Source organism: Schistocerca cancellata, chromosome 5 (assembly GCF_023864275.1).
Source record: "Schistocerca cancellata isolate TAMUIC-IGC-003103 chromosome 5, iqSchCanc2.1, whole genome shotgun sequence".
Lineage (NCBI taxonomy): Eukaryota > Metazoa > Arthropoda > Insecta > Orthoptera > Acrididae > Schistocerca > Schistocerca cancellata.
Window position 1 is genome coordinate 119,144,753 of NC_064630.1, and position 121,896 is coordinate 119,266,648.

Genomic DNA, 121,896 nt, shown 5'->3' on the forward strand with positions numbered 1-121,896 from the left:
ACCTATCCATTTCCCTTTTTAAATTTTCTACCCTACCTGCCCGATTAAGGGATCTGACATTCCGCGCTCTGATCCGTAGAACGCCAGTTTTCTTTCTCCTGATTATTTATTAGTAACTGGTCTATTATATTCTTGACACTACATATATTTTGGTGGAATAAAGACAAAGTTTGATTTTTGATCACCCTTGCATTTGCATGATGTTTGTTAGGAGTGGCTTTATCCAGTACACTAGCTGATAGTATTGCTTGAGGTGTGGAAGACTCATATTGAACTCACGAGAGAGATGTTTCACGCAACGAATCCTTTTCTCTCGTATTACTCACCATAAAAAAACGCTTGCTTTGCTTTCTGTTGCGTGTAGGACAGGCAACAGTTTCTGCTGCATGTGTTCATGTTTCATCTGTTGGTCCTGCCACTAATGATTCTGCTGCTTTTAACGATGCTTCTTCTTCTGCTTCTGAGACTCGTCCTGTACCGGTAGATGGAATTTTCCTGTTCACTCTCTCTCTGTTCGCAATGATTTCATTTATCATTTTACACAAAGTTTTTTCCTTCGTAATTTAGATGCATTTCGTGTGTGGTATGCTGACACCTGTCCAATTTCCCTGTTTCAAGGACGCTACATATTCCAAACAAAGAACACATTTGTTTTCTTTCAATGTTAGTTTTTCGAATTTCGTTGTTGACACACGAGTGATACAATATATCATAGCTGTGTTGTAAAGTTGAAAATATCGTATTTCGTTGTTTATTGCGTTCCAGGAAATTTTTCAGTTCCATTAGGCAGTTATTTGCTTAGATTTTTGCAATATCGTTTGCACCCGCTATACACACGACTTAGTCATTTCTTCCCCACATTTTATCGTGTAAGTCGACATGAATAATGTTTTTCGTTGTTGCTCCTGACTTCACAATACCTGTTGCGTCGTATTTTTTGTTTCCTTTGAATAGTCTCATCATGTTTTTGCCGTGACTTCCGTTAAAAATAATAGACTACTTTCGTGTTTCCACTGTTGTACATCTTTGTTGATACTGTCTTTGTCATTCGTCCCATTACTTCTTTCGAAAGTTGGCATGCTCAATTTCTCACCATCGCTGTTTGCTTTAATTCTGAACTTCAGAGTGTGTATCACCATTCTGTTGATAAGGTTTGTTCTAAAGTTCATGTTCCCTTACCGATGTTAGGCCTAAATCCGCTTCTTCACTCACAGAAAGACCATGAAATTTGTTTTTAACCTCCAACTGACCGTACTAGCAGTCCCACAATCAGACTTAACATTCGTCAGAATGTAACAATTGTCAATTGGACCCTTCATCCTCGCTAATCATGTCCAACTCTCTGAGGTATTGTTAGATTGCTAGTGGATCATCCAAGCAATATACAGACTTTGCCTATGTCAGTGCTAGTCTACTAGGGCAGACAATATACTCAAATGTTCAAATGTGTATGAATTCCTAAGGGACCAAACTGCTTAGGTCATCGGTCCCTAAACTTACACACTATTTAAATTAACTTATGCTAGGAACAGCACACACACCCATGCCCAATGGAGAACTCGAACGTCCACACAATCTGCGATACAATGCCTCAAACTGGGAGGCCACTCCATGCGGCAAACAGTATACTCAAGTTTGGAGATGTAGAAACTGTTTGGTGTAGAAACTGTTATTACATTGGTGTTAAACTGTTAGCCTCTGATCTGGATGATCTAAGTTTCTGTCGCATTTGCTCAAGGTTTTATGTAATACAGTTCCATTGTTCTTTTGGCTACCTGGGCACATCTCTTCATTACCGAGTGCACCACTCACAACTGAATTTAACAAAATATTATGCAGTAGTGCTCATATCGGCACAATCACAGAGTAATGACAATTCTGCACAGTAGTACAAAGGTTGATTACAAAATTAAGAACCATACCAGTAATGTAATCATTATATTTGCTGCACCTGTGACCTGTCAGAACCTTGATTAATTTTAAAAATAAAAACAAAGCAACTCTTGAGACAAAAATCTTACTTTCTAGTGTACCTTCAATGTCTACAGTACTTCACATAACATTTTAGAATTACCATTCCATGGAATGCGATTTGCGTATTGGTGTGTCTATAGTTACTTGAAATTCAGTTGACATGGAATGGCATGTTTCATTTGTAAATTATGCTTTATATAGAGCCATAAATGTGTCTCAAAATAAATACAAAATTTAACAACGGAACATCCGGTAGGAATATCAACAATGTAGGAAAAGACAGTTTGCTACTTACCGTAAAGATGGCACCTAAGTTATAGATGGGGACAATCAAAAGACACTTTCATAAAAGCTTTTGGCAGGCCTGGATCTAGGGTTGGGCAAATGGGGTATCTGCCCCAGATAGAATTTCGGGGGGAGCCGAATTCATATCCTTGAACAAAAAAACCTAGCATCCAGCACATGTTGGTCTATCGATTATTCATATGCTTTTGAAACACATCCGTGCTGGTTTTTAAATATTTTTGAACACATTCTAAGTTGATTTCTGAACAAATCATAAGTTGATTCTTGAATCCATGCAAAGCGTATCTGATGTCTCTGGCAGAGGAATCCCTGTCGCATCTAGAAACAAAAACTTTGCCGCAGACGAAATGGATGGGGCTATATGAACTGAGCCAAATAAATCCGAGTGGGTGAATGCCAATCGCTGTTGCAGCTGTCGATTAGGTGTGAGAATGATATGTGTTATAATCACTAGCGAAATCCATACATTCAGACTGGCAGTGTGGATATAAACGAGTAACAGAAGTAACAGGTAAGAAAGATTACATTTTATCTTCTTGGTGTATTCAAGAAAATGAAATTTTTGCCAGATCGCTACACCTCCAAAGCCGTCAGCATATAGAACGAAAGTGATAATCTTGATGTGGATCTCCACGAGTTTTTGACATCACTTCCTGCTATTTTACGTTGAGAAGCCATTGCGTCATGTGAAATATAAAATAACGTCTGTGATGTTTTGGCCACGTGCTTCACAAAGCAGGGCCAATAAGAAGGAAGTATGCTCTTTTTGTCACATACAGATTGTTCCCACTAAGTTCAGACTTCATTTGGTTGCAACATAGCTATGGCATGGTTGAAGGAACAAATGTTTGTTTTGATTCAAGCAATGAAAGAACAACGTCTGTACAATGTAAAAAGAAGGAATTATTTAAACGAACATTGTCGTACAGAAGATGTCCCACTCATGTTTTCCTAAAGTGAAGGATGTTAGACCTTAATTGAGCAGCCCAAAAGAGTGTCGAACGAAATTTTATAACATGCATGAAATGTATAATGTACAAAACAGAAATAGAAAAGAGAATGTGAGAATTCAACAAGGTATTCACTATTCATCTATTGGTTTATTAATAACTTAAGTATGTACTGGTATTTTCCTCTACACTGTGACCAAAAAACAAAGTGCAGCACATTTCTTAAACCGTTTCGAATAATTTTTCAGGTGTGTATGTCAGCTGTGTGGTATTTCCACAATCTGGAATTTCCAGACGAACGTTACGTTCCACGAAATAGCGTGGAAACATCTTTACCTTCATCCACCCCATCAGCAGAGCACAGTTACAGTTTCCATGTTTGTACATTTACTTAAAACCGACTTTGTCCCAATGTTAAGTATTATGATGTCCACTGATAAGTGTTTAGAAATATTTTCCGCTTAATTTTGTCGTTATATTCAAATTGCCGACTATTTATGGCCTTTTGAAATAAATGTCTAGTATACTGTGTACCAGTTCTTTGCTGTTCCGCTAGTAGCATGATGGTTACACAGAGCGTGTATTTACATAGTAGCATCATACATAACATCTAAGTGAAACATTTTGTGATTTTAATTCAAACAGAGTGCACTAGTGAGGATGGGGGTTCCACTTTCTCGAGAAATTTCACCTTTATACGTGAATCTGCACTTGTGTAAGACTGAAGACTTCGTTTTTCACTTCTACTGTCTGTCTCTCTATTTCATTTGTAAGTATGCATGGTTCTCCTTTTTTCATGTTAAGTATACTGTTGTTTATTGGTTGAATTCAGTATTTACCAGCAGAAAGAGTGCACAGATGACTTCATTAGTAATCTTAATTTGGACTTTATATCTCCATATTTTTTTTTAAATCCGATTTTGATGTTCTTTGGCAACATATGCTATGTAACCCATCCAAGTCCATTTTTTGCATCTGCTGAGCAAGTACTACTACTACTACTACTACTATTTACTGTTACAAGTATGCTTTTATTCACACATACTTATACAAAGTAATTTTTGTTTATACCATCCTAACAAACAAAGCTGAATACTTTTATCTAAGTCATTGTTTTGTATATTTTAGACAGATGAACGTTCTAGTGAAAACGATCCTGTCGGATCTTCTACAAATAGTGGAATAATGATATTGACTTTGCAGAAGAAACGGACATTGTAGTTGAAATCATGTCGCCAGCAACGACGAGTATAAGGCAGAATGCTGCATCAGGAAAAAGAAATAAAAGTGAATGAGATTATATAGTGCACTTCAGTTGATTGCTTACAGACTGCAGCCTAGTACCAATTATGATGTTGCTATATTTGTTAAATACTTAGCCACTTGTGAAACTTGTTTATGATGTGGTAATCAATCAGTAAATGTGTGAATTTCGTGTGCTGTTTTTATTCTTTCATGGAAATACACAAAATCCTTATTACCTACTTAGAGATCAGTGTATCCATATGATACCTGGCTTATCAAAATAACTGTCAGCAGTAGTGATGTACCTTTGAGCTTTAAATCTTGTCAGTCATAAGAACTGCGTGGTATGGCATGGATGTTGTCATATTTTGATCATCATTTATATGTACAGCTGTGTCAAGTCGTACCATACTTTCTTGAATTTGTCCATCATTGGTGTGAGCTGCACTATAATCCTTAAAGCAATACATGGTAAACCAACATCAGAAATATTGTATAATTTGTATACCATGACTATGGGACCAAGTGAAATATGGTAGCTGCATGATTTGTTTGCAACAGTACTGCTGACTGTATTTTGAAAGGTAAATAACTGCACAACTTAAATGATATATGACACTAAGATTTGTGTGTATTTGCACCATAACTCCCAATTATAGTGTACATTTTTTTTAGTTGCCAGTTTATTAGAGGAATGTCAGTGAGTATAGGCTGCACATAGGAATTAGTTTGAAGTCATAAGTGGTTACTGTAGCGTTCAACAACAATATTTTACATTGAATGAGAGTAAAATCAATACCTAGAGGTAATGTCTAACATCCAGTTTATTTCATCTTTGTAACCACTAGCAACAGAAAATTATTATTGTGTTATCAGCAAGTATAACCGTAAATGACTTATAATCAAGTACATACTAAAACAAAGATAAACTGAGTACAATAAAGTAAAAAATTATGAGAAAACTTTTAGGCCTATAATTGGATTCAAATTCAGCTCAAATTGTCACAATCATGGAAGAATTAAAACTTGTCATGGGATTGTCAGGCAATACAACCATATAGCTGGCTATATTCTGGTGATAGTTTAATGTTCCATGGATCATTTACCAGATAAACTGTAATGATTTAGAACAAGTCATTTTATGCACACATTGCAAATTCACTTTTAAATGTGGCTACATGTTGAATATTTAGAAAGTTATATGTGTACATACATACATGTGTTAGTAATTTCTATCCACCATGTTTCTCACATTATAGAAATTCTTCTATAGAAGAGAAGTTAAGGAGAAACATTAGTTTTCAAATTTTACTTTGCTGTTTGTCAGACATATTAGATCACTGGGTAATTTACTAAAGTTTTGTGGCAGAATAGTGCACACCTTTTTTGTGCTAGAGAGACCCTTAATATACATGTCACTGTTCCTTCTTGTACTGTATTTATACACATCATAGTTTCTTTTGAACTGCAATTAATTATTTACAACAAACTTCATGAGGGAATAAATATACTGCGGAGCTGTAGTCAGAATGCCCCACTCCTTAAATAGATGCCTACAGGAAGATCATGGGCGTGCACCACATATTACCCTAAAAGCGTTGTTTCGAGGAGTAAAGACTTCCTTTCTCAAAGATGAGTTGCCTTAGAACATTATCCCATGAGAATATACAAAATATGTCATCTGACAGATTCTTCTATCCCCAATATTTGCAGTGATTCTAAGTGAATATGTAGCTGAACTACGTAAACTGATAATATTTAAAGACTGATAATATGCACATTAATGTGAATCAGTATTCATGTAGCACACTTCAACACTTCTTGAAGAATAATTCAGTGTTCTTGGTAAATTGTTTATATTGGTCAATAATAAGACTGCCAAGTACTACAAAATTGTGGAAGACTTTCAGAAAATAACATGAGGAATATTTATCCTGTTTAGTTTTAACGGAGCAAAGTTCTGGAGCACATATATTTCTCAAATCTATTTTATGAAATACATTACTAGCCACTGTTCCACTATTTCCTTATACTGTCTGGAATGTTACTGTAGTGACCAAACAATCGCTGGAAGTCAGTAACTATGTGTCTTCAGTCAGTGCTATTAGACATGGAATAAATATTGAAACTACAACCTATGATGTAATAGCTATTTATATTTACACAATTGCTAGACAGCTAAAGGTCGGCCACATCTCCTTCCAAATATGTTCCTTCACAGCATGAAAATAACACAGGCAGTATTTACAGCATCATCTGTTTCTAATAGCAACTGTTGTAAATCCTTACTGTTAAGGAAAACCGTAAAATTTTTCCAGTGCTAACAAAAGAAACTTTTGTGATGCGTATTATGCTTGGGAAAGTATGTTAGGTTGTTGATTACCATTTATGTATACAACACATATTGAATGCAAAATGCAGAGTAGAAACATTGAATGATTTACAAAAAATTTATTTGTTATATAACAGGTATAAAATACGTGAATTATTATTACATCCAAATCTGTACAAAAACATATCACATAGAAGTCGGTACTGTTTGTTAAAGCTCTACATTAGCCACCACCTCCCAGAATCAATGGACCCTTCTTGCCAAGGGGCAGCACCTATGGAGTTGAAATACATCTAGAAGTCATTTCTGGCTTTCAAAGCATCTGCAGCTGCATGCCTTCAGTGTTGTCTTGGAACCCCTTCCATCCCAGAATTCACAGCTGTATTCTGCGTGTCTTCTGGAACATACCACCTCAAACATACCACCTCAGATTCTGTTCCATGATAAAATTGTGTGGAGCACAACAAGTTCTTATCATTGTGACGATCTTATTTGAAGCTAAACGAATGAGGTTTAGCAGAATAATAGATTCATTGGATATTATACCAAAAGCATTCCCTGCAACTCTTCAGACTCTGCTTAATGTAATTAATTAAACACCCTATGGTCTTTTGACAACCCTCTTTCTGGCTAGGATTTCATCATATACAGTTTGAGAGCAAAAGCGCCATCTGCTACAAATATGTATGGCAGGTTAGGCCCACCAAAACTCTCCACATTCTCAGGAGGTGACACATTCGTGTTATCGTTCTGGAACGTGTCTGACAGTTTGCTTTGGATAAAAACTGACCCTTCATTAATTCTACCATTGGCACCAATGTTGGCATATAGGAAACTGTAATTTGTATCAACGAATGCCAGGAGCACAGTGCTGTTGTGGACTTTGTAATCTCTGAAGTAGGCTCCTACTGATCTCAGTGCCTGGAATGTAACCTTTTTACTATCAACTGCACCTATACAATGTGGGATCTGCCGCAATAAATTAAGTGAATGTACTACTTGTTTGCATTCATTAGCTATGTTTGGAATCTGAAACAAAATATTTACATTGTCCATTAACATCTTTAGTGGAAATCTTATAAAGTCCCATCTTATAATCGAGGTGAGTAATTTAAAATGTTAATTTTCACTCGTCGCGTAACTGTGTTGCTTTTTCAGAACATTGTTCAGTGACTGCATCTCTAAGTAATTTAGTTGTGGCTGCAAATGTATTACTTAATTCTTGTGCCACAGATCTAATTTCTTCACTATTGTTCCTAGCACAAGCCTTAATTTCCACACGTAATTGTTCTTTAGTATCATGACATTGCATGGTAACGGCTGTAATCTGTTCACTAAGTTGTTTGTTCTGTTCGTTAAGGTTGTCGTGTTTTTCATTCAACTGTTTGAAACTCTGGTTAAGTTGTTCGTTTGATTCATTAAATTGTTTATAACTGTTGTCTTGTTTTTTATTAAGTTGTTTGAAACTGTTGTTTAGTTTTTATTCCATTGTTTGAGATTTTCATTATGTTGTTTGTACAATTCATTAAGTTTGTCCTGTTTTTCATTAAGTTGTTTGTACAATTCATTAAGACGTTTGAAATTGTTGTCTTGTTCTTTCCTATACTGTTCGAGATTTTCATTAAGTTGTAGCAATACTGCCATAACTTGATCCCAGCTAAAATTAGCGGCTCTATTTTCTATGCTGTGTGTTAGTGTATCTGCATTTGTCACGTTTTGTGTAACCATTTGGTCATTCTCTGATTCTTGAAAAGGTTCGCCAATTGGATGTGCACTGTGGGTCAATACCTCGGAATCAAATAAATCTGACGTATTTTGAGTACATTGTTCACCTTCGTTAGAAATAATTATCTGTTCGTTACATAAATTTTGCAAATCGGGTGTGTCAAGCTGGGCAGCGTTCTTTGTAACGGAACGTGCCGCATCATCAATTGTCGTTAAATTAACAGTGGACACAATTGAATTTGTTTGCTGATCATTAGGATTAAAATCATTTCTAGTGGTCGGTATGCACTGATTACCTGTAATTAGAGGATTACCACTATTGCACTGAATGTCGCTAGTATTATCGGTCAAGTCGACTATTTCACTCATTGCACATCGCGATGTACTGTTAACAGTTTTTTGCGGCATTTTCACAAATCAAAATTAAGCACAAAATCAATCAAAGTCAACGCAAAAATGGAACAAATACAATTACAACAAAGAGCAATAAATTGCCGATGATCTGTGAAAGAAAGAGTGACAAAATAGTAAATGCGTTGCGCCAGATGCTAACTACATTTAATATTAAGTAAATAAGAGCAGATATATAACTGACTACTACTCAGAAATTCACAAAGAAAATACGATCCTGGCAGGGTCGCCAAGTGTAACCTCCCCACAAAAAATTTGATTCACATTTAGTGTAACATCAAAACAGAAAAATTCCTAAACTTCTCAACAGTAAAAATTATAATTATGCCGTTCACATTCAGTATAACGTCCCAACAAAAAATAAATTCAGTAACCTGGTAATAACACAATGTAACTAACCTCTCAATTAAATTGTCACTCACTTATAACTTTTCAATAATTAACTGTGAATTTAACCTGGTAAATTTTGGACATCAGCAGTGCTGCATCATGGCCCTGAAAGATCATTCTGAATAAAAAAGAAAAATTCTTACCTCAATGAAGTCGCCGGATAACGCATATATATCTTCTCTTACAATAAATTTTTCTGGCACAGCCCTGTGCAATGCTGGCAGATAGATATGTCATTTATGAAAGGAAACAACTGATTTTTTTTTTTTGCAATAATCGGGATGATCATGGATTGGAGAAATTAGTAAATTCTTTAAATTGAAATGAATGGTTGTTAAAAGTTACTTTTTATGACAAAGATTTTTATTAGGAGATTTTTAAAACATTTACATGGGACTTGAGATAACAATACTACATATGCGCGAAGCTGCTTTTTACCTTATACAATAATGCTCAAGCTCCGGCATTGCTGCACCACAACCGGCCCAGCCAACACGATACACCAGACCAGACCAGACTGCTCGCTAGCAACAACTTACTGCTACAGCTACACAGTTCCTACTGCAGTCAACACTGCTCTCTGGTCTGAGATTCTCTTATACCTTACATATCACAGGCAGTGCGTGAGCAATACATCGAAATTACATCTGCTCGGACCTCTTACAAATGGAATGTTTTTCCAGTCGCCAAAGATCTTAAAGTGACTGCCAGTGTCCACCAAAATAAGTATAAACATAACAACATCACACACAGGACCTTGTTGCTACCAGTGAGCATTTAAGTAGAAGATACTTACCTATCTCCCGGTTTCATTGATTCTCTCATATTCGTACGTTGGTGGCAAATGTCATTGTTAATTATACTCAGTAACTTTGAAAAATGTCCTCATCCATTCTGGTGACGTTCCGAAGAGACTATGAGTGTTGAAATGTTAAATTTTAAAGTAAGTTACAGAAGAGCAGTAATTCTATAAAAGTTCGAGAAAAATCTAATTATTTACGTGAAAGCTGAAGGTTGATGCTATATTTTAATTGTATCCAATACATTCGAGAATGTCTGACAAATTTTGTGTTGTTGAACAACTACTGCAGGTATGTACCTCAGATCATTGTGCAACATATGAATTGTTTCTCTACCATTATCATGCAGCCGAATGCAGCGATGTGTCCATAAAATTAGGCAGGGTTTTCTCTGCTCATCTTCCACAATAGACAACAAGGCCAACAAATGTAATTCAGTTTGATTCATTTTCATCTTTTACTACGCGTGCTTCGCGCGCCAAGCAGACAGCTAATGATTCGCCCACCGAAGAAATTCAACAATTGTCGCTAGAGAAAGCTGAGTGTGCGAAATAACGTTAACTTGCTCATTGCGTGTGCCGACGGCGCTGTGTCTTGTGTCAGCGCTGTGTCTCGTGACGTGGGATTTCTCGTGCACGTCCATGTCAACGTTAGCTGCCTCGTTCCATGTGTCGACGACTTAAGGACCAGTTGTACGGTCCCCAGTTAGCAGTCATCTAAGTTTTATTCTTGGAATTGCATGGAAAACGCAGATAACTGAAATGGTGATTCTGGCAGGGCCAGTGAAGTTATCCAGAGAATAAGTTTCGACAATGGCAGGAATAGTTACAGAATTAGTGATGACAAGATTGTTTGTTAGAACGAGGAGGGAGAAGAAACATCACACAAATTATATGGAAAAATATGACGATTCCAAATTTATAAAAAAATTTCGTACTACTAATACTACTTTGCGATCTCATGAGATTGGTAGTTCCTGAATTATATTCTGTCATGTTATTTAAGTAAATGAGGCACATAAAGTTGACCATCTGTCTTTTTTGGCGTGTGTTACTGTTGCTTCAATATTAGCAAGGCTTATTTTGTTTTATCAAGCATACAGTGACAAAATAGACACAATAAAATCGAGAAACCACACCAGTCTTTGGTGCTCTTCATATTAACAGCTTTTTCAGACCAGACAACGACATTTTGATTTTTCATGTAGCAAAACGTTTGACAAACTTTGATAAGGTAATAGATTCTTTAACAAGGGGAGCATGCCATGTAAAGCTGTAGTAAGATTAGAGAAAAAATGCTGGGACCTACGAATTGAAGAAATGTGTACTGTCTTGCTTGTCTATTGTCTTTACTGGGTTTATGTTTCGTATATTTTAACCTTATGTCACACAAAAGAGTAAGTTATTAGCTAATAGGCAACAAAGAGTCCAAATTTTCTGAGGAGTTCTTATTCCCCTAGTCACAAATAATCGCATCCAGTATTAACTGTGAGTTTTTTAAGGGGTTTATAATGTCAGACCGCCAACTAGCAGCAGGAGAGGCACCACAGAATATTTTAATTCCCACTGTCCTCAACATAGGTTTGATGGCTTCCGTTACAAAATATACACGTTTGAATTCCACAGAGCGAAATATAGTGATGTATGATACACGAATGGTGTGTGAAGAGGTGTGACACAGCACTTTGGCACAGTTAAGACCAAATAACATGTCTTACATTTCCTCCAACATATATGTTTTATACATCAGGCTCTGCAGAAAGATGTGTGCTACAGAATCGATTATTTAAATTTTTGACATCCTATCTCAAATGCTCGTGAGAAAGGGGTGGTGGTGGCATTATCAATTTTTAGCCCTGGTTTGGTAATATCTTAGAGCCGGGGCTAGCTTTGGACCACGGTCTTTGTCAGAAAAGAGAAACACACATCATTCATTCACACAAGCAAACAGACTTCATGCACACTTGACCGCCAACATCACTTGGGATGAAAGGAGCCCCCTCCAAATTGCTGCTTCCATGCCACATGATAGATACAGTCTGGCCCAAGCTACCAGAGTAGGCCATCATGTGTGTGAGGTGTCCTCGCTTGTGTGAATGAATGGTGTGTTTCTCTTTTTCTGACAGGCTGTGGCCGAAAGCTTCTGTATAAGAGCCTGTCTGTAACTTAACATGTCATCTTTCCAGTAAGTAGCAATCTATCTTTTCCTACATGGTAGATGTAAAATTGACTTCACTCATCCTAAAATGTTTTCTGAACGAAATGTCGTCGTCGGCAGATAGCTCCCTTATTAGCGTGTTAGATGTCTCCAAACAATTTATTCGAGATATCCATTTCTGAACTTTTTGTCAAAGTCACTATAAGCTCTTTGGCTAAAAGCTGCACAGCCATATCAACTACGGTATGAATAACTTCACTAGTCACCTTCCTGAAAGTCAAGTAAGTAGTGTTTCCAATTTCGGCACGTGGAAGCGCTAACTTGTATGTAAGAGTAGTGTTGGGGGGATACATAAGTAAGTATTTGATGTCTGTGGAACCTGGCTTAATGTCAACAGTTCACAAACAAAAACAAACTACTTAAGACCTTTACTGGTACGCTGATACTCCAGCTGGCCCAGGAGATATCGTCGATGACCAGCTACAACGTTAACACCCCTCCACCAACACATTCGACCACCCACACACGAACTGTCGCTACTGGCATTAAGGCCCGTCCACACGCAACAATCTGTCAGCGCAAATGTCTGCGGACATCACGTCTGCGCAGACAGATCGTTGCGTGTGGACAGAAGATTTGCACCAACCTGAGGTGAATGCAAACCTGGAAGTTGGAGTTGGAGGTTTGAGCGAAACCTCTCAAATCTGTGGGTTCAAACCACATCTGCGCAGACAAGTTGGAGCGTGTGGACAGGAGATCGCCGCAAATCTGGCGCGAAACAGCTTTTTGATCAGTGTAGTGTTTGTATTTGTGCGCACAGGGCATTAAAATGGTTGATACTCGTCAGTGTTCTCGAGAGTTTGTAAGAGAATTCATTGAAATGTATAGAAACCAAACATGTTTGTGGAAGATTAAAAGTAAAGAATATAGTGACCGAGACAAAAAGACAGCAGCATACAATGCTCTAATTGAAAAATTGCGGGCAGTTGACGCCTTGGCAAACAGAGAAAAGGTAATAAAAAATAGAAAATTCGTTGCGAACTGGCGAAATTATTTGCGGATGGATGTCGAAACTTATAATTATCTCTTAAAGCTTGTAACCCCTCATATTATGAGAAAAAAATACTTGTATGACAAGGGCAATTCCTCCTCATGAACGGCTGGCGGTAACATTAAGATTCCTAGCAACAGGAAGGAGCTACAAGGATTTGGAATTTTCAACTACAATATCGAAACAAGCGTTGAGTAAAATAATACCCAACACATGTGAAACTATTTACGCTGTCCTGAAGGATGAGTTCATGAAGGCAAGTCAAGTAAATTAGGTCTGTCAGCGAACTATTTACCGAAAAGAGTTATCCAAAGTTCAGAAATCTAGAAGATCTGGTGTAAGAGTAGATCAAGTATACCAGCCAATGTTATGGTATTTTGATCTGCCTGGCTTTCTTAGTGATAAAGAAACGCCAAGACCAAGCAGCAGTACAATTGAAGATGAAATTGGAGTGTCAATGTGCCAGGAAATGGAACACGAGGTAATGTAAAACAAAACAGGTTCGCCCTGCAACTCTCGCAGTAAATGTTCGTGAGAAAACTGCTTTCACTTTAGCAGCCACTGTCTACACCATTTTTACCGCTTTCTCTGTTTCCTGCGGCTGGTCTAAATGTTTTTTGCAACACAAGTTGCGAACACAGACCCAGAACTTCCTCCATTTCTGTATTTCAAAATAACTGAATTAAATTTTTGACGTTTACGGGGAGCGTAGTCGCTTGCCACTGATATTTCTTTTCTACACCGACAGATGGCGGGCGAGTAGTAGACTGGGGTTTGTGTCGTGTGAACACACCTCATTTGCAGCGATCTTTTGCATGTACAGACATCTGCGCCGATGTCTGCGCAGACAGATCGTTGCGTGTGGACCGGCCTTAAGCCTAGCTTACACGACGACACTAGGTTGCAGTCAACTGCGCTACCGGCCACTGCGCATGCGCGCCGCTCGTTTTCCCAACTCTTTGGTGAAACTAGACACTTTCGGTGTGATTCAACTTTGGCGATACTTGTAGCATGAGTTTAGATGTTATGTGTGTTCGTAGAGTGAGACAAATTGAATATGCAGTGAGGAACGGAGTACAATGTTCGCTTTTTGGATATCTATGCTTTGTGGGATTTCATTGCTGCTGATCACAAAAATAAGCAATATATTGCTGCTCATGAAACCTTCACTTGCGATCAAAACACAGAAAGTTTGAACATATCTGAGCTGCAGGGCAAAATTTATTGAATTAGAAGCACATATACAACAGAATTAAGAAAAATACAAGCAAATATAATTCTAACTTGGGAAATGCTGTCGTCTACAAGATAAAAATCCCATCGTTCGAGTTGGCCGACTCTTTTTTTTTTTTAAGAAATATAGTTGACAGGAGGGAAGGCTACACAAATCAAGAAGCTGCATTCTTTATTCGATATTTATCTATTTAAAACGTCGCAGCAGTGCTCAACATTCACATATGTTTGAATTTTTAAGTATTGCCACTGTCAGATCTATCTTCAAGACAGTAGTTTGCAAACCATTCTCTTCTTAATGCGGCCTTTTCGAATAATTACTGCTGTTAATGTTAATAATTATTGGTGTTAATGAAAAACGTGTCATCGCCAACTAAAACCGCGTCTTATAGCATGTCGAGTGTTCTCAATTGTAATGCACGCAAAGTGATATGTAATTTCAGTTCTGGCGAAGTGCTTCATGCATTACAGTATCTTTATTCCTTATAGCAAAATTAACTCTATTTAGGAGAAACGTGAACAGTTCTGGTGACATTCCAAGATAATTAAAATAACTTCTTGGGACTTCCATTACAATTTATTTCAGCAAGAATGCCGAGCAACCGAGCTGACGTCTTTTCTTCATCCAGTCACGAATCGAAACACGTTTCTTATTTTTTCCTTATGCAGCGATTTCACGCAACAAACTTTAACTTCACCACAACTCGTGCGACGTGCACCTGCCAAAACTTTCATTTCAGACACGACTCAGGAACCCACAAAACGACGAAACTTAAGTGTATACCATGAAACCATTTGCGTGCAACTCATTCCACGCAACGAGTGGCGCAACCCAATGTCGTCGTGTAAACTAGGCTGTACGGACGACATTACAGTCCCACGTGCTATGACTTCTTGATTAGCATACTGACACTTTTCGCAGAGATGACAGTAGTACTTTTTGTATTGGGCACCATGCTAGTAGAAAGTAGATTCAGAAATGGAGAAACCACCATACGTTGAAGCTGTTGGGCGGTAGTGGGGAAATCACGTGAGACTAAACTAAACTCAAAACTGTTTTTAGCCTTTCTGACTGTATGATGTATGTGTTGACCAATTGGACGGCACAAGGGGGGAGGTATGCATATGAAAGTTTTCATTGCCTATAGAAGCTTAGTTAAAGTCAGCTGCTACAGAATATATCTTTGTCATGGGGACTTTGACATGTTACGCCCTTTCGATGTGAAAACAAGAAGTGGTTGTAGTTGTGAGTGTGGGTGGCTGGTGTATTAGCGTCGTTAAGTGATTGATACTGAATTTGTGTGTTGTTACGATGGCTACGAACAGTGATGATTCGTTATGCTTGTGCGTCAAAAACCTGGAGAACTGGTTCCCTGTTGTTATGTTTGAAGGCCTAAATGTAAGTCTTGTTGTCAAACATTGCAAGATAATCCACAAGTGAATTTAATTCTTATTGTCGTGGCAGAACTGTACAGAACATCTGGATAATCTTATAAGAATTTTTATGTTTACATTTATTGTGCGTGTTCTTACTATTTAAAATATGATTTACTATCGACGAATAAGTTTCTTATTCTTCGGTGACATATTTTAGGTCACGTTTTCACTAAATAGTAAACTGAAATTGGTCACTTTTTCTCATAACACGCATATATATATATATATTAGAGCCTACAGCTCTTGGAAAAGACAGATTATGAGTACGTTATGTAGAGTCTTTACTCGGTGGTCATGATGTTTAACCTGGCACTGGACTATCAAGGCTTGTTTGCGTGATATGGAGCACAAGAAAATACACATTTAAAGTAAAGTTTCCAACAAAGTCTAAAATGACATAGTTAGATATGTGATGTTTATGGAAGAAGAAATTAGAAAAAAATATTTATTTACCTGGGAAGATCAGGGCCCTCTTGCTCTCTTATACATACACACATTCATACATAATTAGCAGAATTGGTATTTTTTGGAGTGATCTGATAGCATTAGAGTAAAATTGTTAAATGTTTATTATACACATCATTGTTTTTTTTAAAAAAAATAGCCTAATAACTGAAAGAACAACAAGAGTAATAACAGTGTCACTACTAAGATGCTTGTCAGATTACTATTAATTCTGCTCATTATGGCAGTAACCTAAAGTGAAAAAATGAAATGATTGTATGGCATTCATGGCTGGGAGTCCCCACTTGGGGTTATTTGGCCACCGAGTTGCAAGTCTTTTTCGTTTGATGCCACATTGGACGACTTGTGTGTCAATGATGATGCAATGGTGATGAGGACAACAGAACACCCAGTCCTTGATCGGAGAAAATCTGCTTGGGAATTATACCAGGGCTCACTGCATGCCAGACTCGCAGGACGCTCATATAAGGGGACGAATAGTCACTTGGAGTGATTAGGAACTATGGACCATTTGAAATCCTGGGTACACATTGTAATGGCTATGTACAGTATGTAACTGAGCAGATGAAAAAAAAAAGACTTTTGGATTTGAATGCAATAAAATACCTTTTTCTAAGTGAATCGCAAACTATATCTTATAGCCCTTGGTGATTTTGAGAGATGCCAAGAGCCTCAATACTTCAAGAATAAATTAAGTAAAATTTGAAGATATTGCCAGAATAATGATAGAACTCAGTGACATATATAATAAGCCATGTCAGTTGAGGAAGGCAGTAGCATGGATAAAAAATGTTACAAAACATAATCAGCTGCTGTCTGATATCCACTGCTGTGTAAAAGCATCCATCCTTCAGACTTCCCGCATGCATTATAGTCTTCAGGCATGGCCATTCATTTTACTCCTTGCTGTTTTCTCATCTCTCAGAAGCAGATTTTCTGTTTCCTTCAAATACTTAAGCCAGTTTCTGGGTGGTTCCTTCTAAAGGGAATGGCCAATTTCCTTTCCCACCTTCCATCAATCTGTGCTTGTCATCCATCTCTAATGAACTTGTCGTCGGTGGAACATTAGGCCCTAGGCCTATTGCTCATGCTCATTTGCAGCTAGTTCTTGGCTCTTGGGCGTGATGGGGCAATTGGTTGGAAGTGTGTGGGAAATCTAGTCTGCAAGCAGATTTCCTCATGAATCCATAAGTATTATAAAAATGGACCGTGTGTGTGTGTGTGTGTGTGTGTGTGTGTGTGTGTGTGTGTGTGTGTGTGTGTGTGTGTGTGTGTGTGCCCACCTATCAAAGCATTGGGATCAGGGTGAAAAAGGAGTGTAACCCACGACATGCAAAATCCAGAATTTATTCATCCAGTATTTGAGAATGAAAGCACTTAAGTGACTTGGAGCAATTTTTTTACACATAATTTTAAACCTTTATGAAGCTATTTCTCACTGACAGTCCCCACAAAATGCTGAAAGGAAAGAAAATTTATCAAGACATGATGTTTTCATTTGTTTTTCTTTTGTACTAACTGTATTCAAGACACATTTTGTAGACAGTGTTCAAAGAACCTCTGAATGCAGCTGCAAAATTATGTCATTGTACGACCCAAAGTTCCAGGCCCTATATGAAAAACTGCCACTTAATGCATGATTTTTAAATTTATGACTTCTTTGCTACTTACTCTATTCGCAAAACATTTTGCAGACAGTGTCCCGATTTGCCGCTAAATCTACCGACCAGATTATATCATTGTGCATTAGTTCAGGACGTATGACGTTATAAACCTTAAGCTGTGTGAAAACAAAACTGCAGGTCAAAATTCGCTAGAGATACAGGTTAACTATTTGTACAAATATGTTAAATGTATGTGACATACATGTGATATGTGCATATGCAGGCAAAGCCATGGGTGAAAATCTGCTCCTAAATCCCACTAGTTAATGTCAGGAAAGAAATACTGTAAGGGCAAGAACCAGCAACCTCATATTGGGAGAGGGGTGACACCATAGAGCGAGACGTGGGGAAGAGGAGATGGACAGAGAGGGGGAGGGGGAGATGCACAGAGAGAGGAAGAAGAGAAGAGTGACAAAAGAGAGGGGGTGAGGAGATGATAGAAGGAGAGTAGATGGGTAGAGACAAGAGAAGGAGGAGATGTACAGAGGGCGAGGAACACAGATGGACTGAAACAGTGGAATGAGGATATGGACAGTTAGAGGGGGTAGGAGGTGGGCAGAGATAAGAGGTGGAGAGCATGGATTAGTAAAGGATTGGAATTAATTCATACCTGGTGGGCAATACTAGATACTCGGAAATACAGAAGTGTCCAATCCCGCCTGTCTGCTTTGACCCATGACGTCACAGATATGGCGGAAACGACCATAAACCACGATTCCAATATGGCGCATATAAAGTCGTTATGTACACATTGTGAGGACGAAAATACACCGAAAAACAAACACACACACTTTCCACAGGAAGCCTAATGACACTAATGGGCAAGTGCGGGAAATGGGGTGTTTTGGGTGGGGGCAAACTAAATAAACAAATTTAGACGCCCACCCCCATACAAAACCACACAAAAAGACGAAAAAAACCGACATCACAAAACTCCCCAAATACCACTAAACAATATCATCTGGAATCGGACACTTCCCTTGACCTATATAGCTCAACAGCAGCTCCCGATCCCATAAATTAGGATCAAACACTTCCCTTGGCCTATACAGCTCAAAAACATCTCCTGATACCAACACACACAGCCACACATCGGGATCGAACACTTCCCTTGACTTGCGCACTTAATTTTATCCATCATATCCATTCCTGAACAAAAACAACCGATTAATTTTACTAAAATTACCACACAATGTACAGCGAACACTAAATTAACCTTCACACAAAATCGTTAACTCACTGAAACGAATTCCACTACAAACACAGCTGACACACTAACAATTCTGGATAATGAGAAAAAGCAAACTGAGCTCATTACACCACACGAACGAAAACCCTGAACATACCACCAGAGAGCACAACAAACCACAACACAATGACATCTACAAACACGCCACACTCAAACCAAACTACCCGCCGTCGCAATTTCACACACGACAACACCCTTACGTCACGGGTCAAAGCCGATGCATGGGATCGGACGCTTCTGTCGACCCAGATACTCAGCTAGGTGTGTATGTTACACTCCAAATGAATACTGTAAGACTTCTTACAGTATTCGTTTGGAGTGTAGCATTATTTGGAAGTTGATAAACAGTAAACATAAAAAGTGGATAGAAGCTTTTCAGGTGTAGTGTTGTAGACCAATGCGGGACATTATGCAGATTGGTTGATTTCTTAGCAATGAAGATGTAATGCATCAAAATGGGCAAAAAAGAGCTGTATGGTACAATTTGAGTAAGTGAAGGAGTAAGTTTTGAAGATTCATCCTGAGCGGGAAAAAAGTTAATTTGGTAATGAAGGGAAGTGGCAGGGGTGGTAGACCAAGGCATGACTACAGTTAACAAGTTCATGTGGATATTGATTGCAGTATTTATTTAGGTATGAAGATGCTTACACAGGATAGACCAGTGTGGAGAGCTGTTTCAGACCATTCTTCAGCCTAAAGGCTGCAATAACCTGCCGGACTGATGCTGCATATGATGCCATTGGCAGGATATGAGTGCATCAAAAAGAAAGACAAGAATACTCCTTGCTAGTAGGATGCAAGTAAGGCAGATGGAGTTATCTTAATGTGGGGAATGTTTGCACTGGATGAAGTGAGGTCCGTGATAAGTCTTTCTTCATCTCTCACTGGTGAACAACATAGAAGTGTACTGTCCAGTGCGTCCTATTTTTCACCAATTTAAGGTAACCTGTACCTTAGGTAATTAACCTCTCCACTGATCTCAGTAGCCCGGCTAGACACCTGAGAGTTTTACAAGTTAGAAACACACTGGGAAAATGTCAGACTGTAAAGTTACAGCTTTGTTTCAGTCTGTGATGAAGCTCTCTGTGTCTTCATAGTAACTTTCTAACACAGTTACCAAACCACCTTTTCCATCCCTCACCTTGCTCATCACATTTTTGCAACTTCACAGATAAATGCTTTTAGTTGTGTGCTGAAGTTACTAGCAATCTGTTTCTCTTCACATTTGGTAAGCAGAAATATTTTTTCCTACCATATGAACATCAGCATAAACTTATCCGAGCTATATTACAAATATTTGTGTAGTTGATGCAGGTCCCCCTGCGGGTCCGGGGGTAAGAATAGGCCCGCGGTATTCTTGCCTGTCGTAAGAGGCGACTAAAAAGAGTCTCAAACATTTTGGCCTCTCCTAAAGGGTTTGACCTCTACTTTTCAAAATTTTCTGTTAGTGCATACCATATGGGGAAGGATACCTTACGTGGTGCATCATAAATCCATCTTGCCCTAAGATCTGGCACACTCGATATTGTCATGGAGTTGGGCTTACACTGAGCTTCCGGCCACTTTGGCTGCAGTGTGTTCCAGGTGGCATACATTCTCTCCATTGTGCACTTCCATCTTCGCCCTCATGATACAAATGGATTTTCGACACCCGAAATCCAGCACCGTAGCCAGTCCATTGTGGTGGGGTCGTCATGTACCCCCTAACTACACAGGGATCGCATTGCTGATACCTGAGCTGCTACCTCCCAATGTATGCTGAGGGTTAGATGTCCGTCTGCCTGGGGCATCAGGACTCCCGGCAAAGGTCATTCTGCCAGGTGGTCTTTGCTGTGGTTGGGTGGCACCCATGGGGAGAGCCCCTGGTCGGAGTGGGTTGCATCAGGGCGGATGACTCGCAATGAAGCGTGAGCCTCCACCAGCAGTCTCTAAGCGATCGAGGTCTAACCTCAACGGCAGGAAATATGATCCAAGATCATTCCCCTCCCTGGCCACTCCATGGGAGGAACGCATGGCTAAAGAAGGCAGCGAATTTTATTCATCCCGGTACCTCGTCTGTACTAGAGTTGATGGCGAATCATTTATGTCGACAAAGCCTCAGTTTTTTGTGGAGCATTTAGAGGACAAGTTTGGGGAGGTGGAGGGCTTGTCCAAAATGTGCTCTGGGTCAGTTTTGATCAAAACAGCATCCTCTGCTCAGTCACAAAGGTTTCTCGCTTGTGACAGGTTGGGGGATGTTTCAGTTACCATCACACCCCATAAGAGTTTAAACATGGTCCCAGGGTATTATATTCCACAGGATCTTCTTTTGCAGTCAGACGATGAACTGCGCGCAAACCTAGAACGACGAGGTTTTCATTTCATCCGGCGCATCCATCGGGGTCCGAGGATTTTCAACTAAATGTTGCTCTTACATTTCATTCAAGGGCCGAAGTTGACAATATGTACCCTTGGAAAATTTTGTGTAGTGATGAAACACACTTTACGCTCACTGGGGCAGTGAACACTTACAGTTGTTGCATTTTGGGATTTTCACCACCAACGAATATTCATGAAATTCACCTGCATAGTGAATGCATCCCTGTTGTATTGTGGCTTCACAGCATAGTTCATGATTGGTCCATTTTTCTTTGAGGATTTCAGATTCCAAGGACCAAGGAAATGCAGTGTGAATGGCACACATTACTCTGATTTCCTTCAGCACGTAATCCATGCTCTGTGAGAGAGAGGTGCTGTGGACGCAGCTGTTTTGATGCACGTGGAGCTCCACTTCACATAGCTTATGAGGTCACTCGGTTACTCTGTAACACATTTGGAGAAAACTGAATAATTGGCCAATTGATCTGTGGCTACTAAGATCACCAAATTTGAACCCTCTCATGTGGAAATTAAAATGTGTTTGTTTCATTGGTTTATTTGTCATTTCTCTTCCGCATATCCTTACAAATGTTTTCACAAAGTTCCATTGTTCTATGATCACTCATTTTTCATGCAGACTCTCTCTCAAGTAGCAAAAGTTTAATATATATGAGGAACAAAAGCAGACCTAAAATTGAATCTTGGGGAATCCCGTATGTGATTTCTCCCCAGTCAGAATAATATACAACTTTCTGCATTCGTTTAATAAGGTGGGACATTATCCATTGGTTGGCTGTACCATCAGTCCCACGAAACCTCAATTATCGAGGAGAATATTGTGTGTCATAGAAAATACCAATAGGCACTGTTTTGTTATTTAGGCTAATGCTTGTAAAATTTTGTGGATGAACGTGTCAATGGCATACTCGGTAGAGCAACACTTCTGAAATCCGAACTTTGGTTTTTGATGTTGTTATTGTTCCTCAGGTGAGATACTCTTCTAGAATACATCACCTTCTCAGAAATTTGGGAAAATGATGTCAGCAGTAAAATAGGTCAGTAATTATTGATATCTATGTTGGGAACGCCATCAAATTCATATGGGCTTTTATTTTTGAAAGATCATATAATTTTCTTAATTTCAGAAGGAGAAGTAGGTGATACACTCTTGATTGAATTTTATGAGAATGCGTTTTCAATATACTGCTGTGATTTGATTTTTCTCTTGAACTGTTTGTCCCTATATTGTCTACTATAATTAGAAAATGGTTATTTGACAGATCTCATACATGTGATCCTGATCATTTAAAGTCCTTCCATTTGATGCAATAGAGATGTTATCCTATTCTGTGGCTGCTTGTCTTATGTCTCATTTCACTACAGTCCATCTAGCTCTTAAGTCTGTTCTCAGAACTACTGATTTCTGACACAGTGTACCTGTTTCTTGAGTTTATAATGGCTTTTCGTAGTAATTTTGAGTAGTTCTTGTAGTGTACATGTACTGCACAATGTCCACTTGTTCTTGCTATCAGACACATTTTTTTATGGCTTGGTCTTTATGGGGGGCAAAGACAACACACAGATGAACAGTTCATGGTCCTGCAGCAGAATAAAAAATAAGAGCCACTTTCGCTAGAATGACCTAGTTCTCACTAGTGACAATCAGTGTCCTCATCAGTGTCTGGTCAATTTCTGGTTGATGTAGTAGATGATTATCCAGTTGATGTCTGGGTTGGTGTCTGGTTTAGTCGGTAAAGGCAGGCTGTTTTGTTGGTTGGAGTCTGAGGCAGCACTGGGTCAAATCCAGTCAGAGATAAAGATGGCACTGAAGACTGCTGCTGAGAATCGCTACCAATGGATGAGCCGCAAAGAGCAGTTGGTGTTGAAGCCGGCATGGGAGCGAATTCTGCTGGTTAGTAGTTGTGGAGCATCTTAAATAGTCCAGCAGAAGGAAATAGTCCAGCAGAAGGATGTCTGTGAGGATCATGTGGATGCACTTCACGTGGTGTGTGGACAGATTATAGTGCCGAGGTCATGGTGCATGGTACTGGCAGGCAATGCTGGTACCACTTGTGTAGCCCACTGGAGTCTGGCATGTGCACAGAGGGATGCACATGTTGCTGTTACCCTCTGACTGACAGTGGTATGTGTTGCTGTTTTCATCTGGTGCGTACACAGAGTGGCTTGTCTGGTCAGAGTTGGTATTGCTACAGAGGATGCTGAGGGTATGGAAACTGGCCAGCCACATGTGTGTTCTGTTGTGGTATGTTGCCAGGCAAGTGGCCAGATACTTCAGCCCCTACCCTTTAAAAAGAGATGGTGAAGCCGTCAGATGTCGATGGGTGGAGGGAAGGAGGAAATGAACAGGAGGTGGCTGTGGGTGTGACAGAGGCACCAGAAAGTGGAGAATGGTTATGAGCAAGCAAGGATGCTGGAGGACAGGGAAGAGGCCCATCAGATAGAAGAAGCTGTTGTAGGCTGTGACTTCAGTGATGCACAAGGAAGAAATGGACCAGAACATTTGAAGAAAAGTCACTGAAGGAAGAGGAAAACCTGAGCATGAAGAATGTGTGGTGATGGTACTCACGACTCCAGTGAGTATCTCACTGTGGTCGATAAGCCGCACTCGAAACAGTTGTAGCACAGCAGCTGTTTGGGTTGGCGGTACAAACTAAACTATACCGAGGTCCGCAAGGGGCTGCAGGTGCCATCCCATGGGCATCATGTGTGTGGATAGTGATTGGTCAATGTGACCTTAAATACTGGAGCACTGAGATACAGTGGACAGTTCTCTTCAGAGAGCCAAGTCATGTTCAGTTTCCACTTACCACCGAGTCTACAAGCTGCAGTGTTCGTCCATTGTCTCCAAGATTTAGGCTCCATAGACATTGTAGGCCATCTCTGGACTCTACGTAGGCATCACTCAGAGGAATAGTGACAGAACTTTAATATTGTGGAGGACTTTCAATAATTTCAGACGTCTAATTGTGCTGTACATTTCACAAGAAGAAACACCATTTAAGTTGAGTATTTCCTTATAATAATAAATATCATTTTGTTGCTAATTGTTGGGAATCTTTCTGACTGAAGATCACCTACGCCATCCTCCTGCGTTCCCAACAGAATGCACTGATGAATACATTTGCATTGAAGAAGCACAAAAGGAAAATGGAAGACCTATCCAGAAAAGTTGGCATCAGACAGTGTAGCAACACCTTGCAGATATGTGGGCCCAGATCCAGCTACGGAGGCAGCCACAGGTGCGGAAGGCTGAAGGACATGTGAGGACACCCGCAGTAGTGCACATTGGAGCATGGCAGTGCATATAGGAGCATGGTGATGCATGTAGGAGCACAGGAGGGAACATAGGTGGGGATCTCAGTGCCAGTAGACAAGGTACACTAACCTCGAAGGGCAGGCTGTCCATGGCTAGCTGCATCATCGCTACAAAGGGACAGGAGGATGGAAGTAGTGTCAGGCTCATGGCTAGAGGGAGCAGCAAGTGAGGTCAGGTGCAGTGACGAGTGCTGTAGGAAGATTGGTGAACACCCTGTCGCCAGCACGTGCACAGAGGCACCCTCGAGAGAAGAGACGACCATAACACAAGTTTCAGTCATCAGTCGAGATGCTCAGTAAAACTGAGCACACAAAAGAAATCTGCATACCAGTGATGGTGGTTGAATAGAACTTTGGATATCTAAGTGTCACGAGCAGCCCCAACTCACCCCTAAATACGAATGCACGGAGGCATCTGAATCAGTCCAGGAAGGACAGCTTAGTGTCATTGGTGAAGAATCGTGCTCCACTATCACAACAGACAGTGCAGGGAGGAAGCTACTACCAAATTGGCAATAGGCTGTGGTCTAACCGAGGAACAATGTTGGCGATTGACAGTCATTCTACTTACAGTTTTCATATTCTTTGAAATCCAGAGTGGAGAAAAGACAGACCAAGTGGCCCATGGTAAAACACTGTATCAACTCTGGGGATCAACCACCAGTTATCTGTGTGAACCACTGTAACAAATGCTAATAATGGAAGCAGGTGACAAACTACCTCTGGGGCAACTAGGACAAATCCCTGCTGTAGCAGTGGCATTCCACCAAATTGGAATTGACCTCTTGGGTATGTTCCTGAACTCAACAAATGGGAATCAATGGATCTCTGGATCTGATGTGACCCTCAGGGAAATACTAAAGACACTGCATGATCACTAGTCAGCAGTATTTGCTCTTGCTCCGGTATCAATGCCAGCTGCTTCTTGCAGCTAATCCATCAGTAGCAACACTGGACTCGCATTCGGGAGGACGACGGTTCAATCCCGCGTCCGGCCGTCCTGATTTAGGTTTTCTGTGATTTCCCTAAATCGCTCCAGGCAAATGCCGGGATGGTTCCTCTGAAAGGGCACGGCCGACTTCCTTCCCCATCCTTCCCTAATCCGATGAGACCAATGACCTCGCTGTCTGGTCTCCTTCCCCAAACAACCCAACGCAACCCCATCAGTAGCATTCATCAGCAGCCACCTTCAGCACTGCCCTGATCTCCAACCGAATGTCAGTCCTCTCAGCACCTATACTGGCTGGATCACAGTCTAGGACATCAACCAGACAATGATTGTACACCGATTTGGACTATAGTGAGAACTATCATTCAATCAGAATGGCTCTTATTTTCTGTTCCACATCAGAACATGAACTGTTTATGTGTGTGTTTTTTCATTGTAAACTGTGGAACAACTTTATTATGTGCTGTCCTTGCCATCTTGTAAAGACCCAGACATAAAAGTGGTGATGAGGAATGATCTTACATGTGCTACTTTTGTTTCATGGACATGTCTCTAAAGCATCATTGTGATACACATGGCTCCTCCCATACTAGAACTTCACTACTGTAATTTTCCCAGCTACTGGGTCTGCAATCGCAAGTCTCAGCCAGGGCATTGCTGCTTGACTCAGCACTAATTGGTGATAATGCCCCCATGTGCCACAGACAGGACAGCACAGCTTCTCCACCTCACACAACACCACCTGTGCACCACTGAACTTCTTCGATGGCACCTCACCTGTGCCGATGCACAAACTCTTACCCCTGCTCAGAAGTCAGCACAGTTGTCACCATTTCCTCTAGAGCCCGAAAATGTTCAGATTTGTGACCCGTCTTCATTGCAGGAGTGAACCATCTTCTCCACATCTCTGCACTTCCCAGTGCTTTTTTCCTGGCTGCCTCTGGCTCCTCTGCCTGCTGCTGCTCCGCCTCTGGCACTACCATCTCCAGTGCCTTTTCCTCAGGCTTCAGTCTACCCCTTGCTCTCACTCACCTTCGGACTCCGATACCCTCTCCTGCTCTAATGCTTCCTCGGCCTCCACTGCCTTCTCTGGTTCTGACACATTCTTTGGTTCAACTGTCCTCTCTGACCTTGCTGTCTCCTTAGGCTCTGCCACTTCTCTGCAGCCTGGAAGCCTCCTCTGAACTAGCTCCTATGCCATCAAACCCACTGGCTTCACTGCCTAGGGCCCCATCAGTTTCACCCCCACAACTCCAATGCCTCCACCTGCGACAACACTGGCTCCTATGCTGCCTGCTCCAGTGCCACTGCCGCCCTCACCACTGGTCAATGCACCCGTTCCAGCTCCAGAAAGGCCAGCTCTAGCACCACTGACCTGTCCACCACTGGCCCACACTCCTTATGCCTTCGGCTCGCATGCCACCAGCCTACCCGACCTCCACCCTCCTTCAGACCTCCATCGCTTTCTGTGCCCTCGGTTCCCACCCACTCCTTGGACCACCTTTCTTTGTCCGATGGTGACATCGTCGCTCTTTTCTTTTCTGACTCTGTGAGCCCAGGCGTGTCACCTCCTGACATGTTGCCCTTTGTTCTGCCTTCCTTTCTGCTTGCTGCAGATGATTCCCCCTTGTCCCTGGTCCCCTCCTGGGCCTCTTTTATCTGTGTGTGGGTCATGCCCACCTCGTTGCACTTTTATGACAATGATTTTGCCTGTCTCGTGTTTTCTAGGCCTACTTCGTGCCTTGTCTGCCCCTCTGTTCTGCTGCCCTTCAACAGCCATGCCCATTGTTACCATGCTGCTTCTCCTGAATTATGCAAGCAACCGCACATAGCAATCTTTGTTCTGTGTACATGTCGGAATAGCTTTGTCACTCTGGAGCTCTGATCTATCACAGTCTTTGACTGCTTGTGATCCCTGGAAGAAGTCCCATCTGAGAATATCATTATGATGACTACGTTTTGTTAAAATGACAAATTCAAAGGCTAAGTTCTGTCATTGATGGTTATTCTTGGCAGTACTTGTTCCATCATCTAGATGTACATTCCATTTGTGACATTCTGCACAATCACTTTTGTATCACAAAACATAGTTTCCCTTAGCTGACGAATACAAGCAATTAATGTTACTGAAAAAGGAAGTCTGACTTAACTAGTGTCCGCACAAGTAGCCCATGTCCTGGCATCTTGTGACTGTTTTCCATGGAGTATTTTCATCTGTGGTGGCCTCACCGCCATAGGTTGTCATCTCACTTAGTTTTCATGACCTTGGTAGCCAGGTAAGTGTCTGGTACATCTGTACAGCAACAGGGAATGGCTATGGCGTGTTGGTGTACGACTACGTCCAAATACAGTGATTAGCTTCGCCCACATGTCGACTATAAGTGGCTGCAGTCAACTGGTGCTATTAGGACTGTTGTGATGGTTTATATCTTGCAGCATAGTAGTCAGACATGCATTTACTCTCTCTACAGTAGTGCACAACATGTCCAGGGCACTTACAACAACAAAAAAATACCTGCATTTTGTTCTCTATCCTCCAAATGTCTGTTTGTCTGCTGGCTGTTGTACTTGGCAGAGGAGTTGATTACTCCAGGGGGATCACAACTCTTTTGTGAGTACATGCTTGCTACAATGGGGCACCAGCCTTTGTAGCACTACTGTGCTGCAAGTGTACACTTCCACCATCCCTGTCCTCCTCTCCCTTCCATCAGATGGTGTTTCTAGTGCAGACACAGCTGGACCTGGTATGTGATTTAGGATCTTGGTTCTCCTTTGCACTCCCACTGCTGTCTACATCTTGTCATTAATCAATACATGGTCCCCATTGTGGGTTTGACCTGCCATCACTTTTCCAAATTTTTCAGAAGTGTGGATCAAGCAGGGAAGGTCGCCCAGTGTGGTGTATGTTACTCCTTTGTGCCTTCCCATCTTAGCACCCTTCCTTTCTAATAAGATAGTACACAATACGCCCAGAACCAACACGGTAGCCATCCCTTTGTATGTGGGGGGGGGGGGGGGGGGGGAGATCGTCTCAAGTACTTGCCTGGAAGTAGCTCCCTGACCATTCAGGGATCACACTGTTGGTGCCTGAGCTGGAAACTTCCTACGTATGGCAAGGAGTACCTGCCCATCATGACAGGTACCAGGACTCTAAGCAATGGATTACTCACCAGAGGCTGGGTGGCGCCCATGTAGAGAGCCCACGTTCAGAGTGGGTGGCATCATGGCAGATGCCTTACAGATGAAGTTTTCTCATGCTGGTGATAATATGGCCCCATCTGTCTCTTCAGAAGGAAAGAATTCATTCTACACAAAGAGATACAACCCTAAACTATTTCCTTCTCTGGTTATGTCATGGGAGGAATGTAGGATTAAGCAACAAGCAGAGAAATACTCCCCCCAATACCTGGTTTGTACAAGGACAGATGAGGATTCTTTTTTGGCCAAAGAGCCTTAATTTATTCTTTGTAGAGAAAAAAGAGCACGTTTGGAGAATTTGCACCCATCTCTAAGACATAGAGTGGATTAATTCTGATTGAAACAGCATCCTGTGCCCAGTCACAGGTGTTGGTCACTTGTGACAAGTCGTATGACATTCCGGTGACTCACCGTAATAGTCTAAATCTGTTTCAGGGCATCATTTTCGGTCGAGAGCTGCTCTTACAGTCTGATGATGAGCTGCATGCCAACTTGGAGCAACATGGTGTACACTTTGTCCATCATATCTATAGGGGGCAAAGGACAGTAAGCTTGCTACTGGGGCCTTCATCATGGCCTCAGAGGCAATTCGTTGCCTGAAAAGGTCAAGGTGATGTTATACTGATGTGACGTGAAATCTCCTGCCTCCCGTCCCCTCTCCTCCGGATGCGGTGCTTCAAATGCATGAAATTCAGACACATCTTCATGTTGCAATGCCAGCCCAATCTGTAGGGATTGTGGATGACTGTTGCACACAAATGTTGCTTGTGCCCCCCCCGCCCTCCCCCCATTTGTGTCAACTGTGGAGACCAACATTCTCCCTCCTCATCAGACTGCGCTATCTTTCAGAGAGAGAAAAAAATACGGGAATATTAGACTCAGGACAGACTAACATACCATGAGGCCAAAAAAACAGTACAAGTGTCTACTTCCTGCAGGATGATAATGCTGTATGCTACAGCTATGACGTCACCCTCTGGCAACAGTACTCTTGCCCATTATGCCTCTTACTACAGGCCTAAGTGTTACTCGACCACGCCTGCCTCATGCTGTTTGGGGGCTCTCCTTCTGCTCCTTCACACACACACACACACACACACACACACACACACACTGTAGGAGCAATGGCTCCCCACTCGCCAGGGACATCAATCCCCATTCCCCAGCCAGAGATGCATTGCCCTTCTTTGGCTTCTTACACCAGGAAGGAGTCTCTTGGGAACCCCCCCCCCCCCCCCCAATATTTCTGCTGTTCTACAACTAGATACCAACCAGTGGCTGAGGGAGCCACAGGCTGCTGGTTGTATGACTTTGCAACCTTCCTCAGTCCATGAAACTAATTCAGAGCAGCCCCCCATGCCACCAGATCCTGCATGTTCTGCTTCTGTGGTTGAGGCAGAGATCCTGGTGGTTCCTGAGATGTCAGATTGCAACAGAAAATGTGTCTCGGAACCTATTTGTGTCGATACCATAACGTCTCAACCAGTGGCAGCAAGTGACACTGGGGCATAACCTACCATCTTGGTCCCTCCACGACCTCACAATATACCGACAGCATGATTCTCCAGTGGAATTGTAGCAGTTTTTTCCACTACCTGACTAAACCACATTTCTTAAGCACCTCCCTACTGCATTGCCCATCAGGACATTTTCCAGCAACGTGGACCCCTGACCTCAATGGACACCAGCGCTATTTTAAGAATAGTGCCGACTGTGATAGGGTGTTGGGTGGAGCTGGTACATATGCTGTGGATAGTGAACTCATGCCTCCTGATACAACTTTGGAGGCTAAGGCTGTTCGGGTAACGGCATCTTAGGATTCTACCATCTGTAATGTTTATCTTCCTCCTGATGGTGAAGTGTCTCTTACTCGGCCATTGATCTTTCCATTTGCAGCCCTGGTCTTCTCTCATCTGACCACTAGTGTGTTCACGATGACCTGTGTGGTAGTGACCACTTCCCTATCTCCCTCTCCTCCCTCAGCATCACCCCCCCCCCCCCCCCCTTGGCACCCACTCAGAATGGCTCTCAACAATGCCAACTGTATGATTTCACCTCCAGTGTAGTCCTTAGCTCCCTGCTACATGGAGGTATTGATGTGGCTGTCCAGAGTACAACAGCAGCCATCCTATTAGCAGCCAACTTAGCGATCATTTATTCTTCAGGATCATCCCATTGGAAAACAGTACCTTGATGAACCTCAGAAATCACCAAGGCTATTAGAGATAACAGGTGTGCTCTGCAATGCCATAAGCAGAGGTGCGCTCTGCAATGCCATAAGCAGCTCGATTGATGGAGCAACTCATTGCCTTTAAATAGCTCCAAGCCTGGGTATGCCACCTAATAAAATGACAGAACCAAGACTGCAGGGAACGGCATGTTTCAACCATTGGACCACTGATCCTTCCTCCATAGGATTGGGTGATGATCAGATGCCTCTACGGATACCAGTCCTCTGCAGGTGCATGTGGTATTTCCTTGAACAGTGCTGTCTTCACAGACCTAGATGCTGTCACTGAACAGTTTGCTCTGCACTGTGCTACAGCCTCTGTGTTTGAGAGCTATCAACCTTCCTTTCATGACCTCAAACAGCAGTTGGAGCGAATGCACTTATCCTTCACTACATACCACCTGGAGCCATATAATGCTCCATTCAGTGAGTAGGAATTCTTCAGTTCCCTAGTCGTTTGCCCTGATACAGCCCCAGGGCTAGACTGTAGCCAAAACCAAATGCTAAAACACCTATCGCTGGATTGTGAGTGTCATCTCCTTACTATCTTCAACCATATATGAAGTGAGCGTGAGTTCCTATCTCAGTGGCAAGAAAGCGTCATCATCCCAGTGCTGAAACCATGTAAGCACCACCTAGAGCTGGACAGGCATCACCCAATTTGCCTCATCAATGTTCTTTACACTCGAACACATGGTGAACTGGTGGTTGTGTCGGCTGCTTGAGTCTCGGGACCTTGTGGCACCAGTCCAGGGTGGTTTTTGCTAAGGCCATTCTAGTGCTGATAACTTTGTTTGCCTGGAGTCTGCCATCTGGACAACTTTTGACCAAATGTCAACACGTTATTATTGTCTTCTTCAACCTGCAAATGCACGTGATACATCCTTGATACCTTACATGAGTGGGGTCTGCAGGGCGTGCTTTCAATTCTTGTCCAGAACTTCTTGTCTCACTGTACTTTCTTGATACAAGTACCCACTGTATCCCATATATAAGAAAACAGTGTCCCGCAGGGCTCTGTGTTGAGTACCCCCCCCCCCCCTCTCTCTCTCTCCCCCCCCCCCCTCTCTCTCTCTCTCTCTCTCTCTCTCCCCTCCCCCTCTCCCTCCCCCTCCCCCTCTCCCTCTCCCTCTCCCTCTCTCTCTGTTGTGACCATCAGATCTAGCAGCAGCTGTGGAGTCCTGAGTACCACCCTCTTTGTATGCCAATTATTTTTGCTTTTACTGTTGCCCCTTTAGTGTGGTTGTTGATTGAACGCTGACTGCAGGGCACCATTCAAAAGGCAGTCATGGGCCCTCACCCACTGCTTTCAGTTTTCAGCTGCCAAGACTTGGGTTATGCAATTCTGTAGATGTTGTACTGTTCGTCCACAACCAGAACTTTACCTCAACCACAAATTACTCGATATGGGGGAGCCTTACCACTTTTTGGGACTGGTCTTCAATACCAAGTTGATCTACAGATCTACATTTATACTCCGCAAGCCACCCAACGGTGTGTGGCGGAGGGCACTTTACGTGCCACTGTCATTATCTCCCTTTCCTGTTCCAGTCGCGTATGGTTCGCGGGAAGAACGACTGTCTGAAAGCCTCTGTGCGCGCTCTAATCTCTCTAATTTTACATTCGTGATCTCCTCGGGAGGTATAAGTAGGGGGAAGCAATATATTCGATACCTCATCCAGAAACGCACCCTCTCGAAACCTGGCGAGCAAGCTACACCGCGATGCAGAGCGCCTCTCTTGCAGAGTCTGCCACTTGAGTTTGTTAAACATCTCCGTAACGCTATCACGGTTACCAAATAACCCTGTGACGAAACGCGCCGCTCTCCTTTGGATCTTCTCTATCTCCTCCGTCAACCCGATCTGGTACGGATCCCACACTGATGAGCAATACTCAAGTATAGGTCGAACGAGTGTTTTGTAAGCCACCTCCTTTGTTGATGGACTACATTTTCTAAGGACTCTCCCAATGAATCTCAACCTGGTACCCGCCTTACCAACAATTAATTTTATATGATCATTCCACTTCAAATCGTTCCGCACGCATATTCCCAGATATTTTACAGAAGTAACTGCTACCAGTGTTTGTTCCGCTATCATATAATCATACAATAAAGGATCCTTCTTTCTATGTATTCGCAATACATTACATTTGTCTATGTTAAGGGTCAGTTACCACTCCCTGCACCAAGTGCCTATCCGCTGCAGATCTTCCTGCATTTCGCTACAATTTTCTAATGCTGCAACTTCTCTGTATACTACAGCATCATCCGCGAAAAGCCGCTTGGAACTTCCGACACTATCTACTAGGTCATTTATATATATTGTGAAAAGCAATGGTCCCATAACACTCCCCTGTGGCACGCCAGAGGTTACTTTAATGTCTGTAGACGTCTCTCCATTGAGAACAACATGCTGTGTTCTGTTTGCTAAAAACTCTTCAATCCAGCCACACAGCTGGTCTGATATTCCGTAGGCTCTTACTTTGTTTATCAGGCGACAGTGCGGAACTGTATTGAACGCCTTCCGGAAGTCAAGAAAAATAGCATCTACCTGGGAGCCTGTATCTAATATTTTCTGGGTCTCATGAACAAATAAAGCGAGTTGGGTTTCACACGATCGCTGTTTCCGGAATCCATGTTGATTCCTACATAGTAGATTCTGAGTTTCCAAAAACGACATGATACTCGAGCAAAACACATGTTCTAAAATTCTACAACAGATCGACGTCAGAGATATAGGTCTATAGTTTTGCGCATCTGCTCGACGACCCTTCTTGAAGACTGGGACTACCTGTGCTCTTTTCCAATCACTTGGAACCTTCCGTTCCTCTAGAGACTTGCGGTACACGACTGTTAGAAGGTGGGCAAGTTCTTTCGCGTACTCTGTGTAGAATCGAATTGGTATCCCGTCAGGTCCAGTGGACTTTCCTCTGTTGAGTGATTCCAGTTGCTTTTCTATTCCTTGGACACTTATTTCGATGTCAGCCATTTTTTCGTTGGTGCGAGGATTTAGAGAAGGAACTGCAGTGCGGTCTTCCTCTGTGAAACAGCTTTGGAAAAAGGTGTTTAGTATTTCAGCTTTACGCTTGTCATCCTCTGTTTCAATGCCATCATCATCCCGGAGTGTCTGGACATGATGTTTCGAGCCACTTACTGATTTAACGTAAGACCAGAACTTCCTAGGATTTTCTGTCAAGTCGGTACCTAGTATTTTACTTTCGAATTCACTGAACGCTTCACGCATAGCCCTCCTTACGCTAACTTTGACATCGTTTAGCTTCTGTTTGTCTGAGAGGTTTTGGCTGCGTTTAAACTTGGAGTGAAGCTCTCTTTGCTTTCACAGTAGTTTCCTAACTTTGTTGTTGTACCACGGTGGGTTTTTCCCGTCCCTCACAGTTTTACTCGGCACGTACCTGTCTAAAACGCATTTTACGATTGCCTTGAACTTTTTCCATAAACACTCAACATTGTCGGTGTCGGAACAGAAATTTTCGTTTTGATCTGTTAGGTAGTCTGAAATCTGCCTTCTATTACTCTTGCTAAACAGATAAACCTTCCTCCCTTTTTTTATATTTCTATTAACTTCCATATTCAGGGATGCTGCAACGGCCTTATGATCACTGATTCCCTGTTCTGCACTTACAGAGTCGCAAAGTTCGGGTCTGTTTGTTATCAGTAGGTCCAAGATGTTATCTCCACGAGTCGGTTCTCTGTTTAATTGCTCGAGGTAATTTTCGGATAGTGCACTCAGTATAATGTCACTCGATGCTCTGTCCCTACCACCCGTCTTAAACATCTGAGTGTCCCAGTCTATATCTGGTAAATTGAAATCTCCACCTAAGACCATAACATGCTGAGAAAATTTATGTGAAATGTATTCCAAATTTTCTCTCAGTTGTTCTGCCACTAATGCTGCTGAGTCGGGGGGTCGGTAAAAGGAGCCAATTATTAACCTAGCTCGGTTGTTGAGTGTAACCTCCACCCATAATAATTCACAGGAACTATCCACTTCTACTTCACTACAGGATAAACTACTACTAACAGCGACGAACACTCCACCACCGGTTGCATGCAATCTATCCTTTCTAAACACCGTCTGTGCCTTTGTAAAAATTTCGGCAGAATTTATCTCTGGCTTCAGCCAGCTTTCTGTACCTATAACTATTTCAGCTTCGGTGCTTTCTATCAGCGCTTGAAGTTCCGGTACTTTACCAACGCAGCTTCGACAGTTTACAATTACAATACCGATTGCTGCTTGGTCCCCGCATGTCCTGACTTTGCCCCGCACCCGTTGAGGCTGTTGCCCTTTCTGCACTTGCCCGAGGCCATCTAACCTAAAAAACCGCCCAGCCCACGCCACACAACCCCTGCTACCCGTGTAGCCGCTTGTTGCGTGTAGTGGACTCCTGACCTATCCAGCGGAACCCGAAACCCCACCACCCTATGGCGCAAGTCGAGGAATCTGCAGCCCACACGGTTGCAGAACCGTCTCAGCCTCTGATTCAGACCCTCCACTCGGCTCTGTACCAAAGGTCCGCAGTCAATCCTGTCGACGATGCTGCAGATGGTGAGCTCTGCTTTCATCCCGCTAGCGAGACTGGCAGTCTTCACCAAATCAGATAGCCGCCGGAAGCCAGAGAGGATTTCCTCCGATCCATAGCGACACACATCATTGGTGCCGACATGAGCGACCACCTGCAGATGGGTGCACCCTGTACCCTTCATGGCATCCGGAAGGACCCTTTCCACATCTGGAATGACTCCCCCCGGTATGCACACGGAGTGCACTTTGGTTTTCTTCCCCTCCCTTGCTGCCATTTCCCTAAGGGGCCCCATTACGCGCCTGACGTTGGAGCTCCCAACTACCAGTAAGCCCACCCTCTGCGACTGCCCGGATCTTGCAGACTGAGGGGCAACCTCTGGAACAGGACAAGCAGCCATGTCAGGCCGAAGATCAGTATCGGCCTGAGACAGAGCCTGAAACCGGTTCGTCAGACAAACTGGAGAGGCCTTCCGTTCAGCCCTCCGGAATGTCTTTCGCCCCCTGCCACACCTTGAGACGACCTCCCACTCTACCATGGGTGAGGGATCAGCCTCAATGCGGGCAGTATCCCGGGCAACCACAGTCGTAGTCCGATCGGGGGATGCGTGGGATGAGCTGGCCGTCTCCGACAAACCCCCATCCGGACCCCCACAGTGATGCCCATTGGCAACAGCCTCAAGCTGTGTGACCGAAGCCAACACTGCCTGAAGCTGGGAGCGAAGGGATGCCAACTCAGCCTGCATCCGAACACAGCAGTTGCAGCCCCTATCCATGCTAAAAACTGTTGTGCAAAGAACGTCTGAACTAATCTACAGAGAGCGCAAACAAAACGACACAAAATTGAAACGGTTATTAAAATACGAGATTGCCTAGTAAATGCAGTAATGCTGCCACTTGTGCACTGCTGACACACTGCTCGGCGGCGGAAGGAGACTACGCGATTTAACACTATTCGAGTACTAAAACGCGATGCTACAACTCTCAAATACTATAATACGCCCGAAATTTATGAATTAAACAATGCAAGTACCAAAAACACGCAAAGAAATTAAGAATTAAACTATGTAACAAATGAGTGAGCTAGGAGTATACGACTTGCTGCTGCAGCTGCATTCAACGGCGGCAGGGAGCACACTGACTGTGACCAACCGACACTGGCCGTTCAAAACAAAAACAGATGACAGACGACTACGCGAATTTACACTATTTAGGTACTAAAACGCGATGCTACAACTCTCAAATACTATAATACACCCGAAATTTATAAATTAAACAATGCAAGTACCAAAAACACGCAAAGAAATTAAGAATTAAACTATGTAACAAATGAGTGAGCTAGGAGTATACGACTTGCTGCTGCAGCTGCTTATCCAACGGCGGCAGGGAGCACACTGATCTGTCTTTCCCATCTTAACAAAAGTACTGGCTACGCCTTAATACACTTCACTGCCTCAGTAACACCAGCTAGGGTGCAGACCACTTTACCCTTCTGTGGCTTTACAAAACCCTGATACTGTTCCGTCTCGATTATGGGAGTCTGGCATAAGATTTGGCATCGACATTAGCGTCATGGCCACTGGACCCAGTACACCATTGTGGGGTCCAACTTGCAACAGGAGCTTTTAGAAATAGCCCTGTGAACAGCCTACTTGAGAAGGCTGGGGTCCCTCCATTACAGATCAGGTGCCAACAAGAGCTACTCAATTATGCTACGCACCTTCACAGCTTTCCTGAACATCTGAACTACCATGTCTTTTTTCCTAGTAGGGAGATTCACCTCCCACCATGGGGACCCAGAACTGGGGTCACAATTGCAATTCGAATACAGCGTCTATGCTCTGAACTCCAACTTCCTCAGTGCCAGGTACATCCCCATGATGTGTACCCTGACCTCAAATGATTCAAATGGCTCTGAGCACTATGGGACTTAACATCTATGATCATCAGTCCCCTAGAACTTAGAACTACTTAAACCTAACTAACCTAAGGACATCACGCAACACCCAGTCATCACTGGGGCGTGGGAAGCGGGAACGCTACTGCACGACCACGAGCTGCGGACACCCTGACCTCGGATTTGTCTTGATTTATCCTTTGGATGGAAAAATTCAGTTGACCCCATGGTTTTTTGCCTCCTGTCTGTCACTGTTCTCATTGCGTTTCCAGGTTCAGAAGCAATGTACACTGACAGCTCAACAGTCGATGGATGAACCAGCTTTACATACGTACATGCAAGGTGGAGTGAACTATGCTCCTTGCTGAGTGGATGCAGTGTCTTCACTGCAGAATTGGTGGCCATCAAACAGGCCCTTAGCCATGCTCGTTCTCACATATGGAAGATGTTTCTGATCTGCTGGGATTCCCTGAGCAGCCTTCAGCCTATAGATGAGTGCTACCATCATCACCCATTAGTCGCAAACATCCAGAATCTTCTTTCTGATCATCTGGATGGACAGTCATCTTTGTTTGGACCCCTGATCGTATTGGGATCTCAGGGAATGAACATGCCATAGCCCAGGGTCCTCCAACAGCATTCTGGGCAGAGACTTGCTCATCCAACTCCCTCTCACTCCTCTCCTGCTTCTCCCTTTTTTTATCTCTGTCTTATTGTATCTTTGTTGCCATCAGGCTTCCCAGGATTTGTGTTTTGCATCCTTCCTTTGAGGATTATTCCTGGTCCGATAGATACAGGATGATGGGACTACTGACATCGCAGTTTGTTCCCTTTAACTCCAAAAAACCAACCAACCAGAGGAATTGGTTGTACCTGTCTTGGTTGGCTGCTATTGGCAGGGTGGTGTATGTCAGAGATGGCCAAGTTAAATCTTCAAGGAACATTGCACTGGTAGTGAGGATTTGTACCAAAGACTGATAAACCTCCTGTTGTCCTCTGTTACCTCCTGTTGTATAGGGTTAATGTTCATGGGTGCTACCTCTTATGTACTCGGTTAGACAGTTCTGGCTCCTGTAAAATGCCGTGTGTCTTCTCTTACAAGCTGGTATGTGAGAGAAGTGAGGTATTGGTGGTGTGCCATGCCACAATTGCCAGAGGGTCTACACTTGGGAGTCAAACATAGCTCTTTCATCTGACTCTTTTTCTGTTGCATTTCCTTTATGCCTTGTCACTACTTGATGAATTCTTGTGTTGTGATGTCCTTTCCAGAAGAACTTCATACATGTTCCCTGTGACTCCCTTCACAAAGTGTGAGGTTTCGTTGGCTTCTGTCATATTCAGATTTACAATGTTCCAAAGGGCCACACTACTCTCTCTGTATGACTGTGTTGGTTCACCATGTTATTGGACTCTGTCTTTCAATTGTTCATCTACTAAGAGGACTTGCTGGTGACTGCCACTAGATGTTTTCTTCAGTTCGGCCTGTAATTTTTTTTATGTTTATTTTTTTTACATCTAGTTCCATAGGACCAAATTGAGGAGCAAATCTCCTAGGTCATGGAACATGTCAGTACATGAAATTACAACTTAAAAGTAATAACAGATAAAATAAAATATTTATGAATCCAAAAAAAGACACGCCATAAGTTTATGTAAACGCAATCAACAATATAACACAGGAACCAGCTTAATTTTTCAGGGAACTCCTTGACAGAATACACTCCTGGAAACTGAAATAAGAACACCGTGAATTCATTGTCCCAGGAAGGGGAAACTTTATTGACACATTCCTGGGGTCAGATACATCACATGATCACACTGACAGAACCACAGGCACATAGACACAGGCAACAGAGCATGCACAATGTCGGCACTAGTACAGTGTATATCCACCTTTCGCAGCAATGCAGGCTGCTATTCTCCCATGGAGACGATCGTAGAGATGCTGGATGTAGTCCTGTGGAACGGCTTGCCATGCCATTTCCACCTGGCGCCTCAGTTGGACCAGCGTTCGTGCTGGACGTGCAGACCGCGCGTGAGACGACGCTTCAGCCAGTCCCAAACATGCTCAATGGGGGACAGATCCGGAGATCTTGCTGGCCACGGTAGTTGACTTACACCTTCTAGAGCACGTTGGGTGGTACGGGATACATGCGGACGTGCATTGTCCTGTTGGAACAGCAAGTTCCTTGCCGGTCTAGGAATGGTAGAACGATGGGTTCGATGACGGTTTGGATGTACCGTGCACTATTCAGTGTCCCCTCGACGATCACCAGTGGTGTACGGCCAGTGTAGGAGATTGCTCCCCACACCATGATGCCGGGTGTTGGCCCTGTGTGCCTCGGTCGTATGCAGTCCTGATTGTGGCGCTCACCTGCACGGCGCCAAACACGCATACGACCATCATTGGCACCAAGGCAGAAGCGACTCTCATCGCTGAAGACGACACGTCTCCATTCGTCCCTCCATTCACGCCTGTCGCGACACCACTGGAGGCGGGCTGCACGATGTTGGGGCTTTAGCGGAAGACGGCCTAACGGTGTGCGGGACCGTAGCCCAGCTTCATGGAGACGGTTGCGAATGGTCCTCGCCGATACCCCAGGAGCAACAGTGTCCCTAATTTGCTGGGAAGTGGCGGTGCGGTCCCCTACGGCACTGCGTAGGATCCTACGGTCTTGGCGTGCATCCGTGCGTCGCTGCGGTCCGGTCCCAGGTCGACGGGCACGTGCACCTTCCGCCGACCACTGGCGACAACATCGATGTACTGTGGAGACCTTACGCCCCACGTGTTGAGCAATTCGGCGGTACGTCCACCCGGCCTCCCGCATGCCCACTATACGCCCTCGCTCAAAGTCTGTCAACTGCACATACGGTTCACGTCCACGCTGTCGCGGCATGCCACCAGTGTTAAAGACTGCGATGGAGCTCCGTATGCCACGGCAAACTGGCTGACACTGAAGGCGGCGGTGCACAAATGCTGCGCAGCTAGCGCCATTCGACGGCCAACACCGCGGTTCCTGGTGTGTCCGCTGTGCCGTGCGTGTTATCATTGCTTGTACAGCCCTCTCGCAGTGTCCGGAGCAAGTATGGTGGGTCTGACACACCGGTGTCAATGTGTTCTTTTTTCCATTTCCAGGAGTGTAGAAGGAGTCACCCAAGGGCAAACACTTCAGCTTGATTTACTGCTAAGATCTTTGAATTATTGTGGTAGCTTATTCAAAATGGATGCAGCAGTATACTGCACACCTTTTCTGCACAAGAATCAAGGAAGTGTGATCCAAATGCAGATTGAATTTCTGCCTAGTATTAATTGCGTGAAATCTGCTAATTCTTGGTAATAAGCTGATATTGTTAACAAGAAATGACAGTGAATAATATATATATGTTGAGAGGCCAAAGCTAGAATATCCAGACTTACGAACAGGGGTAAACAAGAAGTTCACAAACTTACACCACTTATTGCACAAACTGCCCATTTCTGAGCTAAAAATATCGTTTGAGACTGGGAAGACTTACCCCAAAATATAATACCATATGTCATAAGCAAATGAAAATAAGCAAAGCAGACTACTTTTCATGTCGAACTATCGCTTACTTCAGATACCGTTCGAATAGTAAAAATGGCAGCATTGAGTCTTTCAACGAAATCCTGAATGTGGGCTTTCCACAACAGTTTATTATCTATCTGAACACCTAGAAATTTGAACTGTTCAGTTTCACTAATCATATGCCCATTCTGTGAAATCAAAATGTCAGGTTTTGTTGAATTGCATGTTAGAAACTGCAAAAACTGAGTCTAGCTATTAAGCTTCTCCTCATTTTTCTCAAACCACTGTTGAACTGAGCTTCCCAAGTAAAAGTACACATTTGCAAAGCACAACATTTCATCCCACCTGTTGTATGTGGAGACTGAGCTGAATCCTTTCATCAATTTTGCTGTCTTGAACAGCATTTCCGCCTATTTGAAGCCACAGTGATATAGATGGTTTGATGTAGTGGTACCCAGTGCCCCCACCTAATGATGTCATGTTGAAACCACTATACCACTATTAAGTCCAAAGCTGAAGGCAAGGTCATCAGTGAAGTAAGACACTTAGCACTGAAAGCATTTTTATTACTGACACCAACGTACAGCCAAAAGAGAAATGATCTCATGTGCAGAGCTTATAGCTATTTATACAAGTATTGAATATTCCATAATGCGGGTATTTATACAAACCTCAAATGCTCCTGATCATACAAATATCATAAACATAAGATATTATTTCAAGAACCTTTCAGAAATGATGAATACTAAATAACAAATAATTGCTGATGGTTGGATTTGAACTGGTGACCTGCAGCACACCAGCCAGCATGGCTAACTACTATGGTACACTGCACACACTAGAGCTCACGGCAGTATATCTGATTATAAAGGAGAACCTTCAGGAACATACAACAGGTCATGATATGCATCGGCAGAAAGAGAAACTTGCCAAAAATAAATACATGAAGCTGTTTTAGTAACTATTATTGAATTGTTGTACGCTGTTGGTGCTTATGCAGGCTCCAAATAATAAAGTAATGAACTTCAAAATATTCTCAAGTCATAGTATTTCTGTCTCCATGAATTGAGGAATGGATCACAAGAAATATTTTAGTTTAATGGTATTATTCATTTAGCCTATTTAATTATAGCTTTTAATAATAGTTCTGTCTGTCTTCTGGCATAATATGTTTTCTTATTATGCCATTTATTTCTGTTTTTAGACTCCCAAATTATGCGGACAAATAGTTGGATGGTATCAGTGGAAGTAACGTTATTTCCTTGCATTCACAGGTACCAGCATATCATCTTGTTCTGGAAATATTCTTGGGATTATGGGTCCTATGGCTTATATTCCATAAAAGCTACAATCCTAATGACTTGGTGAAGTTGTCCAAAAAGGTATAGTATGTCTTTGTTATTGATTTTACTGAGTGCTTTTGCTGGAGAAAGATGGAAAATTTTAAAATTTTTATGTTTAATATATATATACAGGAGAAAGAACAACTTATAAAAGAATGGCAACCAGAAGAACTTGTTTCGGATGTACCAGAAAATCACAGAGCATTGAATCCATACATTCTGAGTGGGAAGGTAATTTCTTTCTAATAATTATCAGTTATTGAAACTATTTACATATGTCTTTAACTTACACCATATATACTTAATTAAGAACTATATGTCTTCTTCCTTCATTAGAACTTCACATATGTGTCTCCTGTTTTCATTGTACTTGGGTAGCACAGTGGGAGAGGAGATAAATAGCAATAGCAATAGTGGTAGTAGTAGTAACATCAGCAGATTATTCAACTGAAGATCACTGTTAGAGTGATGTTGGACATTTTGTGGTAGTACAATTTAATAAGAACAAGAAAAAGATATAAATCATATATACAGGTGTCTACATACAGGTCTAGTTTGGCAAGGATGGGACAGCTGGTTAGCTATGACCTAATAGTAGGAACCATCCTGGCACATATGTCTCAGTTTTGTAAAATCGTGTTGTTAAAATTTTAAGAATAATTACTCACATTATGGCTGAGATTTGTCTTGTACTGTCTGCTGTTGGAGCCTTTTTTACATACATGCCATGTTCTAGTGTTACCTAAACTGTGAACCCATTCTATAAGTTTTCTTTGCACATCCTGCTTTTGTATAGGTGTTCCAGGACTTCTGAAAATAACAAGAAATCTGGGTGAACAAGTGTCTTTTAAGTACTTTGTGAAGCACCCTCAGCTAAGTTACTGGGCCCGTATTAAAGCTTAAAATTTTTATTACCTTTAAATGGCACAAAATGCATATATTATACCCATAGATTTATTTATTCCTATTCAAGAATTCATCTACAGTATAGAGGAGACATGATTTCAATTTATTTTTAAAACTTACTGCTGACTGTCAGACATTTTATTTCATGTGGTAATTTATCGAAAAATTTTACAGCAGCATATCTTACCCCTTTCTGTGCCAAAGATAGGTTAAGTAGAGGATAGTGTAAGTCTTTCTTTCATCTGGTGTTATAATAATGAGTGTCACTGTTGTTTTTAAACTGGTCCACATTATTGAGACCGAGCGAGGTGGCGCAGTGGTCAGCATACTGGACTCGCATTCGGGAGGATTACGGTTCAAACCCGTTCTCTGGCCATCCGGATTTAGGCTTTCCGTGCATAAGGCAGATGCCGGGATGGTTCCTCCGAAAGGGCACGGCCGATTTCCTCCCCATCCTTCCCTAATCTGAGCTTGTGCTCCATCTCTAATGACCTCATTATCGATGGGATGTTAAACACCAATCTCCTCCAGGTTGTTGAGAACAAATTTCGTTACTGAGTAAATGTACTGTGAGGCTGTTGTAAGAATTCCTGACCTTTTAAACAGATGCCTTCAAGACATGTGACTATTATTCTAACCACTTTCTTTTGAGCAGTAAATACTTTTTGCCTAAGTGTTGAGTTACCCCAAAATATTATTCCGTATGACATCAGAGAGTGAAAGTATGCAAAGTATGTTAGCTTGCTAATTTCTATATCCTCAAAATTAGCAATTTTTCTGATTGCAAAAGATCCAAAATATGAATTTTCCAATTAAGATTATCACTTATATGTACACCCAAAAACTTAGTATGCTCTACCGTGGCTACTGATTTCTGTTGATGTGCTATATTTATTGAAGGAACTGTACTCCTTGCAGTAGAAAATTGGATGTACTGTGTTTTATCAAAGTTCAGAGCAAGTTCATTCGCAGGAAACCAATCAATAACTTTTCCAAAGACATTATTTGTATCATTTTCTATTGGAGTTTCTTTTATTGGATTAATAATGATGCTTGTATCACCAGCAAACAGTGTCAGTTTAGCTTCTTATTTCAGATAAGAAGGGGGTCATTCACATACATCAAGAACAGAAGGGCCCCCATAATCGAACCCTATGTAACACTTAATGTAATTTCACTCCAGTTAGATGAAGTGGGAAATTTCCTTAAATAACTTAAACCATCTAAAGAAACTTTTTGCTTCCTGTTCTATAGGTATGACTTACATCACTCGTATTCTGTTCCATTTATACCATAGAATTGTAATTTCTGTAACATAATGTCATGGTTCACACAATCAAATGCTCTGGATAAGTCACACAAAATTATTGTTGGTGACATTTTACTATTTAAAGAATCTATTATGTGGGCAGTGAAATTGTATATTGCTGTCTCAGTACAACAGCATTTTTAAAATCCCAACTGTGATTTACTAAGTATCCCATTACTGCTGAGATAGCTAGCCACTCTTGAGTACAATACTTTCTCAACAATATTTGAAAGTGCTGTGAGCAAGGCTACTGGCTGGTAATTGTTGACATCTGTGGTATCCCCTTTTTTGTGGGGAGGCTTGACAGTGACATATTTTAACCTGTTTGGGAAAATACCTTAAGTTATTGATGCATTACATATGTGACTGCTCCACATTGTTTTAATATCTTGTTAGAGATGTCACCTATTCCAACAGAACATTTATTTTTCAAAAATTTAATGGTTTTCCTTATTTCACAAGAGGCTGTTGGATGAAAACTAATCTGACTAGGATTTCTCAAAACTGATTCTTCCTTGTACTGCTTGGCTTTTTCTTTTGAACTATTCTCACCAATTTTTTCACCTACATGTAAGAAATGGTTGTTAAATACATTAGCTACTTGTGTACTGTTGGTCAAGATGGTCTCATTCTCTTTAATAGTAATACTACCTACTCCAGTGGTTACTTTTCCTGTCTGTCTTCTAACAACATTCCATACCGATTTGATTTTATTGCCCAAGTTGTTAATTTCATGTCTAATATGCATATTCTTTGATTTTCTGACAACTTTCCTCAGTATGTTACAATAATTTTTGTAGTATGAAATTACCTTTGGGTCTTTACTAATTCTTGCTGCCTCATACAATTTTCTTTTCCTTTCTGAAGACAGTTTAATACCTGTAGTGATCCAAGGTTACTTTGAGAACTGTTTGGTGTTACCTGTAGTATTTTTTTGGGGGCAACAATGTTCTAAAAGGGATATAAATTTATCAAGAAATATGATGCATTAATCATTGGCATTTGGCTCATTATATACATCTCCCCAATTAACATTTCTTAAACTTTCTCTGAAGTGCTCTATAGATACCGGGTTTACAAGCCTTACACTTTTACTTAATGGTTTCTGAACAGCACACCCTGCATTTTGTAAGTTAATTAGTTGCCCATCATGACTGATAATCCATTTATCACAGGGAAAGCATGTGTTAGTTTTACATCCTTGTGCTGCACAAATACATTATCTATGAGAGTACTACTGCCTTGAGCTATACATACAGGGAAATTGATCACTGATTGTATGTTACATGTCATTAATAACACTTCTAGTTCACTTTTCCTATCAGAACTGCATAGAAAGTTTACATTAAAATCACCACAGATTAATAACTTCTTCTTTTTGTCTGACAGACAGCATAATAGGGAGTCAAACTTTTTGATGAGTAGCTCCAAGTCTCCTAATGGGGATTGGTACTCTGTTGCTAATCTCAGCACTACATTATCTAGCTGTAGTTCACATGCACAAACTTCAAAGTGCTGATCGACGCAAAATTTGCTTCTTTCTACAGTTTTGTACTTATACCTGACACTTTCCATCCCCACAGTTACATGGTGTTCAGAGAGACAAAATATATTAATCTCATTCTTATTTTTGAGATCATCTAAACACACTAACAGCCTATCTACTTTATTTTGTATTCCCCTGATATTTTGATGAAGTAAATTGATACTACCCTTAACCTTATCCCTATTTACTGTACATGAAGCTTCTTTTATTCTATTTTTCTTGATTATTGTCTGTCTGGGCTTTGGCTTTAGCCTAAAAAAACCCATCTGCCTGGTCCCATTAACCGCAGGTATCATCCCTTGTGTGACTGTGGCCCCCTTACAGTATGTGCTAATAGAGCAGCTAACTTATCTTTCTCCCTCCTATTTAGCTGCAGGCCATGTGTAGTGTATCCCCACCTACCAATAGCATCAGCTAGAACAACACTCGTGAGATTTTGACGGTGTCTGGAGCATCCTGTTCAGCTCAGTGTTAACATGCCTTACAGCAGTGTTTACCCAGAGCCAATTATGGCGCTGAAAGACCTCTGCAAGCCCCACATTTGTGTGCCCAGTTTCTGCTCCTATTTTGTCCACGTCACTCCTAATACTATATATTTGGATTCATAGACAGGCTGTTTCCTGCTCCCCCAACTATAATTACCTGATCTTCCTTCCAAAAGTCCCTACATTGCTGACCTATGTTTTCTGTCATCAGGCTAAGGCTAGCACTTGGTTTCACAAAACTTGTGACCTGGTACCCTTCGCCTAATTTCTCCTGAAGCTACTGGCCTACAGCCCTCCCAAGACTACTATCTAGAAGCAGAATTCTTCTTTTCCTATTCTGATTTGATCCTGACCTGTCTTTTTTTCTTTAAGCTAATATTCTGCTTCAACCTACATTGAGCCACAACTGGGTGTGGTTTTCATAAGTCACTGCAGGCAAATGACCAGATGCTCCTTTAAGCGGGCTGCATTCTAAAGCTCTGCATGTGAGCCTCTTCTCTGATGGTCTTAGCATCAAAAGACATTAACTTTAACTCTTTTTGTCTTGTTAGGAGACTTGTAATTATCTTGTATTTGACAGTCTAGTATGTAGATGTAGAGTCATATGCAGTCCAGAATCACTCACGTCGGTTTTTAATTGTCCTGAAGCCAAAATGCGCATAAAAAGCATCAATAACTTCAGTTTTTAATTGTCCTGAGGCCAAAAACTGCATAAAAAGCATCAATCAAAATCAAATCAGATTATTAATTTCCTTGTGACTGGCACAAAACAAGTTCAGTATGCTGTCCACCATTTTCTGCACCAAGTTGAAATAGAGAAATAACATGTTCTGCAACTGATTGAAGTGTTTCTGGGGTCACGTTCAGAATGGGTTGTGCAATGCATGCCTTCAGTGCAGCTAAGTTTACCATCGGAACACTGAACACAACATCTTTCAGATAGCCCCACAGCCAGAAGTCATGCGGCTTGAGATCAGGTGATCGGGATGGCCAGGTTGTAGGGAAATGGTGTCTGATATTCTAGCATTTCCGAAATGGTTCTTCAGCAGCTGCTTAACTGGATTTGCAATGTGCGGAGGTGTGCCATCTTGCATAAAAATGATCCCATCCATGCTGTTGGAGAGATGGAATGACGTGGTTTTGCAAAAGACACTCATTGGGCTTACCAGTGATGGTAAAGGTAACAGCACTGGAAGCACCTGTCCCTGGAAGCACCTTTCTCTTCAAAAAAATATGACCCTATGATAAATGATGCCGTAAACCCGCACCACACAGTGACCTTTACAGGATGAAGTGGTGCTGTTTGATTTGCTTGTGGATTTTCCATTGCCCATATTTGACAATTCTGTGTATTGACATATCATGTCAGATGGAAGTTGGCTTCGTATGTCCACAAAATCTTCCACAGCCAATCATTGTCCACTTCCATGTGAGCAAGAAATTCTAAAGCAAAGGTCTCTCTTGCTGGCAGGTCAACAGGAAGCAACTCGTGCACATGAGTAATTTTGAATGGATAACAAAGAAGGATGTTTTGTAGGATTTTATGCACCATGCTCACAGGTATGTCCAGTGTTCGGGCAATTCTCCATGCATTACACATTTGCACACCACCACTCATCTCCTCCTACATTGCTGTGGCCACTGCTTCTACTGACATTGAATCAGTTCGTTTCCTCCCTCTCCCTGGTTGCACACCAAAAGAACCCATCCAAATCATTTTCTCCAGATTCACGGCAGTCATTGGACCAACGCCTTTTTCAAACCCTTCAGTGTCTGGAACTTCTGCAGGGCAACGTATGCGCAGTAATCATTCTTGTAATAAAGCTTTACAAGCAGAGTGTAATTCTACAGTGAGACAGTCATGGCAAACATCGCAGACATGAAAGGTGGAAAAGCCGTGTGACTGGCGTGTTTATACCAACTTCAATGGGTTGTGCACATGACAGGTGTTTTCATTTCTGTATTCTGACACCCACAGCGCCATCTATTGATCAATTTTCACACTATTTTTTTTCTTCTGCCGACATCATTCTTACCAGTCGATTTATATCCACAGCGTTTTCAAAGTTTAACTTTAATTATAAAAAAGAGTATTTGAAAAAAAAAAATATTGTTGATTATTTTTCGACATAATTGCCATATGTTTCAAAGCACGTGTTGAGCCGTGGCACAAGGTTCTTTATTCCCTTCTCAAATAACTCTCCTGCCACCTACTTCCCCACATCAGAACCTCTTTCTGCGCATGCTCATTGGTTGAAAAGTTAATTCCACTTATGTGTGCCATCTGGGAAGAGAGTTGATGACAGTCTGCTGGCGCCAAGTCAGGGCAGTGTTGGAAGGGCGGGGGGATTCAAAACATTCCAGCCAAATGAGTCCAAGTGCACCTTGGTGATTAAGGCTGTGTGAGGATGGGCGTTGTTGGGCAACAAGCACACTTCTCTCATCAGCATTCCCCTCATTTTGTTATGAATGCTCCGTTTGATTTTTTTAGGGTCTCTCAATATTGCTGTGAATTGGTGCTCATCTCTTCTCCGACGAGAACAATGCCTTTTCAGTCCCAGAACAACGAGACCATGATTTTTTACCCAACATTGTGGTTTTGAATTTTCTGGCAGATGGGAAATTAGTGTGAGCCATGATTGTCTTTCTGCCTCAGGTGTGTAGTGGGCCACCCATGTTTCATCTCCTGTCACAATAAAGTTCAGAAAATCCTCATCCTCCAGTTCAAGTCACTCAAGAAACTCATGGGTGCTATTAACACAATTTTTCTTGTGCTGCTCTGTCATCTGTTTTGGAAACCATCTTGCACACAGTTCCTGGTATCCCAGTGTTTCTGTGAGTGTCTCATAAAAGAGAGTTAGTTAACAGTTTCCTCTTCTTCTCTTTCATTTTTTTTTTCCTTTTTTTGCACCAACTCATCAGTCAGAATAGAAGATCTTCCACTCCTCTGTTCATCATGAAAATTTGTTTTGCCTCCACTAAACTTCATACACTAGTTAAAAATGGCTGTTTTGTTCATAACTTCTTTGCCATAAACCACTTTGATTCACGAAGAAATTTTGGTAGGTGTTATTTCTTCTGCAAGTACGAAGCGGATCATAGAACATGGCTTGCACTTGGCGGTACTTCTTACCGACATATTTCATGCAGCTAGACACAACAACGTGAGTTTATTTGCTATTGTATGCCAGAAATGCTTGCTGTGGTCAGGGAATCTCTCTCCTCTCTCTACCACTCATTGTTGGGACAAGGTGGGGGAAAAGAAAGCCTCTTTTGGTCACAGTACACTACTTTCTGAAGATGCCTCATAGATTACGTGTTTGATTGAGTGAAGAACTCTGATTTCCATACTTACCACCAAGTGAGTCAGTTTACAACAGTGAATATTGTCCAAACTATTCAACATATTCATTATTTATTAAAACCATAATGAGAGTTACAGAGCACACACATATTCATGTAAATGAGTAAGCATAGATTACCGCTTATGTGGTATTGAAGGTAACATTGCCGTGCAAGCTGTCATTTCATTGCTGTGTGGAAGTACCAGGATAACAAGCAGGTAGGTTGCTACCAGTTAAAATCTTCTTGTTCCATGAAGTTTTGGGTGAAATGCCAGATGTCTGCAACTCACTGCTGAAGTATTTCAGCACTGAGTCTTCTGGTAATCTTCAGGTGAATACCGACAAAAATACACTGAGCTCCCATATTTAAGACTGTGCTGGCACATGCTTGGTGTACCCAGTTGGTGCAGCACAAATGCTGCTTGAGCACTTTAGTTTCTGCTGCAACTCTGTATGCTGCTTCACATAATGCATGGTGAAAGCTCGGCTCATCAGTATCAAATTGACTATCTTCACATAGTAAAATCACAGAACAACATTAGCTGCATCATGCATAATATTTTCTCCATGACTGGATTCCATGCAGAATCTAACTAGAAACTGCCATCCTGATTGAATTCCACTGTTTCATTGATGAGGGGACTCCGAAAGTTTGACATGTGAGCCACAATTTTTGTTTCATTGTATTTCATCAGATGACATGTAGAAATACTCTGTTCTAAGATAATGGACTTATTGACTTGGAGGAGGTGAGTACGCCACTGATATTCCATGATGCAGTCTTGAAGGGGTGCATCTTTTGCTCTATGTGGGATTTGTCACATTTGTATGGAGTGCTTTAAACACCTGGTTTGCTTAACTCTAATTCAACTTTGATAGATCTCAGTAGTGCCGAGATTTTGGAAGGATGAGTAAAGTTCACTTTAACCTTAGGTCGTCTTAACCTCCTAATGTACCTACTCCTGCCACAAAACTTTCACCCCCCTGCGGGTTCGGGGGTTAGAATAGGCCCGCGTATTCCTGCCTGTCGTAAGAGGCGACTAAAAGGAGTCTCAAACGTTTCGGCCTTCTGTGATGGTCCCCTCTTGGGTTTGACCTCCTTTTTTTTCCAATTTTCTGTTGTTAGTGCGTGCCATTTGGGAAAGGACGCCTTACGTGGTGTTTTTCTATTGGTCCATCATGCACCATCATCTTGCATGTTAGCTATTGTCGTGTGGGGGGGGGGATTACACCCAACATCTTCTGAGTTGTCTCCTTCTCGTCTTGTGCGCAATCGTCTTCTTAGCGCCCACGACAACTGTGGACCCTTTCAACACCTAAAATCCAGCACGGTAGCCAGTCCGTTGTGGTGGGGTCGTCATGTACCCTCTTGGTGGTAGCCCCCTGACCACGCAGGGATCGCACTACAGATGCCAGAGCTGTTTCCTCCCCATGCATGCCAAGGAGTATGTGCCCATCTTGTCTGGGGCACGGGGACTCCGGGCAACGGGATATCGGCCAGGTACCCGTTGCTTTGGCTGGGTGGCACCCTTGGGGAGAGCCCTCGTTCGGAGTAGGTGGCATCTGGGCGGATGTGGCGCAGTGAAGCGCAATAAATCACACCAAGCTGGTGGTCGCCCGGCCACCAGCGTCTCTAAGCGAGGCAGAGTTGAGTTTGATGCTGCGCAATATGACCCTCAGTCGTTCCCCTCGTTCGCTGCGCCATGGTAGGGACGCCGATCTAGTGCCAAGCCGGAGCCTTACGTACCGCAATACCTTGTCTGCAGCAGGACTGATGGTGACTCCTTTCTCACGACGAAGCCTCTGTTTTTTGTGGAACACCTGGAGGATAAGTTTGGGGAAGTGGCGGGGTTGTTTAAAATGAGGAATGGGTCCATCCTCCTCAAGACGTCCTCCCCTGCCCAGTCCCGAGCGTTGCTCTTGTGTGATAAGCTGGGTGACATCCCTGTTACCGTCACTCCCCACAGTAGCTTAAATATGGTCCAGGGGATTATTTACCATCGTGACCTCTTGTTACAATCCGATGACGAGCTGAGAGCCGACTTGGAACGACGTGGTGTACATTTTGTCCGTCGTGTACATAGAGGACCCAAGACTAACAGGGTGGCCACCGGTGCCTTTATCTTGGCCTTCGAGGGTGATGTCTTGCCCGAGAAGGTCAAGGTGATGGTTTACCGTTGCGACGTCAAGCCATACGTTCCTCCCCCGATGCGGTGCTTCCAGTGCTGGAAGTTTGGGCATATGTCCTCCCGTTGCCCATCCAGCACTACATGTCGCGATTGCGGATGCCCCTCTCATCCCGATTCTCCATGTGCGCCTCCGCCTGTATGTGTCAACTGTGGGGAGCACCACTCTCCATGCTCGCCGGATTGCCCCGTTCTTCATAAGGAGCGGAAGATAATAGAATTTAAGACCCTGGACCGGCTTACTTATCGAGAGGCTAAACAGAAATATGAAAGGTTGTATCCTGCTTCCATTCGAACATCTTATGCTGCAGCCACGTTATCGTCGCCCACGCGAGCGACAGTTGTCGCCTCATCTGTGCCGCCTTCAGTGAGCCCTCGGGGCCGTGCATCTCTGTCTGCCCCCCTCGTGTCTGGGGGCAAGCCTTCCTCTGTTGCCCCCTTAGCCGTTGGGGGTAAACCCTCTTCTGTCGCTCCCCCCACGCTTACTTCGGGAGTGACATCTCCTCCAAAACCGGGGGGCTCGATCCCTCCCCCTCCTTCTCCACCGGCGTTGCCTCTGCCGGTTCCTCTCTCATGGAAGGAGTCCCTCGGGGCTCTCCCTTCCTCCGTTTCTTCTCCTACCCCACCGGATGTCAGCCAGTGGCTGAAGGTTCCGCCACCTGCTGGCCGTAGGGCTTCTGCGTCGTCGTCAGCCTCCGATGCTCCTTCAGAGAAGCTCTCCCAGCCCTCTCACCCTAAGGGCCGGCGCGAGAAGAAGGAACGGAATGTGTCCAAGAAGAAGGATGTTCCGGCGGTTTCAGTACCGCCTGCTGTACATAGTCCTGGCTTCGGGGATGAGGTGGAGATCCTCGCCTCTGCCGCGGATCTCGCCCTCACGGAACCCTTGGGGGCCTTTCATATGGACACAGCTGACTCTCCCCCGGTGGCGGCTGTTGGCTCTGAGGCGCCGTCTGCCTCTTAGTCGCCTTCACGCCCTCCCAGTCCCTTCCTGCTTCCATTCTCCAGTGGAACTGCGGCGGTTATTTCCGCCACCTGCCTGAGCTCCGGATGCTTCTGAGTGTTTCCCCTGTTCTCTGCATTGCTCTGCAGGAAACTTGGTTATCAGGGATACTATAAGAACCGTGCTGCCTGTCACCGAGCATCGGGTGGGGTTTGCCTCTTTGTTCACCACTCTGTCTGTAGCTCGCCAGTACCCCTTCAGACGCCTTTAGAGGCAGTCGCTGCCAGGGTTGAGCTCTCGCCGGCTATTACTGTTTGCTCTGTTTACATTCCTCCGGATGGGGAGCTCCCCCGCCATGTCTTGGCTGCATTGCTAGCACAACTCCCGCCACCATTGCTGCTTCTGGGCGATTTCAATGCCCACAACCCTCTATGGGGTGGTACTGTCTCTGATGGCCGCGGTCGGGCCGTGGAGCATTTGTTGGCTCAGCTCGACCTTAGCCTCTTGAACACCGGTGCTCCCACGCATTTTAGTGTGGCCAACGGTTCGTTCTCGGCCATTGATCTCTCTCTTTGCAGCCCCGGACTTGTCCCATCCCTCCACTGGAGAGTGCATCCTGACCTGTGTGGTAGTGACAATTTTCCCATCTATTTGTCACTGCCCCAGTGTCATTCTTCTGGGCGCCTGCCCCGCTGGGCTCTCCACAGGGCTGACTGGCCGGCTTTTACTTCCGCTGCAACCATTGAGTCTCCCCCACAGGGTGACATTGACGAGGCGGTCCGTGTCTTAACCACGTCAATTATTTCGGCGGCCAAGGCTGCCATCCCCCGCTCTTCTGGACTCCCTCGGAGGAAGGCTGTACCCTGGTGGTCGCCGGAGATTGCTGAGGCTATTCGCGACCGTAGGCGGGCTCTCCAGCGTCATAGGCGGCACTTGTCTCTAGAGACCCTCATCGCGTTTAAGAGGCTCCGTGCCTTGGCCCGTCGTCTTATTGCCCAGCGTAAGCAGGCGTGCTGGGAGAGGTACGTCTCATCCCTGGGCTCCCGTGTCTCCCCCTCGCTCGTGTGGTCCCGGATCCGGCAGATTTATGGATACCAGACCCCTATGGGTGTCCCTGGGATCTCCCTGGACGGTGCTGTCTGCACGGACGCGGCCGCCATTGCTGAACACCTTGCTCAGAGCTCTGCGACTGCAACTTATCCCCCTGCCTTTCGCTCTCTAAAGGAGCGAGCCGAGCAGACGCCGTTATCATTCCACACGCGTCATTCTGAAAAATACAATGCTCCTTTCAGCGAGAGGGAATTCCTCGCTGCCCTAGCTGATTGCCCTGATACAGCACCAGGACCAGACTGCATCCACGCACAGATGCTGAGGCATCTCTCCAGGGACTGCCAGAGACACATCCTCACCATCTTTAACCGCATTTGGAGTGAGGGCGTGTTCCCGTCTCAATGGCGAGAGGGTGTTATTGTCCCCATCTTGAAGCCCGGTGCGGACCCACTGGCGGTGGACAGCTATCGTCCCATTACCCTCACCAACGTTTTGTGCAAATTGCTCGAACGTATGGTGGGGCGGCGTGTGTGTTGGGTCCTTGAGTCGCGCGGTCTCCTCGCTCCATCCCAGGGTGGCTTCCGTCGGGGCCGGTCTGCAGCAGACAATTTGGTGCGGCTGGAATCTGCTATCCGTACGGCCTTTGCCCGACGTCAGCATCTCGTTGCTGTATTTTTTGATCTGCGGAAGGCATATGACACCACATGGAGGCATCACATCCTTGCTACGTTGCATGAGTGGGGTCTTCGTGGTCGGCTCCCATCTTTTCTTCAATCCTTTTTATTGCGCCGCTCTTTCCGGGTGCAAGTCGGTGTCGCCTCTAGTTCATCTTATACACAGCAGAATGGGGTCCCGCAGGGCTCGGTATTTAGCGTCTCCTTATTTCTGGTGGCCATTAATGGTCTGGCTGCAGCCGTGGGGTCGTCGGTGTCTCCTTCTTTGTATGCCGACGACTTCTGCATCTCCTTTAGCTCCGCGACTATGGGGGTCGCCGAACGCAGGCTGCAAGTAGCCGTTCGCAAGACAGCATCATGGGCTCTGACTCATGGTTTTCAGTTCTCTGCAGCCAAGACTCGCGTTATGCACTTCTGCAGGCGTCAGACGGTCCACCCTCATCCTGGTCTTTACCTCGACGGGCACCTGCTTGAAGTGGTGGACACTTGCCGCTTCTTAGGACTCGTGTTTGATGCCCGGCTCACATGGGTTCCTCATATTACACAGCTGAAGCAAAAGTGCTGGCGGCACCTCAACGCCCTCCGCTGCCTGAGCCATACTTCTTGGGGTGCGGATCGCTGCACGCTGTTGCGCTTGTACAGAGCCCTTGTGCAGTCCAGGCTTGATTATGGGAGCCTGGCCTATGGGTCTGCATCACCCTCAGTGTTGAAGTTGTTAGACCCCATACACCACTGTGGGGTTCGGCTTGCGACTGGCGCTTTTCGTACGAGCCCCGTGGATAGTCTACTGGTGGAGGCCGGGGTTCCCCCACTGCGGATTCGCCGCCATAGGCTGCTCGCCGACTATGCTGTCCACGTGCACTGCTCGCCGGGCCATCCCAATCGTCGCCTGCTTTTCCCTGTCACGGTCCTCCATCTGCCCGAACGGCGACCTCGGTCTGGGCTTTCCATAGCTGTCCGCGTCCAGTCCCTGCTGTCGCAACTGGGGTCATTCCCTCTTCTGCCTCCCTTCCGGGTCCGTGCACCTACGCCTCCTGGTGTTTGCCCCGTCCGTCCGTCCGTCCGTCTGGACTTGGCACAGGGACCCAAGGACTCGGTTCCGCCTGTGGCCCTCCGTCGCCGTTTTCTTGCGCTCCTCGCCTCCTTTCCGGGCTGTGAGGCTGTCTACTAGATGGTTCCCTGGTTGATGGTCGCACTGCCTACACTTTTGCTCACGCTGCCCATGTTGAACAGTGCTCCTTGCTGGCTGGCTGCAGCATTTTTACTGCAGAGCTGGTGGCCATATTGCGCGCTCTTGAGCATATGCGTTCCTGCTCAGGTACGTCCATCGTCATCTGCAGTGACTCCCTGAGCAGCCTCCAGGCCATCGATCACTGCTATCCCTCTTCTCCTCTGGTGTCCTCTATTCGGGAGTCTGTTTCCACCATTACCCGCTCTGGACGTTCGGTGGTCTTTGTTTGGACGCCAGGTCACGTTGGCATCCCAGGGAACGAACGTGTCGACAGGCTGGCCAAAGGGGCAATCGATGCCCCAGCTTTGGAGATCGGCCTCCCAGCTTGAGATCAGCAGTTGGTGTTGCGCCGTAAGGTGCTTGGGATGTGGGCTGCTGAGTGACGTGGCCTGACATCCCCGAATAAACTGCAGGCTGTTAAGGAGACGACCGATGTGTGGCGCTCCTCCCTGCGGGCTTCTCGCAGGGACTCTGTTATCCTGTGTCGGCTCCACATCGGCCATACATACCTGACGCACGGCCATCTTTTGCGTCAGGAGGATCCCCCCCTGTGTTGGTGTGGGTCCCGGCTGACGGTCGCCCACATTTTATTGGAGTGTCCCCGACTGCGCACCCTCCGGCAGTCCTTTAATCTCCTGGGCACTTTGCCTTTGGTTTTAAGCGACAATGCCTCCATGGCTGATGACGTTTTAAATTTTATCTGTGGTAGTCCTTTTTATGGTTCCCTTTAGGGAGGTCCTGCTCCTTTCCCTTTGTGTGTCTCTTGTCCTCGAGTCTCTCATATTTGGTTGCAGATTTTAGTGTGTAGTCGGTTGGTTGACTCTTTCCCTTTTTTGTCGTCGTGGTCAGTCAACCAGTCTCCGACCATCTTCTTTTCTTCTGTTTCTTTTTGTCTGGTGTTCATCTGTACTCTTCGTGTCTGTAGTGTTCATTACCACATTTGTGTTCTTTTCGGGCCTGGGGGGAGTCTCCTTCCCCTTGGGGTTTTACCTGCTTCGTGCATTTATGTCTCGCCTGTTTTTGGAATGGGGGACTGATGACCTTAGCTGTTTAGTCCCCCTTAAACATCCCAACAACCACCACCACAAAACTTTCAAAATCTTACCTATTTTGTCCTACTTAATTTTACACTTTTTTTGAAAATATATTGATTTGGCAATTCATTCTTGTGTTTATCTTGAAAATATAAGTCAATGTTGTGGGTGGAAGTGGATAAAAAGTATTACCTCGTGATAACTCAGTTCATCAAAAATCTCCGCAAATAGTCATTATAACACAGTATTTCTTACAAAGATGAAAACTTTTGATTTGAATATACAAGTAAGATGTTAGATAAGATGTGCATATGAGAATCACACATTAAAATGTTATTAGAAATCCATTAGTGTTTGATAGATTCTGAAACAAGGTATGACGCACAGGGGGACCTGGTACTGGGGGGCAATAGTATCGTGTTTTTCTCAGGACATAGTTTCCACATGCATCCTGCTTCTTGGAGCAAACAATACACACTTTTGTCAGATTGCTTTTTTTCTCCTCTTTTGACTCGATTTCTTCTGGGAAATGTCTTTCTGTCAACCAAAGAGGGTGGGACCTTCATCCTTGCAGCCTGGCTTAGGAGAAATTACACCCCCTTTATACTTCGTAACTATTTTTTCTGAGAGTTTCACGATAAATTCCAGTGAGTCCTTTTTCCCTCCAGATATGCCATGCAAAATAAGTGAATTCCACACAGAAATTTCCAGCAAACAGTCAAAGGTTTTCTTATAATATTTCTTGCCTTGCTTTCAGGGTATTATATACGAGGTGCATTCAAGTTCTAAGGCCTCCGATTTTTTTTCTAATTAACTACTCACCCGAAATCGATGAAACTGGCGTTACTCCTCAACGTAATCGCCCTGCAGACTTACACATTTTTCACAACACTGATGCCATGATTCCATGGCAGCGGCGAAGGCTTCTTTAGGAGTATGTTTTGACCGCTGGAAAATCGCTGAGGCAATAGCAGCACGGCTGGTGAATGTGCGGCCACGGAGAGTGTCTTTCATTGTTGGAAAAAGCCAAAAGTCACTAGGAGCCAGGTCAGGTGAGTAGGGAGCATGAGGAATCACTTCAAAGTTGTTATCACGAAGAAATTGTTGCGTAACGTTAGCTCGATGTGTGGGTGCGTTGTCTTGGTGAAACAGCACATACGCAGCTCTTCCCAGACGTTTTTGTTGCAGTGCAGGAAGGAATTTGTTCTTCAAAACATTTTCATAGGATGCACCTGTTACCATAGTGCCCTTTGGAACGCAATGGGTAAGGATTACGCCCTCGCTGTCCCAGAAGATGGACACCATCATTTTTTCAGCACTGGCAGTTACCCAAAATTTTTTTGGTGGCGGTGAATCTGTGTGCTTCCATTGAGCTGACTGGCGCTTTGTTTCTGGATTGAAAAATGGCATCCACGTCTCATCCATTGTCACAACCGACGAAAAGAAAGTCCCATTCATTCATGCTGTCGTTGCGCGTCAACATTGCTTGGCAACATGCCACACGGGCAGCCATGTGGTCGTCCATCAGCATTCGTGGCACCCACCTGGATGACACTTTTCGCATTTTCAGGTCGTCATGCAGGATTGTGTGCACAGAACTCACAGAAATGCCAACTCTGGAGGCGATCTGTTCAACAGTCATTCGGCGATCCCCCAAAACAATTCTCTCCACTTTCTCGATCATGTCGTCAGACCGGCTTGTGCGAGCCCGAGGTTGTTTCGGTTTGTTGTCACACGATGTTCTGCCTTCATTAAATTGTCGCACCCACGAACGCACTTTCGGCACATCCATAACTCCATCACCACATGTCTCCTTCAACTGTCGATGAATTTCAGTTGGTTTCACACCACGCAAATTCAGAAAACGAATGATTGCACGCTGTTCAAGTAAGGAAAACGTCGCCATTTTAAGTATTTAAAACAGTTCTCATTCTCGCCGCTGGCTGTAAAATTCCATCTGCCGTACGGTGCTGCCATCTCTGGGACATATTGACAATGAACACGGCCTCATTTTAAAACAATGCGCATGTTTCTATCTCTTTCCAGTCCGGAGAAAAAAAATCGGAGGCCTTAGAACTTGAATGCATCTCGTACAATGCCATTCTGTGATTGGCTCGATCCACTCCTCACAATTTCAGCATAGGGAAGCACAAGCTTTGGCTTCATTATTTTCTTTGACCTTTCCTCAGTCTCCATCATATACATAGTGTGGATAATTGAAAGAACTTGTCCTTTCATTGCAGTGCTAGAACTTTTCCTTGTCTTTCAGATGCAATTTCCTCATTTCACAATTTTTTTTTTATTTTGGAGAGATTTTGGCACCTCTTTCCAGGTTATTTTTGTTCTATAACTAACAGTGGACTTCAAAATTAGCAAACCTGCTAACTGTGGGTATGTGTAAAAGTTGTGTGTCATTAGGCAGTAATCTTGCTTCAGGAGTGGTTTTGCAGGTGGTAAAACAACTTGTGATGACATTGGAAAATCCATAAAGTCTGAATTCAGCTTTGTCCCTTTCCCTGTGTAAATAATCAGCGTCACTCATATCCACTAGGCAATTCACAAAGCATGTAGAATTTTATTCCAAATCTTGCTCTTTTCATCAGCATATATTGCACCCAACCCAGTTCACCCTTGTACAAAAGTAGACTTTCATCGATCGTAATGTTCCATTCAGGAACATAAGAAGTTTTGAATTTGTTTTAAGGGCGTTGGTAAACTAGCCAAATTTTGTTCAGCTTTTTGGGATTTGGGTGATTTTCAGCATCATACATTTCATTACTAGAAAGCTGAAGGTACTTTTAGATTTGGAAAAACCTCTTGTAAGACATTACGCCATTGAAAAATGCATTTGATATGCTTGCTCACCACAACCAGTACATTTGGAAAAATCTCTTGTAAGACATTACGCCATTGAAAAATGCATTTGATATGCTTGCCCACCACAACCAGTACATCAAATTCCTGAACAACACTTTGTAGAATGATTGGAACAAGGAAAATTCTAAGTGCTTCACATGAAGCAGCAAAACATAACATCTGGTGTTTGAAACACATTGGCTGGTATATTTAATTGTTTCCACCTGTATCATTTCCATCAAATCCCTATCAAAAAAGTGTTCAAATATTTGAAGTTCATCCATCAACAAAAGGGATCTTACATCTGGGATTAGCAATAAATGGAAATCTTGGTCGAGCACTATCAGTATTTTGCTCAACAACATGCCATACTCTAACCTGTGACCAATCTATATCTTTGTCTTTTTCCTCACTGGATTAAAGTTCAAAAGAGTCATCACCAGATTCCGAAACAGGGATCTCTTCCCACTGCTCTTCCTCACTGGAATAATCACTGTTCATTTTAGAAAACTGCAAGCACACATAATACAACTGCATCAGAATGCTATGAAACAAGACAGTAATGTTCAACGACTTCATGATCTCAAGCCAGTAGCAGTACACTGCAACAGAATGTGAACCTGCAAAGAAACACTAACTAGTGACAGCAGAAGGAAATACAACGTTTATAATTGGACATGTGAAATTTGGGGCCCAAGTTATCTCGGGACAGTCAGTTAGGAGGTTAATATTCTGCATATTTTTGTGGAAACATGCCCAGTATATGGCCAGTAACCAGTCTTTCTGAAGGCCTCATCCTCTTCTCTTTCCTATCACTTATACATCTGTAGCATTTTCTGTACTTGCTAAGATTAAAATCTGTTGTTGAGAAATGCAGTTTGCAGGTGTTCCGGTTCCATTCACAGATTATCAGCATCTGAGATGGCATGGATTTGGAGTATTAAGGTCTTCAAAATGCCCATCTTTTGTGCTGGATGGTGGCAACTAGTAGCTTGTAAATACAAGTCTGTATGAGTGGGCTCCAGGAACACTGAATGTCCAAGCATGTCATTGCTCTTATGTCACACCAAGACATTTAAAAATGGCAAACGACCTTCTTTATACATCTTCATAGCAAATTTGGTGTTTTCATGTACGGAGTTCAAATGTTGGAGGAACCGTCGGAGACTGTCCAAACCATGAGGGCAGACTACAAAAGTGCCATCATTGTATCTCCAAAATACTGTCACTTTTGAAAAAGCTGAGGCAAATGCTCACTCCTCAAAACCTATAAAAAGGTTGGCCACCGGGGTTGACAAGAACTTCCCATGGCGACACTGTCAAGTTGTGCGAAAAACTCTTTTCAAAAATCCATTGAGGAGAGAGTATGCTCAAACAATGCTCTAATGACAGCCCCAAAACATTTGCTGATGAGGTGTTGTGAGCCCACAAGAGGCGCATTTGTAAAAAGGGAAGTGACCTCAAAACTGATCAAAAAGTCGTTGCTTTCCAACTTAGGTGACTTAAGTCTGCTGAGTTTCTTACACGATGTGGACACTTGCTTACAGTGGGTTGGCCAAATCACAGGTGGCTACTCACAACAGGATGTAGAGGGAATATAAATCTGTTGACCACATGTAATACACTGAGGCATGAAAAAAAATATGAATGCCTACACTCTATTGATATGATGACCAATTATGAAAAGTCACAGCTTTCATCCCAATACCTCAGTTTTTTTTTCAAACCAGTTCTACCACTGCCCTCCCATCTTATGTTTCCCGTGGCACCATCTTTGGAAACCAATTCCCGCACACAGCCAGAGATGCAGCTCCCTCATATGGCATTTACCAGTGAGTCTCATCTCCCTGAAAACCACAGATCAGAGGCTCAACACCAGCCAGTGGTTGAAGGAACTGTGGCTTGTGGGTTCCAGGGCTGCCCACTCTTTATCTGACTCCATGCTTCCAGGATGAGATTTTTCTCTCTGCAGCGGAGTATGCACTGATATGAAACTTCGTGGCAGATTAAAACTGTGTGCTGGACCGAGACTCGAACTCGGGACCTTTGCCTTTTGCAGGCAAGTGCTCTACCATCTGAGCTACCCAAGCATGACTCATGACCCGTCCTCACAGCTTCAATTCTGCCAGTACCTCATATCCTACCTTCCAGACTTCACAGAGCGCTTCTGTCCCCATGCTTATTGCACATAGGCCCTTGCAAGAATCTCGGTCACCAAAGAAGAAGAACCGAGGGAAGGCTACTCCACTGACCCCAGAGGCACCAGATCCCCCGCACACAGCCAGTTTCTGAAAGCCAATCACCACTGATGTGTTCCCATCACCATTGATGACAGGCAGTGATCCTAGGGCTTGACTAGTTTGCCTGTCCCCTTAACCACCTAACCTGGACATCCATAAAGGGAAAATTCATTGGAACTGTATTGAATATTACTATCACCTGCCTGAATTATAGTACCTTATTTCCTCGTCTTCTGCAATTTGTATTGGTCTGTAAGAAACATGCATGACAGATGAGCATTCCCCAACACTCTGCAGGCACTGTGCATTCTGTCATAAGTGTGCTGGACCCGAGAGGTTATCTATAGTCTGTACATTGATTTGCACAGATGTCAGCAGTGAGTGGATTCCCCTTCATACGACAGTTGCAACAATAGTAGTGTGGGTGCAAATGGCCTTAGTAATCACCATTTGCAATGGTCTCCTCCCCTGTCCTCTTTTTCTCCTTCTTGAGGACTTCAGTGAGAACCACATTCTATGGGAGAGTACCATTTCATCTGGTAGGGGCCTCCAATTGACAAGCTTCTTACAGACCATAATCTGTGTCTCCTCAATGGCAGCGCTCCTCCCCACTTCAGTGCTGCCCATGATACTTATTCAGCTATCGACCTTACAATCTTTTCCCCAGTCTTGTGACTTCACATCGTACTCCGCGGACCAATCTTATCACTTTTACACATCTTCATGCTATGTGACGATCCTTGTGACAGTGATCACTTTCCAGTGATCCTTCACTTCCTTGCCACCACTAAATGGATCAAATACCACATTGGGTTCTTCTAAGAGCTGATTGACAGTTGTATGCCTCTGCTGTTACCTTGGCCCCCTCTCCGCAGATTGGTTCGACAAGGTTGTGCAGGACATCTCCGACGTTATCACCTATGGCACTGGAACTGCTATTCCCCTTTCCACAGGTCCCCTCCATTGCCAGCCAGTGCCCTGGTGGACCAAAGATATTTCAGCAGCTGTTCAGGATTGCCTAGGAGCCCTGCAATGTTTTGAGGTACTTCCTTCACAGGCCGACCTTATCACTTTAAAGCATAATCATGCTAAGGCTCACTATCTAATCAAATATGGTAAAAAGGAATTCAGGGACCACTATGTCTCCTCCCTGGGATATGCCTCGTCATCCCAGCTGAAGATCAACCTCTGTAGCCTTCTGTGCCACCACAGAACCGCATCTGTACTGGGTCTCTTACTTAGTGATAGTCTCTGTACTTGTGCATCACCTCTTGCTGAACTCATTGTGACCCACTCTGCAATGGCGGTGGTATTCTCTTCTTATGCGGCTGCCTTCCGGATGCATGAGCGATGAATTGAAGACATCCATGTCTGCTCCGCGCCTCGGCATGCCAAAGTGTACAAAGAACCATTCATTGACTGGTAATTGCTTAAGGCTCTTGTCTCATCTCATGATTTACCCCAAAGATGCAATATCTTTGTGTTCCTCAATGGCTACAACTCTTCAGAGTCTTCAAATGTATTTGGCTTGACAGAGTCTTCCCTTCAAAATGGCGAAATAGCACCAATTCCAATCCTTAAGGTTGGCAAAAGCACAACATCCATTGACAGTTATTGGGTGATTAGCCTCACCAACATGCTCTGCAAACTGTTTGAAATGGCAGTTGTACATTGATTGTGCTGGTCCTCTTATCTTAGAGCCTTTTGACTCCCTACCAGTGTGGTTTATCTGTCAGATTTTATCCATGTTACAGCTGGCACTTCACACAGCTTTCCACAGACCCAAGAGAATGGCATCATACAGGGCTCCATGCCGAGTGTCACACTTTTCTTCAATGCCATTATTGAGCTAGAGATCTCTGTTTCCGATATGGTCACCCCTACACTGTGTGTTGATGACTTTTGTGTTTGGTACAGCTCCCACAGCCTTGGCAGTGTGCCAGTTTCAAGGCACAATGCCACAGGTCTCTGCTTGGATCCTTCACCATGGTTTCCAGTTCTCTCCTGCAAAAACAAGGGCTGTGCATTTTTGTCATTGTACCACAGTTAATCCTTACCCAGAACTTTACTTGTTTACACAGCATCTGGACATTGTTGCACAGTCCCAATTTTGAGACTCCTCTTTGATAAGAAGCTGAATTGGCTCACCCACATTTGTCAACTAAAGACTAACTGCACATAAAAGCATAAACCTCTCTGCTTCCTTGCCCACATCGCTTGGAGTGTAGATCACGCTACTCTCCTTCATATCTACCAGGCTCTGCTCTAGTCTCACTTAGACTATGGTTGCCAGGTTTATGGCTCAACACCTCAGCTTTGAAATTGTGAGACCAATTACATATTCCATCATCATGGAGTGTGACTGGCCACTAGCACCTTCCAGATTAGTCCCATAGACAGTCTCCTTGTCAAAGTGTTGATCTACCTTCTGCAGATCTGACAGTACCAACTGTTGCTTGTCACTCTTCCTTCATTTCTCCCAGAAATGCGTGCTTTGTCTGCTGCCATTGTCATCCCTCCTATCCTTTGTTTTATTGCTATTAGGCAGTTTGCCTCTTTTTCTACCACAACCTGTTTTCTGCTTTAGAAGTAGCGCTCTATTGATTAGTGGTACTATATTCCTCTTTAATGTTTTGCTGATAAGTGAGTGCTATCCTACTCTCTAATGTTTGGCTATGTAGGACTGGGGTGGAACTGCTGTGGGAGGGCCTGCCCCTTCGCATGCAAGGCCTATGGGGGACGCTCATACGACATCCCCATTGATGTTCTTTAAATTTTTGACCTTTTCCCTTTTACTTTTTCTGGATCTCTTCACTAGAAGGCATTCTGTAGTCTGTAGCTGTCTTCGCCCTTAATGGGTTGCAGGTGTCAGATGCGGGTGGGTTTTCTCTCGCCATGGCTGAGCCCTGGGAGACAAGGACACTCATAACTGGGGACAAAGGGCACCTGCAGCCTCCACTTAGCTATCAGGGAAAGGAAAAAGTATAGTGTAGTCAGGTGTTTCTCTATCAAAAAAGTATTACACAGTCTTTAACAGGATCAGAACTGGGACTTATTTATGGCTGCTTTTAAATTGCCATTCATCTTCCAGAATATTAAAAATACTCCATACCCCCAGTTGTAGCCCCCCCCCCCCCCCCCCCCCCCTACAAGCTACAGTATGGGTGCCCTTTCTGGGAGACCACTAACCTGCTCTAACCTACATGCCTATCCAATCCATATACTGTTACTTCTCTGTAAATTGTTTTTTCACCTGTGGCATCACATTTACCTTCAATGCATTGCTTGTACCACTCCTGCATACTTTCCTCATCCAAACACATTCCTGGTGGACACACTATCTCCGTATCAATGAACCCTTGACCGAGGTACTGATGACCTTGCTGTTTAGTCCCTTACCCACAATCAACCAACTAAGAAAAAACTTGGTGCTCACGGGATCTATTAAAGATGACTTAAAGTTGTGCAAGGCGCATGTTAGCAGGATTCCATGTGAACAGGGCAAATCTTGTGTTGGACAAATAATGTTCAGGATCACAGCATCAAACATCAGAACCATATCAATCGGGATGGTGGCTTTCAGTTAGATTCTGCATGGAATTCTGTCATTGAAAAACAGACACACGGCACAGCACACAGACTTGCAGAAGAAGCATATGTGCTCAAGCAATGCATGCACAGCTTCAACTGGGTACACCACACATGTACTTGTGAGGGCTTAAATACAGGAGCTCAGAGCATTTTTGCCAGCATTCACCTGAAGATGGCCAGAAAATTGAAATATCTTGGCAGCAAGATGCAGACATCTGGCAGTTTGTCCAAAATTTCATGGAACAATCTGTATGCTCGGGGCTTTTTAAATTTCACGTGGAAACTTCTTTCTTAGAAAGGACAAAGTGATGTCAAGCATTTTTTATTTTTGATCTGGGACTTTGATATATGATTTTCATGCTGATAGTGTGACACACTAATTGGTGCATACATAATATGAAATTCATTATTCCAAGTTTAAAAATATTTCAATATATTTCATTATAAGAAAAGAGGACTGTACAAAATGTTTTACTTCTGCTTTTAGCAATAATACAGGGATCACTTTGTTGTACAGACACACATTAAGTCTGCAAGAAGGGTGGTTCTTACTGTTAATTGTAGGCTTTTTTGATGTATGTTACCAAATATATCTGTGCACATACATTTCCATTTTTGGAGTAGCATGTTTAACTTCCACACCAGGACTCATGTTGCGGTCCATTTTTAAGCTGATGTCCTTGTCTTCTTTGTTTAAGGCTGGAAAGTACATAACATTAAGTGGACATCATTGCTTGAATTTGGCTTCCCACAATTATCTGGGATTTATTGGAAATGCTGAAATTGAAGAATGTGCTGTTCGAACTTTAAGGAAATATGGTGTTGGTTCATGTGGTCCAAGAGGATTCTATGGGACTGTTGGTAAGATCTGACTCTCTTGAAAGTTCTCTGTTTCTTATAAAATTGCAGTAATGTGTATTAAAAGGTATTATTTCATCCATAATTTTGTACAGGTTGGAGATTAATGATGTTAGAAGTATTGAATACACACAAAACTCTCGACTGAACACAACTAAGTAAAAATCATTTTTTAAATTATTCCATTAAACACAGAAATTGACAATTTAGGTGGTGTGGATTTATTTAAAAAATTATTAGCAGCTGTGGGACTAGATTCAAAGAAAATTTTTTAATTGTAGGACATAAGTAACATATCACGACTTTATTGTAATTGAATAATGACGATCCATTCAACATCCACTGCTGGACTGTGTTTTTGGTCTTCAGCCATAAGCATCCACGTTGCTGCTGCATGTTTCTAATGTCTTTATCCCCCATCCATTGGGTCTTAGTCTTGTGAGTGTGTGTTATGTGGACTGCAACTCAGCCTGTTCATCTGGCTACAGGTTCCACACACCTCCATTTCATGCTTATTATGGTTCATAATTATTTCAGCTTGTTTTTGCGAGGGTCTCCCCCTCAGCAGTTTCCAATGTCAGTGAGCTTCTCTCTATTTCTGCTGTGGAACCATCCCCCCCCCCCCCCCCCCCATCCCAGTTTTTGAATAGTTTAGGCATTGAAAGTCCATGTCTCACTGCCCTCATTATCAGAAGCTTTGTTATGAAAAACTTGTCCATTTTACTAAAACGCTCTAGGCCATTTTTACTTTCTTGTTATAATCAGACCAGTCATTTTTAATTATACTATATACAAGAACTCAGCTGGTGTTATGACTTCATACAGTTTTCTTATTGATGTGTCCATTGAACGTTACATTAGTCTTATTGTAATTACTTTTTAGACCTATTTTTAAGCTTGCCATATTAAGTTTTTTCATTCATTGTTGAAATACATCTAGTCTAGTAGACTGAGAACAATGTCATCAGCAAAGTAAAGATTGCTTTATCACAGCCTCTTTCCCTGTTTTCCCAGTTTAACAATTTGAAAACTTCCTTTGGAATTGCTGAGAGTAGTTCTGGTGATACAGAATCTCCTTGCCTGCTCCTTTCATTTCTAATTTCACACTATTGTGATGAAATCAGAAACTATTGTTCATATAATTTTTCTTTAGTATACTGACTTAAGTTTAATTTTTACCTTGCTTCTCAAGGGCTGTTAGTACAGATTTTTTGGAAACTGAGTCAAATGCTTTCTCATAAACGATGAATCCCAGGAACAGTGATGATTTATACTCATTGATTCGTACCATAATTATGTTAATATTTTGTTCTACTATGGTCTATCCACTTCTAAAACCAGTGTGTTCTTTTGCTTGATTAAATTCAGCTTTTTTCCTATGTGGCTGGTGATTATTCTGATGAATATCTGGCTGAGATGACCTGTTTGTTTGTCTCATTTCTTCAGAAGTATAATGATTACATTAACTGTAATCAAATATAATATGTCAAATCATTAAAGAAACATTGGATGACTACAGATATCAAAGTCACACCAAAATGGAGAAAGGACTTGCACAAAATAGCCAGAAAAAAGTAATGAAATCAGTATGGAATATTGCTAAAAGAAAGCCAGGGATAGAAGCCACAGAAGATGACATTACTTCTGTTCAAGAGAATAGAAGGATTGTAAAAGGACGTTCATATGTGGCAGATATTTTTAATAATTAATTTTTAAAAATAGATGAGAAAATTGGTGCAAGTAGTTCAGAAGAGAAACCAAAACAGTGAACTGAAGACGCAACACAGATATTTCATGAATTAAAAATTAATCTCCCATCCCAATCTAAAATAAGGAAGATTGTGACAAAGTTATAAAGTAAAAGTTCAAAAGTAGTGGATAATATCTCCAATAAGACACTAAACGTTTGTGGCCCTGTAATAGGCAATGTTCTTAATCATTTATGTAATGCATCATTAAGGCAGGGTGTTTTTCCTGAAGGATTGAAGTACATAATTGTTAGGCCTCTTATAAAGCAGGCGACTTCGCAGATGTTAATAACTAGCACCCAGTGACACTCCTTAAATCAATTTGTAAAATTTTTGAGATGGTAATGTACTCCAGTGCTGTTACCCACCTGTGCAATAGCGGGATACTTAACCTTTCATAGTTTTAACTTAAAAAGGGGCTGATCTACTGAATAAGCTATTTTTATATTTGATGAGAACATAATAAAATCTTTAAATGATAAAATATCATCAATTGGTTTCATTTGTGACTTATCGTAGGCATTTGGTTATCTTAGTCATGATATTCTGTTAGAGAAGTTACGTTTTGTGGAAAACATAGTTCAGTAAACGCCTGGTTTAATTCTTAATTATGAAGCCGAATGCAGAAAGTTACTCTAGGTTGTTCAAGTAATACAAAGAGGGAGCCACACCATCAGCACAGGGAGGAATTACAATTGGAGTCCTACAGGGTTCGATCATAGGCCCACTGATGTTCCTGCTTCGTGTTAATGAGCTGCCATTTTATTTGAATCAGGAGACAGAATTAGTCCTATTTGCAGGTAATACAAGCATTGTTGTAAAGCCAAGCAAAGAACCAGTAACAAGGAAAATGTTAAATGATGTGTTTTTTGAAAGTTAGTAAATGATTTTGCACAAATGGGCTAGCTTTAAACTTTGAAAAAACACAAATTATTCAGTATTGTACTGTCAAAAATATTCCACCTCCTATTACTGTAGTACATCAGCGAGAAACAATAAACTAGGTAGAAAATTGTAAGTTATGAAGTGTGCTTTGTGGTGAGAAATTAAAATAGAAACACAACATAGTAGACCTGCTAAAACATTTTAGTTTAATTTCTTTTGCCGTAATAATAATGGTCAACTTTGTGGATAGAGAAGGCAGTTAGTTAACATATTTTGCATACCTTCGTATATTGATGTAGTATGGGATAATACTCTGGGCTAACTCCTCAGTTAGACAAAAAATATTCACTGCACAAAAGAAAGTAAGTAGAGTTATGTATGGAGTTCACACACAAAAATTTTGCAGGTATCTCTTTAAACAACTCAAAATATTAACCACAGGCTCAGAGTACATTTATTCATTTATGAAATTTGTTATCGACACTCCATCTATGTTTGAGAGTAAGAGATACACACAAGTGCAACACCAGAAGGAAAAAGGATCCCGTTACCCTTTAATGAATCTAACTTTTGCATAGAAATGGGTGAAATATACGGCTATAAATCTCTGACAATCTATCCTTGGAAATGAAATCTCAGGCAGCTAGCAGAAATGTTTACCAATGTAGATAAGGTGTTATCTTTTTAGGAGCTGCTTCTGTAACACAGAGGGATTGTTGCATGGAGATAGCATGTGTCCATATAAATATTAGTTTTTACTTGGATGTATAGAAGTGTTCTAAGTTTCTTCTCTTGACATATTCTACATCAAAATGTTTATCATGAATTTGATCTGTAGAACAACTATGTAACATTATTCATCTTGAAGTTGAAGCTTATTCTCATGTGTGTGTTTGCTTACAAATAAATTTGTTTTTGGATGGGATCAGCCTTGAGTAAACACATTTTTCTTTTTCTTTCTTTTTACCCATACATGTTTAGCTGAAATTACAGCATCAATGTGTGGTAATAACAAAGAAGGAGAAAACCACTGATGAAACTGTAACATCGGCTAAACATACTGTACACAAGAAGAAATGACATTGAACAATTTGAAAATCCAGGATGGAATGTCACAATATGATGGAAATGACAGTTGTTACTCACCATATAGCAGAGATGAATCTATCTGCAACTCGGAAAAAAAAAATTGTTTGCTCAAGGCAGATTCCATCCAAAAAAAATTTAACAGCTTTATTTTAGTTAATAGGTATTGCTGTCCTCTGGAAATACTCTATAAACAATGTTATATATTCTTTCTGTATATTATTGCCTCAACTTTAACTGTTTCTATTAAAACACCATCTCCCAATGCCTTCCTTTTCTTCATACCCCATATGGCTTTGTACATTCCATCTGGCATTAGTTTCTCATTATTTTCATCACTTAATATATGTGTTTCTGATTTATCTCTTTCAGTGAAACCTGGGACTGCTTGTACAATGTCCTTTTTGTTGAGGTTTCTTGTGCCATCTGCCGTCTAAGCTAATTAAACACCATGTCTGCACAACAAGAATTTCTGTTCTGTTTCTTTGTATTTTCACGGTTTTTCAGTTATTTCTTTTATAAAATTTTCGTTGTATTTTCCAACATCCTCTTGAAGACATTGTTTAATTTGGCATATGTTGTAATGTTCCTAATATCATTTTTTTTAACTCGCATCTTATTGTTAATAATTGCTGTGTTTGATTTATGTTTTTCTTTTCTTGTGCATACTTCATACTCACTCATAAAATTGTTTGTTGTTTGCCTAAGTCCTTCATTAACCCTTTGACTGCTGCATTGTGAACTCAGTGGATGTACTTCAAGACTTGCCTCTCAAAATTCCTTGGCTTTTTTGTTGTTCTGCGCTGCACATAGGCTCTTGATGACTTAAGAGTATTCATTCACAATATTTACTCTATATGCTGCAGTATTTAACAACATTTAGTCTCACAACAAAGCACAACAACATAAAAGTCTACTGAAAACTGAATGTATTATGAAATGTCACCTATTATATTTACACCAAACAATGTATTTGTATAAGGTACACTGAAATGCCATTTTTATGGGTTTTAGAGCAAGTGATTGAAGTTTTTCGAGAACCCTCCAGCAGCACAGTAATCAAATGGACCTCTTATTATACCACAGCTAAAAAATAAACAAATGTCTGAAAAATTGAACAGAATTTCAACTCACTAATTACAGATTGCCACTGAACTGCTGTAGCTGTCAACAGCACAGGGCATGGCGCACTTCGACTGCTGAGGTAGCCAGTTGCATTAAAAAAAACTGAACAAGCGCCTCTTTATCCTCGTCTACATAATCTTTGTTTCCTAAGATGCTACACTTGTTGGTTAATTTATTGTGCCAATATGAACTGCCCAAAAAGCATTTTGCATGCCCCCCATGACTTTCATCATTTGTATTTTTCTTATTCGAAACTACTTTCTCAGTACTCTTTTGAGCACAGAAAATCACTACGTCCAACCGCCTGTTTAACAGAGGTAAAAGTAAATCTACATCCTCAGTAGAGCACACTACCTCTCCAACCACAAATGGGACAGTCCGGCTTGTGTGCACTTTTCAATCTGCCAACATGCCTTTAAGGGTTGTTTGAAGCATAGGCCATGTGTACATTTTATTTAATAACAAGAAGTGTTATCAACAGTGAAAGTTGGCCACAAAGTTGTCATGTACCATGACGACACCATTTGAACATTCAGCCGCTATTGTGAGTTATAAAACAACAAAGACCTGCTTCATAATGATTGCCTACAGTCAAAAACACAAGCCCACTACATAATGGATTGAAGATACCCAGATGAGAATGATACAAAACCGTGTGCTGCCTCTTGGGAGACAATATCGAGGGCTGTGTAATGTCAGGTGGTACACAACCATTTCCACAGTGTCAGATCAGCCTTTAGGGATCTATTGCAAACAACAGTGCAAAGCTTCCAACACTTTTGTGCACTATGGTGGTTTGCAAGGGAACACCTGCAATAGAATTTAGGGCAACAGAATTTGGTTCTCTTCACCAGCAAATAGACAAATTCTCTGATGTTTGATGATTCTCATGTAAGTGGGTGGAGGTGCAGGGGTACCAATGCACATCTCGTACATGCACTTACACGGGTTCAGCAGGGATGTTCAGCCCAGCATCTTGCCTGAGTATCTGATACGTCTTGTCACTACGGAGAGGATTTCGTTGGCTGGTGCTGTAATGCAGCAGGGTCCTCCAATCTACTGTCCAGCCTCACAATCAACATTAGTCTTTCAAGACGATGTATGGAAATAATATCTGCTGCAGGATAACATGATAATGTTCAGTAACATGTTGCTCCCGGCTGTGGATTGTAACATGCATCTTCTGTAGCATATAGCCCCTAACTAGGTCAAAGTGTTGTTGCTAAAGACTATGCGTATCCACTTTTTGATGGGCATCCTCCTGAGGTAACCGAGCCTGTGGAGAGAACTCTTGCAACGTTCTGTAAGTTTCAACTATACTCAAGAATGCTCAGTCGATTTCACGTCAGTAGCTTGATTTACACCTGCCAAATGAAAGTGTTCATGAGGGGGTCACAGTCTGCTCACACTTTATCATCTTGAAAGACTAATGTTGATTGTGAGGCTGGACAGTAGATTGGAGGACCCAGTTGCATTACTGCACCGGCCAACAAAATCCTCTTCATAGTGACAAGACATATCAGATACTCAGGCAAGCTGCTGGCCTGGAGATCCCTGCTGAATCAGGATCCACATTCGTGGGTGCCAGATATTAGATCCCTCCCCAGTTTAACTGGCCCATAGGGAACAGGACAGGTGGACATTCCTGCAAACAGCTTGATCACAAGTGAGACCTTTTCTGTCAGCAGGGATGGGAGTTCCACACCTGGGAGCAGTAGTTCAGCCTCTATAGGCTTCCACTAGTTTTAGCCGTTCTGGGAGCAGAGACTGTTCTCATGCTTCACCAAGGGTTGAGATGAGGAGCGTTGGTGAGTAGAATGTGGTAGCCTGGTCGACTGAACTTGTTATGGCAAGGTCATGCCAGGCAGTTTGAGTCATGTAGTTTTTGTGGTGTCGCACTATTTTCTCTTGTTCGGCAACTACTTCCAACAGTTGAAACCCTTATGACCAGTGATGACCCATTGAGTCTACTCCAGTGTATCTGCGAGTGCAGACCGTAAGTTAGCACATCTGTGGCCTTGTGGGCTGTGCTCACTGGTTTGGGCCCATCACCATTTTGTTCTTTTAAAACCTGAAAATCCTGACCAACTGCTCTACTTCAAAGTTTGATGCAAAGTGAGAAGAGGTCATGGTCATGTGTGTTAAGCTGTCTCTTTGGAAAAGGAACAGAACTCAGCCAGTGTGAACTGTAGGCCAGGGCTTCACAACATACGTGCTCACGGAGCAAGCTGTGAGCAGCAAGGCGCGAGCACGGAGCAGCGCAAGCACGCTACCCCCACTACCGGACCAGAGCGGAGAGTGGAGAGAGTCATGTGGGGCACACAACAGCTGCCGCCAGTCAATGTAAATCCGTGGTCACCTGCAGGGATATCACTCACGAATTATTACTGCGACAAATGAAACAAATAAAGGAGAATGTACACGTGCCACATAATTTTATTAGCTTAGTGTATGCATCTACATTTGTATTAATTTGTGAACTGTTACACAATAAAAGGTGTCACTGAAGTGTGGGATTCTCAGTTATCTTGTACTTTTTGCCCTTTACAATTGCGTCTATGTTCGGAGTAATTGTTCTTGTGCATTGTAGGCGCAGCGTGCAGTTTAAATTTCGATCAGGCAATGCGTTTCTCAGGCACGTCTTGTTACACTTCATTGCAGAGAACAGTTGTTCACAAACATACGTGGAACCAAACATTGATATTATTGTAGCTGCCAGTTTGTGCAAATGAGGAAATCTATCCTGAGGGAAGTGTCTATAGAATTCCAAAATGTTTTTCTTGTTCTGAAATTTGTCTCTGTGTTCTCTGTCACACTGCAGGTCAATAATTTCTAGTTGCAGCTCAGGACCAATCTCTTAAATATTCGCTGAATATTGAGAGGAGAACAGATCAAAATCACTGTCTAGTGCTGTCAGATCTTGAAAGCGTTGATCAAATTCTTCCTTAAGGGCAACTAAACTATGTGAATAACGTTCACAGTCTTTGTGAACATCTTGCATGGATGATAATTTAGGAAAATGAGCTAGATTTCCTGTTTCCAGCTGACTCACCCAAAGTGTCAATTTCATCTTAAAAGCTTGTATTCGATCTATGAAATGAGTAATTAGCAGATCTTTACCTTGTAGTGAAATGTTCAAAGCATTCAGATGGCTAGTTAAATTTGCTAAAAACGCGAGATCACATTTCCATGAAGGCTCTTTCAATTCAGGAACACACATGTTATTTATTTCCATGAACATATCTATCTCATCTAATAGGCAAAAACATCAATTTAATAATTCGCCACGACTAAGCCAGCGGACCTTGCTGTAATAAGGCAGGCTACCATACTGGCTTTCTACATCCTCAAGAAAGCTTTTAAATTGCCTGTGTTGTAGCCCATGCTTCCTTATATAATTGGTTGTACGAACAACAACACTCATCACATTTTTTAGAGTGATACTCTTTGCACATAAGTTTTCCTGGTGGATCACACAATGAACGCCCCTTATTTTATTCAGCACGGTCAGTTTTTGCATTTTCTCCTTCAACAGCGCAACAAAACCTGATTTTTTCCATGTAATCGCTGGTGCACCGTCTGTAGACACTGAAACTAAATGGACTCGCATTCAGGACGACGACGGTTCAATCCCGCGTCCGGCCATCCTGATTTAGGTTTTCCGTGATTTCCCTAAATCGCTCCAGGCAAATGCCGGGATGGTTCCTTTCAAAGGGCACGGCCGACTTCCTTCCCCGTCCTTCCCTAATCTGATAAGACCGATGACCTCGCTGTCTGGTCTCCTTCCCCAAAACAACCAACAACCAACCGACAACTGAAACTAAAGAATTCCACGACAATCCTATATTTTCAACACTTTCTTCAACACTACTTAAAATATCACTGCCGGTTGTAGTGTTCTTCATAGCTACTACATCGAGGAGCTCTTCCCTCACCTGAAGATCTCTGTTAACACCTCTAATAAATATGGCAAGCTGCGCTGTTCCAGTGATATCAACACTTTTGTCCAGAGCTAGAGAATATGCTATAAAATCTTTACAGATATTTGCAGGCTGGCTCTGGACATCGTCTGCCATGTCCTGTATGCGACGCATAATGGTCATATTAGATAATGGCACAATCCGAAACTGTTCAACTTGAGATGGACACAAATGTTCCGCTGCAACTACCAAACATTCTTTTATTAAATCTCCATCAGTGAAGGGGCGCAGGGATTTTGCTAAAAGCAAAGCAATTTTGTAACTCACTCTGAGAGCTGCTTCAGTTGATTTTTCTTCGTCGTCCAGATCTTCTTCGGATAGCTTCCTTTTAAGTTTAATAACTTCCTGTGCACGATCTGGTCCATCACATTTTCCACTTCCGTAGTCTTTCGCGTGGTACGACATATAATGTTGCTGCAAATTAAATTTCCTAAAAGAATTCAGCGTTTTGTGACATACTAAACATTTTGCAACACCATCTTTTTCTGTAAACAGACACAATTCCTCCCAATGGGGGTTGAACTGCGAAAGCATGGATGGGGTTACACAACGGCGACTTGACATGATTCTTAACCAGCGAAGTGACTGTTAGAGGTGATCATAGTACTTTAAATGTTACACAGTTGGCGCGAATTCAAGTGGCACGCTGTGGCCCTATTTCCCCTCCCTCCCTACTCCTCCACCTTGCACCTGCTCGCGAGCACGTGCCTGAGCAGACGCGAGTACTCTCGCTCAAAACCGGCCAGTTGTTAAGCCCTGCTGTAGGCCATTGTCAGATATAAATGCATGTGGTGCTCCCTCTATAGTTAAAACTGTCACTAGTGCCCAGATTGTAGCTGCTAATGTTGTTAATAACATCTGAACAGCAAAGAAAGTTAAAGAAAGCATCCACCACAAGTAATCATGTAGTCCCCTTTAACAGGCTTCTGAAGGTGATATGACACCTTATCAATGCCTGTACCTCAATATCCCCCAGTGTGCCTTGTGTAGTAGCTTGAGGGTGTTAGGTTGAAACATAGTCAGGATTATCACCTGGCACTCGGACTCCTCTGTGGCCAGCAGGTGTTTATAGATGGATTTATCAGTGACACATAAAAAATAGGTCTGTCGTATCAGTTTCTTAGCTTTGGGTAGATGCTCTGACCAACTGAAACATGCCTAACGTTGTACTTCGCTGAGTTTGAGCCCCTGATATGTGAGCCTACCCACCTGCTAGGTCTTCACAGTTAATTTGTCCTCCATGTTCCTAATGCTTTTGTGAAGATGGAGACAAAATGACTCTTGCTTTTTTAAATTATTAGCTGAAACCACCAATAGATGCAACAGGGCTTTGGTGTGGTGATCTGTGGGCTTGGTCCAGCAGTGACGTTTCGTAATGGTAGTTGCTAAAAAAACTATGCCAATTACAGTAATCATTGCACCATCTTATCAAGTAGGTTTGCTCAGGGTAAAAAAAGTGAAATTAGTTATTTGTGGTCTGTGATCAGGTGGAATTTTGTTGCATGTGAGATGCAGAAGCTTTTGATACTAGAAATAACAGCTGGTACCTTTTTGTATTTGGCTGTAATTCACCTGTGCAACTGTTAATGTTTTGTATACTATTCCGGTGGAGCTCCATGTCGGTGAATTTACTTGACATTATTGCAGTGTATCTGCTAGCAGGACTAAATATTTTCATGGTGTAAACTTTGGCAGGCAGAAAGCAGACTTCAAGTCAACACTTTCTGAAAAGTAATGGTTCATTCCCTTTCTTTTAAGCTGTTGCGGGAGGGGGGGGGGGGGCAAGGTGAAATCAGTGTAGCATTTGATATATTAATTTACCTTACCCAGGAACTAACAACTGGAGCTCCTTAAAACATTTAGGCGTAGTTGTTTCAATGTGGGTTGATGTATGTGTGAGACCATATTTGTTCAACATATGGTTGAGGTACTGAACACTCAGGTGGAAAATATCTATACTTACCTATTTTAACTCTAGGTTTGTTAAATAACTGTTACAAGTTGTCGAGGAGATGCTCCTGAATAGATACAGAGACTATTTCCATGTAAATACAATAACAGAAAAAAATAGCAATAGCAAAAAATAATTAACGCTGAGTAATGAAATTTCGGGAATACATTTGTCGAGGTAACATATTTAAGTGATTAACATTGCAAGATCACAGGTTAATGTAAGTGCAAAATAACCCATCGCAAATGTGAAATGCTGGTACATTAATAACCGGTTTAACCACCAGAATGTTGAATGCAAGCAAGCAGCTGTACAGGCATTGTGTTGTACAGATGTCATTTGTTGGTTTGTGCGATAGAGTTCCATGCCTGTGGCACTCGGTCGGACAAGACAGGGATGGTTAATGCTGTTCATGGATGACACTGGAGTGGTTGTCCAATGATGTCCCATATGTGTTACATTGAAGACAGATCTGATGTTCGAGTTGGCCAAGGTAACGTGTTGATACTCTGTGGAGCATGTTGATTTACAGCAGCAGTATGTGGGCGAGCGTTATCCAATTAGAAAAACTTCCTGGAATGCTGTTCATGAATGGCAGCACAACAGGTCAAATCACCAAATTGACATACAAATTTGCAGTCAAGGTGCTTTGGATAACCACAAGAGTGCTTCTGCTGTCACATGAAATTGCTCTCCAGACCATAACTACACGTGTTGGTCCAGTTTGTCTAGCAAGCGGACAGTTTGGTTGCAAGCCCTCAACTGACTCATTCTAAACAACACCAAAATCACTGGCACTGAGACAGAACCAGCTTACTTCAGAAAACACAACAGACCTCCACCCTGCCCTCCAATGAGCTCTTGCTTGACACCACTGAAGTCACAAATGGTAGTGGTTTAGGCTCAGTGGGGTGCACGCCACAGGGCCTTGAAGTAAACGATGTGTAACAGTTTGCTGTGTCACTGTAGTGTGAACTGCTGCCCATATTGCTGCTGGAGATGCAGTATGATGTGGAGGAAAGGGAAGGAACTAATGACATCAGCTGCATCGGGACTTTATGTGGAATCAGCAGTGGCAAGTGAAAATGTGTGCTGGACTGGGACTCAAACCCAGGATCTCCTGCTTAGTAGGCAGTTGCATTAACCATTGCACCACCAGGACACAATGTGGATCACAGATTTGTGGACTGTCTTGGCGCACTCCCTAGCCAGCACGCATTCCTATCTAGCACCATCTACCTGCAGTCCCCGTTCACGTCTTCCATGCTCACTAATTTTAGATTCCCACTGGAGGCCAAACGTAAATGTGCATCTGCACTGAAGGTTGTGGGTTCATTGCCCATCAGGGTGAATCAATTATATGAATGTATGGTGTCTGTTCTTTCTATGGCTGAAATCATAATACAGAGCAAATGTTAAGAATGCAAGTAATGTGTGCTCTAATTGGTGCAGATGAAAATAAAAGCCATAATCATCTTCATCAACACCACACACAGTGTTTCATAATCAATTCAAAATCCAGAAAGTGAGTTAACAGTTGTTTTTGGATATCAGTGTAGTATAGGCTTCAGTGGCGAGGTATGAACTGCCAATTCAGCCACTTGGTTGGATATGCATGTCCTGCAGCATCATCAGCACTATGTGACGTGTTTGGTATAACAATTGGCATCCAGGCCACCACAAGTGGAGCTATCTGCTACATAGAAACTATCACCGTCACTGTCTTAGTCAGTTGTGATATCTCAGAAGTCAGAAAATCAATTTTCATGTTTTGTATTTTTGTTTTTAAAGTGTGCTATACAGTTCATTACATCACTTACAGTTTAATTCTTCTGTCAGAAACAAAAATATATTGAAGGAATTTGTTCACTAAGCACTATCAAAGATTAATTTATTGCATTACCATTTTTGACAATGGTCTTTTCTCCAGATTTGCCACTTTATGTCCAAGACATCACCAGCTTATAAGACCATGTGCCATAACAAGTGAATTCAACTTAAGTTGCATGTATGTGGGCAGACAACCTGATCACAAACAATTGCAGCATATAGTTATATGGTAAAATTAAAAATTCATTGTCACTTTCTAACTGTGGTAATGGTTTTTTTCTAACTTTCTTCCAGATGTTCACTTGGAGCTTGAGCAGAAATTAGCCGATTATATGCTAATGGAAGATGCTGTTGTGTATTCGTATGGATTTTCAACTGCTGCGAGTGCAATACCTGCTTATTCCAAACGTGGTGATATAATTTTTGTGTGAGTTGTAAGAAGAGATTGTAATGTGTTTAGATAGATTGGCCAGAACTAGTTTATGCTTTCGACACAGAAATCCTTCAACTCTAGTGAATGTATTTTAGGGTAGTGCCCTGCATTATTTGGCAAATGTTGACAATTCTACCAACATGTATAGTTGGTGCATATAGGGGAAATATCTTTTTCTGGCATGCTCTACAGTTGAATTATGAGGGGTAGCCATAAAATTTACTTCCTGCAAATAATTTCACTTTCATGTGTTCACACAACAGAACACCCTGTGGTAATCCAGAGGCATTATAACCAGTGGTTGCAATTATTTTGAAACATAGTCGTTGCACATAACTTGAATGAGTGAAGGTGACAACTCACCATATAACTGGAACATTGAGACTGTAAGAAGTGCTATTTGAGTTGGGTAACTTTGCTGTAAATGAAAAAAAAATTTTTTTTTTTTTCAAAAATTAAAAAATATTTTTTTCAAAAATTAAAAAATATTTTTTTTATTCTTAAAGAAAGAAAGAAGAAGAACACAGAGCTCATAGTTGAACATTGAGTGGTTGAGTATTCATTAGGCACATAAACAAGACTGAAGTGTTACTAACCTTTCAGGCCCAGTTGAGCAGTGTTAGTACAATTAGGACACCAATACATCAATGTTCTCAGTCTTGTTTATATGCCTGTCAACAGATCAGTGCCTCATATATAAGGTATGTTCAGAAAATAAAAGGAAATTTATGTAGTCATCTACATCAGTATTGTTGGTGATTGTTGTTGTTGTTGTTGTTGTTGTTGTTGTCTTCACCATTGTTGTGGTCTTCAGTCCGGTGTCTAGTTTGATGCAGATCACGTCAATGTTACTTGTCAATATTGTCTCCAGTAGATATTATACATTCATGCTATTGCTTCGTCCAGTCTCTGAACCTACTGGAGCTCAGTCTTTTAGCTCTCTCAGCATTGTGTTTTTAATTTTGTCTATGCTTTTAAAATAATGGACCTTCAAGGTTTTCTTGGGGTTTTGGTAACAGAAAAAGTCACATGGGGCTATGTCTGGTATATATGGAAGCTGATAACTTAATTTCTGATACACCAAAGCACAAATAACATTTTGACAGCTGAAATAGACTAAATGTCCAATACAACTAATACTTCACAAATACATTTCGTGCATGATTACAGATACAACAAAAACAAAATTGCACAAATTGAACTAATACAACACATGAAATTACAAAATTCCTATTATCTTTTTTAGTTCTTCCATCATTTTTATATCCCATCCAGGTCTTGCCATTATCATAGTTGTGTAACATTAATGCATAAAAAATCATTAATACAAATTGAAGTTACAGTAAAAACACATTGGCCATACTGGACCACACGGTGTACATCAAAGGACATTTCAAAGTTTTGTTTTAGGCCTTTTTTGTGCTCATGATACTTATATTCTCTCAGAATGGCATCTTTTTCTATTATCAGACCAAGTAGTTTCAGTCTACTTTAGTTTTTCTACCAGGGTAGGTGTCTAGTCATGATTTTTCTACTAAGATTTCTTTTGCTTGGTATGCCATTTTGAGTTACACCTGATTCTTTCACATCTTCTTTTACTGCACAGATCCACTTTTATTTCTTGAACTTTCAGCTCTACTGTGTTTTTCGTAGAATTCAGCATCCTATCTAGTTAATCTGGTTGTTTCCATTCTGTTTATGTTCCCATAAAATTTTATCCTATGTTTTTTTCACATCCAAATAAATGTTGGCATATTGCTTAGTTTTCTTATTTGCACTTAGCGCGTGTATTACTTATTCAGTATGATTTGGTCAGGAGACGTATACCTGACAGCTTGGCTAAATCAAGTTTTATTCCTATGTTCAAAAAAGGAGACCTGAAAAATTGTGATAACTACCGAGGAATAAGCTTATTGAACTTGAAATGTAATATTTTTTCCAACATCATCAAATATAATTATACAGACAATATGAAACCATCATGGGTAAGGAGGAAATTGGTTTTCGAAAAGGAAGGTCATGTTGTGATGCCTGTTTTTCATTGAAAATGCTTATAGAAAAACATGGAGAGTTCAATCTAGAAACACACATTGCCTGCATTGACTTCACAAAAGTTTTGATAAAGACAATAGAAAAAAATTATTTCAGTTTCTGGTAGATGCTCATGTTCCCCAGCAACTTATTCATAGTATATACATTTACTGAATAGATGTAATCTGTGTCAAGTAAGAGGACAAATTATCAGAGCGGGGCAGGCTATATGCAGGAGAATGACAGTGATGTGGCCTTTCACTACACTTTTTTTATTATTTATATGCATAAAATCGTCCAAGAGTAAAGACAAATGCCACACAGCTTCATTCAAATCAACAGAAAAACAAAGCTAGATCTCTTACTACTTTCTGCAGTTGATTTAGCTCTTGTAGGATCTTTAGAGGATGACCTGCAGTGTTCTGTCCACTATTTACAGATTTATTTCCAAGCAATACAGCATGGACATCAAAACCTAAAAAACGAAAACTATGGCCTTCTGCAGAAAATACCCAATAAGCAGTAAGGTCTGTTTGAGAAAAACCAGGCATACGAAAAGAATGGGAGTCATTAATAATGAGATTAAACCTTCCATAGTCCTGGAATGCCACAAAACACGCCTTTATAAGACCTTATAATGTAATTGGATAGATAAAAACTCCAACACACATACGCACAATGATTTAACTTTTACAAGCTTTTGGAGACAGTGGCTCCTTCTTCTGGAAGAAGAGTTGAAGAGGAAGGAAGAGGGGTGAAGGAAAAGGACTGGATCGGTTTAGGGAAAAGGGTACAGTTCAGGAAAGTCACCCAGAACTCCGTATCAGGGGGACTTACCAGATAGTTTGAGAAGGAAAGAACTTAGCAGGACACCTGGACAATAAAGGCAAAAGATGCAAAAAGACTTAACAGCCTATGAAATGAAATTCTGGAGACAGACAGCTGAGTATACCAAATGTAATCACAAAAGGAATGAAGATTTGTTGAAGGAACCCATCACACATTATATTCTGAACCATTAAAACAACTGGAGGAAACATCTACATCTAATGAGCTCAAGGAAGATCCCAAAATCCATGTTACATTACACCCCAATGGTGTAAGATTGCTACATTGACCACTGAAAAGATGGATGGAGAAGTAACTTCGCGATGACGCCATAACAGTCAAGAAGCTTAATATTTGTAAGGTGGTGGTGGTGGTGGTGGTGATGGGTGATTTGTCCTGATTACTAAAATGAACATTTCAGCCCCATAAAATAGGCACTCTGGTTTAAAACTGCAAAACCCTTGTTTTAGTTTAATTATTGTGTTTTTATTGCCAGATTCCATCAACATACATCATTGTTCCTATATCATGTACTTCATAATATGTAAGTAATAAATTAGAAAGAAGTAGCATTGTGTTTTAATTTTTTTCAGTCATTTGCATTTTAAATGTTCTATTTCTGGTTATAAACCTCCTGAAAGCATGATTCTTTCTATGCTATGCTTACACCAGGAAGGAAAGGTTCAGACATAAAATCAGGGTCTATGAATTAACTCGGTGAACTGTGGTGAAATGGAAGGTGAATTACTTTTTATCTTGTTCACTAAAATTTATTACATGATCATTTAAAGAATAGAGCAAGATGTATCTACACTACATGCTCTGTTTTACTCATTTTTGCAACAAGTTCAACTTTGTATATAAGATTCACTCATTGCAGCTGCCAGAAAATATTAAATATTTTGGAGGCAATGTGATGAATTTGTAGGTGGAATTAAAGAACTTTCAATTGGGTAACTCTTCCAAGTCATTGAAGAATATCTTAACATAAACACTAAAAATGAATGTTTCAGGTTATGGTAGAATTAATATTAGCACTCACTTGAGAAAAGTGTAAAATTATGAGACAGAATGGCTGTCCAGTAATTACAGTTTGCAGGTGACATGTCGAAGCTATTGATATGCACATTAAATAAAGAAATAAGCATGTTGTTGGAAAAAGTATGACTTTCCATGAACATACGTATATGTGTGTTTGTTTTCATTTTGCCAAAATCTAAGAAGAGTAGCTACTTCTTATACCTTTCTTGAATTTATAATTTTGATTGCTATTTTCAAAAGCAACTTAGCTACGTGTCACTAATGTCACTCATTACACATTATAATTTCAGGGATGAATGTGTGAATTTTGCTATTCAGAAAGGACTTGATGCATCTCGAAGTACAATACAGTTCTTTAAACACAATGATGTTGAGCACTTGGAACAGCTTTTGAGAGCTCAATATGAAGAAGACATAAAGGTATGAATATATATTACTCCTCATATTATTGTTTTGTACTAATTTTGTTCTGTTGGGATGCCAGGGGATTATTTCTGTCAATTTCCTAATGTGTACAATAATAGAAAACCCTTATGGAATAAAACATGAGTCAAGGCTACCACTCACTGTATAGATGTAATGATTAAGGTCATTGTTTACAATAAGAAGAAAGTCCAAGTTTGAGTCCTAGTCCCGCTGTTTGTAGGGAAGGCCTTCAGACTGCTTTTTTGAAATTTGTATTGGTTGGTTGGTATGTCATTCTAATTTTTGTGTTTAATGCAAATAGCACTGCTATTCTTTCAATGTGCTACTGATTGTGTGCTATGTTTATCATTAAACAAGTAGAACGGAGATATCTCCAAAGAAATTATCTTAAAATTGTTCTTAAATACTGCCGAGGACAGGAACAGAAAGGCCGTGATATCCTATTATAAAGAAGTGAGAAAACTGTGCAGATTATTTCAAGGCACTGTGAGAAGGCCAGAAATAATGGAACATATTGTAACATTGGACAAACACAACACCAGAATTCCCGCCAACCAACTTTAATCTGCTTACACGTGAAGGAACGTAACTAAGACACTGAGCGACTTAGTAATCAGTACAGCCACACAAAACCAAGGAGTCAATTAAGGCACATTTTGAAAATGAGGTCTAAATTTTTCTTATAAATTTTAGAGTGGCAGAGAGCCCAGTGCACCAGTTTATATAAGGCCGTTTTTCATCTGTGTTGATGCGAGGTGGCCTCTTTAGGCCAGCCGTGGAGGCACGCGCAGTTTAATTGTGTGCTCTCCTTCACCTGTTGGGGGATAAATGTTCATCATGCAAATGTCTATGTCTTCATCGGAAGAGGATGACTGCTGGAGCAGGTGTTGTGCCGTCATAAGAGAAAACAGTCTGAAATGACACTGGTGTGGACAGGTCCCCACGAGAGACTGTAAGGGAACACCAGCGACAGAGGCACCATATCCAGGCAGGCACTCGTTGACAGGGGAACAGAGAAGACAAAGGCAGCAACTGCAGTATCTACAGGAGCTGCAGAGAAGTTTGGAAAATATGGACCAGCTGAACTGCATAACCATTGGACTGCGTATGAAATGGAGGGGCCGTAATGTGCCAAATGCCACTCTTTGTACAAAAATCTTCAAAATTCTGAGACACAAATTACAGGCTATTGTCCATTGCAAGAGTAAATTGTAATCTTTCCAAGGGTAAAATCTTTGCGAGGGCCATGACCTCAGTTGCCATGGATGTGGACAAGCAATGAAACATGTAAGGAAATTTTGAGAAAGTGTCACTGCTACAAGCCAAAAGGATCAAGGAAGCGACCAGCAAAATGGGCATGAATACACTTCCAGGGGCACTGGGGAGGGGGGGTCCATGGAGAAAGAGAGGGGGAAGGTGCTGCTTGATGAGTGGCACACTGTAGGCAGACTGACACAACACTCATGATCTCATTGTCAATAACCGGCCAAAACCCATGGCAGCAGGCCAGGAATTTTGTACGAGAAACACTCCAGTGGTTCAGGTGGAGATGGCGCATGACATCCTGGCACAATGCGGACAGGGTGCCGACTCTTCAGTAGCCAACAGTAAGTCACCATCAATAATGGAGAGCATAATAACTACTCAAGGGATCCAACACCTGACCCAGCAGTTCATCTATGAGGCATGTTTTTTAAGTAAGTACCATTTTGAAATTAAAAAAAGACGTGCTAAGATATCTCAATAATTTTATTTTATTTTTACATGAAATCCTGTACCTTGATCTACTTTTCTACATAATTTCCATCAATATTGAGGCACTTGTCATAACGTTGTACCAGTTTTTGAATACTCTCCTCATAGAAGTCTGCCGCCTGACTTGTTAACCACTGCATCACCACTGTTTTGACTGTGTCATCGTCTTGAAGACACTGACCGCCCAGGTGTTTCTTCAAGTGCAGGAACAGTTGATAGACACTGGGCACAAGATCGGGGCTGTATGGAGAATGATCTAGAGTTTTGCATCGAAAAGATGTCCACATGCGGACGGGCATTGTCTTTCTGCAAAACAATGCCCTTGCTCAACTTTCATGGACTGTTGCTTTGATTCTGGTGTGACGTAGGCCACCCATGTTTCATTGCCTGTAACAATTTGGCTTAAGAAATCATCACCGTCATTGTGGTATGCTCAAGGAAAGTCAATGCACTGTTTAAACATTTGGTTTTGTGCACATCCGTCAACATTTTCGGTACCCAATGTGCGCACAATTTTTGGTAATTCAAGTGCTCGGTCACAGTGCCATACAAAACACTATGAGAAACATTTGGAAAGTCATCCCGCAAGGAGGAAAAAGCGTCTGTTTTCTCTCACCTTATTGTCCACTTCATGCACCAAACTTTCATTGACGACCGAAGGACACCCACTCCATTGTTCATCTTGCACATTTGTGCGGCCATCTTTAAATGCTCTCACCCACTTTCTTACCATTCCATCACTCATAATGTTTTCTCCGTAAACTGCACAGATCTCACGATGAATACCGATCGCTTTTAGGCTTTTAACACTAAGAAATCTTATAACAGCCCGTACTTCACAGTCGGCGGGACTCACAATTATCGGAGGCATCTTAAACACTCAGTACACAATGTAAACAAGGAAGAATCAGACTGTAATGATGTCAGTACATAGATTAAGGTACAGGCTTTCATGTAAAAATAAAATTATTGAGACACCTGAGCACATCTTTTTATAATTTCAAAACTGTACTTACTTAAAAAACACACCTCATAGTCAGGTGTGGTGGATAAGTTGAACAACCTGACTTAAGACAGGATCAGTCGTGACAGCTGCCATAATCTGACATCTGGTAATGAAAAAACCATTCATGGCATTGCGGGTGTCAACGTCTAAATGAAACCACAGCAATGCACCCTGATCAAATGCTGGATCGGGTCCAGCCGGCAATCGAGAAAGAGCATCCACATTAGCGTGTTGTGCTATGGAGTGAAAATGTAATTATAGTGCGACAAAAATGGAGCCCAGAATTGCAAGTGATGGGTCACTTTGTCCAGAACAGATGCCGAAGAATGGAACAGAGAAACCAGAAGTTTATGATCAGTAATCGAATTTAGAACCTATAGGAAAACATGAAATTTTTTTAGTGTGCACACAACAGCAAGGGATTCTTTTTCTATTTGTGAGTAGTGCTGTTGCAACTTATTCAGGTTTTTGGAAGCATACACAATGGAGTGTTTGGAACTGTCCACTTTTTGTGCACGAATACAGTCACAGAGCCATACTGGGAGGTGTCTGCAGCCAAAATGAGATATTGGGTGGTTGGGAGGTAACCAGGCAAGGTGCCAAGTGTAATTTTGACTTCAACAGGGTAAAGGCACAATCACAGTTGGGCGGCCAGTGAAAAGCAACACCTTTACGTAAGAGAGCATGAAAGGGCTGAGCTACTGAGGCCACATCAGGAAAAAAATTATGGTAGTACGCAATCTTTCTGAGAAAGGCCTGCAAGTCTTTGATACTGGAAGAATGCAGCAAAGCCACAGTGGTGTCAGCATGATGGCGTGAATGCTTTACACCAGCATGCAAGACTTCAAAATTGAGATAGACAGTAGAGGGTGAAAAAATTGTAATCTGTCAAAGTTACATTTCAACCCGATGGCCTGCAGCACCGTGAACAAGGCACAAAGGTCCTGCAAGTGTTCATCTGTTGAGTTACTGAAGACCATCAACCAGTTAGTTAATGTACCCTGGCATGGAGGCAGTGAATCGCCCCAAAAGTCATTGGAAAATAGCAGGGGTGCTAGCTGCACTGAATGGCAGGTGCTGGTATTGCTGTAACCCGATGCAATTGCAATTAGGCTTCTGACAAGTCTATTTTGGAAAAATATTGGTTCCAGGAGAATCATGCTAAGAGTTCTTCCTGACAGGATAAGGGATAGATATCAGTTACAGACTGTAAATTTACAGGCTTTTTAAAATCACCACAGAGCCAAAGGTTGTCATTAGGTTTTGTGACAATTACCAATGGAGCAGACCATTCACTAGAGGAGACAGCTGTGACAGTTGTTGGTACAGAACTTGATCCCATACCAGATGTATTTTGTCAGGAAGAGAATCCAAAAATTCTGAAGACAACTACCCCAAATGGTTTTCAGTTTTGGCATTATCCACCACTAGAAATGTCAAAGGTTGAACAAGCGCTTTATATGCTACAGGAGTAGAAAACTGTCCCAATATGGGTATTTGTTGTTTGTTGTAACTCATCAGCCAATGAGAGACAGGGGACAATGCCTGTGATCCAAGATCCACATAGATTTGAGAATGTAACAAAGTTACTACCGTACCTCTATCTACTTGCATTTTTTAATGTCTTGTTTATAACACATACTTCAATATAAAGTTTGTTTCAGGCTACCATCCTGTGGGAAACATTGTTCACATCCATGTTCATCTCTGATGGAGGAGGTTGAGGGCTGCACACAGAAGCAATATGTCCCTTCTTTTTTACAACAGTTGCATGTCACCCAATGCTTTGGGCACACAGCCCACTCATGTTGAACAAAACAATAAGGCGATGATGCGAGAGGAGCACATATTTACCTTTGTGACACTGACTGCTGTTGCTGTTTAGCACGGCACTACCCCATGCATCATGGAGACCGTGACCGCATGGCCACGAAGTCATCTTCCCCCAATGTACTAACCAATGGTGGCTGAGGAGGAGAAGCAACGGCTACTTCAAACCAAGCTTCTATCTGATTTTCTGCTTCCCTAGATACTTCCAAAGATTGGGCAGTGTTCAAAACCCCTGTGAGAGAGAGGTTTTCACATTGTAAAGCGTGTTCACGAACTTCTGAATCAGGGGCTAAGAATATTATAACATCACAAACCATCAAATCAGCATATGAGTCCCGGTGACCTTCAGTGGAAGATGGCTAAGCCTTTGATGTTCCCCTGCACAAACTCTGTACGACTGCAGCTGCTTTTGACAGTGGCAGAATTCTACATCTACATCCATAATCCGCAAGCCACCTGACGGTGTGTGGCGGAGGGTACCTTCAGTACCTCTATCGGTTCTCCCTTCTATTCCAGTCTCGTATTGTTCGTGGAAAGAAGGATTGTTGGTATGCCTCTGTGTGGGCTCTAATCTCTCTGATTTTATCCTCATGGTCTCTTCGCGAGATATACGTAGGAGGGAGCAATATACTGCTTGACTCTTCGGTGAAGGTATGTTCTCGAAACTTTGACAAAAGCCCGTACCGAGCTACTGAGCGTCTCTCCTGCAGAGTCTTCCACTGGAGTTTATCTATCATCTCCGTAACGCTTTCGCGATTACTAAATGATCCTGTAACGAAGCGCGCTGCTCTCCGTTGGATCTTCTCTATGTCTTGTATCAACCCTATCTGGTACGGATCTCACACTGCTGAGCAGTATTCAAGCAGTGGGCGAACAAGCGTACTGTAACCTACTTCCTTTGTTTTCGGATTGCATTTCCTTAGGATTCTTCCAATGAATCTCAGTCTGGCATCTGCTTTACCAACGATCAACATTATATGATCATTCCATTTTAAATCACTCCTAATGCGTACTCCCACTGCTTCCAGTTGCTGACCTGCTATTTTGTAGCTAAATGATAAAGGATCTATCTTTCTGTGTATTCGCAGCACATTACACTTGTCTACATTGAGATTCAATTGCCATTCCCTGCACCATGCATCAATTCGCTGCAGATCCTCCTGCATTTCAGTACAATTTTCCATTGTTACAACCTCTCGATACACCACAGCATCATCTGCAAAAAGCCTCAGTGAACTTCCGATGTCATCCACCAGGTCATTTATGTATATTGTGAATAGCAACGGTCCTATGACACTCACGAGCAGCAATATCATGAGTAAGTTTACAGTGATACATAGAGAGCAACTGACACATTTCATAAATGGAGAGATTGAAAGGTTCCTGAAGAGGAGCTAGCTGACACAAAAGGTGATGAACACATGGAGAAATCCATTACACACATTGGGGTCAGCAATGCCGAAAGCTTTGAAATGTTTCCGAAGGCGTTTTTCTTGTGCATCCCAATTTTCTGCAGTGTCATCATATGGTGAGAAGCAGTGAACTGTGGTATGTCAAAGATGCTGCAAAATTGTTTACTGTCACAGAGAGAGCCTGCTGCTAGTTGGTGAGAGCTTGCTGCTAGTTGGTGAGTGCTTGCTGCTAGTTGGTGAGTGCTTGCTGGTGTTCAACAAGAAACTGATGAATTTTTTCCGCTGACAAATTGGCATAGTGAGCCATGAAACGAAAACACACGGAACAGATACCATATTCATCATGAAAAATATCATAATGTTGCACAAACACAATATCAGAATTCCCAGCAAACAACTTTAATCCACTTCCATATGAAGAAATATCCTAAGAAACTGAATGCTGTTAGGAAATCAAGGAGTCAGTTATGGCACAGTCTAACAGTGATGTGTACGTTTGTTACACAAACATTAATGTAACCGAGGGCTGGCGTGCCGGTTTATGTAAGGCTGTTTTGCATATGGCGCAGTGCTTGCTGCACCATCTGTGCTGATTTGAGATAGCCTCTTTAGGCCAGAAGTGGAGGCTTGCGCTATTTAATTGTGCCCGCTCACTGTGTAGGGTTACAACAGAACAGACAGAATACACTGCCATACACCAACATGTCCACATTGCCTCGACCAACTGTTTTGTACCGGTACTGCAGTTTGACTGGTTGACATAGATGGATTCATATTTGTTACACAGCAAGTAATTCTTGTGAGCATGATGAGATTCCAGAAGTCATGATAAACCTATGTGCTGGTGTGAGAGAGATTATAATGTGGGCTAGGAATTAAATGGACTCCACTGAAGGCACGATATATGATTCTAATTGCTGTCGCAAACTACCAAGATGAGATGAATATTACAAATTGCATTAAAAAGTTGGATGTACTTCTCAGTCTACACCCCCCCCCCCCCCCCCACTTTCCCCACTGCGAAATGCATTATTGTGCTTTGATAGTATCGTTGAAACCTTTCCAGTGCCTGTTTCTATAGATTCCTGGTAAGCATCCATTGATCTTGCATGCACATCAGTATTTAGAGAATTGAACTCCCATGTGTAAAAGAGCTACAAATCTCTGATTCTTTACAAAGAAGTTAATGTGTAACATATTTGATGTTAAGTGTGTAAGTGAGTAGTAGTTTCGAAAAGGTTTTAAATTACATTTAAAGTTTTTTGGAACACAATAAGTGCTCTCATTATGAAACACTGGATGAATATATTCTGTGTAATATGTGCTCTGCTTTAAGCAAAACATAGTTTTCACATGTATCAACATTTATGATGTCGTAACTCCTAAACCATGTATATAGTTAATTTTTCCAGCACATGTAGTGATATATGTGGATACTGTGCGAAATGTGTTGTGAACAGAGTTAGTAGTAAAGAAGTAATAAATTAAAACATGGTACCTGATGCTGAAGTTTCATTGTTTGAACAGCAAACATGCAGTAAGCAATATATTTTTTTTTCCTTTCGTTATTTTATTGGGGGGGGGGGGGGGGTGTCAGTAAGAAAAATCTTGGAAAAGGTTTGAACTTATCTGTTGGAGATCGCTAAGTCCCCTCATTCCCAAATACTGGTGGAATGCAGTCTGGGTAATTTACATGCCGTGAGTTACACAGCCTCAAGCCCTATACACAGTTCCTAACATTAATACTTGACTTTCTGTGTTAAACCTATAACATAAGATTCTAATTCTTAATGAGTAGATTATGACAGCTTTTTATATTTGGGCAACAATTACATGAAATATTGAAAATCAAAATTTTGTTGCACCTGGAAGCTATTAGATAGGCAGTGTGCAGCTAGAAGAACTGGGTTAGCCGTTTAGTAATATAGATTGCGTAATAGTAAATTTATGACTCTAACGTATCAAATTTCTTTTTTTTTTTTTCAGAATCCAAAGAAAGCGAAGAGAACTAGAAAGTTTTTAGTAATTGAAGGAATATATTTAACTCAGGGTGATATATGTCCCCTGCCTGAGCTAATAGAAGTTTGCAAAAGATACAAATTACGAATTTTCATAGACGAAAGTGTTTCTTTTGGCACACTTGGTGCACATGGGAGAGGGGTTACGGAATACTATGGAGTTGATGTGAGTATTGTTTTGCAAGTTATAAATTATAACTTATAACTAATGAGAATTTTTTGTCTATGATTTGTCCTGTATATCTTAGACTTGCATGGTGAAAATGTCCAAAAGCCGCTTGCATGTGTACTTCACTTTCATACAGTTGCAGCTTGTGGTTTCCATACTGTTACCAGTGTGGTCAAATTCTTAAGTGCAAGAGCCCTACTAATTCTTTTGTCCACATCAGTTATTACATAAAGTACATGTTTTTGCCAGTTCTATCTAACACACCCATTGTGAAGAAACCTTCAAAATGCACCTCAAGTAATAAAAAGAAATTTGCACTATATCAAACAAACACAGTTATAAGCAAGGAACTTCTTGGAAACTATGAAATAGTCTTCCAAAATCCTGTAAAGTTACTCAAAAATTTTAATTGGTTTATTGTGAATTTCTTAACTTTTTCTTATGGCTTGTTCTGGGATTATCGCATCATCTGATTTTCAGTCTAATGTAGATTTCTCAGCAGTTAAAAATAATGGCATGATGTAATCATTCATGAAACTTTCACTATGTCATGACAAATACAGGGTGTTCATAAGTAAAGTTCCAGTTTCAAAACACTATAGGGAAAGAAATGCCAATAGGTGGCACTGTGAGGACCAGAATATCCACATCAACAAAGTGCAGCAGTTCCTCATTTTGTGTCTGAGATGCCCAGCATGGCTGTCTCCATGAAGGAGCGCGCTGTTGGTAAAGCTCTTTTACAAGAAGAGTGACTGTGTGCCAGTAACTCTGCAGGAGTTCTAGACACTCAAGGGTATGAAAAAAGGCATTGGTCTGATGTCTGCTAAGAGCCAGGAGAAAATCATTGCAAAGTTTGTAAAGACAGGTTCTTTTGAAGTAGAATTGGCAGAGGGTAAACACCATGAGAGTGTTTTGCACACCAGCATCATTTCAACCCTTCAACAGGATGGAGAATGTGTTGGTAGGGTTATTTTTATGCAAGATGGCACACGTCTGCACTTTGCACAGTGAATGAAGGAGCTGCTGCAGAGGTATTTCAGAAATACTAGAATTATCAGTTATCATTTCTCTACAGCCCGGCCATCCAGATCACCTGATCTGAATCCATGTGATTTCTGGCTGTGGGGTTATCGGAAAGATATTGTGTTCAGTGCTCCAGTTAAAACTGAAGGAATGCATTCCATGATGCATTCTGAATGTGACCCCATGAGTCCCTCCCATCTATTGTGAAACATGTTATTTCTCAATTTCAACTTGCGCAGAAAATGGTGGACAACATATTGAACATATCTTGCACCATCTCACAACAATTACAAACCAACATCAATTTGCTGTTTATGCAGTTTTTGGCCCCAGCACAATTAGAAACAAGTGTCATTTTGTTTTGTTCTTTTTTATGTGGTTTTTGGCCTCAGGTCAGTTAAAAACTAATTTTTCCCATCCAATGTGGTATGACCTTACCATGGCAGATTGGCTTACCTATCTAGTAGTGCACAACTGTTGACTGCCTGACTTGTGTGGTAGTGCACATTGAACAGTATATATGGTATTGTGATTTATGTGTCATTTGAAGCCGACCTCATTTGTATTAAGTCTCTTACAGCACCATCTATTGCTAAAAATTTCTTTACATGGTTTTGTTCCATGTTGTTTTGCCCGACATCAATAATGCACTCATACATCTCATTCTGAGCAGTGGTTCTCTTTTTACAGCCTTTTTGAAACTGGAGCTTTAATTATGGTCATCCTGTATATCCACGGATTCTAGTGCACTCCTGTGAGACAGTTACAAACTTGACATCTTCACTACAGTGGATATAATTTCCATTGCAAGAAGCAACACCATCAAAACATGAGTATTAAACATTGATTAATAAAGCAACACATCTTAACAGAGCGATATAGAGATTGAGATTCGAGATGGAAGTTCAGGAGTCCTATTGATTCCCCTTCTTTGTATGTAGCAGAACATGAAAAGCATATCAAGGTTGGTAGAATACCGTAGGCTATGACTGTTAAGCCTTGTAGGGGTTCATAAGAGCCTTACCGCGTAGAACCCAAAGCTCCAAACCCCTGTCACACAAAGCGTGAGTTCATGTCAAGGTGTAGCTTTAGCTACTAGCTGTTTTTCCAAATGATCTAAATTCTGTAATACATTATTGGAAAATATATATTAATTTATCTTTTGGCATGGCTCCAGCTCAGGGCTTCTAACTGTGAGCGACTCCTGCTTTTATATACCAGTACTTTCTTCAACATACATGGTAATGCTACTAGTCCGCAGAAAGTTGTTGATAAAGTTGCAAGTTGTTATACGCTGTCCATCATTTATAAATCAATAGAACATCCATCCCTAGGCTGAAAATGTGAACAATTTGTAGACATTTTGTAAGTATACTAACACTGATACATCAGAAAAGCATTAAACTGAACAATAATGTGGCAATGTAAGGTGCTTGAGGGAATATACATAATAGAAGGAGTGAAGCTAACAACTCACCAAATATTTGAGACGTTGAGTCATCAGTAGACACTTACAAAGGCTAGGAATCTTGCTAGCTCTCAAAAAAATCTTTCTTCTATTATACCATTACAAATTACATTTATGTTTTATCATTTGCAGCAGAAAGGCATAAGCCATTAGCTAGCATTAAGCCAGGAAATAGCATTACATCTTTGTATTAAATTATTCTTCACTCAGTCTTGCTAAACATTCTGTACTTAATAATTTATAGAAAGACATCCATGAGTCTTCTTTTGATGTATGCCCCTTCTGACAGATGAACTCATTCTAGAATAACTGTAACATAAATATAGCATAAACGGGGACAACAGATGATGGAAGTGACAAATACAGGATCACAAATTTAATATAATAGTTAATGCAGGTTAAAATTAACATTTGTTAAGCATAACAGCTATAATTATTTTGGGGAAAGACAACCAAATTTCTTTCCTTCAAAAAATCTGTCAATGAAGTATACAAAGAACATGATTGTTAAAAACAAGATGCATAACACTTATTTACGAATTTGGATTTTATGGTAGCATGATTTTTGTCTATGGTATGATTTGACTCATGATGATTTATGCCATGCCTCTCCTCCACCCCGCCCTTTTCCTCATCCACAATCTTTTTCAATTATATTCAGTTTAAATGTTTTTGCGATATTTCAATTGTTGAATCAAAGATATTGAATGAAACAACAGGTTTGTGCTGTTATGATTCACTGTTCAATTTATTTCCACAACACATTTGAAAGGTTTATACCTCACGTCAGGGGGACTTATTTATACTAATATGATACGAATACACTTATCTCTGTGTGTGTGTGTGTGTGTGTGTGTGCGTGCGTGTGCGTGTGTGTGTGTGTGTGTGTGTGTGTGTGTGTGTGCGCGAGCGCGTGCGCGGGCGCGGGTGCGCGCGCGCTTGCGTGTGTATTTATTTTATGATTTTGGGTTAATCAAAGTTAACTTTTACTCTCGAGTTTTTGCCACACACCTTTCAGTTGTAACATCTTTTCCAGAATAGTTCACCACAGTGCTATTTCTTTGAGAATACTTGTCTGACAACAGCCTTGGTAGCTGAAAACTAACAAACAAGATCAATAATTACTGTAGATATAGTGTTCTCTTATCATTTTATTTGAAATATTCAGTATTCAGTTTATTCACCATTGACCACTTACAGCGGAATAGGTCTGAACATTAAATATACAATTAACAATAACTTTACAGTAAAGTTTTTACAATTTAATTCCTTTTCTTTTAGGAATATTCTTATATACTAATGTCAATGCTTATTTCAAAATATTCTGTTATCTTATAAAATGGGTGTTTGAGAAGCCAGTCATAAACCTTACGTTTGAAAATATTATTGGTCAGTGACCGAGCAGATGCTGGAAGTTTATTGAAGAGTTTTAAACTCATTATTTTGTGTGAGTTTGCAGTCTTTGTGAGTCTGTGTCTTGGTATGTCAAAGTCCAGTTTGCCTCTGGTGTTGTGGGGATGTATGTTCTCTCTGGTCTCGAACTCATTTAAGTTGCTTTTGACATAAAGCAGTGCTGTGTAGATGTATAGATTCACCACAGTTAATATCATGTGCTTGATAAAGAGGGGGCGGCAATGTTCCTTGGGCTTAGCTTTGCTTATTATTCTGATTACTTTTCTTTTTTAATTTTCAGAATTTCACTGACAAAGCAAGAATGTCCCCATAACAATATGCCGTAGGAAATGTGTGACTGAAAGAGGCCAAAATATACCACCTTTAGTTACTCATCAGTGACTACATCTGTCAGTCTCCAGATGAGATAACACACTCTTGTTATTCTCTTGCAGATATGGCTAATGTGTTCCTCCCAGTTTAATTTTGAATCAATGTGGAACCTAACAATTTTATTGATTTGCTTTCAACAGCTGTAGTTAAACCCAGAATTAGTTCTTGTGTTTTATCAGGATTACACAGGAGTTCATTAGAAGAAAACCAATCCATTACTAGTTCTAGTTTTTCCTATGTTGCTTGATGCAGTTCTGTTGTGTCATGGTGTGTATTGAGCAATGTTGTATCATCTGCATAACACACAACTGAATTTTCTCCTACATGGTAAGGTAAGTCATTAATTGCAATGATAAACAGAAAAGGACCTAGGACCGAGCCCTGAGGTACTCCAGTCCGAACTTCCTTCAGTGAGGAGCATCTATTTTTAATTGATATATACTGTCTCCTGTTACTTAAGTATGATTCGATTACATCCAAAGATGGTTTGTGTATGCCATAAAATTCCAGTTTTGCAAGTAGGGTGTTAGATGGTATGCAGTCGAAGGCTTTGCTAAGATCGCACAGTACGACTGGTACTAGATCCTTATTTTCGAATGCAGTTAACACCTGGTTAACAACTTCAGTGACAGCAGTAGTGGTGTTTTTACCATGTTGATATGCAAACTGTCTGTTGGAGAGGAGATCATGCTTATCAAAATAGTTATTTAGTTGACTGTACATTACATATTCAAAAACTTTAGAGAAAATTGGGACAATGGAAACTGGTCGATAGTTTTGGGGCAGATGCTTATCTCCCTTTTTAAAGACTGGTATTACTTTAGCAGTTTTGAGTGCATCTGGGAAAACTTCAGATTCTAAACACATATTAAAAATTAAAGAAAGAGGTTGACAGATAAGGTGTAATATTTTTTTCATTACATAGTTAGAAAACCAATAACAGTCCATACTTTTGGAGTTGGTGAACCTTGCCACAGCTTTTACAATATCCTCTGGGGTGACAACATTCCAGTGGAAAGTACACATACTATGGGGCACAGCACCAAGATGATCTAGTGCACAAGTGCCATTTTGCTTGATTTTGTTTTTCAGCTCACTCACTGAGGTTAGGAAGCAATTATTTACTTCTTCTGGGACCAGCATTGCATCTTGTGTATGGGTTTGTGAATTATATTGGTTGATGATATCCCATGCTGCTTTATATTTGTTGGGAGAACTTTCAAAGTAATGTTCACATGCTTGTTTTTTGGCCAAGGACAGTTTGTCTTTGTAGATTTTTTTACATTTTAGATAAGCTCTATAAGAAGTATTATCTAGCTCAGGTCCTTGTTTACTAGAATTTTTATATATTCTGTACAGTCTGAGCATCTCCTCCCTAGTGAGAGCTAGCTCATCTGTATACCATTTTAGCTGTTTGTTTTTCTGTTTATGCTTAGGGCTACTTTTGATTAATGGTGAGCAGGAGTACCATAACTATATGAGTATTTCCAGGAAGTTGTTAAACACCATTTCACCAGCACCCTTTCCAGGTTGTGTGTTGTATACAAAGTCCCAGGTAACATAAGATATTCTGTCAATAAATAAATTAATATATTCATCTTTCTGCTCTCTTACCCATGTGGCATTAGACTTGATACTGACTGATTTGTCTGATTTAGGCAACTGATCACAGGAGAATGTTAAAATCAATGGTTCATGATCAGCTAGGGCTCCACTGGCAAGTCTGACATCGTACATATCTCTAGAAAAATTTACTATAATATTATCTAAGCACGCCTTATCCCGTGTTGGTGTGTAATTTGTACATTGTAAATTTAGTGATCTTAAGATATTAAAAAACGTTCTTGTAACATGTTCATCACTGTTGGCCATTTCAATGTTGAAATCGCCACAGATAATTAGTTTTATGTTAGATTTTAGTATTTTCCTCATAAGCAGCTCAAATCTTTCGAAAAATGTATTTACATCTCCTCCTGGTGATCTATATAAGCTAACAATTGTAGTATTCTCTACGTTTAGTCGTATACAGCTAAATTCTCCATCTAGTTCTGCACAGTAAGAGCTAACATCTATTTTAGTAAACATTATACTATCTTTAACAAATATTAGGACACCTCCATTCTTACTTTCACTTCTACACATAATGTCTCCAACAGCATACCCCTGATGAACACAATATTGTACTTGATCTTCTGTCAGCCAATGTTCTGAGATACAAACATCATCAACGTTTTCAATACTGCAAAAATGTTCTAATTGTAATACTTTGTTCCTAATGCAGCGAATGTTTGTTTGCAACACAGTAACAGATTTATCTTTATTGTTTATTGTCTGAGAACACTCTCTCATTTGAATGTCGCTTTTAGCACCTAGTTCAAGTACAGGAGGTTTATTACCCGTCGATTCACAGACTTTTATGCTAAAAAATGACGTACATTCCAGGTATTACTCAAACCGCTACTTTCGTAGATTGTTTTATTCCATGTGAGTCTTTCTTTTATTATTTCATTGACACGTTCGCACACAAACTTTTTCCCTTCATAGTTTAGGTGGTGCCCATGTCTGGTGTGAAGGTTACGCTTAAGTTTACTTATATCGACCACAGCACAATTTGCGTATTCAGAGCACAGTTTCTTTATTTTAATATTCATTCTTCGAATTTCTTTATTAACGCACGAACTATAGATTAGATCGTGCCTATGAGGCACTGTAGCAACAACTGTATTCCTTGATTTATTTTTTTCTAGAAAGTTCTGAAGCACTTTTACGCAGACATCTGCTTCATTTTTTGCAACATCATTTGATCCCGTTATGCATACGACAAAGTCATTTTCTTGCGTGGATTTTGTTTGAATGCAAGCGTCTAAAACGTGTTTAGTTCCCGCTCCAGGTTTAACAACACTGGTCATTGCTAAGTCTCGATTTATTTCTCGAAACATACTTGATAAATTCCTGCCATGGCTATCTGTTAGAAAAAGCACACTGTTCTTTTTACCTGTTGTTTCCCGTTCATCAACATTTTTCCCAGAGTGACCATTCGTTTTCAGCACATTGTCTTTTGAATGGTCTGGATAATTTACACTGTCTTTAACACTGTCACTGGACTGCAGAACACCGTATTTGTTTTTATCCGTAAATGTAACTGCTGTTGCAAAGTTCGTTTTTATTTTTCCAGCTAAAGTCCTACCTTTGTGTCTCACTTCTGTCCACTCGGATGATTTGTGCCTTTCGTCAGGTGCCACTTTGGATGATTTGTTCTTCGACCGTAGTTCCCGATTTTCATTCTTGAGTGTGGTGATTTCGCTTCTTAAAGTGTTGACTAAGAATTGTAGACCTGAAACTCGTTCTCTTAAATTTGTTATTTCGACGTTACAATTCTCGCACACTCCCTTTTTTAGTACATAACTGTAACTTTTTCTCGTCTTAGAGTTACACACTTCTACACTCGCGGCCATCTTCAAATACATAAGAAATGAGTGATGGACGGTATATGCAGAACAAAAGTGAACATGTGTGCAACACGCTTGGAAATAGAATGAGAAGAAAAGTCCATGAGAATTGTGAGTAAGCAGTGTGATTAGGGTTAGCTGTGAATGCAACAGATTAGAATAGAAAATTTAAGTACTGTTTACAAAAGTGACATAGGGAACAGTAAGCAAGTGAGAAAATCAGCAGATAAGAGACAAGAGAAGGAAAGTCTAGGAAAAGTAATGTACACTATATGATCAAAAGTATTTGGACACGCCATGTAATGCAGCATTGACCACTAGATGTCACGAGAGGCAGATGCACCAGTATAAAGGAGATGAGGAGTATTGTGTTGTCATCAGATAAGCAGTAACAGCAAAGTGGTTCATTGAGAAGAGCTCAGTAACTTTGAACATGGACTGGTCATTGGATATCACTTGAGTAACAAATCCTTCAGAGACATTTTTACCCTTCTAAAGCTTCCCAAGTTGACTGTTGGTGATGCGACTGTGAAGCGGAAACATCAAGGAACAACCTCAGCTAAACCAAGACTGGGCTGATCTCATATACTGATGGATGAACATTGCGGAGGATGAGTTTAAAAAATCACTTGAAATTATTGGAAGGAATCACTCATGAGTTCCAAAGTGCTATCTGTAGTCCAGCTCGCACAATGACTGTGCATAATAGTTCCTAATAAGCCACAGATTTCTGTAATCAGTGCTAAGTGCAGCAACATTTGAGGTCATGCAAAGAGTGACGCCACTGGCCAGTGGATGATTGGAAACAAGTAATTTGGAGTGATGAATCATGCTGTACTCTGTGGCAATCCAGTAGAAGGGTTTGGGTTTGACGAATGCCTGGAGAATGTTATCTGCCATAATGTGTAGTGTCAGCAGTGATGTACAGAGGAGTTGGTGTTACAGGCTAGGAGTTGGGAGGGATTGCAGTTGTAGCCAAGGTATGGTCTCCATATTACACATACAAAAATGCTAAATACAGAAGGATATCAATACATTTTACAGCATTGTGTACTGTGCAAATAGACGGACAGTTTGAAGATGATGAGAGTTTATATTAGAATGACAGTGCACCATCACAAAGCAGTATTTATAAAAAAATCTATATATATATATATTTGTGGACAGTATCATTCCTGGAATGGATTGGCCTTCCCAGAGTCCTAACCTGAACCCAATGGGATGAGTTAGAACATCGACTTCGCTCCAGACCACAGCAACCAACATTTTTACCTTTTGTGGTTTTGGCTCTTGAGGAAGAATGAACTGCTATTCTTCTACAAATATTAAGACACGTAATTGAAAGTGTCCCCAGCAGAGTTCAAACTGTCATAAAGGATATTAATGTCCTCTAATACGTGTCCAAATACTTTTGATCAGGTAGTGTACTGGAGATGCTGGTATTTAGATGTTGAAATAGATAAACAAGTTAGGATGTAGGAAGAACAAAAAAAAAAAAAAAAAAAAAACAAAAAAAAAAAAAAAAAAAAAAAACTTGGAAAATGCAGCAAAAAAGATTCAAAATAAATAAAAATGACTGAATGATGAAAAGTGAAATATTGATGGTAGGAAACTGGTGAGAAGAACACAAAGGCTTAAATAATGGTGAGGAAATGAAGAGATTGAAGGTGGAAACAAATTGTGCCATCTGAAAATATAATTTCATATAATTTTACTGTGTGTCAGAATTTGTGTTGTTTAAATGTCATAGTAATCTTTGTTAGGCATCTTCATTAATAGATTATAGTATTGACACACATTACAGTGAGTTATATCTCTCTCCTGTTACAGCTTGCAGATGTTGACCTGATAATGTGTAGCATGGAATGGACATTAGGCACAATTGGTGGATTCTGTGTAGGAACATCCTTCATTGTGGAGCATCAGCGCCTTTCTGGCTTAGGTAATGTACTGTTTGTAAAAATACTCTTCACACTTTAAAATGTATATTTATATTCTTTATTTCAGTATAGTGTATTGGCTTATATTTCTCATCATGTATAATTTCTTGATCTTGTTTGTTAAATTATTATACAGTGGTGAGGAAAAAATACACATCTAGGTTAAATTTTTGTTTCTAACATCCTGCTGTTTGAAATGAACATCAACTACTGGATTTTTGTTATTGTGTACATATACAATAATTCCACATTCAGTTATGCTTTGGGCTCTTTTTTGTGTAACAGACTCCTTTTATTTCCCCACCATACTCCTCCCTTTCACTTTTCACCTGTTCCTCAAATGTAAGAATTTCACTGTTCTTCAACTGTTAACATATGAATTGAGTTACATTGTCACTCTTGATGATTTTGTCATTCACTACACCAGAAAACTACTTCCTCACTTTCACAAATGGTGGATCACTATCAGAGATGGACTCTTGGGTATACAGTTTACTCCTGCAGTACCTAATAGGCTACTTCAAAAAATAGGTTTCTCACTACCAAAGGGCAATATAATATAGTGATCAAAAGATAATTTTTGTCTTAACTTTCTCTTTGTGTCCAACATATGAATGGCCATTTGTGTGTGCTGCACCCACTCTGACATTTATTTATGCTGTGGGTTGGAAAGTTAATGGCATAAACATTAGGGTTTTTTCTGTACATCTAATTGCTTCAGTATATGATGAAAAAACCATTTTTATGATTCAGACTTGATACTTTCATAGTGCTTTGCTAGAAGTTTCTTAAGTTACTTGGAACATTACTGTCTTGAAGATTTGCTGTTAATGGTACAAACATTTCAGATATAGCAATAATAAAAATTCCTGGTTGGATACAACAATGGAACAGCAACCACTCACCTACAGATACTGATGGGTGCTGCCTAGATACGTCTAACAGGAAACCGTATTCACTAGCTCTTGAGCTCTCACTGTACTTCTACCAGAAAGTATACACATTCACTCACACAACCACACAGACACCCAAACGCATACTATGGAGGCCACGGCAACACTGATTATTGAGAAAAATTGCTTGGGCTGTGGAATTTGTAGGAAAGGACGCATGAAGCAAGGAGGTTGTTGAATAGTTTGTCAGGTGAGAGAATGGCAGATGGCACAAAACAAATGGAGTAGAGAGAATTTCAAACCTGAGGAGTTCACAGAAATTTGTACTGGTAAGGAATATCCAAATGGCATGCATAGTGAAGCAGCTATTAAAGTCATTTGTGTTGTGGTGCAAATCATGTCTGGCAGGGGATGGTCAGTTTCGTAGTTTGCCATTCGTGTGGTTTTGTCGTGCCCACTTAGAATGCTGCCCAGTAATTGCAGTGTAACTGATTTATAAGATGTGATAATATAACAACAAACACAATCAATTTTTGACAAAATAATTTAATTGGATGGATAAAAAATCTACTCACCAAGCAGCGACAGTGTCTTTCCTTCTCATCCCATGTGGTAAGTCTCCCCTGACCTGCGGTTCTGGGTTACTTTACCAAAATCTACCCCTTTTCCTAGACCTCTCCAGTCCTTTTCCTTCACCCTACTTCCTTCCCCTTCAACCCATCTGCCTGAAGAGGGAGCCACTGGCTCCGAAAGCTTGCCTAATTACAACCCTCTTTTATGTGTGTCTTCTGCCTCCACTTGGTGAGTAGATTTTTTTATCTAAATAGTTTATAACATGGCTGCTTTCACATGTGGCCCTGCCTTTTATTGGATAGGAAATTCCTGTGACTGGGCTGTCATAGGAGGTGGTGTGTGTGTGTATGGAACCGGTCTTGCACCTGGGTCTTTCTCAATGAAGTGATCCGGGAGGGGGGGGGGGGGGGGGGGGGGGGAGCAGGATTGGAATAGGCATAGGCATGGACAAGGATAAACCAGGCCCCAGGGGCCAATGGAATGTCTGTTACATTCCTTACAGAATTTGTGGCTGAGTTAGCCCTTCTTCTAAATTTAATGTTCTACAGATTCCTCAAACAAAAATATTTGTTATGTGAATGTAGATATTTCCACATTTGAGTTTCTTGATTTCTCATGGCTTTCACTTTCTGCATCTGAAATAACTTGCATTACAACTATGTCAGTGCAGCTGGACAGAACTTTGTCGATACTGTAGTTTTTGAGTATGCTGGAATTGAAATGCTTCAACATGTATGAGACTTTCATTAACAGACAGGAAGAATTCCCTTGCTACTACCCTACATTGTCTCAAAAGTGCAACAGCTTCATATATTTGCAACTTAACAACTTGGAGAGCTGGACACAAGTTGAGTTCTTAGCCTCTGACATAAAAGTTGTAACTCCAATAAATGGCATATATATTCTTTTGGGTTAAAGGATTGAGGTCACCAATAGGCAAAAACAAAAAGAAAGAAAATTTGCTGGCTTTTGGAATAATCCTTCTCTGCCCCCCCCCCCCACACACACACACACACACACACACCTATGCCACTACATGCTGCCAGCAGAAAGCACACTACCAGTGTTGCATTTCGACAGGTAGACTTTTTTTTTTTGGGAGGATTCTGGCAGGTGGGGTGCATATAGGGGGAGAGAGGCAGGAGTCAGGGAAAGGGATTGGGGGTGAGTGGCTAATGGCTCAGAGGGAGGCAATTGGTTTGCAAGCTAGGAAAGTGGGAGGGCGGGTGATGCACAGTTGTCAGAGCCAGTTGTGGGCAGCACACACTGAAGATGACGTGAGGATCTGACTTGGCAGGGGGTGACACAACAGAGGAAGGGGGAGCTGTTGGGTGGTGGATGTAGTGGCTGTGTGTAAATGGAAGTTGAGGCCAGGACAATTATGGGAGTGAAGTGCGTGTTGCAAAGAAACTCCCACCTGCGTAATTCAGAGAAGTTGGTGGTGGTGGTGGGGGAAGGATTGGCCCACGTTGCGAAGTAGCCATTGGAATTGAGCAGGTTATGCTTGGCTGCAAGTTGTGCCACCAGTTGGTCAACATTGTTCTTGGCAACAGTTTGGCTAATGCCATCCATCCTGGTTGACAGCTGGTTGGTAGTCATATCGACATAAAAAGCCGTGCAGCATTTTCAGCAAAGCTGGTATGTGAGGTCGTTGTTTTCATAGGTTACTCGGCCATGGACAGTGTAGGATAAGCCTGTGACAAGACTGAAGTAGGAAGTGGTGGGTCGATGGATTGGGCAGATATTACACCTTGATCCCTGTACCAAGATGTTGGGAGTGGGAGAGGTGTAGGCATGGACAAGCACATTGTGGAGGTTAAGGGGATTATGGAACTACACTTTAGGAGGAGTGGGAAGGATCTTAGTGCAGAGTATTGTACCACAAGGAAGCAATGGAGGGAATGTTGTTATGGGTGGCCGATGTCCTCTTTCTACAACACAGATGCACAGGTGGATTAATACGATTCTTTATTGACATAAACTGGAACATTTATGTAACTTGAATAGAGTTCATGTTTGTGGTACAAGCTCATCGGTAATAGTCCTGTTGTAGTCACTAAGTTGGTCACTATGCACTATCGTAGCCTGTGATTAACTAAACCCCCTCTGTGAGTAATTGACAGATGCCAAACTGGATGACTGGGTAAGTGAGGCCCTACAGTTAGCGGTGGCGACCTAAATACATGCTGTTGAGATGATGTTGATGGCGTATTGATGTTGCTTGTGGGAATGTCTCTGGCCTCTCTTGTGATAGGCATGCTTGATCCAGCACCTACTAATTGATCTTCGCACTTCATCTTTGCTGACTGGTTTGCTGGCGACAGCGTACACCAGCACATTTCCCCCCCCCCCCCCTCCCCTCTGAAATGCCACACCATTGTCGTGTAGAGAGGATGTGGATGACAATGGGGGAGAGGCAGGAGCCGTGACTGTGGAGGACCGCATACTCCGTACTCCGACCAAACCCCACCATCTGGCTTGCGAGGCAACAGGAACATCCTTCAGAAAACTGCTGCCTGGGCAGAAGTCAAGGCCTGAGGGCGTGTCCTGGGGTAGTGATGGCGATGGTGACATCCATCGGGTTGGCAAGCGGGAATGGCAGGGGCGAGGCCACATCATCCATACACTCCTCCTGGGATGTCCTGGTGGCATCAGCAATTGGCTGCGAAGGCTACGCGGTTCTGTAGGCCATGAATCTGGGGGACGAAGAGTAGCAGAATCACAGGGCAGATGACACCCACGAATTTGGTTCTGGTTGTGGTGCTGCAAACCATCAGACCTGCAATCAAATACATAAAAGAGCCAATGTGTTCCTGGATCACACCTCTTTGACAGTGCCCACAGTTGCCATCAACCTTGAAAAGAACAAGATTGCACAACGCAAAGCGATACTTGCGGACCATTGGTGGCACCGGATGCTGTGGTGGTATGTAGCAAGTGGAGCAGCATTCGATAGCATAGCGGCGGCCATGCAGAAGTTCCGCTGGTGATGGTGTGTCTCATATGTGGGAGCGATAGGCAGTGAGAAAGAGTTGCAGTGCCTGTTCCCGTGTGTGGGAAGTGCAAAGCTTCACGATCTGCTGTTTAAAAGTGTATATGAAGCATTCTGCTGCTGCGTTGGACTGAGGGTGAAAAGGAGCACTTATTAGATGACAAATGCCATTTCGTTCGCAAAACTGTTCAGAATCATGGGATGTGAACTGCAGTCCATTGTCTGACACAAGTATGTCTGGCAAACCTTCTATGCAAAATATGGAGGAAAATACTTGAAGGGTGCTACGTGATGTGGTAGAAGCCGTAGGCACTGCAGATAGGTAGTTGCTGAAAGAGTCTACTACTATGTGCCGAGTGTTCCAAAATGGTCCTGCAAAGTCTATGTGTACTCGTTGCCATAGGGATTGAGTCTTAGGCCAAGCTGAGAATGTCTGTGTGGAGCGGATTGGTTTTCCGCACATGCACGTCACTGTGATGTCATCTGTTCAGTATGGGTGTCCATCCCTTGCCAAGTACAGTGCCGTCACACTAACTGCTTAGTGCGAACAATTCCCCAATGTCCTTGGTGGAGCAATTGAAACATATCCTTTTGTAACACTTTGGGAATAAGCACACTTGATTGCCCCCTGTCATTTTCAACTAGAATCACACCCTGTTGAACTCATATGTTATGCCGATTTTCAAGGTATAGGCACATGACTTAGTTCTGAATACTGTTCAATAAGCGAGGCCAAGACGTGCAAATGTAATGCAACAAAATCATCAGATCGGGGTCTGCTTTTGTGGCCTCTGCAATTTGTCTGTAATTCAAGGGAAAAGATTACAGCAATTCAGAGCCCTGCACATAGATTTGGCAGCAAGATACGGCAGATGCATCAAAATCCGAGTCCAGACCAATCGGGAGGCAAGACCGGTTGTCTGCATTGCCATGCTTTGCAGTAGGTCTGTTCACAATTTCATATTGATACTGCAAAAGCAACGAAGCCCAACGTTGCAGTTTTTGAGCAGTGCATATAGGAACCAGCTTTGACGGATGAAACAAGGACTGCAAAGGTTTGTGATCTATCACTAAAATGAACTTGTGACTATACAAATAGTGATGGAATTTGGTCACACCATACACAATAGCGACAGCCTCTTTTTCTATTTGAGAATAATTGCACTGAGTTTGAATTAACAACTTTGAGGCAAAAACAATAGTTCTTTCTTGTGCACCAATTCTGTGCAAAAGCACTGCGTCAGTTCCGTAAGAAAAAGCGTCGACTTGCATAACTACTGGCTTGGCAGGGTCAAAATGCACTAAAGAATTGCCACTAAGCAAGGCATTTTTGAGTTCCTGAAATGTGTCTTGGCGGTCTTTAGTCCACACAAAAGGTACATTTTTGTGACGCAAGCGATGCAATCTGAGCGGCATTCATTGTGAACCAATTGTATTATGTCATCTTGCCTAGTACTGACTGCAGTTCAGACACATTGCAAGGAACAGGCAAGGCACGGATTGCAAGCAAATGAGATTGGAAGGGGTGCACACACTGATTGCTTATCACATGACCTAAGTACTGTAGTCCAGTTTGAAAAAAGTCTCACTTTTTGGGGGCAACATTTGAGTCCTGCTTCCGGCAACACTGTGAAAAGGGTATGCCAATTGGCAATGTGTTCCTCTGGTGTACAACCTGAAATGACAATATCACTAAGGTAGTTTGAACAAAATGGCACTTTTACAGTCAGCTGTTCCAAGTAACTTTGAAAAATGGGAGGTGTGGAAGCACTACAGAAGGGCAAATGCACAAATACTCGAACAGTCCTAAGTGTGTATTTACAATAAACACTTTCTGTGGTTCTTCATCCAATGGAATTTGCAAGTAGGCATCACGCAGATCTATCTTAGAAAAGTTATGTCCTGTGCCAAGCCTGTCCATGAGTTCCTCAGGGCAAGGTAATGGATAAGTATCAGCTACAGTCTGTGGGTTGACTGTAGACTTGAAGTCAACACAAATGCAAATGTGACGAGGAGGCTTAGGCAACAAAAGGAGAGGACTTGCCCATTGACTGCCTTGAATGGGAGCAATTACCATTATCTTGCAATTCTTTCAATTCACTGGCTACTTTGTCTCTTAAAGCAATTGGAACAGGGCGGGCCTGGAAAAACTTAGGCTGTGCACTGTATGTTAATGTAACATGCACTGCAAAGTTATTAGCTTCTCCCATTCGTTCTGAAAATAGTTCAGGAAATTCTTTAAGCAAGCTAGCTACACTGTCTTTTGATTCAAAAGCAGACACTGAAAGTACATTTGTTTGTGATGCTAAGTCCAAACAAATCAAAGGCACCTAAACTGAATATGTTCTCACTGTCTCTTGATTTCGGCACAGTAAAATTCACTGTCCTAGTGTGAGATTTGTAAGTGGCAGGCAAACTACACTGTCCAGGCACTGGAATTTCCTGTCCATTGTAAGCAGTGAGATTCTTGTTAGATTTAGAAAGGTGTGGTGAGCCTAACTGTTTTTACATGGCATGATTAAGCAAATTTACTGAAGCAATTGTGTCTAAATGAAAGTTCACATGACAGCCAGCAATTCACAATGAGAAAAATAGTTTGTTAGAACATCGTTCCACAGCACTAGAGCAAGGAGGCGGCACAACTTTAATCTTACTTTTGTCAGAACTTGTTGTAGGTTTTGAAAACACAGTATCAACTGTATGTGCATGAGCCTGTTGTTCCTGGGAGCGGGCAAAATTGGCATTTTTGTGCCATTGAAAACAAACTGCTTGGACATGGCCTTTTTTTCCACCCATGTAACATGTTGCGTTACTTGATGGGTGATCCTGTCTTTTATGGCGAGCAGAACATCTAGGGCAAGACTTCACTAAATTCACAGGCTTGTGTACATGTCTACATGGCTGTCTGTGCAGTTGTGGCTGCTTGGGGCAGTCACGAAAAAGGGGCAACTCGATCCGACAAATGGGCCTGGTCAAACTTACCGGTCACTAGGGCACTAAATCCTATTGCTCAAAGATTTGCAATACTTGGGAAAGTGATGGATTAGAGTACTTAAAGATCTGCTCCTGAATTCTACTATCTGGGACATTGAATGTTATTACATCACGTATCATTAAATCACTGTAAAAGTTCCCACAACCACACTTAAATTTACGCTTCTTAGTAATGCCCCTTAATTCTGTGTACCACTGGCAGTATGTCTGTTCTGGCTTTTTATGCAAGTGAAAGAACTGATATGTAGCTGCAGCTACTTGGACTTGCTGGCCATAGTATTTAGTTAATGCAGCAATTACTTGGTCATAGACGAGTTCGTAGGGAGATGTGGTTGGGAATAGTTTTTGTATTAACCTGAACACTGGGGATCCTGCAGTCGAAAGGAGGTATTGTAACTTTACAGCACCTCAGGAAACTACTGTGAAAGCAAAGAGAGCTTCACTCCAAGTTTAAACGCAGCCAAAACCTCTCAGACAAACAGAAGCTAAACAATGTCAAAGTTAGCGTAAGGAGGGCTATGCGTGAAGCGTTCAGTGAATTCGAAAGTAAAATTCTATGTACCGACTTGACAGAAAATCCTAGGAAGTTCTGGTCTTACGTTAAATCAGTAAGTGGCTCAAAACAGCATGTCCACACATTCCGGGATGATGATGGCATTGAAACAGAGGATGACAAGCGTAAAGCTGAAATACTAAACACCTTTTTCCAAAGCTATTTCACAGAGGAAGGCCGTACTGCAGTTCCTTCTCTAAATCCTCGCACAAACGAAAAAATGGCTGACATCGAAATAAGTGTCCAAGGAATAGAAAAGCAACTGGAATCACTCAACAGAGGAAAGTCCACTGGACCTGACGGGATACCAATTCGATTCTACACAGAGTACGTGAAAGAACTTGACCCCCTTCTAACAGCCGTGTATCGCAAGTCTCTAGAGGAACGGAAGGTTCCAAATGATTGGAAAAGAGCACAGGTAGTCCCAGTCTTCAAGAAGGGCCGTCGAGCAGATGCGCAAAACTATAGACCTATATCTCTGACGTCGATCTGTTGTAGAATTTTAGAACATGTTTTTTGCTCGAGTATCATGTCGTTTTTGGAAACTCAGAATCTACTATGTAGGAATCAACATGGATTCCGGAAACAGCGATCGTGTGAGACCCAACTCGCTTTATTTGTTCATGAGACCCAGAAAATATTAGATACAGGCTCCCAGGTAGATGCTATTTTTCTTGACTTCCGGAAGGTGTTCGATACAGTTCCGCACTGTCGCCTGATAAACAAAGTAAGAGCCTACGGAATATCAGACCAGCTGTGTGGCTGGATTGAAGAGTTTTTAGCAAACAGAACACAGTATGTTGTTATCAACGGAGAGACGTCTACAGACGTTAAATTAACCTCTGGCGTGCCACAGGGGAGTGTTATGGGACCATTGCTTTTCACAATATATATAAATGACCTAGTAGATAGTGTCGGAAGTACCATGTGGCTTTTTGCGGATGATGCTGTAGTATACAGAGAAGTTGCAGCATTAGAAAATTGTAGCGAAATGCAGGAAGATCTGTAGCGAATAGGCACTTGGTGCAGGAAGTGGCAACTGACCCTTAACATAGACAAATGTAATGTATTGCAAATACATAGAAAGAAGGATCCTTTATTGTATGATTATATGATAGCGGAACAAACACTGGTAGCAGTTACTTCTGTAAAATATCTGGGAGTATGCGTGCGGAACGATTTGAAGTGGAATGATCATATAAAATTAATTGTTGGTAAGGCGGATACCAGGTTGAGATTCATCGGGAGAGTCCTTAGAAAATGTAGTCCATCAACAAAGGAGGTGGCTTACAAAACACTCGTTCGACCTATACTTGAGTATTGCTCATCAGTGTGGGATCCGTACCAGATCGGGTTGACGGAGGAGATAGAGAAGATCCAAAGAAGAGCGGCGCGTTTCATCACAGAGTTATTTGGTAAGCGTGACAGCGTTACGGAGATGTTTAGCAAACTCAAGTGACAGATTCTGCAAGAGAGGCGCTCTGCATCGCGGTGTAGCTTGCTCGCCAGGTTTCGAGAGGGTGCGTTTCTGGATGAGGTATCGAATATATTGCTTCCCCCTACTTATACCTCCCGAGGAGATCACGAATGTAAAATTAGAGAGATTAGAGCGCGCACAGAGGCTTTCAGACAGTCGTTCTTCCCGCGAACCATACGCGACTGGAACAGGAAATGGAGGTAATGACAGTGGCACGTAAAGTACCCTCCGCCACACACCGTTGGGTGGCTTGCGGAGTATAAATGTAGATGTAGATGTAGATGAGCAAACGTTGCTGTTGTTTTGATAAAACACCTTTACAAGTAAAACACTGCGCAACTTATCCAGACTGTCAGCAACTATAATGCACACTGATGCTTGAGTTTCATCTCTTTATGTCACCGTATGAGTACCAGTGCCTAATGGCAAGTTGTGAGACTAAAACTACTAACAGCACAGATCCTGCAGCACAATCTGCTGAATATCATTCCTAGATAGTTGGGTATCCATAAAGTAAATATTTTCCATTACACCAGGTCAAGTAGCAAAAGTTTAATTATAACCACAATATGCAATCATAGGAGTTATCATGCAGAATTAACGACTGACTTGTGAATTTCTTGGTAGAAAGAGTGCAGCATTTTATCCTAAATGGAGAGTCATTGACAGGTGTAGAACTAACTACAGGCATGCCTTAATTTTTATGTCGTATATTAATGAGGCAGGGAAGAAAATATTAATAATAACCTCAGATGTTTTGTAGATGATGCAGTTATCTCTAATTAAATACTTACTGAAGTAATCTGCACAAATATTCAATTAAATTGTGAGAAGATTTAAAAGTGATGCTAAGGCTGGCAAATCCTTTTAAATGTTCAGAGCACTTTACAAAATGAAAAAAACTACAATATCAATGAATCACATTTCTGATCAGTAAACTCATACAAATACCTCGGTGTAATAATTTGTAAGGATATAAAATGAAACGATCACTGAGACTCAGTTATAGTTAAAGCAGGCAGCAAACTTTGGTTCATTGGTAACAGATTGGGCCTAAAATAGAGATTGCTTACTAAGCACTTATGTCACCCATTTTAGAATGTTGCTCAGTTTTGTGGGATCCGTACCAAACAGGACGGATACAGTTGACGTTGATATACACTGTTAGCTGCCTCAAGCAGAAGACATGCATTGTTGGTGCTCCACAGTTTTCACAGTTTTGACTGTGATAATCTAATGCAGTAGTATTCATCCTTAGCATGCCTGTGTACAAGGTGTCACAAATTCACCATGTTTTTCTGTTTTAATATCTCATTTTAGCTGTTAATAACATCAATTCTTAAAACCAATTGGTATTAGTCATTACATGCCAGACCTGTAAATTAAAAGAGAATCGGGAACCTAAGTTTTAATTAAAATTATTTGTTTACTGTTCTGTAAAATATTACACTAGCCTCAATTGATCTCACTATGTATGCTATCCTCAGGCATAGAATGAGTTAGTTGCCGTTCATAAGCAGCTGGAAATTGCCCTGGCTACTGTCAAGTGACTTAAAGCTTCTGCTAGTGGATGTGGTGGGAGGCCTACTAAGAGTCATGTACCAGATTTACCAAAAGTACATCAAGTACTGTCCTCTACTGTGGATACTGTTCCCTTGACAAGAAGCACAAGATCTGTCACTGTTCAATTACTTGACTGTGAATAATAAGTCAAGTAGGTCTAGATGCTCTGTATAGGGGAGACAGGGACCAGGGAGAACTTATGGTATTATACGAAGCTGCCTAGCTGACATTGTGGAGGTGCTATCTTCCATTGAAACCAAAACTGAGCCACTGAGATTCACTTCACTGTTGGGAAATGTGTCGTGTTCTGTGTCAAGGAGAGGCAGTGTAAAATGATAGGGGTGTATCAATCCTTGGCAGTTCAGACATGCATCGAATAATGTTTCCCCTAAGGGAAATGTCTGCAACGGATGGGAGGATGAACTCAATGTATATGCCTGGAGGCCATTCCGACAGCCATTGAGGGAGCATGGCGCAAACCAACAGCAGATTTTGGCATATGTTGGGACAAATGATGCCTGTCATCTGGGCTCTGTGGTCATGCTTGGGTGGTTCCAGATAGCATAAAAGGTTGAGAATATTGAGTTTCAACAAAGCTCACAATCTGCAGCATTGTCTGCAGAACTGATTGTGACCCATGGTTCTGAGTCAGTTGGAAGCTACAAAGAGATTGTAGAGGTTCTGTGGCAAGCTAGGCTGTGACTTCCTAGACTTGGTCCATAGATTTAACTGTAGGGACACTCTAAATGGGCCAGCTGTGCACTACATATCACAAGCTAGAAGCTGCTATACAGGTAGCTGACTGTATGTGGGGTGCACACAAGGGTTTTTTCAGAATGGGCAAATATCAATCCAGTCCAGATAACAACAGTTGTAAGAGACCGAGAAATATCAGTGTAAGATCCAAAGAAATGTCCCCCCCCCCCCCCCCCCCAAGGTGAGACTATTAAAATCCTAATGGTTAACTGCCAAAGCATTCACAACAAAGTGCCAGTATTTGAAGTGCTCCGAAGAAGCAATGAAACCCACATGATTCTAGTTACAGAAACCTAGTTAAAGCCGACAATGTGAGAAGCCTTAGCTGTATATTATCAAATGATCTCTCACAAAACCCAAAGAAATTCTGTTTGTATGTAAAGGCTGTTAGTGGGTCAAACTTGGTGTACAAACACTCATCAGTAAGGCAAAGCTCCAGGGCCTGATAGAAACCATGTTAGATTCCATACTGTATTTGCCATTGAGTTAGCCCCTCTTTTAACCGTAATATACCAATGATCCCTTGAACAGAAAGCTGCCCAGTGGTTGGAAGAAAGCACAGGTCACACCCATCTGCAAGGCTGTAAGGAGGGCAGCAGAAGTGATCCACAAAACTACCATCCATTATCCCTGACATCAATTTGTTGTATAATCTTAGGACATATTCTGAATTCAGACATGATGAGGTATCCCAAACAAAATTAATTCCTCCAAGCTAAATATCATGGATTCCAAAAACATCAGTCATGTGAAATGCAACTTGCATTTTTCGCATATGACATTCTGAAAGCCATGGTCAAAGCTTTTAGATAGGTGCAGTATTTCTTGACTTCCCAAAGACATTTGATTGAGTATCCCACATACATTTATTTTCGAAAGCACAAATACATGGGGTATCAAGTGAGATTTGTGACTGGAATTGTGAGGAGTACACACCTTGTTATCTTAAATGCAGAGACATCAACAGAAATAACTTCTGGTGTGCCCCAGGGAAGTGTGTTGGGACACTATCTGTTCATGTAGTGTATCAGTGTCCCTGCACACAATACTAATACATAGTAACCCCAGACTTTTTGCAGATGATGCAGTTATCTATAATGAGGTATTGTCAGAAAAAAGCTGCACAAATATTCAATTAGATGTTGATAAGATTTCAAAGTGGTGCAGAGATTTGTAATTTGCTTTAAATTATCCAAAATATATATTTTTGCACTTCACAGAATGGAAAAACCTAATAACTATGACTGCAATATATCAGTGTCACTGGTGTAATTGACCAACTCATACAAATACCTCTGTAACAATTTGAAGGGATATGGAATGGAATGATCACATTGGCTCAGTTGTAGGTAAAGCAAGTAGCAGCCTGCAGTTCTTTTTTTGTAGAATACTGGAGAAATGCAATTAGTGTAGAAAGGTGATTATGTACAAAACACTTGTGTGATCCATCCTAAACTATTGCTCAAGTGTATGCAACCATACCAAATAGTACTAAGAAGGGGTGTTTAATGAGAACAAAGAACAGATTGTCAGAGAGGTCCTGAAAGAAATGATCTGGCAGACTCTTAAAGATAGAAGCAAACTATCCCATTAAAGTCTACTTCAGAAGTTTTTCGAAGCAACATGAAGTGATGGCTGTAGGAATATACAATAGCCCTCTATCACTTCCATAGGGGTAGCAAAGACAAAATTTGGCTAATAACAGTATGCAGTGTGGTCTTTAAGCAATCTTTCTTCCTTCTCTTCATACATGAATGGAACAAGAAAAAGCCCTAAGTATTGGAATAATGGGAAGTACCCTCTGGCATGCACTTCTTTGTGTTTTGCAGGGTTATGTATAGATGTAGATACATAGAGGGGCAACACAAATGGTCATGGTCTTGTTTGATCTTTGAGACAATATCATGCAATTGCTGAAAAACTGTATCTGGCAGATGGTTGAAGATACAGTAGGCATCATACAGTGCTAAAACATACTTCCATAGTGTGCAGAATGAGTGAAGAGAATTAGTCACATCACACTATTGGCTGAGAGACTCTAAGGGGTTGTTCAGCTGCCTGATCAAAATCATTTTCTTCCTCCACACACAAATGCTTTCTTTCCATAGGGCATAGAAGAGGTACATCATCTAAAGTATATTTTTTGAGCATAAGTGACCACAACATGTGTGTGTGTGTGTGTGTGTGTGTGTGTGTGTGTGTGTGTGTGTAGGAGGGGGGGCAGCTGTACCACCAGGATTCAGATTGGTAACTTTCGAATTGAACACCACTGCACAGATGTGCATTAGCATCCTTGCATACAAAGATGGATTTGAGGCACCAGTCATAAGCCAATAATGTAGGGATATACTACTTTTCCAAACATTTTGCTCTGATAGGAATCATGAAGATAGTAATTGACTAATAACAGCATTCACACAGGCATTTAAACAGTCAGCTTCCCACACACAGTATGCAGAGGAAACAAGACGAAAACGTCACAAAATTTCGAACCACCTTCTACCTTGCATTTCACAATAGTTTGCTGAGTATGGATGTAGGTGCAGAATGGACCACTAGCAAGACATAAGCAAAATAATAGAATGGAGCAAAGACTATGAATTAGACCTTTGTCTGGATGTCATAGATTTTGAGAAAGCTTTTATTTTAAAATCAGCTACCATTCTTTGAGAAATGAGGTATTGATTCAACATATGTTTGTGCACTGAAGAATGTACACATCAAGAAACAAAATGGCGAGTGTAGATTAGAGGTGTCAAGTGGCCCTAGAGGAAGTTTTCGCAAGGAGGAATAGCGTTATCAGTGATTGTTAACCATTTCTGCTTGTTTGTCTACTAGTTTTCTTTGTTCAGTGATCTCTCATTTTGTAGTGACAATCAACTTATCAACTTAAGGTCTCAGAAACCTGCCCCTCCACCCGTCTCCTCACCCCTCTCCACCTTCAAATCTTTTCTGTTTTCTCCCTGAAGAAGTATAGTTAGTTGTTAGGTGTGAAAGCTAAGAATATTGTTTATTTCTCACCATATAGCGGAGATGCTGAGTTGTGTGTGTGCGCAAATGCAACTCACACACACGAGTTGCGTTTGCGTGCGTGTGTGTGTTGACGTCTATTTTTGATGAAGGCCTTTTGGCCGAAAGCTTAACATTGTTTTTGTTGTGCCTGTCAGCGACTCAGCATCTCTGCTATATGGTGAGTGGCAACTTTCCTTTTCATAATATTGTTAACTTCCATCCTGAATTTTCCATTGTTTAATATTGTTTATTTTCTATTTGAAATGTTTCTCTTGACAGTAGTGGAAATTGCATCTCCTAAAGAGAAGTACTGGCCAGCCGTTTTGTCTTCCTCTAATTTTAAGAAGGAAATATTTTGCTGTATTTCAAGACATAAAGGAAAACTAAAAATCTGATAAATAGTAACTGGGTGTATTACATTAGAAAACCTGCTGAAGCAGCATATCTACAGGTTGCTGAAGATCGTATGTGGTCTTTATCCAACAGAGATGTCAAAAAGATAATTATGATAATATGTGGCCCTTTCGTCATACTCATACCTGACAGTAAATTAATTAAATTTCACTGCTTGTAGTTGAGTGTAGTGCAACTTGCCCATTTGTGATAAACTATCATTTGTTTACATAGCTGACAAGTAATACTTAGCAGGCTTAAGTATTGATTACAGTGCAATTCTGAAGGTTTGAGGAGTGCTGCTCCATAACAATTTTCAAAAATCAGCTAATCAGCTAATCAGTTTCCACCAAATATTGTGAATGGTATTTTTTACACTGTGTGGGAAGTAATAAAGGTTCATTTTGTTCTTTTCAGGTTATTGCTTCTCAGCATCTTTGCCACCCTTGCTTGCAACAGCTGCTATAACAGCTTTGGAACTAATGAATAGAGATCAAAGCATGTTTGTGGATCTTCGGAAGAAATGTGAACTTGTCCATAGCAAATTTCAGTCAATAGAAGATCTGAAAGTGATAGGCCATTGTTATTCACCTGTAAAATATTTGGTATTTAAGGACCACATAAGCTCTGGACTGCATTCCAAACGTACATATGAAGCCATTGCTGACTATGTAAGTGGCTATAATATATACTCTTTTATGTTTACTCTGAAAGGTACTTGATCATTAATGTACAAATGCCTGGAAATGTAGTCTGTTGTTGATACTTATTTAATATTTTTCAACATTTTCCTGATTTCAGTGAAATACTATCAGAAGTTGATGAAACGTCTAGGCTATCCAGACATCTTGTTACATTTTCTTTGATTGGCTTATAGCCAGAAAGCTGTTGATGCTACAGAAGTTTCTTCAGTTTATTTTGAAGATATAGTTTAGTTTCTTAAATGACTCCCTGTGACATTTAAGTGTTAATTTTAATATTATAAGAAGTTGGTGCCCCACAGTTCATAAATATTTGAAAAATGTCATGATCACAGCCAAGAGCTGCTGATGGAAATGTCCTTATCATATAGTGAGTTTCAGTCTACAGATCACCATCAGGTATCATAAGATATTTACAACAGCATACAACAAAGTATAAAATCAGTGACATCAAATAATGTAAAATTCATGACTCCTGACATCAAATAATGTAAAATCTGTTACTCATCCCTGTTGTTAAATAGTATTAAAAATTACACTGTCAGCAGTAAAAACGTACCAGACACTGTTCTCCTCCATGTAATTCCTTCCACATCAAAAAAAAAAAAAAAAAAAAAAAAAGTTCCTATTTGGCTTGGTCACCCGTGGGTGGTGTATCTGAAGTGACGAAATTCCCTTGCCCAGTATGCTGAAAGTCTCACAAAGGTCTTCACATACAGGCACTGTTCCCTAAATATAGCCCACAGTTTTCCCGCATATCATTACACACCACTAATCCTTTGACCAGCACAAGATCCAGTTGGAAAGAAGCATCTCCCCTCAGCAGACGGTATCATTCTGGGCTGGAGCAACTAAAGCATGTCGTTCATCAGGGCTTTCAACTAACTGTCATTATGCCCAGAAATGAGGTACATCTTACATGATCCCTGAGGCAAAATTAAACCAGAGAAGTAGGAGTGGCATAAGGAAGAGTCAGGTTGTTGTGTAGGTTGCATGGGTGATGGAATATCAGTTTTAGGATGAGTGGAAAGGATTGTAGGTAGGATGTGCCTCCTTTCTGGGCACGATGATAGATAGTCAAAACCCTGGTGAAAGACATAGTTCACTTGCTCCAGTCTGGGATGATACTGAGGTGATGGTGGGAGGATTACGGGAGTGTGATGATATGGTGTGGGAAATCTGTTTGCAGACTAGGTTCAGGCATAGTGTCTGTCTGTGAAGGCCTTTGTAAGACCTTCAGCAAACTGGACAAAAGAATTCTTCTCACTACAGATATGGCATCCATGATTGGCTGTTAAGCGGGAGTGATTTTTTGGTGTGGAAGATATGACAGCTGTCAGAATTCAGGAACTTTTGAAGGTTAGTGTGCTTGATATGGGCAGAGGTATGGATGGAACCAAGAGAGAGGTGAGGTCAATGTCCTTGAAGAGGGCACAGTTGACTGAGGAGGACCAGGTGAATCAGATGAAAGAGAAGGTTTTGAGGCGTGGAGGATAGGTTGTCCTGGCCCTAGAGCCAGATCATGAGGATATCATCAATGAACTAAACCAGAGAAGGGGTTTGGGAGGCTAGGAATTTTCTTCTAGATGTCTCAAAAACAAAAAAAATTTGACATCCAATATTACATGTGAAAGCTTTAACTTTTCTTGTGGCTGTGCTGTATGTATATTATTTTAAACCATTAACTTTTCCTATTTGTGTGTTTGGATGACTACCCCATGTATCCTATACTCTGAATATCTGCTGTCATTGGCTCTCAAGATCATGAGTTACGATTGGCTGACAAAAGCGCATTGCACAACATTATCTTATTTCAATGTTTGGAAGCTACTGTGCTATATTTGGTGGAATTCATGTTTACACTTCCGTACGAAGATATGCAGTGTGCATGTTGCCGCACATCAATGATCTTTCCAAAATGAATTGGTTTTTTGCTGGGTTCGTTTCTGAAAGTGCCCCATGTTATTTGTTGGTATATAAAACCTGCACTATTCAGCGGATCAATAAGGTTTAGAGCTCTGAGGAAAAGTTTATTGTTACATAACATGAAAAATTATGCTTTTCCCAGGGTAAAAGTGTATTTTTAAGTGGGAAATCCAGGAATTTAAATTTATTTATTTACTTTTTCCATGGATACACCCTGCTGATTTTTGATTCTGTAGTTCATGTCGTGTTTTCATAGGTTTACTGAGATTGAATATTGTTGCAATTCAGTATAATAGTTATTTCTTTTGATGAGTGAATCATTACCTTCCTTTCTTCCACATTCAGGACGAGGACAGTTCAAACCTTCATCCAGCCATCTTGATTTAAATTGTCCGTGATTTCTCTAAATTGCTGCAGGCAAATGCCAGGATGGTTCCTTTGAAAGGGGACAGCCGATCTACTTCCCCATCCTTCCCGAATCTGAACTTGTGCTCCATCTTTAATGACCTCAATTGTCAACGGGATGTTAAACACTAATCTTCTCCTTCCTTTCTTGTTTAATATGTTATTATATCAAACCTATGTACACCTATTTTTCTTTAAAATGAGTTGTTTAGCAACAATTCAAATAGCTGCTGCTATAAAATTTTCTTATTTGCAGTGTATCAAGCATGGTGTAGCGGTTATCACGCCATCATATCTAGAAGACAGAGAAAAACTCGACAGGGAATTGCAAAAAGGCATTCGTGTGACAGTGAATCGTTTGCTGACTGAGGATGAGATTAATCATGCTGCCTCTGTGATAAATTCTGCCTGTAAGGAAATCCTGAAATGTTCAAGTGACTCTGTTGTGAACAGTAACTGTAAAGATTTATTGAAAGGTTACAGAGTGTCCGATACATTAATCAGTGCTGTTGCATGATATTCATCCTTTTTAAAAGCCATTCCATGAAGTTTGTAGATATGTTGAAATGCACCTGTTTATGGGGAGTTGTAATTTTATAAATTATCTAATGTCACAAATTCGACTGTTTGTTTTATGTACATTACAATATACACTAAATATTTTCCAACTGAGTATTGTGTCTGTTTTATGTAATTCAACTGAAGTGACAGCAGAAAATTTGTGCCGGAACAAAGACTTGAACCAAGAATTCCTGATTTTCCAGACAGTCACTGTACTGTTAAGCTTTCCAGGTGCTCTGATCCACCTCAAAGTCTCAATGTCATCCACTGTTTCCTGTTATATGTAATTTCTTGCAACACTTAAAAAATTTACCAGGTACAGAATAAGCAATCCTCATGAAAATATTTTCAACAGATGGTTCACAAGCAGCAGGGAACTGGTAAAGTACAATCCGTATTTGGTCCACAGCTAGGGGGTATACCAGAATTGCTGTTTATTTAAGATTTTGTGTAATGTTTTAATGTATAATGGTAATAATTAATTGGTATTAATGATTTACAAACATATGACTTGCGCACTGATTTTTCTGCCGGCATCTCCAATGCTTTGGAACATAAGGTCTACTGTTCTTTCTGTGATTGTGCAATTTCTACTTCAGCTAATATAAATGCAATCACTGCTTAGTTGTAAAACCTTATCAGACACATAGTAACATTTAGTGTAGTGTGGAGCTTAACTGTGTGGCAATACTGGGACCAAATCCTATTGATGGTGGCAGATTAGAGAAAAGGACAGACACACAACCAAGGTTCCAACAATTTATTTTTAAAAAAGAATATTTTTTTTTTTCTTTTTCTTGGAATACACTACCACATGCAGAATTTACCGTACCACATTA

At 41.5% G+C, this 121,896-nt stretch overlaps 1 protein-coding gene across 1 annotated transcript; it reads left to right on the plus strand.

Moving 5' to 3' along the window:
- Positions 1–15,768: 15,768 nt before the first annotated feature.
- LOC126187721 (serine palmitoyltransferase 1) lies at positions 15,769–121,168 on the plus strand. The gene is made up of 10 exons (XM_049928965.1): positions 15,769–15,973; positions 42,721–42,828; positions 42,922–43,020; positions 66,880–67,042; positions 79,939–80,071; positions 84,268–84,397; positions 92,393–92,590; positions 102,149–102,260; positions 117,882–118,135; positions 120,753–121,168. Exons 1-10 carry the CDS (start codon positions 15,887–15,889, stop codon positions 121,011–121,013), a joined length of 1,545 nt encoding a protein of 514 aa, XP_049784922.1. The 5' UTR covers positions 15,769–15,886; the 3' UTR covers positions 121,014–121,168.
- Positions 121,169–121,896: the final 728 nt, after the last annotated feature.

Bases quoted from the DNA above. Each gene is read 5' to 3' on its own strand.
- LOC126187721 (XM_049928965.1), top strand. From the start codon at position 15,887: ATGGCTACGAACAGTGATGATTCGTTATGCTTGTGCGTCAAAAACCTG. The intron at 42,829-42,921 runs GTATAGTATGTC...ATATATATACAG, and splicing joins TGGTGAAGTTGTCCAAAAAG to GAGAAAGAACAACTTATAAA. The intron at 67,043-79,938 runs GTAAGATCTGAC...ACTTTCTTCCAG, and splicing joins AGGATTCTATGGGACTGTTG to ATGTTCACTTGGAGCTTGAG.